This window comes from Ipomoea triloba, chromosome 1 (assembly GCF_003576645.1).
Source record: "Ipomoea triloba cultivar NCNSP0323 chromosome 1, ASM357664v1".
Classification (NCBI taxonomy): Eukaryota; Viridiplantae; Streptophyta; class Magnoliopsida; order Solanales; family Convolvulaceae; genus Ipomoea; species Ipomoea triloba.
In genome coordinates, this window is record NC_044916.1 from 26,028,332 (window position 1) to 26,136,195 (window position 107,864).

Below are 107,864 nucleotides of genomic sequence, written 5' to 3' on the forward strand. Positions count from 1 at the left end.
TTTGGATCTTTCTTAAGTTCTTCAAGTTCAGTGATCATTTCTTCCCAAGTTAAGTATAAACCAGCATTCTTACCAGTATAAAGTGCATAACAAGTAAATGGTTTCTTGGTCTTATGTCTTCCAGAGACCAAAAGTTGAATTAAGTAGTTTACGCAAGTAGCCTTCCTTCCAGAGGATTGGGCTATAGTTGACAAGCTCCAAATATTGTCAACCAAGCATTGCTCTTCTTCAGTAAGTTTCTCACGAAGTGGTGTTTTGAACTGATTCCTTTCAGGAATAACAGCAAGTTCGTATCTGTCCACCTTAAAAGTTTTCTCCATAGTAAAGTCTAGAAAAGTTCTGCAAAACTTTAGACAAATTGTTAAATTGATTTATGGAGGATCATAAAGTTTGTAATCTAAAATGTTTCNAGCATTGCTCTTCTTCAGTAAGTTTCTCACGAAGTGGAGTTTTGAACTGATTCCTTTCAGGAATAACAGCAAGTTCATACCTGTCCACCTTGAAAGTTTTCTCCATAGTGAAGTCTAGAAAAGTTCTGCAAAACTTTAGACAAATTGTTAAAATGATTTATGGAGGATCATACAGTTTATAGTCTAGAATGTTTCTGGAAAGGATATCGGCAAGTCTATTATCTTTTCCTTTAGTATGTTCCCATTTAATATGGAAACCTCTAGTTAGCACAAATTCTCTGAATTTGAGCCATCTGTTTGCAGTAAGTTTCCTTTCATTTTTAGTGTCTGCAAATTTTACTATGGACTCGCAATCTGTCCTTATAGTAAAAAATTTTCTTGAAAGTATAAAAAGTGAAAATTTTTCTAGAACATAAATAATAGCAAGTAGTTCATAATCCATAGAAGTTAAGTATCCTTTTTCCTTAAATACACCAGAAGTGTATCTACAGAGTTTTTCAGTAGATTTAGGAGAATATTCAGTTGGTTTCTTAATAAGTATTCCTCCCCATCCATCTTTACTTCCATCAGTTTGTACTATTAAGTAGTCTGAATCTAATGGCAAAGCCATAGGTTCAAGTTGTTGGATTTTTTCTTTTATTTGTTGAACAATTTTAATGTCTTGGTCATTAAAGTTTCTATATCCTTTAGTTTGTGATTTATTGTAAAGTGGTGTAGTGAGTTTTGCAAGATCTTTAAAATAAGGTCTAGTGTAATTTACTAATCCTAGAAAGGATTGTAATTGTTTTAAGTTTTCAAGTTTATCTGGGAATTCAAGTATCTTCCTAGAAATATGTGGTTGAAGTTTAATAGTGCCTTCTCCTATCTCAGCTCCTAAAAAAGAAATATGGTTTTTACAAAGTTCCATTTTCTTTTTAGAAACAATAAGTCCATATTTTTCAAAAATAGTAAAGATAGTGTAAAGATGGGCTCTATGCTCTTCTTTAGTTTTTGAAAAAACAAGTATATCGTCTATATAGATGCAAGTAAAGTCATAACAATCCTTAAAAAATTCATCCATCATTCTTTGAAATTTTTGAGGAGTGTTTTTAAGTCCAAATGGCATTACTTTCCATTCAAAAAGTCCTAATGGACATGAAAAGGCTGTCCATTCTATGCTTTCTGGATGCATTTTTACTTGCCAAAATCCAGATTTCAAGTCGAATTTTGAAAACCAGTTTCTATTTTGTATTTTGTTAATTAAAGTATCTTTGTCAGGGATACAATACCCATCTTCATAAGTATTATCATTAAGTCTTCTGTAGTCAAATACCATTCTGGATTGACCACATTTCTTTTCTGCTTCTTTCTGGACTATAAAAGCAGGAGTTCTGTGTCTAGAAGTTGATCTTTGGACTATAAAAGCAGGAGTTCTGTGTCTAGAAGTTGATCTTACTATAATACCAAGTTTTAAAAGTTGGTCAATGTGCATTTTAAACTCATCTTGTTCCCAAGGTCCATATTTAAAGTTTTGGGATTTGATAGTTATATCTGGGTTAATGATTTCAAGTTTACATTCAGTTTTGTTCTTTTCCCAGAATTTTACAGGATTTTCTCCTATAATTTCTATTTTTTCAAGTCTTCTAACCAAGTTTTCTAAGTCATTTTCCCTTAATTCCTTTTTAAAATTAGTGTTTTCTAAGTCATTTTCCCTTAATTCCTTTTTAAAATTAGTAGTTTCTACCAGATGTAAGTTTAATTCAATTCCCTCAAGATTCTCTAGATGTTCTGGAAAATCTTGTAACTCTTCAGTATTTATACAGTTACAATCTTTATTGTTACTGCATTTACAGGAGTCTAATATTTTAGTTTCAAAAATTTTAGCAGGGAAGTTTGAAATAATAGGAATTTGGAAACAATTCCTACTAATAGTTAAGTAGTCTTTGTTAATGGTCATTTGGCCATTATTATAAAGTATGAAATCTAGTCCCATAATTACAGGAACATTATGGTTTTTAAGTGTTCTTACCCAAAGTTTTGGCCAATAAAAAGATTCCGACCAAGTATTGCAGTTGGTTTGAAATTTGGCTTGTATATTTTTAAGTTGAGTATCTATGGATACTTGAGTACCATCAAATTGAGTAGATTTAACAGGAGTAACTTTAACAATTTTTTGTTTAATTGTTTCTGGTAATATTCCAGAATCAATCGTTGAAGAAGTAGCTCCAGTATCAACAAGTATTGGTACAAGTAAATCTATTCCATGTATTGAAAGTTTGGATGGAATAATTACTTGGGTTATTCTTGTATTATTACATACCAAAGGTATATTTGTGCTACAAGTTTTTTCAGTTTGAGTATTAATTATGTTTTGTTCTTCAGTAGTTATCTCAGTTATTTTGAGATCAGTTTCAGTTATTACTTGTTTTCTTTTTTCTAAGAGTTCAAGTATTTTTTCAAGTTTTTCTTCAATTTTAGCCATTTTGTTTTCTAAAGTAGTTACTTGGTTTTCCAAAGTTTTTATTTTTTGGTTTTCCCATTGAGTATTATTAAATGTAGTATTTTCTGGGATAGATATATTGAAGTTTTTTGTAATACAATTATTACAAATTTGTTTAAGACAAGTTTGGCATTTCCATCTTCTGTCGAAGGCTGGATACCATTTACAGATATGACAACAAATGTTGTCACTACCTGACCTATGTTTCCAGGAATGTTTACATTCCATAGTTCCAATTATTTAGTCTATCCATAAGGATATTAAGTGAGTCTTCTTCTTCAGGAATTTCAACCTCTTTGGTTTCAAATCCTTCTAAAGAACATATACTCCAGATTTCTGAAGTATCTGAAATATCAGATGTAATTTCAAGTATATCTTCATTAATGGTGTTTACTAAGTTTGCTTCTTCATTAAATAAGTTATTTCTGTTTGGGCAAACAGAGGATAAGTGTCCAGGTTTTTGACAAGCATAACAAGTTATTGTTTTCTTGTAATTTTTGTTTGGATTGTATTTAGTAACATGTTTGTCTTTATTAAGATAAGGTTTTTTAGCAGTTGATTTTCTTATGTATTTTCTTTTAACATAGTTTCTTTTAGGTTTCGCAGGTTGTCTTCTGGGAGTTGGATCATCAGGATGTCTCCCATATTGTTGTGGAGTGTAGATATTTTTACAAAAACCTACATTCTTTTGTTTTAAGTCTCTCTGGATTTGTATATAAGTACATCTAGTTTTAAGTTCACTAATAACATGCTGAATTCTAGTTCCCATGTTATCAAAAAGTTCTTCTTTAGGTATTAAGTTCCAAGAATCATGGATTTCTTTTCCTAAAGGTCCAGGTAATTTTGAAAAAAGTCTTTCTCCTAAGTCTTTAGAGAAATAGTTTCCAGAGGTGCAAGCTAGTGATAAAAAGTCTATTAAGAAATCTATAACCTTATGCCAATCATACAATTGGATTTGTTCTAGATCTCTCATGGCTTCTGCTTGCCTTATAGTTAAGCCTGTGTTTGCTTCTCTTCCAGTGAGAAGTGTGTGTATTTGATAAGCAAAGTTGTGTATACTATTTCCTTGCATTGCTAATTCTGCAAGCTTATCAGGAAATTTTAGTTTAAAAGCTTCCCATGCTGCTCTAGCAGTTCCGCCTAAGTAATTTTCAGCTATTTTAATCATTTCTTCTCCGTCATTGACATAAGGATGTTTTGATTCAAAGTCTCTTATTATAAGTGCAGTCGCGGCTCGACGAGCCACGAGCCTAAGACAGTATAACTCGAGCTCGACTCGATTATTAAACGAGCCGCTTGAGTTCGACTCCAGCTCGAATTTGACCAAGCTCGAGCCGAGCTTTGACCGAGCGGCTCGCGAACCGCTCGGCTCATTTACACCCCTACTCCCGATATAAACTTAATAAATTGTTTCTTCTAGCCTTAACTCTAGAAATTTATTTTCTTCTTGTTTAAACTTCACAATTTTATTTATATGCCTAAATTCTACAGACATTTTTTCCATACCAAAACTCTACAAACTTTTTTTTGTTTTTAGTACTAGGTTGAATCACAAAGAGTCAATACTGCTTAAAAGCATATATAAGTATTGTTTTTATTTTTATTTTTTAAAATTGTGGGTTACCATATATTTTTCTTATAATATTATATATATATGAGTAAAAATCACAAAATTTTTATTAATTCATGTCAAACTGAAGTACATGAACAAGAAAAGAAAATGGGGAATCAAAGCAAACAACAGTCAGACAATGATAGTTGATTCACTGACCACTTGGCAAACAAAAGGCTGAAGTTTGCAAATCCTCTAGTTGACTCCTTTACTTACATCATTAATAATTAAATCACAGGAAGACAACATAAAATTGTTCTGGATTCCTTTGATAACCTAGAGACAGTCTGCTTCCATTAGATTCATATAGCGTTCTGTAAATTCATATCTCAAAAGTTCTACAATTCATATAGAGAGCCCAAATTGGAATCTAAAAGGCCTTGCAATTTAAGGCATTGTAATGGTAGTTTAGAGATTCATGAGAGATTACAGACTTACGTTAATCAATTTATAAATGCAACTTTGCTTCCTATTTTGTTGAACTACCGATCTATGTTTTCCTGGCATTTCTCAGGTAGATCACAGTTGTTGCTAGCTAGAGCAATATCCAGTCACCAATTGCCACTCCACTTTGAAGCCAAATGTGTCATCATTCTTACCCTTCACCTATTTCTTTCTTTGCCATCTCCGGCTTGGACCTGCTTCCTTCAAAATTGCGAGGTTCTCCTCCATTAATTCATCTTTCAGACTCATAAATCCAACTTGCCACTCCATTAATTCAGTTTGCCAATCCAATAATTCAATTTCTTTCTGCCGTTTAGCCTTATGTGCCTTCATTTCCTCCTCGTTCCAAAACAACGGATTCTTTTTCTCATTGGCTGGAATTTTGATTTCCTTCTTATTCTTATTACTTTCCAGATTATTAATAGCTTTATACACCAAGGCCTGAAGCTTAGCAGCTTCAGCATCAAATGATCCCAAAACTCTAGTGTCTGATTCATCCACCATCTTCTGCATCATTCAAAGCTTTGATCATAAACTAGTGCGCGGGGAAATGAAACAAAAAAATAGAGTTCAAGCAATAATGTATATTATCAAATGAAACTAGTGTGAAAAGAAAATGAAACTAAAAAATATAGCAATATTGTCAAATGAAACTGAAATGTAATTAAAGTGATACATAGCTCATGGTCCATGATGCTACATAAATCATGGTCCACAGTAAAATTTGCCATTAAGAACAAACCCCAAAGCCCAATTACTAGGGCCCATAACAAGTTTTTTTTTTTTTTTTTTTTTTTAAAGAAGATCCAACAAGCTTTCAATAACTCAAAAGCAATTAATTAATCTACTTCAAATAATGTGCAGAGAAGGTCCAAAGTCCAAACCATGATGAATTGATGATGTAAACCTCCATCTTAGGCAATTTATATCGTGGATCAAGGTCCACATAGTATTGTGGTCTCTAAATCGAAACGATGTTGTTTTGATCTTTAGATTTTAATGAATTCAGCAATTTTTCTGATTTTCCATATTGTGAGTCTACTAATCTATTATAGGTACAAAATTCATGCATTAAGGTATAAAATTTCATAACACAAGTTACAAAAAATCACAACACAAGACACACACATGTTATATATTAACTTATTTTCAAATATGATTTAAGTGCAGAATTTATGTTCAAATTTCACAGCACTAGACACACAAATTCATAACATAAGGCACTATATATTGTGTGTTGCACAACTATTAATTTGTTTCAAGTAAAAATTTCATACCTTTAAGATACATAATTTTATAACATGAGGCACAAAAATTCACAATACAAGACAGATACACATGTACCAAAGTCCACAGTGCATTGTGAACTCTAGTCCACGATATAAGGATTGTCCATCTTAGCGTATCTAAGTTAAATGAATCTCAAAATCAATCCTATCAAGACTTGTCTTATATTCATATGAGAAAACTTTAAATCTGATTGAAGAATAATGAAATGATTTTAAAAGATAAAGATAGCTTGAAATAGAATGGAGAATTATGCCACTTTGATGCTGATTTTTATTCCTTTAATTTTTATTTTACATTACTTATTTGGTATTTTTGAATTATATTAGGCTAAATTAAACTATTAAAGGTTAATTTTCAGCATTATTTATTGCCTATTTCAACTTCTAAGTTGTTTAAAGCCTCTCATTATACTAGTTTTAGTCTTTTAGAGGTTGACAATTTTGAAACAAAATTGGGACTGGTTTTAGTCTTTTAGAGGTTGACGATTTTGAAACAAAATTGAGTCTTTTTCTTTCTTTTCTCTTCCAACATGAGACTGACAATATAAAATCTTGAAAGGGAAGAAGGACAAAGTAAGAACCACCTTCGTCCTTCTTCCCTTTCCTTTCAAGATGTTATGAAAAATCCGCTGTACGCAGAATATGATATAGAAGTCACTGAGTTATGTAGATAAAACGTTACAAGTTCTATCCTGGTTTTGCTTTGCTGTAAAGAAAAAAGACCGAGTTCTGTAGCATAACATAATAACTCGGTAAAAGATTGATCTTGTAGTACTAACCAAGCAATCAAATGGCTTTAGACTGAAGTTACATTACCCACAAAGACAAGATCAAATCAGCAATGAACTAAACATTCAGCACAGTCTACTACACAGAAAAGCAATCATTCAGGCATTGTAAATAACAGACACCATAATTCTCACAGACCATTATTGCACCAGAGAGAACATGTCCAGGAAACTAAGAGTACAAGGATATTATCAAAGAAAGTCGTTGCAGAGATTTAAACACAAAGGTTGCCATGTCCAGGAAACCGGGAGTTCAGAGATAATATATAGATGATTAACTCCTAATCAAATAATATATATTCAAATCATTAGTTAATCTCATTTGCAAATTATTTTTGACAAAATTGGAGAAATCTGAAAATATACAGAGATAATATATAGATATTTAACTCCTAATCAATTAACAAGACTCTTGTTAATTAAAAAGTAGCAGCAGAGACACACATTAACTAAATAACTACACTGGTAATCTTGTGAAGACACTGCCCACTGGGAAGAACAATGTTAATATAGTCTCGATATAGATTGGTAAGATTACTACACCGTTAATCTGTTATATCTCCTTTCTTTCCCCAAGCATCACACACATTAACTAATTTAGAATCCTAATTTCGTATTCATTAGGTATAATATATCATTTATCATTTACGGTCTAAGTAGTACTTGTGGACTATCATTATATCAAACTCTAAATCTGATTGCACTGAGAAATAACATTAAAAATGACACTAAATCAGATAAAGCAGCATTCTCACTTTCTCAGGGATGTGAAATTAGCTAATTAGTAAGGAAGCATTCTCACGTATCTTAGGAAGACTTAGCAATTGGATGAGGAAGACTTAACAGAAACTCAGAAAGTGAATTACCAAGCATCTCAGGCAATATACTGTAATGCCCCAGTAAACATAAGCATAAAAAAATAGAGAATTGAAGGACGAAGAAGAAGAGCAGAATTTGCAAGAGGGAGAAGAAGAAAAGAGATAACAATTTGATTAATTTCCAAGCATAATCCCCATTAGAATCTCTATTTCCTATTTATACTAAGAAGGAAAATATCTAATAACAACTCAACAACAAACTTAACAGGGAGTGAAACGGCGCCATTATTATTATTACTTCTTCTACCGGTTCCAATCTTCTTCCACCTCTTATTTTTTTACTTCCATTTCCTCGGGGTGTTACAGTACCTTCCCCCTAATAGATCCTTGTCCCCANTTAAGTTCACTAATAACATGTTGAATTCTAGTTCCCATGTTATCAAAAAGTTCTTCTTTAGGTATTAAGTTCCAAGAATCATGGATTTCTTTTCCTAAAGGTCCAGGTAATTTTGAAAAAAGTCTTTCTCCAAGGTCTTTAGAGAAATAGTTTCCAGAGGTGCAAGCTAGTGATAAAAAGTCTATTAAGAAATCTATAACCTTATGCCAATCATACAATTGGATTTGTTCTAGATCTCTCATGGCTTCTGCTTGCCTTATAGTTAAGCCTGTGTTTGCTTCTCTTCCAGTGAGAAGTGTGTGTATTTGATAAGCAAAGTTGTGTATACTATTTCCTTGCATTGCTAATTCTGCAAGCTTATCAGGAAATTTTAGTTTAAAAGCTTCCCATGCTGCTCTAGCAGTTCCGCCTAAGTAATTTTCAGCTATTTTAATCATTTCTTCTCCGTCATTGACATAAGGATGTTTTGATTCAAAGTCTCTTATTATAAGTGCAGTCGCGGCTCGACGAGCCACGAGCCTAAGACAGTATAACTCGAGCTCGACTCGATTATTAAACGAGCCGCTTGAGTTCGACTCCAGCTCGAATTTGACCAAGCTCGAGCCGAGCTTTGACCGAGCGGCTCGCGAACCGCTCGGCTCATTTACACCCCTACTCCCGATATAAACTTAATAAATTGTTTCTTCTAGCCTTAACTCTAGAAATTTATTTTCTTCTTGTTTAAACTTCACAATTTTATTTATATGCCTAAATTCTACAGACATTTTTTCCATACCAAAACTCTACAAACTTTTTTTTGTTTTTAGTACTAGGTTGAATCACAAAGAGTCAATACTGCTTAAAAGCATATATAAGTATTGTTTTTATTTTTATTTTTTAAAATTGTGGGTTACCATATATTTTTCTTATAATATTATATATATATGAGTAAAAATCACAAAATTTTTATTAATTCATGTCAAACTGAAGTACATGAACAAGAAAAGAAAATGGGGAATCAAAGCAAACAACAGTCAGACAATGATAGTTGATTCACTGACCACTTGGCAAACAAAAGGCTGAAGTTTGCAAATCCTCTAGTTGACTCCTTTACTTACATCATTAATAATTAAATCACAGGAAGACAACATAAAATTGTTCTGGATTCCTTTGATAACCTAGAGACAGTCTGCTTCCATTAGATTCATATAGCGTTCTGTAAATTCATATCTCAAAAGTTCTACAATTCATATAGAGAGCCCAAATTGGAATCTAAAAGGCCTTGCAATTTAAGGCATTGTAATGGTAGTTTAGAGATTCATGAGAGATTACAGACTTACGTTAATCAATTTATAAATGCAACTTTGCTTCCTATTTTGTTGAACTACCGATCTATGTTTTCCTGGCATTTCTCAGGTAGATCACAGTTGTTGCTAGCTAGAGCAATATCCAGTCACCAATTGCCACTCCACTTTGAAGCCAAATGTGTCATCATTCTTACCCTTCACCTATTTCTTTCTTTGCCATCTCCGGCTTGGACCTGCTTCCTTCAAAATTGCGAGGTTCTCCTCCATTAATTCATCTTTCAGACTCATAAATCCAACTTGCCACTCCATTAATTCAGTTTGCCAATCCAATAATTCAATTTCTTTCTGCCGTTTAGCCTTATGTGCCTTCATTTCCTCCTCGTTCCAAAACAACGGATTCTTTTTCTCATTGGCTGGAATTTTGATTTCCTTCTTATTCTTATTACTTTCCAGATTATTAATAGCTTTATACACCAAGGCCTGAAGCTTAGCAGCTTCAGCATCAAATGATCCCAAAACTCTAGTGTCTGATTCATCCACCATCTTCTGCATCATTCAAAGCTTTGATCATAAACTAGTGCGCGGGGAAATGAAACAAAAAAATAGAGTTCAAGCAATAATGTATATTATCAAATGAAACTAGTGTGAAAAGAAAATGAAACTAAAAAATATAGCAATATTGTCAAATGAAACTGAAATGTAATTAAAGTGATACATAGCTCATGGTCCATGATGCTACATAAATCATGGTCCACAGTAAAATTTGCCATTAAGAACAAACCCCAAAGCCCAATTACTAGGGCCCATAACAAGTTTTTTTTTTTTTTTTTTTTTTTAAAGAAGATCCAACAAGCTTTCAATAACTCAAAAGCAATTAATTAATCTACTTCAAATAATGTGCAGAGAAGGTCCAAAGTCCAAACCATGATGAATTGATGATGTAAACCTCCATCTTAGGCAATTTATATCGTGGATCAAGGTCCACATAGTATTGTGGTCTCTAAATCGAAACGATGTTGTTTTGATCTTTAGATTTTAATGAATTCAGCAATTTTTCTGATTTTCCATATTGTGAGTCTACTAATCTATTATAGGTACAAAATTCATGCATTAAGGTATAAAATTTCATAACACAAGTTACAAAAAATCACAACACAAGACACACACATGTTATATATTAACTTATTTTCAAATATGATTTAAGTGCAGAATTTATGTTCAAATTTCACAGCACTAGACACACAAATTCATAACATAAGGCACTATATATTGTGTGTTGCACAACTATTAATTTGTTTCAAGTAAAAATTTCATACCTTTAAGATACATAATTTTATAACATGAGGCACAAAAATTCACAATACAAGACAGATACACATGTACCAAAGTCCACAGTGCATTGTGAACTCTAGTCCACGATATAAGGATTGTCCATCTTAGCGTATCTAAGTTAAATGAATCTCAAAATCAATCCTATCAAGACTTGTCTTATATTCATATGAGAAAACTTTAAATCTGATTGAAGAATAATGAAATGATTTTAAAAGATAAAGATAGCTTGAAATAGAATGGAGAATTATGCCACTTTGATGCTGATTTTTATTCCTTTAATTTTTATTTTACATTACTTATTTGGTATTTTTGAATTATATTAGGCTAAATTAAACTATTAAAGGTTAATTTTCAGCATTATTTATTGCCTATTTCAACTTCTAAGTTGTTTAAAGCCTCTCATTATACTAGTTTTAGTCTTTTAGAGGTTGACAATTTTGAAACAAAATTGGGACTGGTTTTAGTCTTTTAGAGGTTGACGATTTTGAAACAAAATTGAGTCTTTTTCTTTCTTTTCTCTTCCAACATGAGACTGACAATATAAAATCTTGAAAGGGAAGAAGGACAAAGTAAGAACCACCTTCGTCCTTCTTCCCTTTCCTTTCAAGATGTTATGAAAAATCCGCTGTACGCAGAATATGATATAGAAGTCACTGAGTTATGTAGATAAAACGTTACAAGTTCTATCCTGGTTTTGCTTTGCTGTAAAGAAAAAAGACCGAGTTCTGTAGCATAACATAATAACTCGGTAAAAGATTGATCTTGTAGTACTAACCAAGCAATCAAATGGCTTTAGACTGAAGTTACATTACCCACAAAGACAAGATCAAATCAGCAATGAACTAAACATTCAGCACAGTCTACTACACAGAAAAGCAATCATTCAGGCATTGTAAATAACAGACACCATAATTCTCACAGACCATTATTGCACCAGAGAGAACATGTCCAGGAAACTAAGAGTACAAGGATATTATCAAAGAAAGTCGTTGCAGAGATTTAAACACAAAGGTTGCCATGTCCAGGAAACCGGGAGTTCAGAGATAATATATAGATGATTAACTCCTAATCAAATAATATATATTCAAATCATTAGTTAATCTCATTTGCAAATTATTTTTGACAAAATTGGAGAAATCTGAAAATATACAGAGATAATATATAGATATTTAACTCCTAATCAATTAACAAGACTCTTGTTAATTAAAAAGTAGCAGCAGAGACACACATTAACTAAATAACTACACTGGTAATCTTGTGAAGACACTGCCCACTGGGAAGAACAATGTTAATATAGTCTCGATATAGATTGGTAAGATTACTACACCGTTAATCTGTTATATCTCCTTTCTTTCCCCAAGCATCACACACATTAACTAATTTAGAATCCTAATTTCGTATTCATTAGGTATAATATATCATTTATCATTTACGGTCTAAGTAGTACTTGTGGACTATCATTATATCAAACTCTAAATCTGATTGCACTGAGAAATAACATTAAAAATGACACTAAATCAGATAAAGCAGCATTCTCACTTTCTCAGGGATGTGAAATTAGCTAATTAGTAAGGAAGCATTCTCACGTATCTTAGGAAGACTTAGCAATTGGATGAGGAAGACTTAACAGAAACTCAGAAAGTGAATTACCAAGCATCTCAGGCAATATACTGTAATGCCCCAGTAAACATAAGCATAAAAAAATAGAGAATTGAAGGACGAAGAAGAAGAGCAGAATTTGCAAGAGGGAGAAGAAGAAAAGAGATAACAATTTGATTAATTTCCAAGCATAATCCCCATTAGAATCTCTATTTCCTATTTATACTAAGAAGGAAAATATCTAATAACAACTCAACAACAAACTTAACAGGGAGTGAAACGGCGCCATTATTATTATTACTTCTTCTACCGGTTCCAATCTTCTTCCACCTCTTATTTTTTTACTTCCATTTCCTCGGGGTGTTACAGTACCTTCCCCCTAATAGATCCTTGTCCCCAAGGATGAATCAAGGAAAATGGTTAGTGACATGATATAGGTTCAACCTCAGCAAACTTCTTTAGCACATCTGATTCAAAATGTACTGCTTCTTTTTGAGCAGAGTTCACACAGAATTCTTGAACAAATAACTTCCCTATAGCTTTTAAGTGCAGCTGCTGTATCTTCTCAAGGTTACTCCATTCTGCGGCCTTCAACAGTGTAGCAATTTCAAATGTTTCTTTCTCTTGTTTTTCTTCAATTGTGTCCCCCTCCTTATTTGAGTCTATAACAACCTCACCATCTCTATTCTGCAAATGGCCCAGAGAACTCTCTCTAGTCAAGGGCCTCTGCTCAAGCTAGAGGGTTAAGCCAATTAAACTCAATACTCAGTCGGCACTTTATCAATCAACTCAACTCAACAATGTCCACTAGAACAACATCCTTAGCAGGTAAGCTAGAAGCTTTATTCCCCATGCGAATCACAGTTGCATGCTTGGACTGGATCTCTTTCAAAGCTTCCAAAGCTTTCCCTGCATTGTTCTCCTGCCAAACCCCTGCTATGGAATTAACAATCAAAATCAAGAATATCACCAGAGGCTCCACAAACGCATTGATCCCCCTCTCACCACCTTTGTATCCATCATACCAAGCAAAATCAAATGATATCACAGCAACAAGAAGCAAAATCCTCACTAGTGTATCATTAAACCTATTCAGAATCAATCTAAAAATTGACAGTCCCTCATGCTTCTCAAATTCATTCAAACCATAGATTCATCTCCTCTTGATAGCTTCTTTCTTTAAAGTAAACAAAAGCCTTGCATGCGTATTCATGACACCGGTTGATATATCAGACAGTGACACTAGCTCACCCCCTTCATTTATTTCCAGTAAATCATTGTTCACCCTCTGCCACACTAGGCCATTAGGAGCTTTCTCCAGTCTATTCCCATTTTCAAGCAATGCTTCATTTTTAACCAACACTTTACCAATATCTTTAGGATTTAAGAAGATTAACAACTCCTGAACTATAGTTTTAAACATTCCTCCCGGATCAAAAGTAGTTTCTCTGTACATTGGCATTTTAGGACCATCATGTAACACATATTGTTCCACTTCAGCTCTCACCACCAACCCCATAGTAGTTAAAACTATTCCTACAACAAATGCATAGTCAATGTTCACTCCTGAAAATTTTCCACCCAAAATCACATAATCCACCCCAACAATTTCATCGCAGTTCATCACCTTATGCATACCCAAATGATCCATTAGACCATTACTACACAATGAACAGGGGTTGGTAACTCTACTATTTGAGCAGTAACTTGAACTTTAATTTTTCCTTTAATGTCACTAAGTTCCTCCAATTATGTCATTAGCAACTAAGAAGGAGCAGCCCAGTCACTTACCTCAACGTTTGGGTCTGTCTTTACTACATCGAAATCTCTGTCGATCTTCACTAGCTCTTCACTTGGAATTTGAACATCTTGCCCATGGATTGAAGATAACCCTGGAGTTTGAGCCACCACCATAGGAGCGGATCTGAGAGCCTCCATCACCTCGTCTCTGAAATTGGACAGCTCCACTCTTAATTTCTCCTGAATAGCTTGAAATCCTGTATCAATTTCGCGGCTCAACTCCATCATATGGGCTTCCAGCTTGTCCATTCGAGCTTCCGTGGTGGTAGGGTTTTGAGCTTCCATGGATGAGGGCTCTGATACCATTTGTAATGCCACAGTAAATATAAGCATAAAAAAAAAGATAATTGAAGGACTAAGAAGAAGAGCAGAGAGGGTAAAGAGATAATTGAGAGAAAAGAGATAACAATTTGATTAATTTTCAAGCATAATCCCATTACAATCTCTATTTCCGAAGAAGGAAAATATCTAATAACAACAAACTTTAACAGCCCCGTTATTATTATTACTTCTTCTACCGGTTCCAATCTTCTTCCCTCTCTTGTTTTTTACTTCCATTTCCTAGGGGTGTTAAAGAGAATAATTATATACTTCCATATACTTACATACATACAAATACAATACGAAATAATTAAGAGAATAATTGAATATGGAAAACTAACTAAGAGAATAATTGAATAAAGTTGAACAATAATGAAGATTGGTTCGAACCTGAGATGCCGCCGTGAGTCCCTTACGGAGTGCCGGGCGAGGATTAACAGTGGTGATGGCAGAGTTATGATGGGCTGTAAATCTACGAATCTTCGATTAAGAGTTCCCGGCGCGTGGAGCGGTGGAGGACTGCGGGAACGGAGGAGCTGTAAGACCATCTCAACGGGCAAGACAAAACACCAAAGGGAAAAAAATGATACAACTTCCTCGGAGCGTGCTAATGCGGGAAAAAATGGTGAGAAATGAACAGTTCAACGCCATACTTAGCGGAGTTAGCGCTGCATTGTTCACCTCCCACCATTTTAGTGTGTTAGTTTTTTTTTTTTTTTTTTTTTTTTGACCCCTGCTGTTATTTCTAATTTTTTAAAGTCTTTTATTTAGTTTTAATGTATTTGTATATTTTGTTAAATTGTTAAATATAAATTTTATATTCTTAAAAATAAATTATATCATGCCAAAGACCTTGTAATTGAGCGGCATAGTTGTGGTCCTCTCAAGTAAGAAGTCACAAATTTGTAATAGAGTCGATAGTATTAAAAAAAGTTTATATCATTTAAAAGATTATTGAACATAAATTAATTAAAAATGAAACTACTAAAGCATAATTTTAACAAAATTAAAGCAAATTATATAATCTCTAAAGTCACATTTTCTCCCAAATTATCAAAAATATTAGTTAAACTGGTTACTTGCTTCTAGTGCATAGACACCCATTGTACTAACTAGACGTGACTTTCATTTCAGTCGCTCCGTAAACCTTGTCATCTAAAAGGATGCAGCTTCAAACATCTTCATCAACGCTGATACAGACAACCATAGGTTCGTACTTCCCTTTCCATTAACGATCATATGCAATCGTGATTATGCTCCTTTTTATGAGAACCCTAGTTCAATTTGTCGCTCAAATTTCCTGAACGCGAGATTGACTGTTGAGTGTAATTTGATAAATCGCCTAATAAACTTAACTTCTTGTTTATGGTTCACCTGCATGGTAGCTACAAACTGAACAATTGTTTAGTTTATTACTATCATACTGTATCATGACTTCTCTTAGCGACAGAAAACTGAATTGTCCTCAAAGCTTAGGGTGTCTGTCGAGCTTGAGGAGGAGCGAAGTTCAGGGATTGAATTGTTGAAATATCCCCTGAATAAGGGAGAGTTAACAACCGCTTTGGGGAGAAAAAAATCTTGAGTTCAAGGATCTAGAAAATCAATTTTGAAGTTCCAGGATTTACAAATAAAAATTTGCCAAGATAGACTGGTAGTGCAATCTAAGAAAGCCCAATGAAAATTCAACTACGGTATAAGGAAATTATTGATATTTGATAGTGATAGTGATGAAGATCAGCTGAATTTATTATCATGTTTTCTCTTGAATTAGAAAATAAATGTGCAAATGTATTTTGTGTGCTTTGGTACTTGGTAGGAAGAACCCATTGAAATAATGTGTTTGTTGATTAAGGCACTCCAGGACAATAAATTGGTGTTAGAAATGTATTCTATGGGTTGTTTAGTGAAAATGTTCTGTTAGTTGCAGTTTCTTGAGGATTGTTGCACATCTGAAGATGTGATGCCTCTATATATTCCATCAGCATTATCCAATTCTTTTTTAAGTGCTTTTGTTAGCTTAACAGTTACAAGCATGCATATAGTTCCCACTCAAAATAACTTATTGTGCAACCTGTGTTTTATTTTATTATTAATTTTGGCATCTTTTCTCTCTGTTGGTCTTTTAGAAACTTAGAATAATTCAGAAAATTCTGGACTTTGAGTCCTTCTGGCGAACTAGGTGGGGATATACTAGCCTTCTGAGATATATTCAACCTTGGTGGAAACAGAGTGGCACCTTGAAATTTGCATTATGAGCCATGGATATTGAACAACACTCCTTTGGAAATGGTAAACTACCATGTTACTATGTTAGTTTCCTGCCCCCCCTCCCCCTTCTTTTTTTTGTTATCTTCCAATGTTTCACATTTCATTTTTGTTCTTCATTTTTTTTGTTTTATATCTTGAAGAGCAATATAACTATGACGTTTGTAAAAATGATGCACTAAATAATTTCACATTGCTTTGGTCATTGAGTGCCCACTTTTTGCGGACAGTGTATACAATGAGTAGTCTTTCATTTCCTGACTATCCAATATAGAGTAAGACATGGATGCGTGTTGCTAGATGCACTCATGCACCTTATTAATAATATTCCAATTGTAATAGTATAATACTCTACTTTCATATGGTAATACATTAGTGTCCAACTGTCCATGTGATAAATGTTTATATATTAATATACTAATGGTCATGTTAAGAGTCTGCATTGAAAATATAATAGAGAACAAACTGGTACATTAAAAAAATAGATCTATTGATGAGATTAATTAGGGGAATTAAAAACCCGCGTGTGCATATAGAGCATTTTGATGTGTGCATATTAAGCATGTGTTGTGTGCTCGATGAACATGCTCGTCATGAACAAAATCGAGGTAGAATATAAACAGGCGCGTAAAGGCATATCTAAACACATATGCTAGAATAAATGCAAAAACAGAGGCAATTTTCACTATAGAAGGATATTTTTTATGCAAAGTGGATGGAGTTGGCCAGAGCGCTGCCCGACGGTTGGTGAATCCAAGTCTAGTTTGGACTTCCCCACTAGTCATAACTTGGTCTTTCCTTTGATCTCTTGCAGCAAGGACATATTGGAGGTTGCTGATTTTGTATCTCCAATCCACTTTTGTTGTCAGGATTCCATGAATACCAACAATAACACTAGTGAAAGCAAGTATGGAAAAAAGCATTAGGATGAACGATCTGCAGGAACACATGGAAGCAAATGATGGTTTGGTTACTTGGGTATTCAGGTTTTTTCAATGAAAAATGTTTCTCTAGGATTTATATAATAATTTAAGGAAGAAAAATATATGTATAGATAAAATACTTGAGTTGTTTTCATGCAAAGCGGTGAGCTTACTCGTGGCACAAAGAGTTTCATGCAAAGCGGTGAGCTTACTCGTGGCACAAAGAGAGTAACGTGGCTAGGGATGGGGGAGAGAGAGTAGCGTGAGCCATTACGTCTCAAATTGGAATCTTTTTAGTTGCCGAAACTGAGCTTGTAGTGGTTATCGTGTTTTAGTTTATCTCTTTCTCTCTAAATATATAACTAGGCAGTAATCCATTCAATGCACAAAGTTTAGTGTTCCTTGCATCCCTTTTTATGTCGTATTTCTTTTACGTGATGTTCAAAAAATTATTCCATTTAATTGAGAGAGAATTTAAGAGAAATTCATTTATTGTATTTACCCCATGCTTTAGCTAAAAAGAAGTAATGAAGGGTCTACCTCTATCATTGCATATTTGCATTCTTTATCTTTTATAATGAAAGGTATTTTGGAAAGTTTTGCATTAAGTGTCATTTGAAATTTGATAATGATTGGTCTTTTTGAACATCCCATAAAAGAAATATGACATACAAATGGGATGGAGGGAACATTAAATTTTGTCTATTAAACAGATTACTACCTATTTAGAGAGATACTAAAACACGACATTCAATTGCAAGCTGTATTGTAGCAACTAAAAAGATTTCAATTTGAGACGTAATGGCTCACACCACTCTCTCTCCCCTAGTCCCCAACCACATCACCCTCTTTGTGCCACGGCTCACAAGTAAGCTAAGATCAACGCTTTGCATGCTTAGTTGCTTACATTTTTCTTCCTTAAATTATTATTTCATATAAAGCCTAGATATGCATTTTTCTCTAAAGAGCATGAACACCCGACCATTGTTTGCCTCTATGTGTTCCTGTAGATAGTTGATCCTAATACTTTTTTCCATACTTTCTTTCATTGGCGTCATTGTTGGTATTCATGGAATTTAATTTTGACAACAAAATTGGACTGAAGATGCAAATTCAACAAACTTCAATATGTCCTTGCTTAAAGAGAGCAAAGGAAGGACAATGTTATGACTTGTGGGAAAGTCCAAACTGGACCTTGGATTCACTATCCACCCTCTAAAGCTCTGTCCCCTTTGAATAAAAAATGCTGCCCGAAAATCGTCTATGTTTTTGCATTTTTAGAGGCTTATGCATTTGGATACGTCTATGTTTTTGCATTTTTAGAGGCTTATGCATTTGGATATGCCTATGTTTTTGCATTTTTAGAGGCTTATGCATTTGGATATGCCATTGTGCGCCTGTTTATACTCTACATGTGTTTGATTCACGATTAGCATCTTCACTGATATAATATTTGAGTTCTTTTCATTTAAGCCAAAGTTAATATACATCCCTTTGAGTAATACTTGCTAATCGTGAATCAAACACATAGCGTCTATGTTTTTGCATTTTTAGAGGCTTATGCATTTGGATACGTCTATGTTTTTGCATTTTTAGAGGCTTATGCATTTGGATATGCCTATGTTTTTGCATTTTTAGAGGCTTATGCATTTGGATATGCCATTGTGCGCCTGTTTATACTCTACATGTGTTTGATTCACGATTAGCATCTTCACTAATATAATATTTGAGTTCTTTTCATTTGAGCCAAAGTTAATATACATCCCTTTGAGTAATACTTGGTGTTAGTGGTTATCCATGTATTGCTTATATTTGTATTCGGAAAAATATGAATAAACTTGGCTATTGAGAAGAGTTGATCAGTTTGAGCCATTTTAAATCATTTTTGCATTGGATTTTATGTTGTGTTTAATTGGATAGGAAATTTGATGGGGTTCTAATATGGCCTACTTTAAAGTAATACAATAAATTCTAGTCTATAATGAGAGAAGTATGGTGTGAATGCATATAAAAATTGATTGTGTAATCTCTTGTCTCTCCATTTTATATTTTTATGTTAAGAGTTGACGGTAAAAGTGTGTTATATGCTGTGTGCATATACTATCTTTCTAACATTGCATTCTAAGTCACATTTTGAGATTGCAGCATTGCAGTGTTTTTTGTTTGTTTGTTTGGTTTTTTTTTTTTTTTTTTTTTTTTTTTTTTTTTTAACAATAGAAATGATAGAACTACTTGCTGCCTTTTGATGTTTTAACCTAGTTAGAAACTTAGAATATTCATTGTTTCTAGTCATTGTCTTACATGCTAGATAATGTCTTTCCAATCCTTAATAAAACATACACAACACCAACATCTGATAAAAGTCGAAGCAGTGTCGAACACTGTATGTTATCAGAGCTATAAGCTTGAAATGGTATCGGAGCTGGATACAGAGATATGAACATAACATACAGTGTTCGACACTGCTTGGACTACTGCTCCTTATCCTCTCATAGTCTTTAAATGTTGATAGAGATGCTTAGGCTGCTCAATGCTGATATGAATTCTTTGGAATCATATGTGCCTCTAGGTTCTGCAACTAATGAGTGTTTTGTCTTGTGTTTGAAACCAAACTCCAAGACCATGGACAATAGAACCATTTCACTTTGATGCTGGGCAGAATAGATAACAATTGTGGCATAATAAAATATCAATCTTGTCATGCTTTGAATGATCTGTGTAAACCCAATCAGGGTTGTAAGATGCCAAAATCATGCTTAATCATTCATGGCTCTAAGATATTCAATGCACAGACAAGTGTAACAAAGTATACTCAGATTCAAATAAGTTTTCTACTTCTGCCTTATCAGGTCTTAAACCTTCACCATTTGAGGAACCACATATACCAAGAAATTTTTTGTAGAAAACACAGTGAGAAGGATGAACATAAACTTTATTTCCTATATTAACAAACTGTTTTGCTCAAATTTTTTTTTTTTTTTAATGCAAAATTCATTCAATTACATTTAGGTAGAGAAAGAATTGAAAGAATCATCAAAAACATAAACCAAGACCAAAGACAAGGGATAAAGCAAGTATGCTATGGCTGATGTCCAAACTGGGAAGAAGGTGCTCAAACTTGTAAGGCATCCCATTATGCCACAAACCATAAGCAAAACCAGTATTTCAGCTGAGAAATGCCATGATAATCCTCGAAAATAGATCAGCGAAAGAAGAACACAGAAGCCTAACACATTGTTCATGAATACCCCACCATAAATCTGCAAGAGTAAAGGAAACCCAACAGTTCAATATTTACATGTAGAGACATACAGGTTTTACTTTTGCAATTCATGGGAGGGAGGCAATTGGACATACCTCAGAAAAAGTCAAGGATGTAGTTCTCTGTTTCTTATGACGGGCTTCTTTGATGGCTGAGATGCCAATTCTGGCATTTGTAGCCAAAGGGACTAAGATAAATGATATGTAAAATGAAGGAACATTTGCAGCTGCAGATAAATTCTGTACACTCTGTATAAGAGGTTCTGCTAGAAGGCCTAGCATAGCTATTCCAAGAGCCAAAAGCATTATGGCCTTAGTCCAGGCAAGTGTAGACCCATCAAGGCGATTCTCTAGCAGCCTGTCAATTGTTTTCAAGTTCTTCTGCAAATTTATGTAAAGAAAGTTGAACAAATATCTTGAGATTAAAATGGTATGTACTAAGAAAAAGATTATACTTTTCCTTACTTGATAATAGACATCATCTTTGGACTCCACTGTACTGGGAACATGCTTGTTGGTAATATGTAGCCATTTGCATAATCCATTAACAAATTCATCCTCATTGATCAGTTTATCTCCGCTTGCATCAAGTTCTTCCATTATTTTGTCCACTGTTTCTTCGGCATTTGAAGGTACTATCCCAAACTTGATCTTATTTATCAGTTCTTTCAGCTCAGAACGTGTAATGACCCTATTTCCATCTTTATCAATGCTTTCAAATAGTCTGTGATGTGATGCGGAAACTAACAGGTTAATATCAGAAAGAATTAAGCAAAGCTTAATGTGTTGATCTGATCAGAATCTTCACCTTTTTATGGCATTCGTATCTGGTTTCCCATCTTCTGTCAAGAGGCTTCCTATAGCAGAATCTTGAACATGTTTAAGGATAACTGATATAATATGCTTCGTCATTTCATGTTCTTCTTTTTTCTTTTGAATCCAAGGTTTGAGTATCTGAAAGAGGAAATTGCAAGAAAAAGAAAAGAAAAGCAAAACAAAAGGACTAAGATATCATTAATTATAAGGTTTCTGAATTAGGAATTCATATTCTCCATGTGACTAGCCAGGTAATATACCTCGTATAAATCTTTTAAAGATCTTGTAGAGTGATACCGCCTATTCATTGTCTGCTTTGTTTCACCTATCCATTTTTCGAATCCTTCCATAAATTCTTCCAAGGTTATCTTGCCATCGGAGTCATGATCCAAATCCCCCCATATCTCTTGTGTTATGTGATCCTTGTCCTCTCTTAACTTCCTTGATCTGATTTTGTTTAAGAGTTCCTTCAGCTCAAGGACCGATATAAAGCTATCGTTGTCTTGATCAATTTCGTCAAATAACCTGCAATAAGTTAGCATCAGTATGGTAATTCTTCCCAGTAAACAAGAAATAGAAAATTACATATGATTTTCTTTTAACTAAATGGAAACTTGCTTTTTTATTGCAGGTACATTTAAGGTGCCATCTTCTGTAAGGAGTTTCCCAATGGCTTGGTTCTGCAAATGCTTGAGTATGTCCACTACCAGGTGCTCATGCTTTACATATTCTAATCTCCTTTTCTGGATCCATGGCTGACAAATCTGTAGAGGTAAAAATGTACAGAAGACACCGAAAGATAAGTGCTTGCTGGTGCGTTTGATCAAACACTTATCACTACGTCAAAAGTTATAGCTCGTAGCAAAGACGCAACTTTATTTCTATATATACCACCACATTTTCGAGAGGTAGGATGATGGACTTGGCCCTTCACTGGCCTCTGCCCCAATCCCCTTAGCCACCAATTGCTGGACTTGGCCCTTTAAGGGCCTCTGCCCAACATGGTGGATACATGAAACTCAAACTCACAGTATAAGAATAGAATACCTGGTAGAAGAAGTAAAGGAGCAGGAACACAACAGAGACAACTAGACAGATCAGGATTGTTAGTTGCTCCCATGAAGAAAAGTAACTAGGAACTCTTAGAATTAGCATGATCGCGAGAGGTATCACTGAAGATACCATTATCCTTGCTGTCTTGCATGTCTCCAAATCTGTGACCACACCAGGACCTAGAACCAAAACAAGAAAACTCTGAAATTAAACCAATTACTTGGAGTTTAGACCACAATTTAGGACTTAAAGTAAACAAAAAATGTCAAGTTGAATTTCATGATTACGGACTGTAATAACTATGTCATATGTAGGAAGATAATATATAGCCTGATATATTAGGTGTTGAGAGTCCCACATTGAAAATATAAGAGAGACATTTTGATTTATAAGGCCATGAGTTAGACTAGCTAATTGATTGGATTCAATTTTTTAGTGTGCTTTGACTCATGTGCATATAAGGAGCTGACCTTTCGATCGTGATAGAAATGCCTCTAGATGGGTTTTTTGGTCTTCTGAATGGGATGGAGGTTGAGATTGGGTGTCATTTCTTAATTCTTGATTCCCAACAATTACACAAGTTCCCCAAATGATGGTGAGAAGCAAGATTGTTGTTCCAGCTAGCAATCCCACTCCAGTTAAGACATATTCTTGGGCAACCTCTTCACTGTTCAAGAGGCCTGATGCTGGAAACAAAATAAGAAGTAAAAATTATTGGAATGGTCTTAGTTTGAAAATGCCAATGCTAAGAGCATGGTTGAAAAAACCGCTAAGCGCTCCTTGGGCACTCGGGGGTGCCTAGGCGGCGGTTAATCGGTGCCTAGGCGCTTGTGTATTTTTTATTTTTTAAAAATTTGTTTAAAATTTTTTTTAAAATTTTTTTAAGACTTGATAATTATAAATTATTTAATACTTTAATAGTTAATACTAAAATATTAAATATTAATCTAAAAAACAATTTGAGTTTGAACAATTTAGGTTATTTCGCTCAAAACGATGTCGCTTTGAGTGAAATAACCCATTTAAAAAAGAAGAGAACAATAGGTAATCGGCTTACTAGGCGGCCTAGCCGACCAGCCGCCTAGACCACCGATTATGGTGATACGCTAGGCGACTAGCCAGCTCCTAGCGCCTAGGCGCTGATTAACCGGTGCTTAGGCAGGATTTTTGCAACACTGGCTGAAAGTAAGGAGCAATGCTCACCACAACATTGATCACATTAGACAAAATCTTCCAAACCATCAGAGTTTAAAGCCTAAAGATAAATTTAGATGTTTTTGAAGCAAGAGATGAAAGCAAGATACCTAGGAGTATCAAAGTCTCAGGTAGAAATCCAAGAATCTGAAATGCACTAGCACCAAAGACACCAGGGCCAAGAATCTTGAATATCCGTTCACCTCCCGCGGCAACATAGGATTCTCCATGGAATAACAGATATTCATAAACCAAGATAAGGAAGAGGTGCCCTGGGAGAGTGTTAGAGCATGGAAGAAATCCATACATTTGCTCGCAGAACTCTGCAGAATCCTCTCCATATAAACGGATAAGCGAAGAACTCTCTTGAATGTGATCAGTGCCATCTGAAATCACTTCTCTAAAACTCTGCTGCAAAGGTCTACTTGTAGCTCCAATCCCTTGTAGCAATAGAAGAAAAAGAACATGGCAATACATAGTTGCTCTCAGGACTTTTCCCAACTTATTTGGTGCTGGTAAGGAGATAAGAGGCTATAAGAAGATGATAAGTTGAGTATTTGGCAGCTCAAGTTGTTAAATGTTGATTATTTCAACTGGATAAGCCAATAATTAAGAGTTTCTAGGAAGGTTTGTTTGGCAACTTGACTAGTTAATTCTGTTACTTGTACTGCAATTTCCGAATGACACCCATTTTCTTTGCATAATAGTCTCTCAACACGTTTGATTAATTGCTTGTGTTAGAGGGTGCTTAATTAGGTCTGAATGAAGTGTGCAAACTGAAGAATGAGAAAATGAGAGGTTTCTTGCAAGTTTCTCCTTCTATAGTTTAGCCATTTCTCAAGATACCCGGAGAATTCTGGTTGGTTGGGTGAAAGACTTATAATAATTATAGTTGACCATTATATTTCAGAACTTGACATCTTATTAAGACTTGAAGAAATGGCAACCACAACCTGTTCTTAAGACAGAGTTGATCAATTCCATGCATGTCCTGTGCATATTCTTTGAAAAACTTGTGACCAAGAAGTTGAATATTCATCCCTTTCAGTAGATAAGAAACTGGTTGGATAATATTTAATTGGTATTTGCATCTTGCATATAAGATTGATCTAATCGAGTTTCAGTTAGGCCATTTGAGGCGGCTCTCCCCACCTTGGAATATTAAAAGCATAAAAATGGTTGGTATATGTAGGACATTTATGCATGTAAGGAAATCCTGAGGCGTGTCACCCACGCAACACCTACATGCAAGTTGGTCTCCCACACATCTGTCTCATTTGCATCTCAAGAAAGCATTTCATTGTCAGCCTACAACCAATTCATGCAAGCCATGACAGAATATATATGTTTTGAGGAGTATAATTAGTGTTTTTTTTTTTCTTTTTTCTTTTAATGTTTGGAAGCCGAATTTTGATTCATTAAATCTTACCTTTCATGTCCCATTGGATTTTGACCTCTCCGTAGGTTGTCTCCTTGAGATTTCGTCAATCTTACCAATCATATTATCCATCCATCAACATCAGACCAGCGGTAAATTAAAGGTGGATTTACGAAACGTGATCCGAATATTGCAACTACATACTATAGTGATGTAACTTGTAAGTACCATATATTTTTAGGAAAAAGTTTAAATTAGTTACTTCAACTGTCTAAAATTATGCAATTCAACTAAATTTAACATGTTTCTCAGGTCATCATTGCTATGGTGGTTATCATATTAAAAATTATTGTTTTAATTGTTTTAATTTATTTTAATATTTTAAATAAAAAAAGGGGGGAGGTGGGGGGGGGGGGGTGTGACCCGCCTTCGTCTCTGGCTTGAAGACGGGTAGGGGTGTGTGTGTTTGTTTTTTTAAACAATATTTTATTAAGAATTATTAAAATAAATTAATTTTTTAATAGAATGATTGTCACGTCAGCGATGACTTGAGGAACATGTCAAATTTAGTTGAATTATATAATGTTTGATAGTTGAAGGACATGATTACACTTTTTGAGTTAGATAGTTTAACTCTTTTGTGTGTAGTTTGATGATTATTTTGAATTTTTTTTACACCAAAAGTCAATTAGGCATCTAAACTTTTAAAAAGTGTAATTACACATTTTAACACGTCAAATTGAGACAATGAAACCCAAGAACCGGTAAATGACCTGTGATTACAGGTCATTTTAGTTCAGGCATCAATCCAGCGAAAATTCAACAACGGATTGGTCGTCGTCGATCGCCATCTACTAGAGAAGGCGGCCAGTACTAGTTCTAAAGGTTGCCTTCTTTGCTTGCCTTCTACGAAGAAGGCGACCTTTTGGTCGATGGTGATGTTTTTCAGTAAGATTTTACCAATAATCCGTTACCGGTAAATTTGACTTATTTGACCAAAAATAACATGGTTGAGGATTTAATTGCACTTTTTAAAAATTTAAGCGCCTAATTGACTTTTGGTGTAAAGTTTAAGGACCTATTTGAGGCCTTTTTTTTTCTTCTTCTTCTTTTTGTTTAGGGATAAGTCTATATCCTTCTTCCGTCTTTATTTTCTTTATTGTGGTTGCAATAAATTTATTTTTTATTGAAGAAAAAAACTAATAAATCTATTATTTAAGACTCCAAAAACGAAATTTGTTTAGTCATGCCAACTGCATGCCACTTTCATTTGTTTTTTGGGACCTCAGGCCACTTTCAATTAATTTGTCTTGGCAGAAACATAATTGGGGCAAATGTGTTGGGCAAATTATTCTCCTCACAGTTTATATACTGAATGTTTACAATTTACATACTGAATATTCACAATTTAAATATTTAATTGTGATGACTGATGAGTCCATCTTGAAAGGTAAATTCGGGTCTATGGTATAACTATTGAACATGTTGCAACACGTTTTGACCTAATAATAATTGAATTAATTAGGCAAATTAAAATAAATTAACTTACTCCAAATTAATTCAAAATCTTTAGCCCAATTGATATACAACTTGCTTCATCATCCAATTCATCATAGACAACTCGATCAACTTGAACGATTCAATTGAATATGCACCTAAATCGTCTTTCTTAGATTTCAATCTTCCTTCAAGGCCTATGGGCTAGGCAGGTCAGCCGATCCTTTTTTCTTTTTTGGATACTCTTCTCTATTTTCTAACCACTAGTAATATTCTAATATACAACTCTAATATTCTAATTTCATTGATACCATTATTTAATAGGGAATTAGAAGGTAGGTTTATGGTGTGTTTGGAAATAAGGAAAATAACTTATGGGAATCACCCTTCTTAACCGGCGGCGGAAGTATCACATAAAAGAAAGATATTAACCCAATGTGGTAACTCAAGTGGCAAGTAAGTTCTTTTTGTGGGGAAGCATTTTGGGAGAACTCGGGTTCGATTCTCATAAGTGATGATCCCTCCCTAGGCTAGCTTCCGTGCCTCCTGGAGCGAACTCACTGGTGAATTTACCAAAAAAAAAAAAGAAGACATTTTCTTAATTGAAAAATTAATTTTTGAAAAATTATTTGATTTTGCAAGAAATTGATTTTTCTGGGTCTATGGGCCATATGGATGTGGTTACTAATTGTGGGCCTATTTTGCTAGAGCCCAAAGCTGTGACGATACCAATTCAATTCATAACTGAAGGCCCAAGTTTATAGATCCGATGAAACCTGGATTCCAATTCAAGGAACACAGAAATAAATAAATAAATAAAAATTTTCAAAAGAGAAAATATTTATTGAAACAATGAAATTAGCAATGTGACCTTATATCTAGAATCAGTTATGGGTCTACTAATCTTTTAAGTTCAACAACATTACTAAAAGCTTAAGTTTTTTTTGAAAACAAAAGCTTGAGTTTAATGTTCGCCAAATTTAATAAATATGGATGAATAGAAAATGTTGGACCATCTTAGCGATCGAGTCTAGTATCATGCTATTGAAATGTGATGTTATACATTTTCTACTAACTGTAATTTTTAACGTAGTAATAAACATTTGATCTTGATAATTGGTATATGAGCGCGATTTGCCTTTGGGGTTATGAGTTATTGATATGTGGAATTTGAGAATGGATATAACAAAGGAAAAGGAAGAATGAAAATAATATATATGTAGAGGTGATAATTAAGGTTGGTAAGTGGTGGATCGGAGGTTGCAATAATGCATGGTATACGAGGAAAGAAGAAGCTAAGTGGCCAATGATTAGATTGGGACCAAAACTTCATTTCAACTGCCAAAGGTGTAGTGGAAGTAAAGGTAAAACCTCTCCCACACACAACCTTATTAATTACCACTATCATATTAAATTCAATTTTAATTTTTTTTTTAAAGTACTATTAACTCTGTAACGACTTGTAATAACTTTCGTTTTTTTAATAGACTCTGGTACAATGTAGTATCTACTCATACATACTTATCTCAACCTATTGAAGCACACCTCTCACTTGGGAGGGCCACAGCTATGCCGCTGGACCACAAGGTCTTTGGTAATTGTCTGAAATAATTAAGAAAGAATAATTACACTTTCAAACTAAAACCCTCTTCATATAAACTCTCAAGCTAAAGAAGAAAAGAAGAACTATGCTCCTTTTCGCTTTAAATTCGAAGATGATTTATTATAGCAAGTTATTGCTAATTAAGGCGATTTTTGTTTGTCAAAGACCTTGTGATCTAGTGGCACCCGATGTTAAAGACCTTTTGTTTTTTCCCTCCTTCTTCTAGTTCAAGTGTTATAATCTCCGTCAAATTAAATAACCATGCGTCCAAATCAACAACCATGGCATGCAGTGTGATTTGAGGTTTGTTTTAAAAGTTCAATTCGAGCTCACTAAAAAATGAAACGATTTTGAATATGGAGTAAACTAGAAAATAATAAAAATATTGTTCATACAATTAAAATTAAAGGGTTATATTTTTATCATACTCTGTAGATGCCTTCTTAGCGGAGTGATTCCCAACCAAGTTAGTCAGACAGTTAATTAGTTTGATATAATCACATGGTGTCAAATTTAACTCAATCAAGAGTTGTTTATTGGCATATATTCCCAGCAAATCAAAGATGCATGTTGTCGTCCCCGAGATTAACATAGTAGTTGATCACCTGATCTAAAGTCATGACTGGAGTCTGGAGGTGGCAGTGCGAGAGTTCATGTCCACCTCAAACACATTGAAGTTGGACTCCCTAGTCCCTAGGTTGGAGTAGGATGTGGGTTAGGCTCCTTGTGCACACAATAAGGTAGGGTCGGGAACGGAATAATTATGCAACCTTAATTTACATCTTCTAGGGACTATTAAAGTAGATACTTGAAGGTTAGGATTAGTCTAGGGTATCTTTTATCAGATCTGAGTAAACATTGTGCAAAGGCATCTTCCTAACCAACAAAACAAATATTCTCCTTCACATACATTTTTACAAATTAAACAAATTTCAATTCCTCTGATCTTCTTGTATGTATTGCATGCCCAGGCCAAGGTCAGGCCATCTGCACACTGCATGCAGGCTACAGCTAGCTAGATAGCTGCTTAAATTCCAAAACACACACTTAGAAAAACTAATGACTAAACAAACAAAGATTCCCTGGCCTGGCCTCTTTTCTGACAACCTTGTATCCATCATATGGCATTCCAAAAGTCTGTGCAAATCGATCATTATGTCTTTTTCTTAGCTTAGAAATTTGAGAAATGTACATGCCCCTTTCTCATATCTGAGCTATATATGCATCTATGGGGACTCTCCTATTCAATCCATCTCATCTGCACTGCCACCCATTTCATTTGTTTGGTAGTTTAATTTGATTCTTTCTTTTCATCACGTTTTTCTATGATCTATAAGAGGATCGGATCGGATAAGCTTAATTAATTACTTTCATTATTCATTTCCTATTTTACTTTATTTTTCCCACAATTCATTAGTGTAGTACGTGTATGTGCATCAAATAACTCTTCACACCAAATCCAATAACTAGGGGTGAACCAGGAGCATATTGGAGGATTGAAGTAAATTTGAGATAAATTAACATCTAACTTTTGTTAAAGATGGATTTGAAAAATTACATCCACATCAACATTTAATGTTTGAATTTAATTCATTCGATCCCCTAATTAATGACCGATTTGACAGATAGAATGACACTTCCCTTCTAAATAACAAATAATTTATTTCTCTTTAAAAGAATTACACTTCCTTTATAAATAACAAATAATTTATTTCTGATTAGTATTATATATTTTAGTATAAATATTATATTTCTATATTGACCTTACTCATTCTATGAATAATGATTCGTGAAATAGTTTCGCTGGATAAACCTATAATTAAATTAGATACATGAGGGGGGACACTATACTGTAGTACATACCGAATATAATTTTCTTCAATAACAATGATGAAAATTCATCAGTCATCAGCCTTTCCATCTTGATTCTCGATCAAATAAAACAAATTAATAATACACAATATAAAATCATTATATTTTAAAGTGATGAAATCCATTATATTCTTTTGCCTTGGTTCTCTTAGCTTCTATCTGTTTTCTCTATCATGTGATGAACTGATGAACATGATGGGTTCAGAGCTGAAGTCCCAATGATCATGCAGGATTGGATTGTATATATTATTGATATGATAAAAATTTTATTTAGTAAAAATCCGTACTCTTTCTACGCTGAATATAATTTTGTTATACTCGAGACATTATATTCTTTGGACTACTTTTGTTTCTCTTTCTTCAATTCGTTTCACTCACGTGCCTACTCAGACAGTCAGACCTTTGAGAACCTCATAATGCTAATTGGAAAAAGATATGAAAATAAAGAAGATAGAATGTAAAAAGTAGGATGCAGCAAGTGTATTGTATATGGTAGAACAAATCGTTCATCATGTTTAGTAAACGATTCAAGTATTTTAGATTTGATAATGATTTGTCACACTTAATTTTTAATCTCCAAGCCAGCTAGTTAATTAGGTTCGGCCTTATGAGTTACAATTGTTATACCATGGGTTAGAATCCATATTGCATTCTGAGCATTAGTTTAAAACAACATTTAGATTATGTACCAGTTGACGTATTATATACCTTCCATTAATAAATTATGTATCTACTAAAATTAATATATTATGTACATATAGTTAACATATTATATACATACAATTAATAAATTATGTACCTATTACAACTACAACAATTAAAATATTATATATACTTGAATTGTACTTAACATATTATGTAATTGCACGCAGTTAATAAATTATATACCTGTAATTAATTATTGTGTATCTTCAATTTATTTTTAGGGACATGATTTGTTAAATGAATATAAATAATATATTAATTATAAGTACATAATTTGAGTGTTGTTTTGGATTATGGTCCACAATGCAATATGGACTATAGTTCATTGTATAATTTACCCATGAGTTATACATACCAAGCCGATTGTTTTTGGGCCAACTTCAAGATGACCAACGCGTACTCAGTACTCTAGACCTTGTTGGGGGTGGGAGGGCGGGGGAAAATCCCAGTTGTTATGTCAAGGACCCGGGTTCAAAATGGCGGCACTTTGCTTCAAAACGACATTGTCTGAATTATTTTAAAAATTTGCTTCTTTCATTATCGTTAACTTGATGTTTGTCTTCAGAATTCGTTCCTCTATATTCATAATTTTTGAACTCTATATTCATAATTTTAGAACTGAATATTCACAATTTTAGATCTCAATATACAAAATTACAGAACTTTATATTCACAATCGCAAAACTTTATATTCAACAGTATAACACAATTATTTTTGAACTCTATATTCACAATATATATATTTCCAAATTATTTAGTAGATTAGGAAATTATGTATTTTGTCCCTTAAGCAAGTGTGTATGACCTTAACCCTATTCCTATAAGTAGGGTTTGACCACCTCATTTATTCTTCGGTCTTGATTTAAAGAAATTCCTTTGAATTATTTTCAAGTCTCACAGTTACACCAAAAGTTTATGTGTTAATCCTTGATTAACTCCTTACATTCTTTAACGCTTTAGAATTATAATTTGGAGTTCGATCTTGTAGTCTTCCTAGGGGATGTAGCTAGACACGCTACATTAAAGATTGCTCTTGATTGAATTCTTCAAGCTGCCACGGATCGCAACGGAAACTCGATCGGACTCGGAACTAAAGGGAGATTTCGTGCAACGTAACTATAGCTAATTTACTCCGCACCGTCGAATTGAGAATGTTCATGAATAGTCTTATTTGTTTCATGATATACTTGACTCATCTCATTGTCTAGGTTCAACTAATTAAGATATAGAATAGTTCATGTTTGAACTCTCATAAGACTCAATACTTAGGATATGCTACACAAACCTATACTAGATTAAAGTTGAAAATTGGTTAGTTAGTTAATTAATTGAGTTAGAAGTATTTGATAACATGCATTAACAGTTAAGAATGCTTATGAATGGTAAATGTTTGAAAATGCATCTTAGGTGTGTACGAATTTCATAAGGTCAAGATATAATACAAAACCTAAATAAGTTTTGGGCACCACTTAAAAGAAAAAAAAAAAGTACCATTACTATTACTATTCAACCTTGACAACTTTTGACTTTCATTGTTCTAGGTTTTTGCATCTTTGATGATCTATTACATTAAATACAAAGCACTGCACGGAAAAATATTTAAATCGAGTTTGAGTCAACAACGTAGCCAAATATATAGTCTACGCTTGGCTTGGGTCTACTTGACATTCCATTATTAATTATTGCAATTGATCTCAGCTTGAACATTTTCTTTAGATGCAGTGGGTATGTAATTTATGATTCATAGCATAGAAGGTCAACAATATTATAAATACTTATCAACATATATAAACCTCATCAAAATGATTAATGATGTGGTTTAAATTCATGATTAAGGGTATATAGTACCTTAATACTTTTATCACATTATTTTGACCATTCATCAATGATTTTTTGTCCTGTATCAATTAGTTATTATGATGTATTTTTGTAATCATTGAATTGAAAAAAATTGAAGGGTGATGGATTCAATGATGCAATCTACTAAATTATATAAGAGTCCATATATATTATTGTTAATTGTTAATGTTCTAATAGAATATAAAATATGTTGGTGTAATCGCATGTATTGATAAGTTATGCTCCTGTTTGGTAAATAGTTGTTAGCTGATTGAATTAGAAGGTATAACTAGTTGATAACATTAACTGATTGTAGAAACTTGTTTTGTAAATTAGATGTAAGCTAATAGATGTTTGGTATATTTTCTTTTCTCAAAAAGCTAATTGAAAATGTTATTTTGAGCAACTTTTTAAATTTTAGCATTTTGAAGTTACAAAAAGTTGATTAACCAAACACTTATATTAATTTTTTAACGAAGTTAAATAGTTAATAGTAGTCAAATAAGTCAAAATTAGCTTATAAGGTAACTATTTTACCAAAGAGGGCCCATATATTTTGATTTTTTTTCATCATATACCACCTGCACTAAGGTTTGAACCCACAAACTCTCATATAAGAGTACGACTTGGTGCCACTAAACCACAAAGTCTTTTTTATTTTATTTTTTTATTTTAGTTTTTCCTTTTATGTATAAACCTAACTTTGGTAACAAGATATACTTTGATTTATTATTATTCTTTACTTACTTATTAGACAAAAATTTTAACCTTAAGACCAACCACACAGTTCTAAATTTGACTCCCGGTGGGAGCGACCTATTTACATTCTTGGTTTGAATTGGTCAAATATGGTCAACCTACGATGATTTACCTCCTTGTGGTCCTTTGCCAGTTAGGGTCACAAAACAGGATTTACTCAATGCTCCCCCTTGGGTAGTGATGGTCCTTTGCCGGTTAGGATCACAAAACGATATTTACTCAGTGCTCATCCTTGGGTAGTGGTGGTCCTTTGCCCATTATGGTCACAAAACAGGATTTACTCAATGCTCACCCTTAGGTAGTGGTTGTAGGATTCCTTCTTCACCCAAAAAAATATTAATAACAATAGACTCAACTTTTATATAATAATAATAAGGAAAAAGGGTCAAATAGACCCTTCAACGTTATTCAAAAGTGCAATTAGGCCATTGAACTTTAAAAAAGTGCAATTAAATATTCGAACTTGTCAAAATGAGTCAAAAATTCTAATTTACCGATAATCAATAGGTTATCGGTAAAAAATTGATGTTGACCACTGTTGATCGCCGCTAATCACTGTTCATTACCATTAAAATAAATAAATAAATTCTGGTGACACATAAAATATGACGGAAAGAGTATTAATTTATATAGTAATTTATAATAACACTAATTTATATTTATGTTAAACATATTACCATTACTTTATATTTATTTAATAATTAAAAATATAAATTTTAAAACCTATTTATTTCGCATCTTCATTTTCTTTGCATTGCAGATTTGTAGACGCATTCTTAGGCTGTTCCACCACCACAACACAATAAATTTTAAAATTAGATTATTATAACATTTATATATAATATAATTTGTGGATGATGTAGCCTTGCAAGTTGCACCTAATCTAAGCATTATTTTTCACAATGTTCAAATAATGAAGCAATCTAATTAAGAATCCAACAACTGGTCCTTCTAATCATTGGAAAAGATGCACTAAAATGTGTACTAGAAAAGAGTAACTATTAAAAGTTACTTTCTTAATTCAACTGGATTGGCATTATCCAAAGAGTAAGAGCATCCCTATTAGTATTTTTCTCAGATTTTGGAGCAGTTTAAAAATCAATATAATGTTTTTTTTTTACTGATGTGGTGTTTGGTTTTTGGAAAACTTAGGGTGTGTTTGGTTCGAACATGGGAATCGGAATCGGAATGGGTATCAAATACTTGGTAAGGGTAATGGGTTTTGGTGAAAGTATTTAGCATGTTTGGTAGTTGGGTGGAATGGGAATGAATATTAATAGTTGGGGAAGAAATGAAGAAGTGAAATGAAACCCTTATTTAATAAGGGTATGGGTTTTCCCATTAATGGGGTATTCCATACCCATAGTAGCATTCTTAAAACCTATCAACCAAACACTAACAATCACTTTCATACCCATTCCCTATACCAAAACCCCCCAACCAAACACACCCTTAATATCCTACAAGTTTATGGATTTTGCAGAAGAAAGAAAGAAAGAAAAAAAACCAATTGCAGATGCTGCATTTGAGCGGCACTTCGCACCCCACGTGCCTGTTGGGACGCGTCAAAGTGGTCGCCAGCTGGCGGCCACTCTAACCTTTAACAGACTTTATATGGTTTTTTTTTTTTTAAATCTTGTCATAATTTTTTTTCCTTTTATTTTTCTCTCACATTTTTATCTCTTTCCTAATCACACTTACAAAAACTCCTCAAAAATTATTTTTTAAAAAATCAACTATTATGAATGCTCTAAGCGGTGTAATGGCGGGTCAGGTCATCTCTGTTCAAGCCTGTTCATTTGACATTTTTAAGTGAGTCTCAAAGGTAGTAAATAATTTATGGTTGGAACAAATATGATAGGTAGCACTAGTGTTAGTAAACCACTCTATTAGGTTAGAGTTAGATGATTCTACAAATATGATGATATTTTAATAAATATTTCAAACTCTAAAATGCATCATATAATATTTGCAAAGTGCATTTAGCAATACTACAATGCAGGCCTAGTAATATGTAAGTGTAGTACTACACTTTTATATATCATCAAATGCACAGATCCACATATAGTTGGATGCAATATGTATAACGTAAACAATTTTGATATATTATGTTTTTTTAAAAGATTTTATGTTTTGACTTTTAAAATTACTAGTATTTGTCCCGTGCGATGCACGAACTAAATATTTGAAATATAAATTTAATGTTATATTATTACAAAGTATTAATGTTATTAAATTTAATAAATAATATAAGTAAAATTATATGTGTGCCAACTCAACATAGCTGTGTTGGATATTATAATTGAATATAATTGTGACAAAGTATAAATATTTGCAGTTAATTTCTTAAATTTTTTAGGTTTGAATATAATTGTAATACATAATTAGATATAATTATCGCAAAACACGATTATTTGGTATTAAATTGACAAAATTTAAGAGTGAATATAATTATCACAATACTTAAAGATTTGAGTTTTATTCACCAACAAACGTAAATTTAATGCAAAACTTTATTACACCAACTCCTATGCTTTATGGGATAGCCAAGCTTGTAACTTTGCAATTACTATCCGAATGTGCACTTTAAATGAAACCCACTTTGTGACCTTATTCAGAAAATGACTACAAGAATATTACTCATAGCTAATTGACTCAAACTGCACTATTCCAATCAAAATAGGGGGCATGTGCAATATCCTAATTTGGGCCTTCTTACATGTAATTGCGTGTGTGCGTGTGGAATTAGGTTCAAATGTAAACCTCTATTAACATGTGAACCTATGTACTATTGTGCACCGTTGATCTTGCTTGATTTTGTGGTTTATAAACTTGCACCATGCACATTTAGACACAAAATCATCTACCAGACTTTTGATATAGAATTATTCAAAAATCTCTCTTCTACTGTTTTTTTTTTTTTTAATGAATCTTCCAAAAGCTCATTTTTTAGAATGAGTTAGTTGCTCAATTCTTCTTTTTCTTTTACACTTCTTAATCCCATATGGATATATTTTCTTGAGTACTATGAACTCTATTACAGTGTAGTATCTGTTCAATATACTTTCTTTTTTCAGTTGTAGTCCAAAGAGTCAATACCCCATCATCGGAATTCGGTCATGTGACCTCCCCTCAAGGAGAGCCACATAGGTGCCAATTGAGTACAAGGTACTTGGCCCATATGGATATTTTCTAGAAAACATAATTATAAAATTGGATGAAAAAAATATGGTATTTAGAATTGTAGTTATAGAAATCCTCCAGATGTTGTTGAATAAAGAGTTAATTCCAGAAATGGTGCTTCGACTATTGATTTTTACCAATTTTTGTCCTCGACTTTTAATTTGACCAAAGTTGGTCCCTTAACTATTGATTTTGTACCAATTTTGATCCTTCTGTTAAATCTATGTTAAATAGGGGTTAAAATTGAGGGAAAAATGTAAAACCAAATATTTTAACTTTTGTTCTTCACTTTTTTTTTTAACTATTGATTTTGTACCATGTTTGCTATCAAATAAAGGAAATAAAAAACACCTTATACAACAATAAAATATACAATAACACTCCACATCCCGTTAGAGAATTTACAAAAAAAATTAAAATATTACGGAGTATATATTACATTGCAGTAAACAAAACAAAATCAAAAAAAAATACAGGAAAAAAATTTGATTACTTGAAACAATTTAACATAAAATGTAAAAAAATAAATATATTAACTCACATTGTTCCTTATATAATATTGTGATGGAGGAGGGAAAACAAAGTGAATAAGAAAGGTTAAAATATTTAATTATATATTTTTGCCCTCAATTTTAACACATATTTAACATAGATTTAACAGAAGGACCAAAATTAATACAAAATCAATAGTCAAGGGACCAACTTTGGTCAAATTAAAAAAGGCGATGACAAAAATTGTTAAAAGCTAATAGTCGAAGGATCATTTCTAGAGGTTAACTCTTGAATAAATAACCAAAAAAAAAACAAAAATTATCAAATTAGGTACGAAATAATTAAATTATCAATTAAATTTTACCGTAACTCACTAGCGTGTCTAATATTGATATTTTGTAATTTTATTGTTGGAGAATTGAAGCGTTGGACGGTTGTAACCTATAGATGTTGGCGAATAGCAACCTCAAGGTGTCATTGTTTCGACAATTTCAAATTTCTTGAAATCTCTCGAAAATATTGAGTAAAGAATTAAAAATTTATGAATCAAAATTTTTGGCTTACTTGCTCGCTTAACATAGTACTGTCATAATCGCTTAGCATCATACAACCATAATAGTAATAGTGTTACCCGCACAACTTTAATTCACTGATTCAGTAGGCAGTATTTGAGAGAAGAAGAGAGAGGTAACAACGTTACCATCAATCCATCACGAACTTGCTGACTTAACTTAAATAGTTAATGAATTGAAACTTCCAAATTTTGTCGACTTGCGCGAAAGCGGAATTTGATAGATACTCTTCTCCTAAATGGTGTGACAAAGCATATGGGGGATCGGAGGTAAATCACGATAACATAGTGCCTCAGCAGACATGACCAAATGCCGGTGCACCTAAGGAATCTGTATTCTTTAGACATAATCCAACCCTGCCGCTATCAAGTTTTGAACCTTGATCTCTTCTTTCAAATACTGTCTACTAAATCACTAAGTTAAGCCTGTATAGTCTAATTTGATAGATACTCAAATTACCATTTGAAATCCTTGTTTTATATCTTCATTTTTAAAGTGATTGAGCCCAATTTTCATGTAAGAATTCTAGTTATATATTAATTCGTGTGACAACGATATTTCTGTTTCTTTCTCTCTCACACACACTCACACACACACCAAGTCAACTACTGCTCAAGATTGCCCTTATTACAGTAAGTCAGTAACTCTAAACAATATAATAGGTGTATACTCTATAGTTTAAAATTTGTAGTAAATCGTGACTAGTATGGATGCACATATACTACTACTACTAAATAGAATCTAACAGATCATTATATGTACAAGTTGATAGCACATACACCAATTATTTATCCGGCATTTAAGGACGTGTGAATCCACAAACTCACCGACACCGCTCGTGATAATGTTTGACTAAAAAACACAAATTTGTCTTCGCACTTCACGCCGTTACACTCATCATTTTCATTTTAACTGTTTCAACCGCCACCTCCTCCATTCCTCTTTCATTACATTAAAAAATTTGAGAATTTCAAATCTCAAAATCTGAGGGACCATTAAAAAATTTTAATCGACCAAAAGAGATAAATATTTTTTATACACCGAATGTACATGCAGGAGTGAGAATTTGGGGACTGATGAAGTAACTCATAATTGACGTTCTCCAGTGATTCTTGAGCAGAGACTCTAAAGATTTAGAATTAATTTAGTGTAATAAGTCAGAATTTTTAATTCATCTAAATTACTACAAATCATATCTCACTAACATTAAATAAAATTAGTCTCATTTCATAAGATATAAATACCAACGCACATTTAAGTAACAGCTATAGGCTTTTTCATTAAAAAAGAAAAAAAAAGAAGTACACTATGCATTCAACTTACTAAATACGTTTCCATTCAACTTCTTCTGTGTTTCCAATGATTCCTAATTCCTAGGGTTTATGTTTTTCTTCTTCATGTGATTCTGATCCTTACTAAATACGTTTCCCCATTTCAATAAATGACTGTCTTAACAGAAATATAAAAATTAATAAAAAATGTCTTAAATTTTATTACATGGAATTAAGCCTTGTCATAATGTCACGCTAAAATTTATCTGATAGACACATGGCCATAACATACATAATAATTACTTTTACTAATTGGATAACTTATTAAAAGAACCTAAGAGGCTTAGCTTAATATAAGAATTTAAAGCTATGTTAGTATGGGTCTCCACTAATAACAACTTATGACAAATGAAAAAAATTTTATAGAGTAATATTTCACATTTTAAACATATATTCATATAGTACACTTAATAGAAACTTTTTAAAAATGTTTAAAGAGTTTATTGTAATAAGTAAAAAAGTTTCATATAGTCAGTGTTTCAATAAATTTATTTGACAATTTTTGATTTGGGACTTTTACCTTTGTTTACTACTTAGGGGAAGAGAAAATCAAATTTCTATGTTTACCTTTACTATTTAAGTTTTTTATTTGTTGATTTTCCATCCAAATAAACAACATGTTAACTAAAGGATTAAAATTGTCACTTTAAGAATAATTGAGAAATAAAAAAAAATAGACATAAGAATAATTAAAGAACTAACATTATGTTTGATTTACGAAGTAGACCAAAAAATAGAATGACATTTTGGTCATATGCTATTTTACTGTTTGGCAAGTCCTTTTATTTTAGGGAATAATATTCTTATGAGTTATGAATGAACTATTTCTCTTGCAAAGAAAAATAGCTATTCCGAGAAGTATGATCATCATTATAATAATAATAATTATTATTTTGTTAATACCTAATTTTTCCTTAATTAATCCTTAATTAATGACTTTTGAAATATAATGTATTGTAAATGCATGTTATTATTTTGTTTCTTATAGAATAAGTTTCCTATCTTTTTAAAATTCAATTCACTAACCAAATGTAATGTACTTACCAAGGTATTTGAAAGAAAAAATATATCATTTTCCCTCGTATTAATGATTAAAAAATTATTTTAGAATGACAAGAGAAATCGGTAACCATTATTCGAGAGTGTGTATTAAGTAAATTTTATTATTGTGAAATAGCTTGTAAACTATACAATAGAGCTAAACATCACTAAAAAACCTTATGCAATGGACTCGACCGCTCGACAAAGAATGTATTGACAAAAATATCAAATCCGTGATCTTTAGATTGGATCATATTCTGACCATTCTACCATCTTTTTCAGGGCATAATTAAAATGTTTTGTCTAATCTTAATATAAACTGTGCTACTTGTTGACAAAAACGAAACAAACAAATATGAGATGATGCATTTTTACGTTAAGGTTATGGGCTCGATACTTTATGATGTCACTTCAATTTTCTCCATCTTCTCCATCCCCTAATTAATTAATGACCACTCTAAAAAACCTCTAATTACCAGTTGCACCTGCTAAGGATAAGATTAGTGGAGTAGATAGATGTCACAGGGCTAATAAAGTAGATATGTAAAATATTACATTGTAACAAAGTGTCTAATGTTTTATTAGTAAAGACTGGGATAAAAAGTGCAATGTTAATGATAACTTAAGGACGAAAAGTGAGCATAACCAACACTCAGGACAAATTCTACAATTATCCTATAATTTAGGGATGAAAAATATAATTTTTTCTTTTTATTTCTCATTTTGTTTTTGAAAAATAGGAAAAATTTTCAGAAACTGAACAAGACCTTAACTTTTTTGCCCATCTTTTGTCTTCAATCTTTGCTTTATTTAAGTTCTATTTTACAACTCAACCACCTAATCAAATAACTCAATTTTATCTAAATTTGACATGTAATTCGACTCGTATCTTATCTTCTTCTTCACAGCTAGCCTTCTTACCTTTGCAAAAATCTGCCATCACTTAGATTTGAGCAACGGCTAAAAGGCTAAAGATAGATTACCATCAATGGACACTTATTTAACCTAACTTGGGAAATTGGATAAGCTTTGGGAGAGTCTTGATTCGTCATTTATGGCATTTTCCTGTTGAATATAATATATATATATATATATATATATATATATATATATATATATATATATATATATATATGTATATATGTACTTCAATAATTAATTTAAAATTTTAGTTGAATTGGAACGAATCTCGTAATTTAGTATCAGAGCCAACATGTTATTTAAAGTATATCAAAATTAAATAATTGGTCCATACAATTGAGGGGGTCTTTTGGCTATTGAGCATATATATAATATATAAGAATAAACATGTAGTTTACCTATAAACTTATAATTTTAATTTAGGCAAAATAATAATTCAATTTTTATATGATGTTTGTTGAGCAATGAGTATATAATATATAAAACATTAATGGGATATACAAAATGTATAACTCCTTTTGGGCACTTCCCAGCCTCTCAGAGACTCGGAAGTTGGCGATCCACATTTGGATCAACGTTCACTTCATCAAAGGTCACACCGGTACTAACATGTGATGTGGCCGATTAACTTGCCAATGATCGTGTGTCATGTTAACCCCGTTGACTGAATTCCTGTAGGTGTTCCAAAATATATATACTAAGAACTATAATTGATTTTACTGATTAATTAATTCAATTTTCATCTCATTATACAATACTCTTTTTAATTTTACACACTATGTAGCGTTTAATCACTTAGACAATTAATGCTATCAAACATAAATATCTAGTCTCACAGTGATCGAGCCTAAAATAGGAGATAATATTTTTATAAATAAAATAATTAATAGTTTTACTTTTATTATTTAATTTATGAAAGTATTTTTTTAAATCTATAATAGTTTACATTTTACTATTTCGCATATAGCTTGTAATGATTGTGAGGGTGGCTTTTGTTTCGCCACATGTACAAAAGTAATAGTATTAAATTTTGTTGTAAATCGGCCTTATTTCCAATTGAATATTCAAGTGTAATAATGGAAAATTATCCCGCTATATAGGGGCACGGTTGACAATTATATTGCATGGAACCGACTTGCAAATAATATTTATCAATTTTATATTATGGAATATTTAGTTTTCAACAACCAAAAGTGCAACTTTGGTCATCCAAAAGAAAAAAAAACACCTATATATTATTATATGAAATATAATGATGAATAAGATAAAAACGTGTATGAAACACCTGTCTCACGAATTCTTATTCGTGAGATGGGTTGGGTTATAGACAGTTGAGTGTGTAAATATCATAATTTCAGTTATAAGTATTACAATATTTATTATTAGTAACAATTAATTTTACCATAAATGATATTATAATTTCACATATAATTATTATAATATCTGTCATAAATAACAATGATTTATTTTAATTCAAATTGATATTAATTTTCTACAATAAGTATTACCATTTCACATATAAGTATTACAATATTTACATTAGAATTATACTTTGTAATATCACAATTTCAGTTATAAGTATTATAATATTTATCATTACTAACAATCATTTCACTCTAAATAGTATCACAATTTCACATATAAATATTGCAATATTTATAAGTAATATTTTATTTATTCCAATTTGATATTAAATTTTCTATAATAAGTATTATGATTTCTATCATAAGTAACAAACAACTATCTTATATCTAACTCATCTCACACAAGTGAGACTCGAAGAATAAACTAAAACTTATACACAATAATAATGAAAAACTAAGTTTTTTTTTTGTTCCTAAATTGTTTTTGAGTTATAAATCAAATCTCTCTCCTTCACCAGGACTATGAACCTCTAGTTAAATTGGAAAAGACTCGTATCATTCCATCCACATCTCTATGGATACAAATATGATCCTTTTTATCATTAAAGAAGTTGTAATTAATGGAACAATTTGTGAAAATTAAAAAAAAAAAAAAGAACTAATTAAATTTATTAACCCTTCAACAATTAAAAAATCAAAAGTGTGATTTTTTTTTATAACAATAATGTATTTAAACGATTTTTAAAAATGAGTAAATATTCCTTATAGAAAAAAGAATAAAATATTTGGTAATTACTATTGATGAAAATTTGGCATAACCGAATATTCTAAGATAGGTACTGTTGTCTTTTTGATGCGCAAGATCTGCAAACATGGTGGGGGCCAAACAAATGAACGATGGAAGGTTTCTGTTAGAAACAGGAATTAACGGTCCATTATATTTCAATTAATTTGACTTATAATGCATTTTTCATTGAAACTTTTTGGCTTTCCGTTTTAGCTTTTTCTTTGTTGTTTATTTATTTTATGGTCCCCACAATGAGCTGTATTATTATCTTCCCACATAAAAATAAAAAAAAAAGTATGTATTATTTTCATCAATTATTTTCATCTATAAAATTACTTCTTGACATGTATTATAAAAAATAATTTTAATTTTTTAAACAAATTTCATTGCATTGATTAATTGATGAATCATATTACAATTAATAAAGACTTCACATAATAATTAAATACAAAATAACTCAAATACAATAATAACATGTTAAGGAATAAATATTAGAGACTAATTTTAATAAAAGAATATAGCATATATAACTTCATAAAAATATATACACATTAAGAATTATTCCTAGTTTAAATAGACACTTTTAGTATTATAGTTACATTTTGATAGAAAGTTTAAGCAAAACAAAAATCGAAGGGTAATTTTGTCAATTTATTATGAAAATCTCTCAATTTTAGTTCTTAAAGCTAAAGATTCTAGATTTCTAGGGCATTAGAAGTTTCATCTTTGTTTTATTTATTTTTAAAGCTTAAATCTAGATTCCATTCTTTCTTTTATTATTATTATTATTATTATTATTATTATTATTATTATTATTATTTTATTTTATAGAAGAAATACTTAATTCATTGAATCATCAACAAGAACGTCAACAAAAAACAAAGGATGAGTATGTATTAAATCACTCACTACAATCTGACTCAGAAAAGCCCTCTCTAGAAACATAGTGGGCGGCACAATTCGCAGATCACTTAACAAAACTGAATTCGACATCATTAATCTGAGATGCCAATTCTTTAATATCATCAACAAGTAAACCAAAAACAGAATAAAAAGAGGGTCCATTCATCGCTTTGAACAAAAGTTGGGAATCCGTCTCAACATCAACACTTCTCAACCCTGTATCCTTGAGCCAGCTTAGAGCCTCCCTCATACTTATTGCTTCGGCTTCTTTAGCAGTAAAGACACCATTCATATGCACATTCTAGATTCCATTTTTAAAATTACTTTCTAATATTCGATCAATTCGATTTACTTAATTGAATTTTTTGGTGTGTGTGTGTGTGAAGTAAAATTTTTAAACTCATTGTGGGAATGATTAATGTTTTTAAAAAGTGTGAAAATGTCATGTAAGTGATTTTAAAAATTATTGTTTTTTTTTCGTTCAAGTTTACTAATCGATTTATTTGAATATTTAAACTTCAACGCTCCTAGCAGTCTCAGGAAAAGGCGAATCGATTATAAGAAATTGTATGTGTGCGACGCAAAACTTGTATTATTTTCATGTTTATCCTTGTGATGTGATTTTTGTTGAATATTATTATATTTATTCCTACAATTAATTCATGGTGTTAGAGTTACAAGAAATGTCCTTAATTCTAGGGTCCTAATATATCATAGGTCCATCAAAGAATGATTCCTCCCAACTCAACACAAAACCAAATTATTATTGTGTATATCATGGTTTACACAGTTGTGTGAATCATATTATCAAATAATGTAAATTCAATACACAAATAATATACTTTTAGTATATTAAAAATATGCATTGTATTCAAGGAAAGTATATTATTTGCGTACAATATTTTGTATAATGTACATTTAGTACACAAATAATGTACTTTTAGTGTATTAAAAATGTATGTTTGATTATGATTCACACTGCACTACAGGTAACCTGGTTCACAAATAATTTGCCCACAAATCCAGGTCCGGAGAGAGAATGTGACAAAATAAAACCTTAGTTACAGCAATGCAGCCTAAAACTTTGGTACAACATATGGTGGCGTAAGCATTTCGCAGTCTGATAAGTTGATTCCATTTGTTGTAGCTAAATAACAAGGCAACACGGGTGTATAAAGAGGTCGAGTTAGGACTCAGAAGAGACACACAACAATATCATATTTTTACATTGCCGGCCATCTTGTCGGAGTTCGATCTCTGGCTAATCCTTGTAAAAATTGGATTCTCCCATATTCCAATATAACTTGAAGATATATAGCCTTTTAGCTGGCTAAACAGGATACATTTCCTAATACCCACTTTTGGCTTAATCTCTTTTTTCACTTGAGTGCTTAATCCTAATACTCCGGGTCCAAAATCCCACACATGATTATTCAAGGAATATATAGAATTTGAAAAAAGGTCAAATAGGCCATGGACTTTACTCAAAAAATCAATTAGACCCTTAAATTTTTAAAAGTTACTATTAACCTCGTAAACATGTTATTTTGGTATATTAAAGCTCAAAAATCAATTGGTGACCTGTGATTTCAAGTCATTAGGGTTCCGGCCAACTCCAGTAAGCCTCCGACCAATTCCTGGCAACACAATATATACTGGTCACTGGTCGTCAATGTTTTGTTTTATAATAACTACAATTAAATTATTTCTTATTGTTTCCATATTTATTTTAGTAATAATAATATAATTACACAAATCATATTACATATCTATTTTTTTTAAAAGATAATTGCAGATAAACGAGTTATATATTATACAATTAATTGAGTGATACTTTTACACTAAACTTATAATCAAATAAATGTACACTTTCAAATATTAATTGAACGTGCGTGTGTGTGTATTACTAAATGTATAAAAGTATAATTGCACAATATTAGTATATTTTTTTAATAATTATTATGGTAATTAAGGAATTAATTGTACAGATATTAGGGTAGCTGTTTATTATTTTTGCGAATGGATGATATAGCCTTAGCTTCTCTTTAGAAGGCCTGACCGGAGCTTCCGGTTTTGTAATGGAGTAGTTGTTTATTATTTTTGCTCGTGAGTTTTCCATTCAAAAATTAGTTAATAGTACCACCGTCACTACCACAACTGCCAAATCTTTCTTTTTGGTTTCTTTCTTTCTCTGTGATTAACTGGTAAGGTGGGGGCATCTTACTTTTGAAGCACAAATTAGAGTTGTTTTTTTATGTATTGTTTTTATTATTAGGTTTATTCATTTAAACTATTAATAAAAATAAAATTATATTTTGTCCAAACTAACTCCCAAGCTATTACTATATAAAATCTAATAATTATTATGGTAAATAATAGCTCAATAAATGAGACAACTTTTATCTATATATTTTTATATTTAATGTATAATAGTATAATTGCACAAATCCATTCTATGCAATGCACGGGTGAAAATACTAGTATAGAAAAATAACATTTTTCAAAAAATATTATGTACACTCATAGAAATAATATTGGTGCGCAAAAATTCATTATTTTTAAGTTTAAAAATGTGTCAAGCACAAGATTATAAATCTATATTTTATTATTCAATGAGAACTTTAGATTAATTATTAGATGAACTTATTGCTCAATAATATAAAAATACTAGATTTTGAAAACGGCACATTATTTTTCCTTGCGGGCATAGAGTTTTCAAGGTGATGGAAAAGTTTAGAAATGAAACTTTAAATTGATAATTAATAAATTTAAAAAAACTCCAAATTTGACAATATTTTATTGTTTTGAGTTCAAATTTAAAAGAAATTACACTCTATATATCTGATTTTATTTATCATATTTATTGTTTGCACATTAAAGTAACTAACTCTACTATAATAATTGCATACTTTATTTAGTACTCCGTAATATTTTTCATATAATTTATAAAACTGAATTTTCTAGTTCTAAATTAAAATTTTATATAATTTTTAAATATATAAATTTTATTTACTAAAATTAAATTAATTAATATAAAAATTAAATACTATACTATTTAAGTTGATATAATAACATAGAGAAAGTAGAAGCGTGAAATCTGTCTAAATCATTAAAGTTAAGAAACTAATAAATTATGCTTCAAACTAAATTAATTGAATATGCCAAGACCTTGTGGTCCAGTGGCATCATACCCTTCCCTTTATACGGGAGGTGGTGGGTTCAAGCCTCAGTCAGTCCAACAATAATGGAATTTCTAGGCAAATTATCCTGTGGATAAGTGCATTCAATATACAAATTGTGATGGGTCCACCTTGCAAGGTGGATCTGGCTCCATGGTATAACTATCATAATTTCTATTACTAATGGATCAAAATTCAAAGTTTCAAACAAACTCTATAATCAATAACTAAAAAAAGAAGAAGAAATATGATCTTACTATTTTGGAAAGGTAATTCAAATCCAAAAGTATGAAATACTACAAGTGGAAAACCAATATTTGCCCAAATTAAACAAACAACATTTCATGCTAAGCTCGGATTTGTAATAATGTAAAATTTAAAATTCTTTTTTAGGTAAAACAATGACTTATCATCTCTCAATCAGCTGAGGTATATGTAAGACTTATTATTTTGTTAAAAGGATTTTAACAACAAAAAAAAAAAAGAATATTTAAATAAATTTTTTAAAAGAGTGACATTATGTAATTTAACATTAATTTATAACAAAAAGTATCTTAAACAACAACAAAATCACGAAAACATACATAAGTATTTTGATTTTAAAAAATGTCCTTGTGACATAATTATGAAACTAATTATCTGACTAACTCGGATAAGAGTTGTTCTCGAAAATATAAGTGTTTTTATTAGATCACGATGCGTCGATGTGTCCTATATAAACTCTAATTATATGAGGCACTTTTAAATTCGTACTATACTCCAACTAATTCCTGTTTACATTAAACTAACTAAATTAAAGAATAAAGTGTTAGTCAATAGCTATATTGATTTTATTATACGATAAGGGTTTCTAAAAAATATACGTGTTACAAATATTGTATGTGGCGAAATGTGGTTTCAATTACAAAATGGGCAATCAATACACCTTCAGTGAGTTCATGGTGGGATAATACATAGTCCCTTGGGACTCATTTTAGGTGTTGAATTTAGTTAACGAGACTTGACAAAAATTATTTACAATTTAAATTTTCATAATATTACTATTAAAATTAGTATATAAAATTTATATATTTAAAAACTATATTAAAATTTAAAAGTATTATTATATAAAAAAAATCAAATTTAAAAAATATAAGAAAATGTTAATAATAGAAATAAGCACCCAAAAAATAGTTTATTTGACCAATGAATAATAAATAAGACAAATAAAATGAGACAAATGGAGTACTAATTTACTTTTCAATCTTTAAACTTTATAAAATTAGTTACCGTTAGATAAATTCAAGTTGTCAGTAAAGTTAAAGGCAAAATGATACGGAGTATTAAATTATTAATTGAGTACTAATTTTAAAAATGTTTCTATACTTAATGGTTAATTAACTCTACTTAAAATGATAATTTCAACGCAAATAAATTTTTTGCTAATAAATTACTGTCTTGCCCAATTTTGCGGACACTTGCAGTGCTTTAGTCAAATATACTTTATGACGACTTCATTAATGATTCAAAAGTGGTAGATAATTATTAACAATGTTTTTTACCAAATTGTGAAAAAAATACTTGTAATCAATTTTATTGTTGTTCCCAAAAAGGTTAAATCCCCAACCCAAGGCCTTCCTCACAATCCGACTCGACAGAGCATCTGGGAGGATATAAACATAGTAATTCAACTGAACACATATGCTAAACATTTGCTTACTGCGCACAATTAAGTAGCCCCTCCGGCCTGATAGAGCATTTGGAAGGATATAAAAAATGGTAACTCAGCTGAACACAGATCCTAGACCTTTTCTTACTGCGCACAAGGAGCCCCAACCCATCATTTTGAGATGTTGCTCCCACACTGCAGCTGGTGAGACTTAATTCGGGGTCATTGTTTCAATTCCAAACTTCACCCTGTGACCAACTAAACTGCTCATGCAGGCTTAATCAATTTTATTTAGTTATGACTCATTGACTTACGAACAACGGATAATTTATATATTTTTTTTTTTTTGCATATGTCATTCACTATTCTCACTATTATGAGACTAATTTTGACTCGATCAAGGTTAATGTTTGACTCTTACTTGAAAATTTTTTAGCCCAAAACCCTTTAACATGGCGCATCAAACATCTCGAGACTCATATAGGTACCTATTAAGCAAAAGAGTTGCCAATCAATTATTTTAAAATAAAAATTAATAGAACTCCCAATATTTTCAAGGATTAATTCATTGTCATTACTTGGCATAATTCTAACTTTTGGTAAAATTAAATACGATTAATTTATCATTAATTAATATACAAAGCCAAAAAAAAACATAATTGATGAGCAGGAGGTATTTGATGGCGACTGAATGAGTATAATAGAATGCAATCATATATGTGTAGATACTTTTTATTTAGAAAATGAATTAACAAATGTAGCATTATTCGTATTCATCACTGAATGACTATAATAACGTTTAGGGTTTGGTTGAACTCACCAATTACTAATATAAATATTTTGATTATGTATTCGAAATTTGGTATGCATGCATTATGTTTTCAATATTATAGTTTGATACAATAATTCATTAAAATTTATCATATATAGTTTTCGATTTATTTTAAGTTCATTGATGAAATAAAATATTTGTATATATCTATGTTCTAATTTGGTTAGGAACATTACCATTGCATCCATGATCCACCCATTGCTGGAAATCTTGCAGTTTCAATCACCAAAAATATGATTGGAAATTAAGAATTTTTATTGCAGTTTTCAATCACAAAAAAAAAAAAAATCAAAATCAAAATCAAAATCAACAATTTGTTGTCAGAAACACTTTTTTTTAATCACTTTCAATGTCCACAAAAATTCTTTCTAAGTATTATTATCACATGTCAAAATGGTTAATATTATCAATCATTTTTCTAATGGTAAAAAATTTAGCCAATTATATCATTGATGCAAGCTAACCCTAATTTGTCAGACCACTAATAATCGGATATTTTCTTTTAACTAGTCATGGTTATCAAAAAATTTGTCAACAACCACAACAAAAATTTATGACTTTTGGTAAAGAAATCCATATGACATGAATTTCTTTGTTGGACTTTGATAGGCATGTTAAAGAAAAAAAAAAGTGTCTTTTCGTGTCATTCTTCTACTTCTCCTCCTCTTCCTTCACCAAAGGCCATATATAGCTAGAAAATTTTTTGATTGCCACAAAAAAGTGTTCAACAAGGAGCAAATGAAAGAAAATATATCTCTAATTTTTTTTTTAAATAAGTACAAAGTAAAAATTCAAGAGACAAATATATAAAATGAAAAAAAATTTAAAAAATTGAGAATGAGTGCTAAAATTGTTCTGACCACTTTAATTTGGGGTAAGAACTTGAATTTTCTAATATAATAAAATTTTTTACCACCAATTTAAAGGTAATTAGAATTTTTTTTATCAACACAAGTGGTGAGGAAAAGTGAAGAAATCTCAAATTTTTGACCACTTTTTTTGATGAGTTGCCATAATTCATACGAAAACTCACGATTTTCTAACTGTGCATCACAAGAGAGTGATCTTTTCCCCATTTATATCCTCACATAATGTTTAATTTTAATTAAGGACAAAGAACTCTTAAGTCGAAAACAAATGCATTATAAAAATATATTAGATAAAAGATGTAAAGTATATTAGATAGATAGGGGATGGAGTAGGGTTGGGATAGTTCTCTTTGCCCCATGTCCAATCCTAGCATGGATTTAAAAAGTTTCACATACCCATTCCCATTCCCATTACTTGAACTTGATAGGTGTTTCAAAAAAAAAAAAAAAAAAAAAACTTAATAGGGATATTATTTCTCATTGGAATGAGGAATTTAATGCTTCTTTAGATACGAATGCAATTCACTCCCCTATATTTGGTTTACATATCATTATCAAGTTATTGTTTTGATTTAGACAAAAAGAATAATAATAATAACCAAACAAATGTTATAATACTAAAATAAAATTATATATAACTACTAAATAAAAAAGGAGATGGTGACATTTCATAAATAACTATTTATTTATGAAAATATTACTAACCAATGTACTACGGTATTAATTAATACTCAAAACTCATATACACAGGAAATAAAATTCAATCAAATTTAAATTGCAATTCAAATATGTATTACGAAAATCAATAAAAGATTACAACTCAGTTTTAAACTTCGTTTTGATATTTTATATCAATGATTTGCATTCATTATTATGTATTGTTTTACAATGTTTTTTTTTATTAATTTTTTTTTTGAAGAAAGTTTTTTTTTTTATGAATATTAACTCTATTACAAGTAGTATATGTTTTATACTTTAATTTCTCAATCTGCTGCAGCCCAAAGAGTCAATATCCCACTATCAGAGTTCGATCTTTTGACCTTCCTTCAAGGAGAGTCACAGAGGTGTCATCTGAGTACAAGGTGCTAGGTGTACTTAGTGTTGCAAAAATCACGTCTAGCCGTTGGGCGCCAGCCGGGTAGCCGTCTAACGTATCGCTATAATCGAAGATCTAGGCGGCCAACTAGGCCACCTACTCGGCCAATAAGCTATTGCTTTCTTTTTTTTTTTTTTTGGTTTATTTCACTCAAAACGACACCGTTTTGAGTGAAATAATCCTAAATTGTTCAAACTCTAGATTCAAAATTTCATAACTCTATATTCATAATTTCATAACTCTATTTTCAATAGTATAACACAATTTCTAAATCTATATAACAAAAATGTGAATATATAGAGTTCAAAATTTTTGGATATTGAGTAATGTAATTTCGTATATTGAGATCTAAAATTGTGAATATAAAGTTTTAAAATTGTGAACATGGACCTGGGTCCATCTTGCAAGCTGGACCTTGGTCCATACCATAATTTGTCTTTTTTTTTTGTTAGTTAATTTTACAATACTAAGTAGTACTGAGTACAAATGTAGACTATTATAAATAGAAAATGGTAATGTAATTTGTTTTAAATAATGAAAATAACATTACTTTTCTACTTAAGAAAATAAAATTATTATTCTATTTATAACCAAAAAAAATGTTATAGGCCTTTTTATTTATAAAAGTCAACATTCTTATTATCAGGTATTTTAAAGTTTTCACTCATTTGGTATTATCGAAATATATGTATATAATTTAAGAAATGCATCAAATATCGAATCCTATAATTATGAATTATGTTTTAAAAAAAATATTAACAAAATATTTGGTTTGACTTTAAAGTTTAAACCATTAAAGTGAGTAAATGAAATAGGAATAACTTAGAATTCAATTGCCTTTTATTCAAATGTACTCACAACTATTTACAAGTAGAGCATTTATTGTCCAAAAAAGAAAATTCAAATTTGAGAAAAATAAAATCAAATTTTTGTTGGAAAAATATATGTATAAATATTATTTTTTTGTTAGTAGTTTGTTTTACAAAAAATAAAAAATAAAAAATCATGTTCTGATGTAGCCTAGGAAAATAAAATATGAACTGAATTTTGTATTATTTATTGTGATTTAAGTTATTACCTTATGATAAAATCTAACAATTTTACAAATATTATAAAAATTGTTGGTATGTATCATAATTCATATCATTTAAGTAAAATATCAAATCTTTTTTACAAATTCATTTGTACTTTACCAAGAAAATACAACAAAATGCATTTTATTCAAACAATTACAATATCTTACAAAGAGTTTATTCTATTTTTTATTTATTGGTTGTAATCTATAGTAAGATCTTTACTCATGGCACATCACTTATCTTTTCCCTTTTTAGTCACTAATTTATAAAATGTTACACTACTAGTCTAAAATATTCAAAATGCTATTAAATATTATATTGCAAAATTTGATAAAATTTCTACAAATAAATGTATCTCGTACATTTTAACTAAAATTGGAATGATTTTTTAAATTTATGACTAAAAGTCTAAAAATGAAACTAAAATTAAAAATCATAAGTAGAAATATCATTATACTCAATTGACCAAAAGCAAAATAAAATTAAGAAAATAGCACTTTTGATCTCTGAGCAATAGTTGAATTATAGACTCAATCTCTCAATTAAAACGTATGTTTATTTTTGACCCATCAATTATTATTGAAATAACGTTTTCAGTTCTTGTTATAAGGTTTTTATTAATTTATGATGGAATTTCAATACAATATCTAAAATGGTAGAACTATTTTAAAATTTACATACCATCTTCCTCTTTAATTTTTATATGTTTATGATTTCCTTTCTTTACATGATTAATCTTTATTTGTTTGTCACAATTGATTTTCCGTTTACATTTATGTCATTCCACCGTTAACAAAAATGATTAACACATAATTTAATCATTAAATTATCTTGTTCCCAATATGTACTTTTTTTCCTCCATTTCGTGAAGAATTATTTTTAATTATAGAGTTAATTCCACTAGAGGTCCTCATCTTTGGTGGCAATTTCAAATTTAGTCACACACTATTGTTTTTGCTATTTAACATCCTAGACTATTATTTTTTGGGCACTTTTAGTCATTCTCATGATTTTTTCTATTTTTAATAATGACATTTTTGTCTCTTCATATTATTCTTTTGTTATTTTTTTCAGTTTCAACCTGTTTAATTGGTTTAGGACTTTACTAAAAACCGATTGACAAATATGGTTAATTACCAAAAATCAAAGATTACCTAAAGTCCCAAATCAATTAAACCGGTTGAAATCGAAAAAATAACAAAAAAAACATGAAAAAGACAAAAATACCCTTATTAAATTAGGAAAAGTCATGAGAATGACTAGAAATATTCAAAAGATACTAGTCCGAAATGTCAAATAACAAAAATAATTGTTTAAAACTAAATTTAGAATTATCACAAAAAATAAAGGACCATTAATAGAACTAACTCTTAATTAAATGATGAAAATACATATTAGTCTTCTTTATTAACAATGGAAATGACAAAAAAAAAAAAAGTGATAATAAATGTCCTAATGTTGGAAGATACAGGAAGAATTGTCTCGTGACTCAGCAGGGGAAATATAAAAGGGAAAAAGAAAAAAATAAAAAAGCTCTCTTTTTTCTCTTTCTCTCTCGCACTGTAAAACCTCTTCTCTCTCCTCAAAACAGGATCTCTTTCTTTCTCTCTCCTCTTCTCCTTCTGAGGTCTTGCCACCACCACCACCATCTATCCACCTCTCTTCTTCTTCTCAACCCTCACATTCATTCTTTGCTTCGCCCTTTTATATCACGAGATCCCTTTCCCTTTCTCTCTGACTCTCTCCCTTCTATATCTCTCTCTGTGTATGTCTTTTTCAGAGCTTCTTCGGACATTGCCGCGGGTTCCCGGTGATAAGAGAGAAGTGAAGATATACACAGTGAAATTTCTATCCATATATACACACACATTGGGTGTGTGTATATAGTGAGAGAGAGAAAAAGAATAATAAGGGATTTGAAGATGGCGCATTCTAGGAAGGGATCCATTTCTGGGGCTGATGGGTTGGGTGATCGGTTCAAGAACTCGCTGAGATGCAATGAACCGGAAATTGATAAGCCGGATTTTAGGGAACTCGATCTGGGCTCGCCGGTCTCGCCGTTGCTTTTTCGCCGGAGAGGGACTAGTTCTTCCACCGCTACAACCACAAGTAGTAGCTCTAGCTCGTCTGGATCGGTTTCGGGTCGGAATGGGTCGAACCCGGTTCAGAAGCGGTCCGATTTGAACCACTCCGGTGAGCTATCGGGCTCGGTGGATAGTTCACCGACGGCGCGTGGGTCCAAACCGGGCTATGCGAAGTCTGATTCCGGCGGTTCCCACCCGCTAATCTACTCCGGAGCCAGCTCTCCGGCTTTGAATACTCTCCCGGCCGGTAACATCTGCCCGTCCGGCAGGGTTCTGACGACCGGCATGGCCAACCGGGCCACCAAGAACGATGTTTTGGGGTCTGGGACTGTGAATTATGGCCATGGCAGCATAATGCGGGGCGGTGGGGTCCACAAATCGAGTGGTGCTAGTAGTACCGGACTACCCACAAACTCGAAAGGATTTGTGGTTGGAGAGACAGTGAAGGGTGGAATGCGAAATGATCCAGAGGAGTTGAAGTTGATGGGGAATGAGCACTACAAGAAGGGTCAGTATTCCGAGGCTTTGAATCTTTACGAAAAGGCCATTGCGATTTCACCCAGAAATGCAGCCTACCATTGTAATCGGGCGGCAGCATTGATTGCTCTAAAGCGGGTAGATGAAGCATTGAGGGAATGTGAGGAAGCTATTAGATTGGATCAAGGATATGTAAGAGCCCACCATCGATTAGGATCTTTGTTTCTTAGGTAAGCCAAATTAAGCTTTAGCTTTTGCTCCAAAGTTCAAATCTTTATGCATGTTTTTCTTATTGGTTTCAGAACATCTTGTCTGGCTATGTTAACTTATTTGAATTGGCATGTTGGACTGTAAAATGTGTAAACTCTGCAAAAATGTTGATTTGGACATTTGGTATGCTGACTGGTTTTGTGAATGCAAATGCAAGTTGTGTGAAATGTGATGTGAGATTATCTATATCTGCATTAATATGACTGGTTGTTGTTCACCCTTGTGTACTTGTGATTCCTACATATCTTTTCTGTCTTTGAATTTTCTGTGATGGTATTTGGATGTGTTAAAATGTGTAAATTCTTAACATTATTCAGTTTTGATACATTGATCTTAGGTTCTTTGACTAGTTTTGTGAATACAGACATGTAATCTGTGAAATGTGACAATTATTGATCAGCGATGGGTTGGTGTGTGTGACTGGTAGTTGCTCGCCCTTTGTGGGATCGGGTTCATTTTGGTGATCTCTTCAGTTGATAAGTTTGCTTGTTTTCGATTGTTGTGTCATTGTTACTATTAGACAGTCTAATTTCTCGGTAAATATGGAGGAGTTCACTTTGAGGCTAGAAATTAACTTTTATGAAGCATGAGTTAATTTGTGGATTAGACTGGATGTTATGTAAATCCTCCTTCTCTGGGTAGATAACGTCCTGCTTAAATTGTACTAAGTAGTTAGTTTTGCAAACAAATTACAAAATCCAATCTTTTTCATTCTTGGGTCATTGCTTATTTTCTACTGAGTTGTAAGCGATCTAATTCATCTAAGGATTGCAGTTTAGGACAGGTTGAAAATGCCAGACGACACATGTGTTTAGCGGGCCACCAGCCAGATCACGTTGAAGTGACGAAGTTGGAGAGGGTGGAGAAACATATAGGAAAATGCAACGATGCCAGGAGACTCGGAGATTGGAGGAGTATGTTGAGGGAAGCTGACGCTGCAATTGCCTCTGGAGCCGATGCATCTCCTCAGGTAAGGGCATTGCTCAAAGCGTAGTATTTTCGGTAAAGGTGATTCATGGAAAGGTTTTCAGCGCTATCTGATTTAGTTAAATTGAATTTGCAGCTATTTGCTTGTAGAGCCGAAGCGCTTCTAAAGCTCTCCCAATTAGATGATGCTGACTCAAGCCTATCGAATGTTCCTCAAATAAAGCCGATAACTGCTTCCTACACCCAGTCAAAGATTTTCGGGATGCTTTCTGAAGCGTATCTATTATTTGTACGGGCACAGGTTGAATTGGCGCTTGGAAGGTGAGTTTGGAATCGTAAGCTTTGCCCAACAAGAATAAGGATTCGAGAGGTACATGAGAATGGATTATGACTATTGCAGGTTTGGAAATGCACTTTCAGCCATCGAGAAAGCTGGGCAGATCGACTCGAGAAACATCGAAGTTTCGCTTTTACTCAGCAATGTGCGATTGGTTAGCCAAGCTCGCATACGTGGCAATGACCTATTTAAATCTGAAAGGTATACTGAAGCTTGTGCAGCATATGGGGACGGCCTCAGGCTTGACCCGTCAAATTCAGTTCTGTACTGCAATCGAGCAGCTTGCTGGTATAAACTCGGGCAATGGGAAAAATCTGTCGGTGACTGCAATCAAGCTCTCCATATCCAGCCAAAGTATACCAAAGCCCTCCTCCGAAGGGCTGCCTCAAACATGAAGGTAAACTGCTACAATTTTTTTTTTTTAAGAATTATTTCTTTTTCTTTTTGATGGTCTCGTGCTTTTATGTACGATGATTACAAAAGTTCTTAAATGTGGCTATAGCTTGAGCTATGGGCTGAAGCTGTAAGAGATTATGAAGTCTTGAGGAGGGAGCTTCCACACGATAATGAAGTTGCCGAATCTTTGTTACATGCTCGAGGTGCACTTAAGAAATCCAGGGGGGAAGAGGTTCATAATTCGAAGTTCGGTGGAGAGATTGAAATTGTTTCGGGCCTCGAACAGTTTCGAGCTGCAATTTTATCTCCTGGTAGGTTTTTCCCATGATAATTCATTTGCCCTTTTCTTATTCCAATGACCAAGCATTTACAGTAAGAAATTGCAGGAGTATCGGTGGTTCATTTTAAAGCAGCTTCCAATGTACAGTGCTGGGAGATATCCGCATTCTTGGATACATTGTGTAGCAAATATCGGTCCATAAATTTTCTCAAGGTACAATACTAGACATAGTATGATCTATTTATTGTTTGATGGGGATATGCTTTTCTTCACAATAGATGGAGTCATGGAGAAAATGGAGTGCGAGTAGATTTTTCATAGTTCCAAACATAATATGAAAATGTAAAATTTGTTTCTTCGTTTTTTTAATTGAAGGTGGATGTCGAAGACTGCCCAGTACTTGCTAATGCCGAGAATGTTAGAATTGTACCAACGTTCAAAATTTACAAGAAGGGCGAGCGGGTGAAGGATCTGGTCTGCCCGAGTCCCGAGGAGTTGGAGTCTTTGGTGAGGCATTACTGTATTTAGAACTCGATCACAGATTTACTTCTCGTTCCTCACATTTTCAGCCTTCGTTCCCTCATGCTTCCCGAGCCCAGCCCCAGTTTAGCGGGATTATACAAGAATTGTTTGTTGTTCCGACGACCTAATAATCTTATTAGGAACCATTTCGATCAACCTAAACGCTAGTGGAATTGAGACAGGTAGTTTAGCTTTTTCCTTCAAATTTATTCATTCATTCCTCCTCAATACCGTTTGGCTCCAGAATTCTTCCCATCGGTTTTTTTTCTCTTTACCTTTTTGCCCTCAAGTAGGCTGGCCTCTACATATTACATCAATCTTCACTTGTAAGGAGAGATAGTGGTGGAAATGTATGTACAATTGATTAAAAACGATATCCTTTAGTTGCACATTTAAGAGAAGCTAGTAGAGATGGCTGGCTTTAGACTGTATATATGTGACAATATATACCAAACAGTGGAGGCCACAATGGGAGATTCCATGCCTGGCGGGTGAGTACCACACCAGGTCACTGGGCGGGCTAGTGAATGGATGAGCGTGATAATGTCGTTGAGATTGATTTTCAGGGCGGTTTCATCTTCGGTTGGTACTTCTCCGGGCTGTGAAAGAAAGAAAGAAGGGTGAATATGATCATGTTATCGATTTTGACTGTTTCTTTGTTCAACCATTCCATCAATAAAATTGATCATTTCCTTTGTTGTTGCTTTTCTTGTTTACACATTCCTATTGTTTTGCAGCTTTGACAATATCATGAACATGCCTAATTCAACTGTGTCTGCCTAAGCTCTATTTCTGTGTCCAAAACTGGAGGTTGTTTTGAACAGGCCGGCCATTATGTTTTTTATTTGTTCTAAAGTAAATTCTCTTCTCAATTGTTGTTAAAAATTATAATGGATAGTCAACAAAGTACCCCTAGGAATCAAGACTTAAGAAATCCTATCCTAACAGAAGAGCCTGAAAATGAAACTCAAAAAGAAGAATTCTTAAATACAATAACAAAAATTCGATTTGAAAATGGTATGTAGAAATAATAATAAAAATTATTAAAAAAAAAAAACTTTGTATTAGAAGGTATTGCAATGTTGGATTCAGGAGCATACATGAATTGTGTGGGAGAAAGATTGATCCCTTCAAAATATTTTGAAGAAACTAAACAATAGGGGTGTTTGGTAAATAGTTGTCCTATAGCGGATAGTTGATTGGGTTAGTAAGTTTGATTAGTTGATAATATTAGCGATGTTTGGTATATTAATTGTTAGTTGTTTTAGTCTTTTGGAGCAATAGACCGTTACAGGGCAAATGGTGCCTCGCATGTAGCTTTTATTGGGTAGTTTTGCAAGTCTAAATAATTGAGGGCAATTGTTCGACCCAAATGCTTCCAGCGTCTACATAGGGAATAGTTCAATATCATTACATTACATGTGCATATCACATTCAACTAAAAACAGGCCAAACCAAGAAAAAAAGGGACAAGTACCTCTAAGGCTAAAAACAACAATGAAAACAAATATTCCCAACACATAATCTAACTGAAAAATCACTGCGACCATATCATCATTACATATTTCATATATCATTACAAATTTAACAAAGGACTCACCGGCCGGAAAATGGACACATTTCAAGGGTCCGTAACCCTTGGTGAGCCTTTATATTTTAGTTGATACAATAAAATTTCGAGGGCTGGGGAAACAATTATCTAGCAGTAACTTGAATGACTAAATAGTTCAAACAATATTTTTGGTTTGTTCCAAACATGATCATTTCTTGAGGCACCCCATTTTAATTCAACAGTTAATAGAGTACATTGCACATTTTGTTATTTCAAAGTGCTTCATTGGCAAAGTTCAGGCACCACTAGCATAAAGGCGAGTCCATTCTTTTGCTGCAAAAATACAATAAAAAAGAATCAATGACTATTGCTAGTAGAACTTTTCAGTTTGACATGCCCAATAAAAAATGTGAAAGCACCTGTTTCAACAGCTTCAACCTCATTTGTCTTCCAATGTTTTGCAATGTTTTCAGAAAGTGGATCGTCTGGATTTGGAGCACTCAAAAGTGCTTGAATGCTGAAACAACAATATTTAGATTGCATAAAACCACTATGGAATGCATCACCAACACTTAATGTAGTCTTCAACCAGAGATTTCACAACAATTTCGTATTCTCAAAATGCCATCATTTTCCTAATGCTTCTGATAGTCACTAACTAAAAACAAAAGATGGAGGAACTTCAATACCTCAAAAGTACAGTACGAATCTGAAGAGCAGGACTCCACTTGTCTTTGAGAATATCAAGACAGATCCTTCCAAGCTGCACAGAGATTCAATCCATGAACAAAAATTACAGATCAACTGAAAAGGAATTAGATGATGAATGATTACAACAAACCTTATCAATATTAGGGTGGTAGATTTTGGTGAGGAACCGAACCTGGAAAAAGATGGACATTCATGAATATTATCATCAACACCATAATATGAAAAAGTGCCCTCAGAGCAAGAAAACATATTCACAGTAAGGTAATCAAGCATTATACTTCGTGCGCAGCAGAACAGTCACAGTAAGGTCATAGCTAGTGATACTGGCAATTGGCATTGTTGCTCAAAGGACAACCATATGTATAAGAATACGGTTAATGGCAGGTATAATATACAGCTAGGTGCATACTTAGTATGCAGTGGAAATTCCTAACAAGCAAAGCAGTAATTGCAAAGAGTGCACAATCAGGTAAACAGTGAATCAGAATTAGGATTCAGCAGGAACATGGAAAACCCATTCAGTATATAAGAACTAGAAATGTGATATGCTTCAAAATAGCATAGAAATCCAATCACAGTATAACAAGAGTTTCGGTATTATCTAGCTAATGATCCATTAAAGTTTTCTATGCAGAATATTCAGTAAATAAGAGAAGTATTCAGGTGGGCATAATTAATCACTTGCCCAAATCAAAATTTTTTCATTCATAAAACCAAAGAACACTGCTATAACAGAGAGTAAACAATCCTAGAGGGTACAGCTTGCAAAGTAGTCAAATATTGACAGCTGAAAGAAACTGTGCAAGCAGTTGATTTTTTTAAATTTGTTGAAATACCTTTGGAGCAGCCATTGGGTACTCTTCAGGCAAAAACAATTCCAGCTTGAAAACACCACCTACAGAGAAAATTAAGTGAAACAAAAGAACAGTCAAGGAGAGTTCAGTAAAAAGAAATCATATTCAGTATTTTCTGAACTGCTATCCTTTTAAAAATACAAAGAACACAGATGGGTCAAAACCTAACAAGATCAAATCCATGGCCCCATTTATTAGGATGCCAACACTAAACTGCCAAAGCTTGATTTTCATTTAATTCTTATTCCAGGAGGAAAAAAAAAACCTAAAACTCAAACATATAAAAAGACATACAATAATAACATGAAGTCATGAACAGAAAGACACAAAGAATCAACCTTGATGATTATTAATCAGCAAGAGCAAACATGTTTCCATTACATGCCCAAATTTGCAATTGTTCAAGAGAAAGACCTAATTGAGACTTGAGAGTAGTAGTGCTTTATAGTAGACAAGTTTTGTAGCTTCAAAAAGGTGAGAAATATCCATGATCAGTTTAAAAATGACCTCAAGACAACAGTTATTTAGTTGCTTCAACCTCTTTGTTATCTAAATGTGAAATAAGGCCAAATAGATATCATAAAATGAGTTTTGCCAATTAAGCACATATACGAAATGATATGATGCATAAAAACACAGAGTCTTCACCACTCATCTACCCAGAAGAATACCAATTACCTTCATAAGGAGACTGTGTTGGACCAAGAATCATCACATTAAAATACCGCATATTGTCTTCTGATGGAGATGCACTTATTCCCGGGGCTGCAAAAAACATCAAGAACAGTACAAAAATTCCAAAACCTCATCAATTACAAATATGCATATCAAAATCAACATTATAAATCCACAAATAAACATGTAAGCTAAGCTTCATATCCTAAATGAGAAACAAAATACAGGAATCACCGGCTCAAATTACACTGGCATACTATTCCATAATCTCAATAACTGAGGTGCAACACCAAAAGTTACTTTATGAACAATTCAGAAACTTCATGCTCGTAATTCGGTTAGCAGCAGAGCTTACAAACCATTCCTAGAGGAGATAAAAACTTCGGCAAACACTATATCCACACTCAATAAGCAAGATAAACCAAAAGTTTAGAACAGACAGGCACATCGAGTACATGCGGAGAGAGAGAGATACCTGGTTCGCTAAGGAGCCGCTGTGTTTCCTAGAAGATTAGGCAACAAAAACTGGTCAGAAGATGATGAAAAGGCAAACAGCCGTAGAGAAAAGAATGATCGAATAGAAAATGTGTGGTGGAAATCGAAGTTGGTGGATGAATCAAAAAGAGTAGAGAGTGGAAGTTCATGGATGAATCGAAGGAGAGATCGAAGAAGATCGAAGCTTACCTTGATGATTCTTCGAGGGAGATTGCTGTTAGCCATTGAATTGAAGTGAATCGCAAGATTCTTTGGGTCGGAATGTTTACGCAAGCGGGGTGAGGGTGAAGAAGTTGAGAATTGGAGACTTACCAAAGGCTTGCCAAGGGTTTGATTGAAACTTGTTTCCCTAAAAACTACTTTCTTCTTTAAACAGCTTATAGTTGTATATTACTTCAGTGCGTCATAGCGCACCTTAATCTTCTTTCTTTTCCTTTTTTTTTTTCTTTTTTTTTTGTTGGTCGTTTTTACTTTTTAATTCGAGTCCCATTACATTTTCTTTTTACTAAATTATTTTCTAATATTCGTAATTAAGCATGGGTGTTAGTAAATCGTTGTTAGCTGATTGGATTAGTGTGTTGAAATAGTTAATAGGATTAGCTGATTATAGACAAATATTTGGTAATTTAATTGTTAGCTGATAGCTAATTACATATAAAATGACTTTCTCAAAAAGATGATCGAAAAATTACTTCAAGCAACTTTTTGAATTTTATCATTTTGGAACAATAAGCTGTTATAAAAAGCTAATTAATCAAACAATCATATTAATTGTTTAACCAATTCAAACAATTAATAGTGATCAAATAAATTAAAATTGATTGATAGGTTAACTATGTTATTAAATAAGTTCTTAGTATTCATAGTAAAGAAAACAGTCAAAATGGATTTTGAAATTGGAATGGTCAATATAAATTTTGGTTCAAAATGAAAAAAAAAAAATGCGACTTTAGTTTCTTCTTTCTCTTCTTCATTAAATATGTCATTCCACCTCTTCTAATTTGACAACTTTGATAAGGGGGGACTCTGGCGAGACATCAGCATCAGTCGCACGACCGATGGCTCAATTTTTTCTAAGTATAGATTGTTTATTAAAAAAAAAAAATTGCACTTAATATATACAATAACTATTAAGAAACCCAAAGTTTAATGTATTGTGGATTTTATTTATTAGTGCATTACTTTTAATTATGAAACTAGTGAATAAATCATATTTTTTACATACTAGATATTTGTAAATATTTTTATTTTTTAAAATATTTATATACTTCCCAATATTTTTTTTTTGAAATTACCCACTTCTTTAAAGAGATTGAGATAGAACTCAAACATAAAATCTTCCATAGGAAAATAACAATAATGTAAAATCAAACAACAAGATACTTGACAAAGATTTAAATTCTAAACCAACAAATTTTAATTAAGGCTATAGAACAATATTAGGTATGTAGGAAAAAACTAGTTCTAATTTAAGTTTGAACCGGAACAATATTAAAACTGAAATTCTATTATATCAAGTTGATTTTTAATTTCACAAAATTTTTAAACCATAAATTTTGAACTAAAATCAACTTATAACCGATCACCAATAAAGTCTATTTGTAATGTTATTATGTACATTTTTCTATGTATTTGATTATTACAAATTTTTTTATTGATTGTGCTTATTTAAGTAACTCGTTGTGAATCAATTAATTCATTAATAAATAATAAATATAAAGAGGTTTTAATTTTTTTAGACAATGAATGAATGGCCATTTTCCATGGAGTTACTTTTAACCTAACCCGTCCTGGCCGAGAATTAGGAGATGCCTAATGCATATTTTATCAGTATATATAAGAAGACAGAGCAATACAGTTAAACAGAACCATACCTAACTCCTAGACACCTCTGCAACATAGTTGGCATACTTAACAAATTCATTAAATATTAAATTACACGTATAAAATACAAAGGATGTTTGGCAATTGACTAATACTCCTTTTGTCCCATTTTACCACTCCTATTTACTATTCGGTCAAACCAACTCTTTCTCTGCTTATTTTCATTAATAATTTAATTTTTTTTTATTTTTAAATTTATTTTTTTGTGTTTAATAGTACTTTTAATGTAGTTTCTAAATATATAAATTTTATATATTAATGTTAAAATTAATATTATAAAAAGTTGGATTAAAAATAACTTTGACTGAGGTAGTACTTGATTGTGTTATAGGACGTTTGACTATTTACTACGGAGTAAATCTTATAATTTATTGTTATTGTAATTAATATTGTATAAATATAAAGAATAATAATAAATCAATATTAAAAATATGATTTCAATTAAAAAAAATTTAATAAAAATAAGTTGTTAATAATATTCAACATAATGATTACACACACATATATGTTTTTAAGCGAAGAGTCACTGGAGGGACCATAACAAAAAATACATTTTAATATATTTAAAAGTATATTTGTATACTGAATGATGCACATTATACAAAATAATGTGTACTGAATGTACATTATTTGTGTACTGAATGATGATTTGATAGATGATGTGCGGACGGAAGGAAAACAGTACTTGTTATAAGTCTGTCTTTCAAAGCTACACTAGATTTATAAGCCCCAAATTAAACTATAATTTTTTTGTACCCAAACAACAAATTAAAGATGAGAGAGACAAGATTTATCAAAGCTTCACATTCACATCATGAACTTGGGGAATTTATTCAATCAAATCAAACGAATTGAAGTACACATACATGTCGGCAAATGGAGTTAGGCAACATCCATGCAGCAGCCAAATTAGGAAGTTGCCAACTTTGAACAAGAATGTTAGGTAGACAAACTTTGTTGAACAAAATATTTATTGTTTGGTCCTTACATTTTAGGCTAATTACAAAATGACCCCAAATCTACAACTATAAATAGGGAGGTCATTTTGTCATTCTAGTCATCCCAAATCATTCTATTCTTCCCTCATATACTAGAGATATTAGAGAGTTTGTTGAGTGTATTTCTCCTTCCTAGCAAGAGAGAATTATCCTTGTTTTCTCCTTGTTAGTTAGAGAGTGGTTGTAACTCCTATTTTCTCATAGTGAAATTCTTCTACCCTTGCCCGTGGTTTTTACCCTAATTTGTTTAGGGGTTTTCCACGTAAAATCTGTGTCTCATTTATTTTTCTTTCTCAAATTATTGTTGCAATCTGATCTATCCCACTTCCGCGGGCGCAANTTAATTAAGGCTATAGAACAATATTAGGTATGTAGGAAAAAACTAGTTCTAATTTAAGTTTGAACCGGAACAATATTAAAACTGAAATTCTATTATATCAAGTTGATTTTTAATTTCACAAAATTTTTAAACCATAAATTTTGAACTAAAATCAACTTATAACCGATCACCAATAAAGTCTATTTGTAATGTTATTATGTACATTTTTCTATGTATTTGATTATTACAAATTTTTTTATTGATTGTGCTTATTTAAGTAACTCGTTGTGAATCAATTAATTCATTAATAAATAATAAATATAAAGAGGTTTTAATTTTTTTAGACAATGAATGAATGGCCATTTTCCATGGAGTTACTTTTAACCTAACCCGTCCTGGCCGAGAATTAGGAGATGCCTAATGCATATTTTATCAGTATATATAAGAAGACAGAGCAATACAGTTAAACAGAACCATACCTAACTCCTAGACACCTCTGCAACATAGTTGGCATACTTAACAAATTCATTAAATATTAAATTACACGTATAAAATACAAAGGATGTTTGGCAATTGACTAATACTCCTTTTGTCCCATTTTACCACTCCTATTTACTATTCGGTCAAACCAACTCTTTCTCTGCTTATTTTCATTAATAATTTAATTTTTTTTTATTTTTAAATTTATTTTTTTGTGTTTAATAGTACTTTTAATGTAGTTTCTAAATATATAAATTTTATATATTAATGTTAAAATTAATATTATAAAAAGTTGGATTAAAAATAACTTTGACTGAGGTAGTACTTGATTGTGTTATAGGACGTTTGACTATTTACTACGGAGTAAATCTTATAATTTATTGTTATTGTAATTAATATTGTATAAATATAAAGAATAATAATAAATCAATATTAAAAATATGATTTCAATTAAAAAAAATTTAATAAAAATAAGTTGTTAATAATATTCAACATAATGATTACACACACATATATGTTTTTAAGCGAAGAGTCACTGGAGGGACCATAACAAAAAATACATTTTAATATATTTAAAAGTATATTTGTATACTGAATGATGCACATTATACAAAATAATGTGTACTGAATGTACATTATTTGTGTACTGAATGATGATTTGATAGATGATGTGCGGACGGAAGGAAAACAGTACTTGTTATAAGTCTGTCTTTCAAAGCTACACTAGATTTATAAGCCCCAAATTAAACTATAATTTTTTTGTACCCAAACAACAAATTAAAGATGAGAGAGACAAGATTTATCAAAGCTTCACATTCACATCATGAACTTGGGGAATTTATTCAATCAAATCAAACGAATTGAAGTACACATACATGTCGGCAAATGGAGTTAGGCAACATCCATGCAGCAGCCAAATTAGGAAGTTGCCAACTTTGAACAAGAATGTTAGGTAGACAAACTTTGTTGAACAAAATATTTATTGTTTGGTCCTTACATTTTAGGCTAATTACAAAATGACCCCAAATCTACAACTATAAATAGGGAGGTCATTTTGTCATTCTAGTCATCCCAAATCATTCTATTCTTCCCTCATATACTAGAGATATTAGAGAGTTTGTTGAGTGTATTTCTCCTTCCTAGCAAGAGAGAATTATCCTTGTTTTCTCCTTGTTAGTTAGAGAGTGGTTGTAACTCCTATTTTCTCATAGTGAAATTCTTCTACCCTTGCCCGTGGTTTTTACCCTAATTTGTTTAGGGGTTTTCCACGTAAAATCTGTGTCTCATTTATTTTTCTTTCTCAAATTATTGTTGCAATCTGATCTATCCCACTTCCGCGGGCGCAACAATTGGTATCAGAGCCTTCAGATATATTGTTCAGAATTTGTTTCAAGAACAATATGGCAGCGAAATTTGAGATTGAAAAATTCAATGGGAAAAATTTCTCATTGTGGAAATTGAAGGTGAAGGCTATCCTGAGGAAAGACAACTGTCTAGCGGCTATCAGTGAAAGGCCGGTGGATTTTACTGATGACAAAAAATGGAGCGAGATGAACGAGGATGCTATGGCGGATCTATATCTATCAATAGCAGATGGAGTATTGTCAAGCATCGAGGAGAAGAAGACGGCCAAGGAGATTTGGGATCACCTCAACCGGTTGTACGAGGCCAAGTCACTGCACAACAAAATTTTCCTTAAGAGGAAATTATATACTCTTCGTATGTCAGAATCTACTTCAGTGACGGAACACTTAAATACGCTGAATACTCTATTTTCCCAGCTTACATCTCTAAGCTGTAAAATAGAGCCACAGGAGCGTGCGGAATTTCTACTTCAGAGTCTACCTGATTCGTATGATCAGCTCATCATCAACTTAACAAACAACATCCTTACAGACTATCTAGTCTTCGATGATGTTGCAGCTGCGGTTCTTGAAGAAGAAAGTCGGCGCAAGAACAAGGAGGACAGACAAGTCAATCTGCAACAGGCAGAGGCGTTAATGGTGATGAGAGGAAGGTCAACAGAACGTGGCCAAAGCAGTGGTCGTGGTAGATCAAAATCAAGTAAGAAGAATTTAAAGTGTTACAACTGTGGAAAGAAGGGTCACCTGAAGAAAGATTGTTGGAATTTACCTCAGAATTCCAATCCTCAAGGAAATGTTGCAAGTACCTCAGATGATGGAAGTGCTCTTTGTTGCAAAGCACCAATAGCCAGGGAAGGCAGAAAAAGGTTCGCGGATATATGGCTCATAGACTCGGGAGCCACATATCACATGACCTCAAGGAGAGAATGGTTCTATCATTATGAACCAATCTCAGGAGGATCTGTGTACAGCTGCGACGATCATGCCTTGGAGATTATCGGCATTGGAACCATCAAGCTGAAGATGTACGATGGAACAGTCCAAACTGTTCAGGATGTGCGGCACGTGAAGGGCCTGAAGAAAAATCTATTATCCTATGGAATATTGGATAATAGTGCAACCAAGATTGAAACACAGAAAGGAGTCATGAAGATTTTCCAAGGAGCGCTTGTGGTGATGAAAGGGGAGAAGATAGCTGCAAATCTATACATGCTGAAGGGAGAGACTTTGCAAGAAGCAGAGGCATCGGTTGCCGCATGTAGTCCAGACTCTACGCTGCTATGGCATCAGAAACTTGGGCACATGTCAGAACAAGGAATGAAGATTCTTGTGGAGCAAAAGCTACTTCCGGGGTTAACAAAGGTATCACTTCCTTTGTGTGAGCATTGTATAACAAGTAAGCAGCATCGTCTTAAATTCAGCACATCAAATTCTAGAGGCAAGGTTGTTCTAGAATTGGTTCACTCTGATGTGTGGCAAGCACCGGTTCCATCCCTAGGAGGGGCAAAGTATTTTGTCTCATTCATCGACGATTACTCTAGGAGATGCTGGGTGTACCCTATCAAGAGAAAGTCAGATGTGTTTGCGACTTTCAAAGCCTTCAAAGCACGGGTGGAACTTGATTCCGGGAAGAAGATCAAGTGTTTCAGGACAGATAATGGAGGGGAATATACAAGTGAGGAATTTGATGACTTCTGCAAGAAGGAAGGCATCAAAAGGCAGTTCACGGTGGCATACACTCCTCAACAAAATGGAGTGGCAGAGCGGATGAACAGAACCTTGCTGGAAAGGACAAGAGCAATGTTGAGGGCTGCGGGCTTAGAAAAATCATTCTGGGCAGAAGCAGTCAATACCGCCTGTTATTTGGTGAATCGAGCTCCATCAACTGCAATCGAGCTGAAGACACCAATGGAGATGTGGACTGGTAAGCCTGTTGATTATTCAAACCTCCATATATTTGGAAGCATTGTGTATGCAATGTACAATGCCCAGGAAATTACAAAGTTGGATCCGAAGTCCAGGAAATGTAGATTCTTGGGGTATGCTGATGGAGTAAAGGGGTATCGCTTGTGGGATCCCACTGCCCACAAAGTTGTCATCAGCAGGGATGTTATCTTTGTAGAGGACAAGCTACAAAGAGGAGAAGTTGATGATAGCACGGAAAAGGAAAAGCCAGAAACTACTCAGATACAGGTAGAGGAGGAATTTGAACAAGATTCTTCTGAAGCAGAACCGGCGCACGAGGAACCAGAACCAGAACGCTCTAGAGCTCCAACAACTCGTCAATCAGACCGTGAAAGAAGACGTCCCACTTGGCACTCAGATTATGTTATGGAAGGGAATGTTGCATACTGCCTTCTAACAGAGGATGGTGAGCCATCAACCTTTCAGGAGGCGATAAACAGCTCAGATGTTTCTCAATGGACGGCAGCAATGCAGGAAGAAATAGAAGCTCTCCATAAAAATAATACATGGGAACTTGTGCCACTACCACAAGGAAGGAAGCCAATTGGTAACAAATGGGTCTTCAAAATCAAAAGGAATGGTGACGATCAAGTGGAGCGGTATCGTGCAAGACTGGTGGTGAAGGGATATGCTCAGAAAGAAGGTATTGATTTCAATGAAATATTTTCACCTGTGGTTCGACTAACAACAGTTCGTGTAGTTTTGGCGATGTGTGCTACATTCAACTTACATCTAGAGCAGCTAGATGTGAAAACGGCTTTTCTTCATGGAGATCTTGAAGAAGAGATATATATGCTCCAGCCTGAAGGATTTGAAGACAAAGAGAATCAGAACTTGGTTTGCAGGTTGAACAAATCTCTGTACGGTTTAAAGCAGGCGCCAAGGTGTTGGTATAAGAGATTTGATTCCTTCATCATGTGCCTTGGATACAACAGACTGAATGCAGACCCTTGTGCATATTTCAAGAGGTTTGGAAAAGATAACTTTGTTATATTGCTGTTGTATGTAGATGACATGTTGGTCGCAGGCCCCAACAAAGATCAGATTGATGAATTGAAGGCACAACTGGCTAGGGAATTCGAAATGAAGGACTTGGGACCAGCAAACAAGATTCTAGGGATGCAAATTCACCGAGACAGAGGTAATAGGAAGATTTGGCTTTCTCAAAAGAATTATTTAAAGAAAATCTTGTCACGTTTCAGCATGCAAGATTGTAAGCCAATTTCTACCCCTCTTCCTATTAATCTCAAAGTATCCTCAAGTATGAGTCCTAGCAATGAAGAAGGGAGGATGGAGATGTCTCGAGTACCGTATGCATCAGCGGTGGGGAGTCTAATGTTCGCTATGATATGTACAAGACCAGACATTGCGCAAGCAGTGGGAGTAGTTAGTCGGTACATGGCGAATCCAGGCAGAGAGCATTGGAACTGTGTGAAGAGGATCCTAAGATACATCAAGGGGACCTCAGATGTTGCATTATGTTATGGAGGATCAGACTTTATTATCAACGGGTATGTGGATTCTGACTATGCAGGGGATTTGGATAAAAGTAAATCTACGACAGGATATGTGTTCAAAGTTGCTGGTGGAGCTGTAAGCTGGGTTTCAAAACTGCAAGCAGTTGTGGCTACGTCAACAACAGAAGCAGAATACGTAGCAGCTACACAAGCCAGTAAAGAAGCAATTTGGTTGAAAATGCTATTGGAGGAGCTCGGGCACAAACAAGAGTTTGTCTCTTTGTTTTGTGACAGTCAGAGTGCCTTGCATCTAGCAAGGAATCCTGCATTTCATTCAAGGACGAAACACATACGAGTGCAGTACCATTTCATCCGAGAGAAGGTGGAAGAAGGGACAGTAGATTTGCAGAAAATCCATACCACGGACAACGTAGCAGATTTCCTAACAAAGGTAATCAATGTTGATAAGTTTACTTGGTGTCGATCTTCCTGTGGCCTGATAGAGATGTAAGCGACATGGAAAGTGCAAGGTAGAAAGAATGGTGTGAAGATATGATTGTTACAATCTAATCTTCAAGTGGGAGATTGTCGGCAAATGGAGTTAGGCAACATCCATGCAGCAGCCAAATTAGGAAGTTGCCAACTTTGAACAAGAATGTTAGGTAGACAAACTTTGTTGAACAAAATATTTATTGTTTGGTCCTTACATTTTAGGCTAATTACAAAATGACCCCAAATCTACAACTATAAATAGGGAGGTCATTTGTCATTCTAGTCATCCCAAATCATTCTATTCTTCCCTCATATACTAGAGATATTAGAGAGTTTGTTGAGTGTATTTCTCCTTCCTAGCAAGAGAGAATTATCCTTGTTTTCTCCTTGTTAGTTAGAGAGTGGTTGTAACTCCTATTTTCTCATAGTGAAATTCTTCTACCCTTGCCCGTGGTTTTTACCCTAATTTGTTTAGGGGTTTTCCACGTAAAATCTGTGTCTCATTTATTTTTCTTTCTCAAATTATTGTTGCAATCTGATCTATCCCACTTCCGCGGGCGCAACAATACATAGAAGAAGAGAAGTGGTAGTCAATGATGTTGACACTAAAAGGCAAGGGCAACTAATAAGGGTTGTTACGTTGTTGTTGTTGTTGTTTGTTACGTAGTTGATGACGAGAAAGAAAATTACATGTTTTGATTAGGGAAGAAATCGATCTCCTTCAAGACTTGGGGGCACCGCTCATCCGCTTTGCGTTTCATGAAGAACAGCGGGTTAGCATAGCGAACGGAGCCGTCCATTCCAACGTTATCCGTGCAAACCACCCGGGCCTTCTCCAGCCCCGCCACGGTCTCCTTGCAATCCTCCTTGGGGCTCTTCACCACCGTCACCTCGCACATGTCGTTCTCGTGGTCTCCATCCACGCTCAAACTATACTTCCCGTCGGGCCCCGTCTCGCCTTGCACGCTATACGTCAAAGTCTCATTGTCTATGTTTTTGCAGTCCAAGCGCACCACCACGCCCGCCATGTACTCGCTGATTCTGGTCTGGAACTGGACGCGGCAGGTGTCGCAGTAGACCTGGCCGCGGACGCTAAATTTCTCGGCGGGGGCGCAGTGGACGAAGGTGGTGGCAAGGGCCAGAGTGCAGAGAGCGGAGATGAGTGCAACAACAGCGGCCCTTGCCATTTTTGTTTTCTTGGTTTGCTTTGGTTTGGTTTTATTGATTGGTAGGTGTACTTCTCTTCTCTTGATGTGTTCCACGGTTTGGTAATGGGAGATTTGTGGGCGTTTTATAGTATTAGAGAGCCCTGAAGCTGATGGTTGTGAGTGCATTTTGGTTGGGTTGTTATTTTACATATGTTTTCAGGAAAAGTTGTGTTCAAGGTAATAAAAATTCCCATTTTATTAGGGAATGGATTAAGGAAAAACTGTTTAATGACAAATAATATTTCATAATTTGGTTAATTTTAAAATGAGTAACACTTGTGTCAGACCGTGTCACGGGCTTCAATCCATATAGACAGGTCGGATATTTGATTAATAGGTCAAGTTTTTTTTTTAATTACTGAGTCAGATATTTGATCTCATTAATCAAAGATTCAACCCATCTCACATATTGAGACCTGTAACATGGTTTCACATAAGTTTTTGCCTTTTAGAAAATGAGTAGACCATGATACACACATCAACATTGAAGATGCATGGTATCTGTAGAGTTGTCGAAATGAGCCGGCAGGGCAGCCCCCCACCCCACCAAAGCCCACCATATGGTAGGGGCGGACTTTTTATGAGACTAAGGGAGGTCAACCCAACTCACCCCACAATAGGCTTACGAGCCTTGGCGGGCCTGCCAAATTTGAAAATTTTTAAATTTAAATAAAAATTAATAAGTGTATACTAAAATAGTTTGACTAATTTAAACATCTATTAATACATTTATAATTTTTTAAACACAATAATAACTAATAAAGTAATAAAGCTTAATAAATAATCAAATATATAATGTATAAACGATTTGTTTTACTACGTGCACTGCATTGTGATTTATATGTATGGAAGATTTGCTTTAATGGTATATAGAATAATAGTTTGAGCCTAGACCGGATCAATGTTACGTGTATTGAATAATAGTTCATGATGAGTACAAAGGGTATATAGACACAGTAGTAGTAGCCTACTAGAACACAACTCTAATACAATCCTAACACTCCCCTCAAGCTCATGAGTAGCCGGAACAACATTGAGCTTGCCACGAAGAAAAGAGAACCGAACACTTGAGAGAGGTTTAGTGAAGATGTCCGCGAGCTAATCCTTTGTTGAGATAAAATTAACTTGTACTTCCTTCTTGGAGACTTTATCACGAAAAAAGTGATAATCAATTTCAACGTGCTTCGTCCTAGCATGAAAAATAAGATTCGCACAAAGATAGGTAGCTCCCAGGTTATCACACCACAGCGTCGCGTAGTAGATGGAGGCAGACCAAGCTCCTTCAGAAGAGAGACGAGCCACATTACCTCTGCAAAGACATCCACCAGAGCCTTGTATTCAGCCTCAATCGAAGATCGAGTCATAGTTCACTGTTTGTGACAAACCCAAGAGACAAGGTTGGCACCAAGAAACACCACAAAGCCACTCGTAGACTTACGAATTACGATCACCCTGATCACCAGCCCAATCCGAGTCAGAAAACGCATGGAGCTTAGAGGAGTGTGACTTGCTGACCCGAAGGACCCGCTTGAGAAGACCCCAATGCGCAGTCGTAGGAGGATGCATATGCTGGCACAATCGATTAACCGCAAATGCAAGATTAGATCGGGTCACCGTGAGATACTACAAGGCACCGGCCAGACTACGGTACTGCGTCGAATCATCATATGGCACGGAAGACACAACATCTACCTGAACCAAAGATACAGGAGTAACCAAAGGCTTACAGTCAACCATACCTGCTCGCTTGAGAATGTCGTTCATGTAACGCTACTGAGAAAGAAGCAAACCATCACCATGACGAACTGTTTCAATGCCCAAAAAGAACGAGGGACTGCCCATCCATCACCATGAGATAAACTGTAATTTTATTTACGGGGCTCCGTTAAGATGTAACGATTACTATTTCTTTACTTAAAAAAAAGGGTGTCGTTTTTGAACCATAGTCCACGATATAACCACTGATGGGTAATGATTTACTTAAAAAAAAAAGGTGTCGTTTTTGAACCATAGTCCACGATATAACCACTGATGGGTAATGGGCATGACGACAGTGAGTTTGATTGCTCCAATTTCTTGCTTTTGGAAAGACGACGATGAGCCTTAAAAAATAAAAATAAAAATTTTTTTTGGTACACACATAAAATAAATAAACAACAACTTTTTATCCAAATTACACCTTTTTAATAGAAAAAAAATTGTAGATAACATGCGCAAGCAAGCATTATAATTGCTTTTTAAAATATTTTCTTTTTCTTTTTCATATTTTATGGAGTTCTTTTATTTTTAAAACGTTAACACTTTTTTTTTAAAACAAAAACGTTAACACTTAAGTGAAAATAATAGGAGTTTAAACGAGGTATTCAGATGCATCAGTCTACTATCAAATAATTTACTTTTAGTATATATTAAAAATATATATTGCATTCAGAAAAAAAACATTATTTGTGTACTAAAAGTACATTATTTTGTATAATATACATTCAATATACAAATAATGTACTTTTAGTATATTAAAAAGTATTTTTTTTATTATGATTCACATAGCACTGTGCTCCACAACATGGTCGAATTTTAGGGCATGCAAGATGGACAACATCACATGGCTCAACTTTTAGAGGGATCAATATTTATTTTTGACATAGTTACTTAAGAAATTAAAAAAAAATCTATAATTAATTCCATGGTTGCAGTAGGCGCTAGGCGCTAGTCGGACGGTAGATTAGCGCCTAGCGCCTAAGCGGTCTAGGAAGTGCCTAGGCGGTACCTAGGGGGCGACCTATAAAAACAAAAAATAATGCATGTGTGTAGGTGTATGTCATGTATTATATTATATATATCTTTTACTTCTCTTATATAAATAAATAAATTTAAATATATATAAATATTAAAAAAAATTAACAAGACTGACTCGTTCAAGTTAACTTGACTAACTCTGTCGAGTTAGGCGAGTTAACTCGGCCGAGTTGGCCGCCAACTCAGCCCAGTTGGCCGAGTTAGGTGCTAGGCAGACCGCCTAGGGAGCAATTCGCCTCGGTCTAGTGGCGCCTAGCGTTATGCTGGGAATTTTGCAACAATGATTAATCTTAAAACACATTAGTTTTATCCCAAATCACTTCTCTTTCCTAATAATTAGGACCTAATTAATTGAACATGACAATACCATTTTGTTTCCCCAAGGGCACAGATTATGTCTCAAGCCCGGGATCTGCAGAGATAACTTGAAGTAAAAATCATATATTTTAGGTATTGTTTTAAATATTGTACTTATACTTTTGATAGAATCTCATTTATTTATAAGAACGGAGCCACAAAAATCCAAAAACCCTCATTTATTTCTTCAACACATCTTGCAGTAGGATCCTTTGGGTATCGCATGCCCGGTAAGAGTTTCTTATATGATGTAGTTTTCTTTTGGGTATTTTTTTAGTTGCTCCATAAACAAATTAAAAGGTTTTTTTGCTAGAGAAATAATTTTTTTTTTTTTGAAGATGCTAGAGAAATAAATTTATAAAGTACCCATATTCAAATAAAATTTGAAAGTATCATGTTTGAAGGTTCCAGTTTTAATTAGTCTTAGTAGGCAGTTGTATACTCCAGGCTATGTATCTTTTTCTGAACTTGGCATAATGTGATATGATATTTATGATGAACATCAAATTGTGATCTGTTTCATGTACTTTGTTGGTGTTAGTAACTTAGTATGTTATGGATTTTGTTGACATATTTTGGTATCACAAATTGGATCTTGCCCACTATGTTGTCATCTTTTCAATTTTGGTGACGAGAGAAACCCACAACTACTATCCGAGTGTGTGTCTGGAATTTGGATAAATCTCATTTTTTGACCTAGCCAATAAAGATAAATCAGTCTAGGTTTTTCATAGTTGACCGGCTCAAATCAAGAGGACAAGAATTCGAACTATCTCTTGTCATCTTGGATAGGGTGTAACAATAAGAAAACAACTGGATCAATAAACAGGAAATATGAAATAGTTCTGTGAACTATATATACCCATGTCCAAAATCATTCAATTCTTCAGCAAATACTCTCAGTATATAGTTATTACATGCTAGTAAAGCGTTGCGCTTTCTACCGGGAGGTTTAATAGTACATTATCTGATAAACATTCATCAATAAGATGAGGAACAGCATCTGTTATTTATACCAGAAAACAACTGGAAAAAAAAAGTAGCTTAACCTGTATTCTGCATTCCAGCAGCAATACCCTTCATGGTCAAGATGAGGGTGTCCTCCAACCCGGGGGCATACTCGCTCATTGGGTTCAGCTTCACGAGCTCAGCAGCGGGCTTGGAATCGACATAGTCTTTGCTGATGTGGGGCCTCAGAGTGACGTGGTAGTCTGGGTCACGAATGCGTTTCAGGGTGTAAGCTTGACAGACATTTAAGGTTGTTATGTAGGAATCGCGGAGCTTGAGTTGCTGTTTCAAGTAGGGGTCTCCCTCCAGAAGATCCTTATGTCCAGCAATCTATCGAAGAATATATGTGAATTAGTATGCTCATTGTAAAGAGTAAAGTAATACAATAGTTTTCAAGAAGAAATAATTACCTGTAGGAGAAGGCTCTTTGTGTCCTCGAAGTTGGACCTCAAGCGCTCGCCAAATGACCATAAATCCTTTGAAACGAGAAGCTTGTCGTACAGTGCAGCTATCCCGGGATCTCCCTTGGCGAACACCATTTCTACTAAATCGATGGTGACCCGAAAGAATGGCCATTCGTTGTACATTTCCTGGAGCATTTTGAGGTTCTTGATGTCCTTTTGGATAGCACATTTGAATGCTGCACCAACACCTAGCCAAACGGGGAGGTGGAACCTGGTTTGCGTCCACGCAAAAATCCATGGAATGGCTCTAAGGGATTCAATGCCTCCACTTGGTTTACGCTTTGATGGGCGACTGCCAATGTTCATCCTGCCATACTCTAGCTCAGGTGTGGCCTGCAGTTACAAATAGAGAAACATATGGTATTGTGTTAACTCATCCGAGGCTCTGATACCATGTTATAATCGAAAATTAGGCCAAGGTCACTCAATTGGGTTATAATGCACATGGGCCAAACTGCATTTTTTCAGTGTGGGACTGTTAACAAGTATAAAAATTGATAACGCATTGCCAAATCTATAATGCATTGGTTTCCAAGCAGACTTACAAGGCGGAAATACTCCACGAATCGTGGTTCTTGGAAGACTATTGAGCGGTACTCTTCTGTGGCAACGACGGTGATTTCATCCATAAGTGCACGCCATTCTGGTTTTGGAGAGACCGGTGGATGCATACCGTGCTCGAGAGTAGCAGCAGTGAAGCGTTGGAGTGTCCTAAAGCACAGGTGTTCCTCCCCGAATGATTGTTCAATAACTTCGCCCTGAACAGTAACGCGGAGATTTCCATGAACCGTGTCAGGTGGTTGGGACAATATAGCAAGATGTGTCGGGCCGCCTCCTCGTCCAACTGTGCCACCTCTCCCGTGGAACATAGTAAGCTTCACACCATACTGTTTCGCGACTTTCACTAGCTCCTCTTGAGCCTTGTATAGCTGCCAGGCAGCAGATAGCCGGCCAGCATCTTTGCCAGAGTCCGAGTACCCAATCATGACTTCTTGCTTACCATTTATCCGGTTTCTGTACCACTCGATCGAGAAAAGGCGGGCAACAGCAGCAGGAGCAGCCTCTAGGTCTGCTAGCTTCTCGAAAAGTGGGACCACCCTTAGGGGCTGCTTCACCCGGCATTCGCGCTGTAGAAGCTCAACCGCTAGCACATCAGATGGAGCAGTGGCCATAGAGATTATGTACGCCCCAAAGCAGTCCGGTGGGAGTTCTGCTATGACATGTAATGTGTCCAATACATCAGCAATCTCTTCGGTTTTTGGAAGATCGGGTCCAAATAGAGGCCGCTTGCCACTCAGTTCAGACAGAAGCCACTCCTGCCTACGCTCTTCAGACCATTCTCGATACGAACCAATTTCCAAGTGCGTAGTCACAGCATCCAAGACATCTGTGTGGCGATCCGACTCTTGCCTAATGTCGAGCCTCACCAGTGAGAGCCCAAAGGTGGAAACTTGCCTCAGAAAATCCAGCAGACTTCCATCTGCAATGGGTCGATCGCCACAAGCACACAGAGATCTGTAGCACAGCTCTAGAGGTTCCAAGAACTACACAAAATTTATTAAACTTAATGAGCAATCCCTAACCATAATGGTTATAATTGCATACATGCTTGACTGGAATATAGAAATTTCAAGAGGATTTACAGTATCTTTTTCTGTTGCAATTATAAGTAGTAATTACTAGAACGCTCGTAAATTAGGAAAGGACATAAAAATGGAAAACCATACTAACCTGCTCAACATTACTGAATGTTGCCTCCTCGGGGATATCAGAGTGTCCATGGGCTAACAACTGGCGAGTACGCTCACGAGTCTGGTATAGTTTATCCCTCACATCACCAAGAATAACACGGTATGGTTCATTTGGTGGAACTTGTTTCCAAAATTCTGCACCACACAAAAAGTATATATATTATGTTTAGTAGACATAGTAAGATGTTCATATGACATTTCACCAACAATGGAGAGGTTTGGTCGTTTGGACGGGAATTAGTATTTGACCAGTTACCTATGTAGTGTTTTGCATCTCTCCTTGATGACCGGTGAAGTTCATCTGCTCGAGCACGAAGCTCATCATTGCACCGCCACATAGACATCTGCCAGGAAACGAGCATTAGAATTGGTGTAGTAGCATAAAGTCATGGTCTAGAATAAAATATCCGATGTATATTTAAATGTATTGAGCAGCAGCCATGGAATACCTCAAACATAAGATCCTCGATTTGGGAATAGTACAAGTTTGTTGCCATCATTTTGGCCAGTAAGCAAACATCCCTTGTGACCTCGGGAGTCACCCGTGGATTTCCTGCAAGTAAACATTAAACCCCGTATGAAAAGCGGGAGGTATAACAATATCTTAGCTTCTGTAAACATAAAAAAGATTTCATTTTTTTTACAGGTTCTTTCTGCATATGCGAGAACAATTTAACTGAGGAGTTTGAAGTTCATCAAAATAATAAAGGGCCAAAACTCCAAAAGGCAATAAGGAAATTTACTTTCTTTATCCACTCAAGAAAATTGTACGTTAGATATAATTTTCTTTTACATTGGACTATATTTATAGGCAAGAGATTAGAACCTCAAAGTTTTTAATAGGATAGCACAATAGCAGAGGTACATATGTTAAATGAAGAACTATCAAAAAGTTAGGGATTATACCATCACGATCGCCACCCATCCAAGAGGAAAATTGAATCAACGGGGCATTGTAAGGAACACGCTCATTAATTCCTATGTTTTTAAGAGCTGTGTCAACACGCCGCAAAAACCTTGGAACACCCTTCCAAATCGTCTCATGGAAGTAGCTCATCCCAGCTCTCATTTCATCCTGGGGGGTCGGGGGAGTCCTTCGAATCTCATCAGTGCGGAAAGCAGCTTGAATCTGCAAGAATGAAAACCATTTGAACTGTGGGAAAGGGGAAGATAATTGAAAGAAGAATTGCATTAAGGAAAGATATTTACCTCCCTCTGCAAAGCCTCGTCGAGCTCCTGTTTATCATCAGGTGTAATGTCTTTGTCATACAGCTGAGCCAAACAATTCCGGATCCTAAAATGCATAAAGTTCGATAAGAGAAAGGAAAAAAGCGAACCAAGCTACATTTGAAACTTGAAAATCAGATCATTTACCAAAATACAAGGATAACGGGAACAAGCACATAGTCTGATAGTCATCCTACTTATATAAATAGCATAACAAAATGAGTCGGGTAATGATAATCGAACCTTGCATGCTTTTGAAGCAATGATCTCCGGACAGATTGCGTAGGATGAGCAGTTAAAACAAGATCCACCGTCTGGTTTTTCAATGCATCAAATACTTCTTGAGGAGACTTCTTCATGTCCACCACAAGCCTTTTGAGAGTCTCTTCAATGTCGGATTCAGTTATTGCACTGTTCTCGTCAACAAAATCCCCCTTCTTCAATTTCTGTCTGCGACGATAGGCAATCTGAACCTCCTCGGCCAAGTTAGCCAAGTTAAGCATGTGAGAGAAAGATTTTGCAATCACGATGGAATCCCCCGGATCTAGACTTGTCAACACATTTCCAAGCTCCTCCAGCTTCTTGGGGTCGTGCCTACCTTCATACTCGGCTGAGAGCTCATAACACTCTTGGACCTGCGGTCAGGTAAAAAGACAATTCAGGTTTGAAACATTTACAAAATTGTCTATTCTCACAGTTTACTAACATACGAGTTACAAGTAGAAAACCAATCCAGTATGGGTTTCTTTAACACAACTAAAATACTAGCACGATAGTACGGTACTCCATCAATAGTCTTCTAGTCCTCTGATATAAAAAACATATCAAGATCTTTCTCTTAATAACGGATACAGTTCAATTTAAATAAAACTCGGTAAAAATCCAATCTTTACCATAAAAAAACAAAGGGCACTACAATATTCCTCTGATACAAAAAGCAATTTCAAGGCCCATGTCTTAACAAGTGCTACTGTTCAATTGAAATGAAACTAGGTAAAACCCCAATCTTAACCATCAAACATCAAATCGGAGTTTCGTCAAACCCCTTTCCCCACTTCAGAAAACAGTATGAACACATTTAAATTCAGATGGTGACATTTGTCCATTTAAACCAAGCAAAACCATATATATTAGTAATTTATAATCCTAAATTGACTCATTCAGTAGCAAGATCAAGACTGAAAGATACTTAAAAAGTAGCTCCAGAATCATAAACAAGATTAAGAAGCGATTACCGTTTCCCTGAGATTCTCTCCATGCAAGTCCTGAAGAATATCAAGAAACCGATCCAGAAGCAAAGCATCATACTCAACAAGCTTGTCATCCTCTGAGACCTTCCCAGGCACCAAAAGCCTCAATTGGGCATCAATTGAGGCCATCTTCTCCAGATTTCGAGCAGCCATTTTCTCACTGTCTGCTCCTACACTCCACAAACCACTTTTTAACTATCTATCCAACAAAATAAAATTCAAATGAAATGAACAATAAGCAAAAGATCACAGCTTTATACCAATCAACTATTCACCAAAGATCCTTCTGCAAAATATATTAATAGCACTAGAGTGGGCAATTTGGCATACAAAGATCACAACTTTTCACAGTTTTACACCAATCACATACTACTGCTAAAGCCCTGAATGAAACCCAGACAAAATATGGGGACCATAAGTATAAGCTTATCCATTTCAGAGCCACATTTCTTGATAAAAACAGGGAATGCAGCTAAAACAAGACAATATATTTTGCTCAAAAGTCAAAACTTTACTGAAATACACGCAAGGGAAGTGTATGTATATGTTGCATAGAGATGTGAGTGATGATTGAGAAATGGAGAACTGGGAATGCCAGAAATCAAGAAAGAATACCTGAATCTGCAAATGGTAGAAAGAAAGAAAGCAAAGCAAGAAAGAAGAAGATCAATATTCAATAGCCTTGGGTGGGGCGTAGTGATCTATAAAGGACTGAATGAACTGGCTATAAATAGACTCACAAAAGGCAAATCTTTTATTTTTTTGCTTTCTTTTCAATATTTTCCTTTTTTTCTGATTGGCATCTTTCGTTGTTTAATTATAGCTTTGAAAAATGAAAATTGCAGCTTAGACTTTGGGTTAATCTACGATTTCTCTTCATGTCCTAACCACGACTTAACTATAGTCTGCAGACTGGAATGTAGAATATACCAAAAGATTCTTTCACAATTTCTCACATTGTCACCTAAATTTTTTCAAATTATCATTTTATCTCCGGCAAATATCATAATTTTTCTGAAAACAAAAATTGGTCATATGTGATTTGGCCATTTGGGGTTCTAATCGTTTATAAAACCAAATAAAAGTCCATATAAAACCATTTTGGGTGGTACTAAAAATTTTAATTTTTAGGGTGAGTTTGGAAATCCAAAAAATGATTTCAGGATATCATTTTCAGAGTTTCCGGGAAATGGTGGAAAATTGAAGTTAACGGAAAATTATTTCTGGTTAAAAGAAAAATAGTTTGGTTTTTCTGAAAAATGACTTCTTTTTCTTCGGATCCAACTACTTCTTCTTGACTTCTTCCGAGTATGCTTCCTCGGCTTTCTTCCGCCTTTCTACCTTGACTGATTTTTGACCAAATCAGACTGGAAACCAATGCAACAATTAAAATTTTAATTATACACTTCTTGCTTATTTTTCAAAAAATGAATCAATACATAAAAGACAGTTTTTTGGAATGCAATTAAATACAAGAAATGAAAATGTTTTATGAAAAATAACTCACTTTTCAAAAATATTTTTCAAAAGTCATTTTTCTGATTTTCAAACACACAATTAATTTGATTCCAAATTCCAAATCTGTGAGTTAGCAGCTTTTAAACACCATAGCTTACAAGATGAGAATCATCATCATATCCTGAATCAAAGTTTATGTGTTGTACGGTGGTGATTATCCCTTAAACTCAACCCTTACAATGTGACATCCCTTCAAGTCGTATCATTTAAAAAGAAAAATCATACTGTATATTATACAAGGATTGCAATTGTCAAAAAATTACATTGTTCATATACATAAAAAATTGATATTGTATACACATAAAAATGACACAAATTATAGCATATTTATGTACTTACAGTAGTAGTGAATACGTATGTACTTAGAGTAGTGACTTTTATTAACCAAATTTGTGTACCTAAAGTATTACATTTATGTACATGTAATTTTATTTTAAAAGTTTGGAAAAAATATTAATATAAGGGTTCATTTAAAAATCTGAAAAATGTTTTCCAAACAATTACTCATTATTCATAAAATAATTTAATTTTCTAATATTCGGTAAAAGGTCATAATATTTTTTGGCTAAAAGTTAAAAAATTGCATTTTCCTGTTTGGTTTATTTTCTTGAAAATGTACATATTACCTGTTGTTGTTGTTGTGAACACCCAGGGTATCATATTTAACTATTTTTCTTTTTTTTTTTCTGGTGAAAAGTGAAAACCTATTTTAGGAAAAGGTATTTTTTAGATGACAGAAAATTGAAGGGCATCTCCCCCCCCCCTCCCCTGTTGCTCTATAGACTACAGTTATAGTAGATGATTCACACAATCATGGGCTAAAACAATAGCAATCATATTGAAACTGACCAAGTGGCAACATCCTGAGCTTTCCAACTGCATTGCAAAAAGATTCCTCCGCGCCCACAGGTCCTCACGTACTCGGTATCACCATTGACGAATGACGATTTGTGGTTGGGTTGAAGGAGATGTAAACAATAGCTGGTTGAAAGAGATGGGGTGCAATCCACGGTTGAAGAGACAAAAATTGGAAGAATTAAATCGCGCAAAAAAATAAAATTAAAGAAACGAAAATGTCCTTGCCTAAAATAGGGTTTCACATGAAAAGTTATCGAAAGGACCAGAAGTGTCCAAAATATAATAGTTTGAGTTGTTAAATGGCAAAAACAATTGTCTGAGACTAAACTTAAAATTGCCACCAAAGATAAGGAACCTTCGCAGGAAATACTCATTGGAAAAATAATTTCTAAAAATTAAAGAGACGAAAATACCTTGCCTAAAATAGGGTTTTATCGGAAAAGTAATCGGAATGATCAAAAGTGTCCAAAATATGATAGTCATAGTCTAGAGTATTAAATGGCAAAAATAATAGTCTGTGACTAAATTTGAAATTGCCGGCCACCAAAAACAATGAACCTCCGTTGGAATTAACTCTGATCTTTAATAAATAATAAATTAAAATTAAAAAAAAAAATCTCACCCCGTCTCCATTTGCAGTAGGAATTTTTTTGATATCCAATATCTCATTGCCACATAAAGAGTTAATTTCATTTTTTGTCCTAGATTTATAGGTGATAGCCCACTTTTAGTCACTTTTTATTAAAATATCCTCATTTGGTCCTAATATTGTTGTGGCATGACTGTTTTTAGTCATCCATCAACAAAATTGTTGAAATATCGTTAAATACAAAGACTTTTTTTTTTAAATATAAAGTATGTCGAATCGCTATATTTTTATGTATTTTTTAAAAAAAATTGATAATTGAAGATCGAAATGCTCTTATATGTAATGATATTTAAATTATTTTGTTGATAAAGGATAAAAATAGTTATGCCACAAATCTAGGACCAACAATGTAATTAACTCTAAAATAACAAAATGTAATAGGAAAATGATATTAGCTTATATGACTTTTATTTATTGTTTGTTCATGAATTGGCTGACCCATCATTATTTAAAAATAAAGATAATTATTCAGTAGGAAAATACCATATAAGGAGGGGAAATTAGATAGGAAACTTTTGAAGGGGTGGGTCAAGTAGTTTAATAAAAGATTTAAAAAAAAAAAAGTACTCCGTAATTAAAGAATGCAAATGTAACACTTATATGCACAAATGCCATACTTATATGCTTAATGTAATACTAATCAGGAATAAAATTTTTGTTACTTATTAGGGTAAATGTAATACTTTTAAGGGAAAATACAATACTTTTACATTTCGATTTAAAAGTATTACATTTTCCCTTTAAAGTATTACATTTTTCCTCAAAAGTATTATATATTTGCCCTTATAAGTGAGAGGCACTTGTCAACATTACTTATTATGAAAAATGTATTACTTTTTCTCTTATAAGTAACAAAAATTGTATTCTTGATTAGTGTTATATTTGAGCATATAAGTATGGCATTTGCACCTATAAGTATGACATTTGCATGGTGCTTTGACCCGACCCGACCTGTCTCACGAATAAGGATCCGTGAGACGGTCTCACACAAGTGTGACCCATTAAAGAAAGTGTGAGTTTCACCTGCCTTTAATTTCTTGAGGATTATTCATACTGAATTTTGAAGAATTTTATTTAGAATTTTGTAAAATTTTCCTAAAGCTACAATCCGATGATGTACACTAGATACACTTGTTCATGTGCAATAGTCTATGAATCACACAAGATAAGTAAATTGTCTAAGAAGACTCTACAACAAGCTTGTCTGAAAAAATTTAATATTACTTGTTTATGGAATAGATCAGGATGACTTAACATTACTGAAAATAGACCATAGCTACTTTCTCAACCTACATCCATGTGGGAATGTAAACCGGGACACCGGGTGCCACTAGAATGAGTCATTCCCTTTAATTTGTAAGGGAATAACCATTCCTAGAGCCCCTGGTATTAGCTATTCTCAAGTTATAGGGAATAGCTTTTATGTTACAATACCAAAAATACCCTCTCTGTGTATATATATTCATTAATAATAATAATATTATTATTATTATTATTATTATTATTGTTGTTAATTATTATTATATTATATACAAACATCTATCTTTGTTTATATTTGAGTTGTCATTAATTAATAATAACTCTTTTTTATTAAAATATGTCTAATAATAATAATAATAATCATTCTCATTCCACCCTACTACAAACATGCAAAACACATTACGATTACCAAGTATTTGATACTCATCCCGATTCCGATTCTCATGTGCGAACCAAACACACTCAAAATTTATATTATATTTTATTTATTTCATTTCATATGGAATAATAGTCGTATTTCTTCAAAATTTATTTCGTGAACCAAACATACTGTTAATATCATAGAATTCTATGTAGATAGTGTATTAAAAGTAAGGATCATATATTATTCTTTTTCTCAAATCTTGTATACTAAATCTGTGAGTTAAGCCCCATATACATCTAATATTCCTTCTCCCATACATATACTATTCCTAAATTTACTATTGATGTTGATTTGCGTATAGTTGAAACTTGAAAGTATAATATTGCTCCCTAATTGCCGTCCAGCTGGGGTTATAGGTGCCATAGTGATAAGCGGCATAAATTATTAGAATAAAAATGAAAATTAAATGATACGCTGAACTCCGTAGATGATAAGGCAATTAAGGCGCCGATACGTTATTTTGAAAATTGCTTCCCTAAAGATTTTAAATAAAATATTTTTTACTGAAGCAATTAAACAAATATATTAGTCCAACAGTCCAGCTTCCAATCTTACCCGTTGGTTTAGAGTTGTCCGGGCATAAAGTTTGGAAACAATAATCTGGGATTGAGTCTCACCAACAACAGTGTGTGAGTAACCTCTCAGAGTGATGGGACTCCTTGTGTGCAATAAGTAAAAGTTTAGCCTTTGTGTTCAACTGAGTTGCCATGCATGATTTACAAACTTTCAGATGCTCTGTCGGGTCGGGGAAACAAATAATTAAGAATAATTGATTTATCAAATACCTTGTGGTTTGATGGCATCACGGTTACTTTCTATAAGGAAAATTTTAAATTTGAGTTTCATCCCAATCAAGGGTCGGCAATATTGTTGATAAGTTAGAGTGTATTAAAAAAAAGAATTAATTTGATTATTAAATAATAAATGCCATAAATAGTTAAAACACAAGATGTTTAGTTTTTATGCTATCAAGAATTATCTACATTGAGATTGAATGTATTTTGTGGTAGGGCTTTTAAACTCCTCTGTGAAATCTATCTTTGTATCTTACTTTTTGTTAATCTTGCTAGTTAATTCTGTTTGGTTTAAATTTGTATAATTATGTTGGGTATTTCTTCTAGTATGTAGAAAAAAAAAACGATGGAGGGTTTTTTTTTCTTTCTTTCTTTTAAATTATTAGTTATCCAGTTGACTAATTATAGAAATGATAAAATTTTCAAATGTGAGCATAAAATATGAATGTCACAGCATTATTGTCATGTTAGGCATGCTATGTGGGGTAGAGTATGTACCATTCTAAATTTAAAATTTTAGTCAATGCTAAAATCATAGGCGGCGCTAAACATGACATCCCAAATAAGAGGAGATTTTTTTTTTTTTTTTGAGACAAAATAAGAGTAGAATTTAAATTAGTCAAAATTTAAATCCCTTTCAAAGACTTCTAAAAAAAAGTAAGAGATATGACTATTGCATACAAATTTCCAATAGTATTGGTTTAGTTTTATAATTATTGTTCGTTAAAATTTTCTATTAACTTTCTTGATTTGAGTTGGTCAATAACTATCAACAATTTAAATTAGTTTACCTCCTTATGGTCCTTTGCTGGTTAAGATACAAGGTGAGTTTTACTGTTTTACCCAAAGCGTATATTCGAGTAATGACTATGAACTTTTCCATAAATAAAAAATTTTATAATTTTATCAGTGGCTCATGGGTAAATTAATATAGATAATATTATTATTTTGTAAATTATGGAGTTATTTTGTACTTACTGCATTATAAATATCTTTATTAGAAAAATTCAAAATTAGAATTTAGTAGAACTGTATAAGTTTCTATTTTAGAGTGGGTGTGAGGTGTGATGCTTTGACGTTGGAAAGAGATATTAGGTTCAATGAACCATTGAGTGATGGCTGCAGCATGGCTTATCGTTGACTAAACTAATTGATAATTTGACCATTCTCGGTATTATTAATTATATTCTACTCATGACATCATTTTTGGATGTTATTCGACAAATTTTCAAATAATTTTATCTCAATTTTTTTGATAATTTAAAATTGTGATAACTGGGATTTGAGTCCCGAGACTGGAGGAGAGGGAGGGGATTAAATCATTCAATTCTCACCATGTTGTTAGAAGTTATTTAGATGAGATGTTGACTAACCGATCACTTAAAATATTTCAAAGGAATAGTTCAACGCTTAATTTGTCTTATATTAACAGGTTATATATCTGAATCTTTCTTTTTTTTTTTTCTTATAGAATGTATGAGTTCTTTCATATATTTTCTTTCTTGACAAGTGTGTTGCAGTCTCATAAGAGGAGACGTGATCATCATATCTCTCTATCCCCTGTCATTTTGAATAATTTTTATAACACATTTTGAATTCAATTTTATTCCCACTTAAAATTATTTGTATTATGTGAATCTAGACTCCTTTCAAAACTTTAAAAATTTTACAATAATCTCTTCTTTTTTTTTTTAAGCGTTCTATTTTTAGTAAAATCGTTTTGATAATTCAAACTCTTGCCTTACACACACACACACGTGTGTGATAAAATGTGGACAATACTCAAAGTGCGGATGGGCGGACAAATCTGTTCCATCCATCTCTACAATATCAAAGGCTGAAAATTAATGAAAATGAGGAAAAAGACGGTAGCACTTTTGTAACTTTTTTGTAATTACGATTGTGCATTTGAAAAATATTTGATGGTACATTTACAAATGCTTGAACATTTCTAAACGCACTCTTAAATATTTCTAAATGTACAATAATAATAATAGGAATGTGATATGAACCAAGTATTGCATTATGTGCACTCAAAGCATTTCCAAATGCACGTTCAAGCATTTCTAAATGCATTTTAAGTTATCTGCGAATGCACCGTCAAACTTTTCTTAATGCACAAGCATTACACAAAATACAAAATTGTCAAGACTTTTTCTTCCCTTTTAATTGATTTTCCGCCTCAAATCTTGGTTAAATGGATGGACCAAATTTATCTACACATCCACACTTAGGATGACTGTCACACCAAAATCAGGCCTTTTATATATATACACACATTACTTGGGAGAATTCCAATGGGTCAAACGGTTTCACTGTCAAAGCATTGCGCCATTGCCTTCGCCACTTGCAATAATAATAATAATAATAATAATAGAATTTCATACTCCTTATATATTACGGAGTACAATTTTTTGAAGTCAAATGAACAGAGTATACGATCCGTCATTGTCGGCAACCAATAGGCTAAGGTGTGTACTGGAATGGTCGGTTCTGCATTTTTTGTGTATTTTTTTTGTTTAATGTTTTGACTTGGACTGTGCACTGATGCACCAGAATAATTACTTCCATTGCGGGGAGCATGATGCCTGACGTATTTACCTAATACTAAATTAATAAAATTTTAATGTTAAACTTTTCAATTTGTTTATGATAAAGATCACCTAATACTAAATTGGGTAAATCACCTATTTGGTCCCTCAATTATTCGCGAACTGTCAATGTTGATCCTTAATCCCGTAATCATCGATTTGACCCTTGAAATAAAATGTGATGCGTCAACTTAACCCTTCCTGCCGTATTTCGACTAATAGCCGGTGAGGAGCTTGATTTAGCAAGGGCAAAGTGGACATTTCACGTGTAAAATCCCAATTCTCCCTCTTTATTACGTAAAGCCCTTGCCAAATCAACCCAGCTTTCGCATCCTCAATCAATCCAGCTTTCGCATCCTCAATCAACCCAGCTTTCGCATACCCAGAAATCAGAATATTCCAAGAACACAAGTCCCTCTCACCCATTTCATCAAACACTTGACGGGCTTCTGAGGGCCTCTCACATTTGCAGTAAAACTCAATAATTCGATTGGAGATGAACACCCCAGGCGTGAAATTCGATCTTTTTAAATGGGCGTGCACTTTCCTCCCCTCCTCAAGCACTCGCTGCTCAATGCAGAGCTGGAAAAGTGCCGAGTATATAGCAGCAAAAGGGTAGCCGATTAGGGAAGCGGAAGTTGCCTGATCTACAGCTACAGTGGCGACGGAGGTGGCGGTGGCCGGTGGACTTTTTGGAAGAGAAGCAAAGATGCTCGAAACTCCTACCACTGATTCAACAGCCACCGCCAACATTGCTACTGTGAAGCGCTATGCACCTCCCAACCAAAGGAATCGCTCCCTTGGAAGGCGCAAATCTGGAGTAGATTGACTTGAAAGAGCAAATAATGATTGGAGCTATTTGTTATCAATCGTTATACCTTGCACCACGGTGCACATAGTAATGTGCACCACGTACGTGAAACGACGTCGTTTCGGTGTTAGTGGACGCGGACGCGAATGACTCCAGGGAATTCATTATCTATAATACACATAATCATTATTTATAATACATAGAACGTTTGCCTATAATACACAGAATGTTTGCCCAGAATACACAGAATATTGATGTTAGTGGACGCGGACGCGAACGCGAATGACTCTAGAGAATTCATTATCTATAATACACATAATAATTATATAGAATACACAGAACGTTTGCCTATAATACACAGAATGTTTGCCCAGAATACACAGAATATTGACACAAAATACACAAAACTCATCCTCCTAACATTCGAATGCACAAACACATCACAACATGTGTTAATAGCATGAATACACAGAATATTGACCCAAAATACACAGAACTCATCCTCCTAAACATTCGAATGCACAAACACATCACAACATGTGTTACTAACATGAATACACATAACAGTTGCCTAGAATACACAGAACGGTTGCCTAGAATACACAGAATGATTGCCTGGAATACACAGAATATTAACATAAATATAGAGACCGGCCGAAACGGGAAACGCGATTTCCAAAAAAACGGACGATTAGTTTACAATGCTCAAAACGACGTCGTTTAGGTACGTGGTGCACATTGCTATGTACACCGTGGTGCACGGTATAATTTGCCATTTGTTATGAATTGGGCCTCAATTAAAAGGTTTGGGAGGTACGAACCTTCATAAGTCATAACATCTTTCTTAAATTATGGTAAAGCGGTATACTTGTGATTTTCCCAAATAGAAAGTCCCAGGTTCGAACCTTATATTTTTCGTGCTTCAATATGATAAGAAAATATGTATACACATATATTACATTGTAATAAAGTTAATAATACTAAAAAAAAATGTTCCCTAATTTTGAGACTTTTGTCAACTAAACCACTTCAAGTTGTATATACTCAACGAAGCTGGAGACAAAGTGAAAATTATGGGGTGTTTGGTTCCAGCATTAGAATTGAAATCTAATTGAAATCAAATATTTAGTAATTATAATAGCTTTAAATAAAAAAAAGAATTATTTAACTATTTTATAGTTAATAAGAATTGAAATCAAATTAAATAAATAAATAATTAAAATATATAATACATACATTTACAAGTATATATGTGTATATATATAATATATTAAAGTTCCTTAGTGAATGTATGGACAGAAACTATTTTCGTTTTTTCTTTCTGATTCTTTTTTTATTTCATTATTTAAAAGTGGGGGTTAAAAATGACAACGCATCTTATGAGTACTAAACGATTTGAATTTAATAGTAAGATAATAAAATATACAAACAAACATAATAACGATAACACAAACATAACTTAATCCGTAAGTCGGATCGAATATTTAATTAATGAGTCAAATCTTTAATTAATAGATCGGATCTTTGACCTCATTAATCAAATATCCGACCTGTCGTACAAATTGTGACATATGAAATAGTCTCACACAAGATTTTGCCACATAATAATGTGTATCAGATAGATACTAAGGTACGAAAATCACTATAAAAATGCTACTTACCTCTTTAAAATGTGTCATCCATATCATTTGTAATTTTGTATCTTATGTTTTAAAGATTGCACTTTACTTTTTGTATCTTATGTTTTAAAGATTGCACTTTACTTTTCGCTATAAGCATGACACCATTAAATTTCCGATTAATATTTCTTAGCTTATACCTTTATTTTTTGGTAAAAATTTGTGTGAGATCGTCTCACAAATTTTTATTCAGTGACGGATCAGGTCAAGATGAAATGTAATACTTATACTAACAAATGTAATACTAAATCATGAATAAAATATTATATTTCATCTTAATCCAACTTATCTCACGGATAAATATTTGTAAGACGATCTCACACAAGTGTGACTTTTTTTTTTAAATCCTTTATATTTATTTTCTCCCTAAGAGATGCACCGTACCACATCTAGCTCGTATTGTCATAAGTCATAACTACTGCCACTAACAAGTAACAACTGTCGAACTCAATTACTATAAAATAAAAAGAAAAGAATATATGCATTGAATTTTACAAAATATTTTAATTCTTTTCTAAAAAAAATGTCAAATAAGGAATTGAATTTATTAAGTTTATACAATAGCGCAATAGGACATTAAGTTGGTGCAAGTGGGAGATCAATTTGGCCTTGTTAGTTGAAACTCTCTTTGTAAACTTTCTTGTCAACTTGACCGTGCTTTTGGAGTTTGGGGTGGAGTCCCCTTAACTATACCCCTTCTAGTCTTTGGTAGATTCTTCAAAGGATGTGGAGGGCGTTATACATCCTAAGAGAGTATATAGTTTTGAGTAGTGTGTTTCTTGCTTCGTGAGATTAAGAGTCCCTTAATAATAAGTATTTTTTTTTAACTTGTCATGAGGTTTACCGATTTATGAGTAAGTAATGAATATAAAGAATTTTTTATTGGATTTAATTTAATTATTTCAAGTCTTTGTTATTCTCTTTAAATTTTCATTCTCCATATTTTTAATGTATTTTCTTTTAAAAATATATTCAAATGTACAAGTAAACATATTCTCTATTTTTTCCTTTCTCCAAATTTTTATGTCATTGAAATAATGAAGAATTTTTCTAGTTAGTAAACACACTCTTATTATATTGCCATGTCAAGAGGTAAATTTAAGAGGGGAAGATATCTTTTTTTTTTTTTTTTAACAATAAATATTTGATATTTTAAAAAATAAATTCTTACCTTTTTATTTGATTTTTTCATAGTAGAATATAATATTGTATAATTTTCTTAAACATTGTAATTTAAGTGTGTCTACATATATACAGTTGCTATTAGGAGTTACTTAAAAGGTGTTCAGACTAATTAATCACATGCAATTATAATACACCAAAACAGAAGTAACAAACATAAATTAAACAAATAAGTAGATAATAAGAAACAGTTTTAGACAAAATTATTAGACATTTGGCTCCATATGGGTCTTTTCCCAACAATAAGATAATTTGTTTGTACACTTCAATCTGTCACACTTCTAATCAAATTTCCATTTTCTTTATCAAACTTGAATTGCAAAATCTCTGTATCTTAACTACAATTAATGTATGAAATCTGGGGTGAATATATATACATAAACATTAATAAAATACATCTCAAACAAGCATGGAAGCAAAAATATGTGAAATAATACTCTTATAAAAAAGTCAAACATTTGGATACATCACTCAATGTCTCCTTCGTTTCCTTGTTGTATCCTCTTCAGAGCTAGAGCTAGAGCTGGATTTGTGTTGTTGCATGATTAGCCACGACATATTCTTCAAATACTCCCTGAGATTTTCTGTAATCCCACCCAGACCAATTTGTGTGAAGAAATTGATTGCAAACCGAATATTATTGGGATTATCCTTTGGAAATATTGAGTCAAAGGATTCTTGCATTGTTGGGTCACTAAGACGATGATTCAACGAGCGGATTCCAAGGTGTTCCGACAATTCCTGGAAGAGAATCTTGATAAATATGCGAGAAGAAGAGGTAGTGTCTTCTTCCGTAAGGCGTATGTAAGCCAGAACATGCCAAGGCAAAGCATCAGTTCCAAGCAGATATGCAAAAAAGTGGGCAACATTTCGCAGTTTATTAGTTTCTAGACGGTGAATCATCGAGTATTGTTGCACAAAACACCTCTCCAAATTCTCCTGGTAAACTTTATTGATCATGCATAAACGCTGCCCCAAAAGACAATACTTGCGGAGGTAAGTTCTCTCCTGACTGCAACACTCTAAAAGCATTACGCATAACTCCATCTCTTGACCAGGCTCAAGTTTAATTTTCAACAGCTTATGACCTGTTTCCTCAAAATCAACACTGGACATAATTGTTAGATAGATGGTTCTTCGTAGGTTAACTAAGTTTGTTTCAGTCTCATCTTTTATTTTCATTTGCTCTTCTTCATCATCATCCCCAGATTCCTCACCTAGGATTGCCGTTTTCAATTCTTCATACTTTTTTTCATTCTCTAAGAAATTAGGATCTGGCTTAAAAATATCCAGAGCAATTTCAGGGTCTATAGTATCTTGCAAAGATATTTCACAGGTAAACTGATCTTCTTTCTGTACTAGATCAAGCTCTGGACGTTTTGCAGGGTATCCCTGAAACTTTGCTTTACGTAATGCAAAGAGGCTTTCAATTAAGAACTGAACCCTTTTATCTATCTCTCCTTCGTGAAGTATTCCACGAAACCGCTCAAAGATAGCATGGAATCCGCGGGGGGTGAGGTCTTGCAGCATGGATCCACACTCGGTAACAAAATCAACAGCAATTTTAACACTGTCATCTGAGGGATTTTCGAGCAAAACGGCAAGTAATTCCAGAGCAATTAGCTCATGAACTACTTGCTGGTTCACAAGATGAGCAATGAATTTAACTGCTGCTAACAACTGGGGCTTATCATTATGTTTATATGCTCTTTGGAGTTTTAATATAATCCTCTTCAAAAGAAGATGGCCCACCACTGGGAACTTAGTGTTCACAACTGCAACTAATGCTGCAAATACATCTGTAAAACCTGGAGAAGCCATTTGAGACTTTATACAGGATCGGCAAAATAGACCCCTTCCACGAATCAGATTCTCACCAAATAATTCTGGAATGATGTTCTTTATATTTGTTGCATTCACTTTGTTCATCAATCCATTTATACTCTTCTTAAGAGCATCCCAACTCATTCTTTGGTATTCAACTGAGGTTTTGTCCTCCTGTATCTCCTTCAACTTGAAAGGGGGAATATAATAATAAACTCCTCCACTTGTTCCCGAATTTCCTTCTTGCTTTGAAACTTTAGAATCCTCAGCATTCAACTTTGCATAATCTCTATCCCTGTAGTTTTCTTCATCTCTATCCCTACTGCGGTAATTCTCTTCATCCATATCCCTACTGCGGTAATTTTCTTCCTTGTCTCTGAAAATTTGTGACGACTGCATGATAGTCGAAAACATTTTTAACTCAGTTTAGGAAAAGACAAAAGTTTCTAATTTGCGAGGCACTTTTTGAATTGGGAAAAGTTTTTAATTTGCTAGACACTTTAGGTATTGAGAAAAAGTCTGGATCTACACCGAGCTTAGGAACACTTTCCTTGTTGCCTGAAGATTTTATATAGACTTTCGAGTGATCTTTTTGGAATGTGATTTCCTATATTGAAGGGGATCGGAGTTGTATTCCTGACTTTATCTTATCTTTTAGGATTAGAATCTATATTTTTTCCAAGTACAATGAAATAACCCAACAACAACAACAACAACATAATAATAATAATAATAATAATAATAATAAAATTTCATACTCCTTATATATTAGTACAATTTTTTGAAGTCAAATGAACCGTACTTGTATGGTGGACCATGAGTGTATAATATCGAATGATATTGCAGATATATCGAAAATAAATTGTAGTTGTGTTGAAATGTAACTGCAGTTGTTTTAAAATGTAACTGCAGACTACAGAGTCTGCAGTGTATATAAACTGAAAGTGAATGGCGCGAAACGAATACTGTTTCAATCGTTTGTTTTCATTAATCAAAACAACGTCGTTTTGATGCATGGTCCACAATTTATTGTGGATTGCGGTCCACAATAAAACTTGCGTCAAATGACCGAGTATACGATCCGTCATTGTCGGCAACCAATAAGCTAAGGTGTGTACTGGAATAGATTCTGCATTTTTTTGTGTGTATTTTTTGGTTTTCTTTTTTGAGTTGGACTATGCACTGATGCACCAGAATAATTACTTCCATTGCGGGGAGCATGAATGCATGATGCCTGACGTATTTACCTAATACTAAATTAATTATTTTTGAAGGTTAAACTTTTCAATTTTTTATTTTATGGTAAACATATACACATACATACGCGCGTATATATGTGTATATATATATATATATATATATATATATATATATATATATATATATATATATATATATATATATATATATATATATATATATATATATATATATATATATATATATATATATATATATATATATATATATATATATATATATATATATATATATATATATATATATATATATATATATATATATATATATATATATATATATATATATATATATATATATATATATATATATATATATATATATATATATATATATATATATATATATATATATATATATATATATATATATATATATATATATATATATATATATATATATATATATATATATATATATATATATATATATATATATATATATATATATATATATATATATATATATATATATATATATATATATATATATATATATATATATATATATATATATATATATATATATATATATATATATATATATATATATATATATATATATATATATATATATATATATATATATATATATATATATATATATATATATATATATATATATATATATATATATATATATATATATATATATATATATATATATATATATATATATATATATATATATATATATATATATATATATATATATATATATATATATATATATATATATATATATATATATATATATATATATATATATATATATATATATATATATATATATATATATATATATATATATATATATATATATATATATATATATATATATATATATATATATATATATATATATATATATATATATATATATATATATATATATATATATATATATATATATATATATATATATATATATATATATATATATATATATATATATATATATATATATATATATATATATATATATATATATATATATATATATATATATATATATATATATATATATATATATATATATATATATATATATATATATATATATATATATATATATATATATATATATATATATATATATATATATATATATATATATATATATATATATATATATATATATATATATATATATATATATATATAAATTCAGGTGTGGCCGTGCTCTCCCGTGCGGTCACACACCACTCAATGTTACGAAATACACCACTCACTGTTAAGAAACACACCACAATGTTAAGAAACACACCACAGTGCATATTTGTGTGGTGTGTTTCTTAACATTGAGTGGTGTGAACCGCACGGTCGCACCTGATTATGACTCTATATATATATAAAAGTAATTATATCAATTAATTTGATATATATTGTATCAAAATAAATTGTTATATACAGAGAAATTATATTCTATTCTATTAAAATATGTTAATTCTTTTGTATCTAATCTTTATTTATTATAATTATTAATATTTTGACAATAAAAAATTATAGTCTATAGTTGGATTGCGCATTTATCCTTATATATTATATTAGCTGTCAACTCACGCATTGCACGGATAGTCTAATGTCCAATGTGTGTTTTTAAATTAGTATTTCAGAATTTATCAAAGTATCTTCTGCTATCATGGCCTATACCAATAATGCAAAATTATCAAATTTTTCATAAAAATAAATATTTCAAGAATCCATAAATATGACATGTGGCATAAATGTTGGATTAGCCGATGCATTAGCAGTTTAGATGATAGTATTCAAAATTGCTATTTCAAGAATCCATAAATATGACATGTGGCATCAATATGCAGCACTGCACCCTCACTGGCCAGCATAATTTTTGCAACACAAAATCTTGTTAATTTTACCAAATTAGTGTGATCCATGCTTAGCTTCCTCTTATTACCACTCCCGCAAAATGAATTCTTGATTAATTGACCAAAGTTCATGTTAAATTTTATATTGTATTTTTTTTAATACACTCTAACATATTCATAGTATAAGTTCAACAATTATGCCAATTATAATTAGGATGTGGTTCGAACCTAAAACATTTCTTATGAAAATCAATTAGTAAATTAATAATAATAATATAGTTAATGGAATATTCCATTACTAAAGTTTACATTGGTAGAATGCATAGGTATTTAGAAAAAGTAAATGATATAATAGAGGGTAAGTAGGAAAAATAATAAAAATAATATAAACCATTCATTTCAACTAATAATTACACCAATATTTTTAGTTTCTATTAGGACCTATCTTTATTGACTTATTAGGTTTGTAGATATATGCTTATTTTAACACGCCCTCACATGTGTGGTTGTTTACTGTTTGACCGGGCACATGGAACACGTGAACATAATCATCGTTTATTATATATCATGTATGTATTATATGTTCAACATGCCCCTTTTTTTAATAGGCTCCAAGCAATATGTAAATGATAATATTTGATTATTGGATGATACGGAGATTTGAATCATAACCTTTTTACATGTGGTTGGATTTGATATCAAATTAATACGGGCATATTTATTAAGTAGATATTACAGTTTCATTAAGTCAGTACTACTCATTAGACGCAATATAATTCATCCCTACAATTTTCCATTTTCGACTTGACATGGCAAGTTCATGCCATTAATTTTATTTTTCCTCAACCAGTAGTTGAAAGAATGACAATAACTGTCTGCATGTTTAGCTCAACGGGTCACATGAGTGAAATTTGAGAGAAGAATGACAACAATTAGCCTGCATGTTTAACTCAACGGATCACATGAGTGAAGTTTAGGAGAAGAATGACAACAATTGTAATTCTTTCAACTAGTATATATTCATGTCAGCCCTTTTGTTGACAATTTGCCACTTTTGTACTTCTTTTTCTTTGTAATAATAAATTTAAACATTATCTATTTATTTATTAATTATTATTATTATTATTATTATTATTATTATTATATCTTAGAATTAAGTTAAAATTGTATATATGAACGTAGAAGAAATAGTAGTAAAATGCAAATATGCTGATATTGCAATATATATGGTCTGCTTTTGAAGGTGAGAAAGAATTATAATGATAAAGATAGCATCAACTCACTATTGTATGTTCATTAAATTACTAACGTAGATTATTATTGTTACTATTATAAATTTATTAAATCATTACTAATGGTTCATTAAGTTACTACTATAAATATATCACACAATTATTGAAAAGATATATTGAACAATATATTAATATGAGTGTTATTTCAATAATTCCAATGAATACATTTAACAATATATATTTTTATAAATTAATTTTATTTATAAAAAATAATGTGTTCAAGTCAATTAGTCTATTGTTGAGATAGCCCAATAAACATGTCTAAGCCAACCCAATGTGTAAGTTGTATTGGGCAGAATCGGCCCAATTGTAATGTATCCCAACATTGAGCTTCACTACCTACTAGCAATTAATTCGTATTATCAATTAAAAGGTTTGGGAGGTTTGAACCCTCATAACTAGTATTGTAAAAGCAGGCTAGCCTGCCCCACCACAAGCTTAAATTTTAGTGGGCTTTTGCAGGTCGGTCTATGAACTAGGATTTCTATATTTTAGCCTGCTCCACATGAGTTGGCAGGTCCCGTAGATTTTTTTAAAATATAAATAAAAAATAATAAATACATACATACATACATACATATGTATGTATGTATGTATGTATATATATTAAAATTTAAAGGGCTTGGCCCGCGGGTCGCGGGCTATTTTTGTGTAGCACTAACCCGCCACACAAGGGAGTAAGTGCGGGTTGGTTCGCAGGCTTCGACCCACTTTGACAGTACAATTTATAACATCTTTTTTTAAGTGTTCCATAACTTTGAGACTTTTGCCAACTAAACCACTTCAAGTAGTATATACTCAACTAAAGGCGGAGAAATGAATTTTATGATTACTAAATAATTTGAACTTAATAGTAGGATAATAAAATAGACAAATAAACATAATAATGTGTATCGAATAAGATAGTAAGGTACAAAAGTCACTAAAAAAACGTTACTTTAAAATTTGGATTTTTTTTCATCAATATCATTTGTAATTTTGTATCTTATGTTTTAAAGATTGCACTTTATTTTTCGTCATAAGCATGACAGCATTAAATTTCGGATTAATATTTCTTAAACCTTTATTTATACTTTTTCTTTTCTTTTTAATCCTTTATTTTTATTTTCTCTCTAAGTGATGCACCGTACAACATCTAGCTTGTATTGTCATAACTACTTGTTGGACGTTGTCTGGGTTGGTCGAATTTAATCCATACTCAATTCGAGACATGACGCTGTGGCTTACCATTGAAGAATGTGGGTGTAGCTCGGGCCAAGTTCAATCCCAGGAGGGATTGATGGGTGCGTAGGCTAAGGACCGAGTCGGGTATGCTACGTAATTGGACTTGATTTTCAAAGGTTGCGGTAGGTCTGGGAGGGGGATTATTGGGCATGGCCGGGTTGGTCGAGTTCAATCCCTACTCGATTCGAGACATGGCACTATGGCTCACCATGGAGGGATACTGTTAAATGATTAATGTCTATCTACTTATCACCAATTGGTTTTCAAATAGTCAAACAACTCTGTGACTAAGTGTGCGCGCTTGACTTACAGTAGTCACAAGATGGGTGACTCCCTAGTAAGCATAATGCAGCGTTGAGATCCATCACTACTGTCAATAGCAACTATCGAACTCTATTACTATAAAAAGATTATACGCATTGAATTTTACAAAATATTTTTAATTTATTTTTTTAAGAGTATCAAATAAGGAACTGAATTTATTAAGTTTATACAATTGAACTATTGAACTAAAAATGTGTTAACAAAATACAATTACAACATTAAACAAACAAAATGTGTGCGTATTACTTCTTTTCACTTGTTAACTTATAATTTTTTTTGATAATATATGGTATGACATGTCATAGATCATGGTTGCAGTAGGCGCTAGGCGCTAGTCGGGCGGTAGACTAGCGCCTAGCGTCTAAGCGGTCTAGGCGGGGCCTAGGCGGTTCTAGGCGGCGACCTATAAAAATTAAAAATTAATTCATGTGTGTGTGTATGTCATATATTATATTATATTTTATATATATCTTACTTCTCTTACTTATCTAAATAAATAAATTTAAACATATATAAATATAATAATAAAATTAACAAGGCCGACTCGCTCGAGTTAACTCGGCCAAATTCAACCTAATCGGCCGCCAACTCGGCCCAGTCGGCCGAGTTAGGCGCTAGGCGGACGCCTAGGGAGCAATTCGCCTCGGTCTAGGAGCGCCTAGCGCCTAGGCGGGTGCTTAAGATTTTTTTACTAGTCTATATATATATATATATATACACACACACACACACACACACACAGAAAAAAGGAAAAAGGAAAAATGAATTTAGAAAAATATCTAGGGACAAAAAAAATGAATATACATGATTAGAAATTATAAAACCTATACTACAAATGAGAATAAATAATTTTATCTAATATACACTCGGTGCATATATATATATATATATATATATATATATGTACAATAATAATTGTGTTGTATGGTAGCTGCTGGGTTTCTCTCACCATCAATAATAATAATAATAATAATAATAATAATAATAATAATAATAATAATAATAATAATAATGTTGGAAGGAGACAATGCTTAAGGAAAACACTTCACAATATAATGGAGCCCTGGAGGGCCAGTATGTAATTAGCCATTAAAAAAAACTCTTGTTAGTCGATTAATGATCAGTGTAGTTGAACCCAATGGGGTAGCTCAAGTGTCAAGTGAGCTCTTTTTGTAGGGAGGAATTTTGGGAGAACCTGGGTTTAATTCCTACAAGTGACGATTCCCCCTGGGCGAGCTCACGTGCCTCCCGGAGCGAATGTGGGTGGACCCTGGACCGTTAAACGGACGGAGAGAAATTCCTACAAGTGACCCTGGACCGTTAAACGGACGGAGAGAAATTCCTACAAGTGACGATTCCCCCTGGGCCAGCTCCCGTGCCTCCCGGAGCGAATGTGAGTGGACTCTGGACAGTTAAACAGACGGAGAGAAAGACCCTGTAAATTTATCCAAAAAAAAAATGATCAGTGTAATTGATGAGATTTTAATTCGTATTGAAGTTGATCAATTCACATCTACTATACTAATAAGAGCCAAAGAGAGTTTAGACCTAAAATGGGTAGAAAAAATGGCGGTCAAATTATTTAATCAAATGGATGGTTCAGATGAATTATTTAATCAAATAGATGGTTAAGATAATTCATATTAATATTATTAATAGAGATTACCTAATTAATTAACCTTACTTTTATGATTATCCGTTAAGTTTTCCGTTAAATATTCTCTTCTCCGTTAATATTCCGTTAACTTTTAACTTACCCATTAATTTCTATAAGAAAAGTCTTAGGTTCGAACCTCATCTCAATCAAATTTGACATAATTATTATGTTTCTCACTCTATTTACTCTTATTAAATTAAATAAATTAGTAGCTACAACAAAAAATGATACATATGTATTTCTTTAATTTAGAATTATGTGTCTACAATACCTTTATTTGAAAAAAATTATTCATTATCAAAAAATTAAATTAAATAAGAGAAATAATTTCATTAGTTATATTGTCTTTATTTTCTCTCATGCAAAGATTCTTTATATTCAAATTTATCAACTGATATTCATTTCCTTGTCCATTATCTTATTTTTACAATATCTTGTAATTAAATATCAAAGTTATAGTACAAAATAATGTTATATATTTATTTACCAAGCATTTTATTAATACTATGACAAAAAAAATTTAAAATAATTTGAAGCTAATTATATTAACTACTTGGGGATTGGTTGACAAAGAGAATACTAAAATAACCCAACAAATTGAAGCGGAATCGCTCTATTTTACTCTTATTGAATTAAATAAATTAGTAGTTACACTAAAAAATGATACATATGTATTTCTTTAATACCATGAAAAAAATAAAAAAGAATAATTTGAAACCAATCATATTAACTACTTGGGGGATTTGTTGACAATGAAAGTACTTAAATAACTCATTACCCAGCAAATTGAAGCGAGAAACTACATTTTAATATCTTTGGAATATATAATATTTTAAATATTCAAAATTTTATTAATTTATTTAATCTTTTTTCTTAAACTAGGGATTTATTTATCCACAATAACTCATTTAACAATAATGGTTGAACCAAATGAACCCCAAGCAGAACACCTAAAGGAAAGTCCATAGCTCATATATCATAATCTCATTGCATGACGTTGTCATCTATGCTACCAACAATAACCGAATTGCAAATAACACACTACCAACAAAAAGGAAGAGAACAAATAGTAAAGATGAAGACAATGACAATGTTACTCAAAAGAGAATTAAAAACACTTATAAAAATTCAAATGAAAAGTAGTATTTATTTAGACTATCATTTTTAGACCAAATATTTAGACTATCGATTTTACAAGGTTGCAAACATTTATTTTAGTAATAATTATAATGAATTTTCTATATTATCTTGGATTCATATACTTTGAGTTAGATATTTAAATAAAAAAATTCAACATTCAATTGCCTATGTATAAACTTCTCATATATAATCTTGCATTGATATACTTTCAAATATTTATTTAAATATAAACATTGGGCATTAACCCATTTGCGCAATGCGCGTATAAAACTAGTATAGTAATAAACATAAAAGATTTTATTGTAACATCAGGAGCTAAATATTGATTGAAGAATATTTTTTTTAAATCGATTTGCTTAAATTATTGCAATTTTGACACAAAAAAAAAAAAGTAAAATTAAGGTAATAAGAATAATTAATAACACAAGAGATCAATTTATATCATTTGGACAAAATTGAATTAATGCACTAATAAAAAAAATAAAAAATAAAAAGAAAGATCAAAGTGGCAATAACTGAAGACACGTATGTGTGTATACCTTTGTGGTGTTAAGTGGTTTAAATTAATGAAATAATTAGCAATTTAAGGTTTAATGATGTTAACTAGTAACAACTTAAATCGCATAATTCAACATTTCTCCCCCAAAATCCGGAGAGCGAGAAAGGTTAACTTGAAAGTGGGGTTATTTAAAAAAAAAAAAATGGAAAGTGGGGGGCCGGCCATATATTATTTCTCCCAATTAAATATGCTTTATTTATTATTTTGTTTCCTAAACTATAAGAGAACTCCATAAAGGGAAACCCTTGTAGATGGTGACATGCAACCAGATCAACTTGCTCTAATTATTTGATCAATAATGACAACTTATATAATATTCTCAAGGATGGGAGGGGAATAATATAAAGTTTTACCACAACACATTTCAATTTGCGTTGTATAATATGTTTCCTATGCCGTTGAGAAAAATAATTGAATTTCTATTATATTTGGGTGTAATTGATCAATTGCTATATCATATACCAGAGTTCATATTGCATTGTGAACCCTAATACAAAAAATCTGCACCTTCAGTTAAAACATTCTATATCTACATTTAACAGTTTCTGTACATGTAAACAAATAACTTGATAATTGCGGACACATAATATAATAGTTACAAGTACATAAACTGCATGTAAACTGCGGGTATAAAATGCGTCAACTAATTACAAATATAAATACTAAAGGTTATTTTTAAATCAAGATCTACAATGCAATATAAACTACAGTCCATGGTATGATTTGCCATAATTCAAAGCGTTAGAAATATATTACTAATTAATTCAATCGCGATATTTAAAAAATAAGGATACTACACTTCATTCTTAATATTCACATTAAAAAAAAAAAAAAAAAGAAGCTTTGGAGGCCTATTGTTAATTTGACTTTGGAGTGCAACGCTTGATAAGATGACAATAGGACAGTTGGTGCACGTGGGACATCAATTTGGCCTTGTTAGTTGGAACTCTCTGCCTAAACTTTCTTGTCGACAAGAGCATGGGGCTTTTGGAGTTTGGGGTGGAGTCCCCTTAACCGTACCCCTTCGAGGGGATGTGGAGGGCATTACACATCCTAAGAGAGTATCTAGTTCAGAGGCTTATGTCACGTTTTGTTTGCTGAATAGGTCTGAAATGAAATAGTATTCCTAGTAATAGACATATTCTTTTGTTTGGTAAAAATTTCTATTCTTAGGAATAATGTTCCTAGGAATGATCTATTTTCCTTCCTCCCTAGGTATTAACCTATTCATAAGTTCTCAGGAATAACTTAAAGTTGCTATTTCTAATTTTACCCCATGGCGTTTTGGAGAAAGATTTTCCTTTCCCCAAAAGGCCCCTATATTATTTTTAAAAAAAAAACTTGTAACTAAGAGCAATTAAGGCTCCTTAAATGAAAGAGCTTTTGGCTCTTTAAGGCTTCCTCATCCTGTTGTTAAATTCAAAAGAGAAGCATTGCTTCTCTTATATAGAGGAGCTAAAAATGAGCTCCTCTTTTTGAGTTACCGATATGGGATCAAAAACTTACATTTGTGTTTTTTCTTTTAAAGAATTATTTTATATATAATTTTGTTTTGTATTATTATTATTATTATTATTATTATTATTATTACTATTACTACTACTAGTACTACATATTTTATAAGGGTATTTATGTCTTTTAAAACATATTTCATTTCTATTCCTTAATCCAACCAAACACTATAATAAAATTCCTAAGTCTATTCCTCCCGCGAACCAAACAATAGAATAGAATACAATTTATATTCTATTCATTGTCTATTCCATTCTATGGAATAGCATTCCTATTATCTCAAAATTCATCCCGTGAACCAAACATGTTAGAGTTGTGTGTTTCTTTGTTTTGTGTGATTCATATCATAGTCCCGTGATAATAAGTATTTTATTTTTTTAACTTGTCGTGAGGTCAACTAATTTATGAGTGACCAATGAATATAAAGAATTTTTTATTAGATTTAATTTAATTAATTATTTCAAATCTTTGTTATTCTTTCTTTAATTTTTCATTCTCCATATTTTTAATGTTTTTTTTGAAAAAATTTTAAATGTATAAGCAAGCATATTCTTTATTTTCCTTTCTCCAAATTTTTATGTCACTGAAATAATTAAGATTTTTTCTAGTTAATAAGCACACGTACTCTTATTATATTTCCATGTCAAGATGTAAATTTAAGAGGGGAAAGTATCATTTTTCTTTTAAAAAAAAAGAAAGAAAAAACAATACAATATTTGATATTTTTAAAAATAAATTCTTACCTTTTTATTTGATTTTTTCATAGTAGAATATAATATTGTAATATTTTCTTAAACATTACGGAGTATAATTTAAGTGTGTCTACATATAAACAGTTGCTATTAGGAGTTGGTTAAAAGGTGTTCAGACTAATTAATCACTTGCAATTATAATACACCAAAAGAGAAGTAACAAGCAGAAATTAAACAGAAAAGTAGATAATAAGGAACAGTCTTAGACATAAAATTATTAGACTTTTGGCTCCATATGGGTCTTTTCCCAACAATAAGATAATTTGTTTGTACATTTCAATCAGTCACACTTCTAATCAAATTTCCATTTTCTTTATCAAACTTGATGAGTTGCCATAATTTCCAGTTTTCCACTACTATTAGAGTATTAGTTCACCAAAATTTTATGTGTTTTAAATATTTTTTATTTTTTATTTTAAGTATAATGTGTCAGTGGCCTAACATTATTATTTAACTTTTTTTATTTTCATCTTACACGTCGCGTAATGAAATTAATTTACTCATTCCGAAGTAGTTTTATTAAGGTAGAACGTTACAATCATATATATGACATTTGGAGTGGTATCCTCTAGGCCATGGAATGCAATTAACATCAAGAGAAAGATTAGACAGAAGGAAGAAAGGGGGTTTAGAATATGAAGGAAAATGGAGGCAATATTGGCTCTGGCTTCAATAAGTTGAGAAAGTAGTTATGAACAGATACTGTATTGTAATAGAGTCAATAGTATTAAAAAAAAAAAAAAAAGAATATGAAGGAAAAAGTTATCCTCAAAAGTGACCTAATAAATGTTGGCAGTTGAAGAACTATTTAATTAGGACCTGGAAATTCTTAATTAGCATATCGGTTTTTTGAAAGGAGTGTCATGTTGCCTTATATATTGTCCTAACGATTAGTTATGATAGAATTCAAACTTAGTCATATCACTATAAAGGCAAAAGGATCAAATAGGCCCATGTACTATCATTGATTGTTTATCTAGCACCATGAACTAAAATATGGTCCATCTAGGTCATTATACTCCTAATTATTTTTCAACTAGCATTTTTAGCCTATTTCTAACAAGTAACCCATCTAATTTGATGACATGGAAA

The 107,864-nt window shown here is 32.7% G+C and overlaps 6 protein-coding genes, 1 long non-coding RNA gene and 1 pseudogene across 12 annotated transcripts; 2 read left to right on the forward strand and 6 right to left on the reverse strand.

The window, feature by feature from the left end:
* Positions 1-9,481: 9,481 nt before the first annotated feature.
* LOC116013682 lies at positions 9,482-15,228 on the reverse strand. Of its 2 annotated transcripts, none has more exons than XM_031253580.1 (3): positions 14,966-15,228; positions 14,246-14,550; positions 9,482-10,066 (listed from the first exon to the last, which is right to left on the reverse strand). In XM_031253580.1, exons 2-3 carry the CDS (start codon positions 14,537-14,539, stop codon positions 9,725-9,727), a joined length of 636 nt encoding a protein of 211 aa, XP_031109440.1. In that variant the 5' UTR covers positions 14,540-14,550; positions 14,966-15,228; the 3' UTR covers positions 9,482-9,724. The 2 variants fall into 2 exon arrangements, with proteins under 2 accessions (XP_031109440.1, XP_031109432.1); XM_031253572.1 differs by having other exon boundaries at positions 9,482-10,069.
* Positions 15,229-15,653: 425 nt separating this feature from the next.
* Positions 15,654-21,412, forward strand: LOC116032377. The gene is made up of 3 exons (XR_004100753.1): positions 15,654-15,784; positions 16,702-16,864; positions 20,773-21,412. It is a non-coding gene; the product is annotated as an uncharacterized LOC116032377 (long non-coding RNA).
* On the reverse strand, positions 20,581-24,756 carry LOC116032363 (sodium/calcium exchanger NCL2-like). 2 transcript variants are annotated; one of them, XM_031274882.1, is made up of 9 exons: positions 24,198-24,753; positions 23,364-23,579; positions 22,888-23,072; positions 22,459-22,604; positions 22,101-22,365; positions 21,833-21,978; positions 21,490-21,748; positions 21,121-21,405; positions 20,581-21,023 (listed from the first exon to the last, which is right to left on the reverse strand). In XM_031274882.1, exons 1-9 carry the CDS (start codon positions 24,562-24,564, stop codon positions 20,769-20,771), a joined length of 2,124 nt encoding a protein of 707 aa, XP_031130742.1. In that variant the 5' UTR covers positions 24,565-24,753; the 3' UTR covers positions 20,581-20,768. The 2 variants fall into 2 exon arrangements, with proteins under 2 accessions (XP_031130742.1, XP_031130735.1); XM_031274875.1 differs by having other exon boundaries at positions 21,121-21,748; positions 24,198-24,756.
* A 29,834-nt stretch (positions 24,757-54,590) lies between these two features.
* On the forward strand, positions 54,591-59,032 carry LOC116001212 (TPR repeat-containing thioredoxin TTL1-like). Its single transcript, XM_031241104.1, has 7 exons — positions 54,591-55,825; positions 56,640-56,835; positions 56,929-57,113; positions 57,193-57,526; positions 57,632-57,836; positions 57,912-58,018; positions 58,181-59,032. Exons 1-7 carry the CDS (start codon positions 54,957-54,959, stop codon positions 58,331-58,333), a joined length of 2,049 nt encoding a protein of 682 aa, XP_031096964.1. The 5' UTR covers positions 54,591-54,956; the 3' UTR covers positions 58,334-59,032.
* Positions 59,033-59,825: 793 nt separating this feature from the next.
* On the reverse strand, positions 59,826-62,972 carry LOC116007941 (ubiquitin-conjugating enzyme E2 36-like). Its single transcript, XM_031248683.1, has 8 exons — positions 62,804-62,972; positions 62,595-62,622; positions 62,123-62,209; positions 61,427-61,485; positions 60,721-60,762; positions 60,569-60,642; positions 60,299-60,396; positions 59,826-60,212 (listed from the first exon to the last, which is right to left on the reverse strand). Exons 1-8 carry the CDS (start codon positions 62,837-62,839, stop codon positions 60,175-60,177), a joined length of 462 nt encoding a protein of 153 aa, XP_031104543.1. The 5' UTR covers positions 62,840-62,972; the 3' UTR covers positions 59,826-60,174.
* Positions 62,973-72,051: 9,079 nt separating this feature from the next.
* On the reverse strand, positions 72,052-72,886 carry LOC115999335 (anther-specific protein LAT52-like). The gene has a single exon (XM_031239194.1). It carries the CDS (start codon positions 72,758-72,760, stop codon positions 72,260-72,262), a length of 501 nt encoding a protein of 166 aa, XP_031095054.1. The 5' UTR covers positions 72,761-72,886; the 3' UTR covers positions 72,052-72,259.
* Positions 72,887-76,756: 3,870 nt separating this feature from the next.
* LOC116026800 (phosphoenolpyruvate carboxylase) lies at positions 76,757-82,406 on the reverse strand. Of its 4 annotated transcripts, none has more exons than XM_031268202.1 (11): positions 82,250-82,406; positions 81,620-81,804; positions 80,628-81,019; positions 80,367-80,451; positions 80,064-80,286; positions 79,607-79,710; positions 79,414-79,501; positions 79,138-79,292; positions 77,952-78,950; positions 77,353-77,739; positions 76,757-77,272 (listed from the first exon to the last, which is right to left on the reverse strand). In XM_031268202.1, the coding sequence occupies exons 2-11, from the start codon at positions 81,785-81,787 to the stop codon at positions 76,979-76,981; spliced, it is 2,895 nt and encodes a 964-aa protein (XP_031124062.1). In that variant the 5' UTR covers positions 81,788-81,804; positions 82,250-82,406; the 3' UTR covers positions 76,757-76,978. The 4 variants fall into 4 exon arrangements, with proteins under 4 accessions (XP_031124062.1, XP_031124072.1, XP_031124067.1 ...); XM_031268212.1 differs by having other exon boundaries at positions 81,620-81,798; positions 82,250-82,379; XM_031268207.1 differs by lacking the exon at positions 82,250-82,406 and adding an exon at positions 81,895-82,023.
* An 11,465-nt stretch (positions 82,407-93,871) lies between these two features.
* Positions 93,872-95,623, reverse strand: LOC116011258 (annotated as a pseudogene).
* Positions 95,624-107,864: the final 12,241 nt, after the last annotated feature.

What these genes read in the sequence shown, in the direction of transcription:
- LOC116032363 (XM_031274875.1), bottom strand. Translation starts at nt 24,564, where the DNA reads ATGTATTGCCATGTTCTTTTTCTTCTATTGCTACAAGGGATTGGAGCT. An exon ending in TGAGACTTTGATACTCCTAG is followed by an intron (nt 23,580 to 24,197) that starts GTATCTTGCTTT and finishes TTTTGTTTCCAG; the next exon opens with CATCAGGCCTCTTGAACAGT. An exon ending in ATTTCTATCACGATCGAAAG is followed by an intron (nt 23,073 to 23,363) that starts GTCAGCTCCTTA and finishes TTTTGGTTCTAG; the next exon opens with GTCCTGGTGTGGTCACAGAT.
- LOC115999335 (XM_031239194.1), bottom strand. Translation starts at nt 72,760, where the DNA reads ATGGCAAGGGCCGCTGTTGTTGCACTCATCTCCGCTCTCTGCACTCTG.
- LOC116007941 (XM_031248683.1), bottom strand. Translation starts at nt 62,839, where the DNA reads ATGGCTAACAGCAATCTCCCTCGAAGAATCATCAAG. An exon ending in TCCCTCGAAGAATCATCAAG is followed by an intron (nt 62,623 to 62,803) that starts GTAAGCTTCGAT and finishes CTAATCTTCTAG; the next exon opens with GAAACACAGCGGCTCCTTAG. An exon ending in ATTCGTACTGTACTTTTGAG is followed by an intron (nt 60,397 to 60,568) that starts GTATTGAAGTTC and finishes TTGTTGTTTCAG; the next exon opens with CATTCAAGCACTTTTGAGTG.
- LOC116013682 (XM_031253572.1), bottom strand. Translation starts at nt 14,539, where the DNA reads ATGGAAGCTCAAAACCCTACCACCACGGAAGCTCGAATGGACAAGCTG. An exon ending in AGACAGACCCAAACGTTGAG is followed by an intron (nt 10,070 to 14,245) that starts GTAAGTGACTGG and finishes TGAATGATGCAG; the next exon opens with AAGATGGTGGATGAATCAGA.
- LOC116026800 (XM_031268202.1), bottom strand. Translation starts at nt 81,787, where the DNA reads ATGGCTGCTCGAAATCTGGAGAAGATGGCCTCAATTGATGCCCAATTG. An exon ending in TCGAGGATCTTATGTTTGAG is followed by an intron (nt 79,502 to 79,606) that starts GTATTCCATGGC and finishes GTTTCCTGGCAG; the next exon opens with ATGTCTATGTGGCGGTGCAA. An exon ending in TCGTGGAGTATTTCCGCCTT is followed by an intron (nt 77,740 to 77,951) that starts GTAAGTCTGCTT and finishes TTGTAACTGCAG; the next exon opens with GCCACACCTGAGCTAGAGTA.
- LOC116001212 (XM_031241104.1), top strand. Translation starts at nt 54,957, where the DNA reads ATGGCGCATTCTAGGAAGGGATCCATTTCTGGGGCTGATGGGTTGGGT. An exon ending in TTAGGATCTTTGTTTCTTAG is followed by an intron (nt 55,826 to 56,639) that starts GTAAGCCAAATT and finishes TAAGGATTGCAG; the next exon opens with TTTAGGACAGGTTGAAAATG. An exon ending in GTTGAATTGGCGCTTGGAAG is followed by an intron (nt 57,114 to 57,192) that starts GTGAGTTTGGAA and finishes TGACTATTGCAG; the next exon opens with GTTTGGAAATGCACTTTCAG.